Below are 123259 nucleotides of genomic sequence, written 5' to 3' on the forward strand. Positions count from 1 at the left end.
AAACTCCACCATCAGACATCCAGAGTCTCCTGTCCTCTGGGCCTCCTGCAGCATGGCCTGTTTTATATGATACACCTCCACAGCCTCGCCTACCTCCCTGATCTGCGAGGTGTATCTGAGGAACAGGTGTTTGTTGTCCGACAGCGGGTTGTCCCTCTCCTCCTCCCCCAAAATGCTGCTGACCAGATAGCAGGCATACCCCAGTGAGTTCTCCAGCAGCCACAGGAAAATCTGACCCTGGTGTTTCCCAAACTGGATCTTGCAGTGAGCCAGAACCAGGAACTGGTCTCCAGGATTCCCTCCATTCTGCCTCACAAAGGCAGTGGCCTCAGCCAGGACCTCCTCCTTATGTAGAAGATTTTATTATTTAGAAAACAAGTAATTTTGCTATATATTTGGACACAATTATTTCTTCTGTCTGTGACTTTGGATTTCCTCTGTGTATGTGAAAGACCTTGAATGGAATGTTGTTTGCTGCAGAAAATTCTATTCTGAGAAGTCACATGGTAAAAGACCTTTACCCAAAACTATCTATAGGGTGTGTTACCTTCTTTGGAAGAAGAAGTATGTATATAACTCTGAACCAAAATGTACTCGGGAGCGCACTGGAAGGCCAGAGGGCCAGAGAGCGTTAGAGCGCCGTTCTATGGAACGGGACGGCGTTCGAAAATAAAGTCTAATTATTTCTGGCATCAAAGATCTCTGTGAAGTTAATTTTCAGAAAGATTGAAAACCACAACATTGGCCCTCCCTGCCAACACGATCTTCCTCCTATTGGCCTCCTCAGTTGGCCCCATAAGGAGTCGACCCTCAGAGGTTCTTCGTAAAACCGGGTATGCATACATAATCTGAAAGGACACAGGCATAAACAGAATGTTACATAGCTGTCATATTCCTACTGAAAGTATTTTACTACAGCATTTCTTTTTTATGTAATTAATTATTATAATATTATAATAATTAATGAATATTATTATTATTATTATGAGCATAAGCATTATTTTTTTTTTATACAACTGTGAATCACTTTGAATTGCCTTGTGTACAAATTGTAAATAGTGTGATGAACTTATTAATAAGAAAATAAATAACACTTCTTGGTACAATCTTGCTGGTATCATGCCATGCTTAAATCGTTTTGTTTTGTTTAGCTTTTGTGGCAGAGATTACTAAGAAACACCAAATATAACATAAAGGCGTTTATGACAATTCATAATAATATGATCATCAAACAGATCTAAAACTTAAAATGGTATATCAAATCGTTTTGGTATATCTTTTATAACATAGTTGAGAATCATTTGTTGAAACAAAAAAACACTTGTTTTTGCCTATTCATGTCTTTTTAAATATGTATAACATAGTATTTAAAAAGATAACATAAATATGTATACTGGTGTATAACATAGTATAGTATAACATGAATTAAACTTTTTTTTTTAAAGGTTTTAGTAAAAATCTTCTTGTGGTCAAAATAATGTAATGAATGACACAAAAAAATACTAAATTAACAACAACAAAAAAATGGTTTAAGGAGGATATAGCTTAATTAGCGGTCGGCTAATTATCTTGACAGTAGTGGCATGTTTTTTACTGTATATCATGGTAAAGTTGCAGGTTCACATGTACAGAAGAAAACGTGTGCTATTACACGCTAGCTAGCTTTATTGGCATGTTTAATTGTCTAAAAACAAACACTGTTTATGAATAAATAATGATCGATTATACAGTCGTGAAGAATAGACTTACCTGTTGCAAAGATGACGATAATTACTACTGATGACGACTACTTCCTGCTCAGCTACTGTTCGGACGCTCTCGCTTACTGCTCCGCGCTTTGCTCTATTGCTTTTATATTTCTATAATTTATCTCCTTTTATCACCTAATTTTAACTTCAGCAAATCAGCACAGTGCTCAAATGCTTGGATTACTACAAAAAAAAGCAGAATTATTTAATTCGACCAGCCTCCCACTGAAAGCTTACATTCCGGGGAAGAGAAAACACAACTGCCTACATTCATAAGGATAAGAAAATGCCTCCTCTGGAATCTACTTGCTGCTCCAACTGCCACAGACAGGATTGCAATTCTTGAAACAAAGTTAATTGCGGGACCACCAAACCAGACGGAACACACAACAGAGCTTCGTCATGGACGTCCTCAGCATACAGCCGGTGAGTCCCATGAATCTAGTGCTTCTCGACAGGCCATACTGAGTGTAGAGAAACAAGCCGATCGTTTTACTAATCGATGGCACAAACAGGGTGCGAGACCCAAAGGCACTCGAGACATCAGATTGTCACGAGCATCACATATTACTGCAGTAGCATCCTCTACCCCAGATACGGCTCTGACAAGGACTGCAAACACTGGTCTCCTACCACCGCCTATACATCTTGAGAACAGATTTGAAGTATTAATGAATGAGGAATCCCCAAATTTGATGAATGTGATCGCACACAGACAGAATCAGCCAGTAGCTAACACTGATGCTAACTGGGGCTCAAGGTCGAGCAGACAGCGGCACTCAGCTCACAGTGCAGCCGAGCCCAGGACTCTGATAGTGGGCGACTCCGTAATCAGAAACATTAATAGCAGGGATACAACAACGTGCTGCCTTCCACAAGCAACAACTTCTGATGTAAACAGGGAACTTCAGAACATTCTGATGAAACATAAGACTGCAAATCGACTCATCATTCATGTGGGGAAGAATGATATTCATAAAGAGCAGTCGGAACTTCTTAAAAAGGATTTCAATGAACTTTTTGAAACACTTAAAAGACTGAAAGTTCAAACATTCATCAGTGGACCACTCCCAGCAAGAGGAACAAACAGGTTTTCACGGTTGCTTGGGCTTAATACATGGCTGCAAAAAACCTGCAATATAAAAGGAGTGAACTTTATTGACAACTTCAATCTTTTCTGGAGTCAGAGGCAACTGTTTCAACAGGATGGCCACCACCCAAACAAACTTGGTTCAAGAGTGCTAAAGGACAATATGTACTTCTCCCTCCGTCATCCTTCTGCAATGTGTGCCAATCCACTCAACCTGAATGGCACACACACACCTGGATACAGTATGAATGACCACAGGATTTCACTTCAGCACCTGAATGGACATGCGGTTGACACATCACACAAGGACAGTGATAACACCACTCAGCCACAACAACCTCTGCTCACGGACACAATCTCACCTGAGCCCTGCCCACAGAGCTCACCACAGACAGACTGTGACATACCAGCACTGCTCCAAGATACAGCACCCATAGACGACTTTCTGGAAAACAGCCAGGGAAACCAGGACAGCATATTACAGCCTCCAATAACACCAGAGCAAAAATCCCTCTCACCGGAAACATTATCACTCTCTCCAGCATCTCCACTTCTGTGCTTCTCAGAGAAAATGGAACAACTGGTGCATGCTGGAACTAGACTATCCCACTCTTTTGCTGCGAGCTCCCAGATACCAACCAAAAAACGCCAGGCCCCACAACCACCAAAGCCTGCGGGCCCAGCTCGCCCTCCCCCTCCTCCTGTGAGAGCTCTTCGGCCTCTGCCACAGCGCCAGGGCCCACACCCTCCCCCAGCGGCTCGAGGTGAACCAAAAACAACTGATACCAGCTCTCAGTGATATGTGTCGGGTCCCCGCTATGATAACAATAACTTTCTCAAATGTTTACAGAACAAGCGGGAACCCAGTGTGCCTGTATCTTTTTCTATTGCTGTTCGATTACATGATAGAAAGTCTAAGGCCTTCAAAAGCCGTACAGCAAACCCATCTAATCTGGTGCCTATTACACGACATACCAAGATTGCTGTGGGGACAAAAAGTAAGACTGTTAAGTTAGCACTTTTAAGCATCCGCTCACTTAAAAATAAATCACTTTTAGGCAACGACTTAATAACCACATACAACCTGGAATTTATGTTGCTAAATGAAACTTGGCTAGAAGAAAGTTGCAGTGCAACAGTCCTCAATGAAACAGCCCCTCCTAACTTTACTTTTATGAGTGTCTGCAGAGCTGTCAGAAGAGGCGGAGGTTTAGCTGCTCTTTATAAAGATGTCTATCAATGTAAGCAAATATCATTTGGGAATTACCCGTCTTTCGAGTATCTCGGTATTGTGTTAAAAGGTGCTCCACGCATTTTACTTATCATTGTTTACAGGCCTCCAAAATACTCTCCAGCTTTTGCTGAGAACTTAACAGAACTGTTATCAACAATTTCCTCAGAGTTTGACTGCTTTGCCATTGCAGAGATTTTAACATTCACATAGATAATGCAGAAAACAATATGGCAAAAGAAATCAAAACTGTTTTAAAAACTTTTGATCTGACTCAGCATGTACATGGACCCACACATAATCGTGGACACACTCTAGATTTACTTATCAGTAAGGGTCTAAACTTTTCATCAATTGTTATTAAGGATGTAGCACTGTCTGATAATTTTTGTATTTTCTTTGATATATTGATCTCTCCTGCCATTGAAGCTAGATCTGTGTCTGTCAAGAAGAGATGCTTAAATGAGAACACTAGTGTACTATTTATGAAGGCTATATCTTTAACACCAAGCATATCTGCTGACTCTGTTGATTTTCTCCTTGATTCTTTTAACTCAAAAGTTAAGAGTGTAATTGATGATATTGCTCCTGTGAAAGTCAGGAAGAAGAGTGGCAGACAAAAAGCACCTTGGAGAAACTCAACAGCAGTGCAAAATATGAAAAGACAATGCAGAAAAGCAGAGCGCATGTGGCGGAAGACAAAACTTGTAGTCCATTATAACATCTACAAAGACAGCATCCATGCTTTCAATAAGGAACTAAGCAAAGCTAGACAGACTTTTTTCTCGAATATTATAAACAGCAATATAAACAACACGCGCACTCTTTTTGCTACTGTAGAGAGACTGACAACCCCCCCAAGCCAGATTCCCAGTGAAATGCTCTCAGTGAGAAAGTGCAGTGAGTTTACTTCTTTCTTCTCTGAGAAAATCAATAATATCAGAAAGGTGATCAGCTCATCCTTGAGTTGCGCTGGGGTCAGGCAGATCAGACAACAGCACGAGAAAGTAGCCACTATGTCTGATTTCGAAGAAATTGATGGCAAAATTTTGGAAGAAACCGTACAGCAACTAAAAACATCAACCTGCGCCCTTGACGCACTTCCCTCATCTTTTTTCAAAAATGTGTTACACAGCTTAGAAGCAGATCTCCTGGATGTGGTAAATGCCTCACTTCTCTCTGGGAGTTTTCCGACCTCCCTGAAACCTGCTGTCGTCAAGCCCCTCCTGAAAAAGAACAATCTGGATAAGACCATATTAAAAAACTATAGACCGATATCAAATCTTCCTTTCATAGGCAGGACATTGAAAAAGTTGTCTTCAATCAGCTGATCAAATTCTTACGCTCGAATGGATACTTTGACCATTTTCACTCTGGTTTCCGACCGCACCACAGTACAGAGACCGCGCTCATAAAGATAATAAATGATATTCGATTAAATACTGATACAGGCTAATTATCAGTGCTGGTACTACTCGACCTCAGTACTGCATTTGACACTGTCGATCACAAAATACTTCTTGACAGGCTGGAAAACTGGGTCGGGCTTTCTGGGATAGTCCTAAAATGGTTCAGGTCATACTTACGAGGCAGAGGTTATTATGTGAGTATAGGAGACCATAAGTCTGAGTGGACATCCATGACATGCGGAGTCCCTCAAGGCTCAATTCTTGCGCCACTCCTATTCAACCTGTACATGCTCCCAATGAGCCAAATAATGAGAAAGAACCAAAATCGCTTACCATAGCTATGCAGACGACACACAGCTCTACTTATCCCTATCGCCTAACGATTACAGCCCCATTGACTCCCTTTGCCAATGCATTGATGAAGTAAACAATTGGATGTGCCAAAACTTTCTTCAGTTAAACAAAGACAAAACTGAAGTCATTGCGTTTGGAAACAAAGATGAAGTTCTCAAGGTGAACGCATACCTTCAGTCTAGGGGTCAAACAACTAAAAATCAAGTCAGGAATCTGGGTGTGTCTCTAGAGTCAGACCTTAGTTTCATTAGTCATGTCAAAGCAATAACTAAATCAGCATATTATCACCTGAAAAATATTGCAAGAATTAGATGCTTTGTTTCCAGTCAAGACTTAGAAAAACTTGTGCATGCTTTCATCACCAGTAGGGTGGATTATTGTAATGGACTTCTCACTGGCCTTCCCAAAAAGACCATAAGACAGTTGCAGCTCATACAGAACGCTGCTGCTAGGATTCTGAGCAGAACCAGAAAATATGAACACATCACACCAGTCCTCAGGTCTTTACACTGGCTGCCAGTTACATTTAGGATTGATTTTAAAGTATTATTACTGGTATATAAATCATTCAATGGCCTAGGACCTCAATACATTGCAGATATGCTCAGTGAATATAAACCCAACAGATCACTCAGATCATTAGGATCACATCGGCTAGAAATACCAAGGGTTCACTCTAAGCATGGCGAGTCTGCTTTTAGCTACTATGCCAGCCGCAGCTGGAACCAGCTTCCAGAAGAGATCAGATGTGCTCCTACAGTAGTCACATTCAAATCCAGACTCAAAACACATCTGTTTAACTGTGCATTTACTGAATGAGCACTGTGCCACTGTTCGTCCGACTGTTTGCACTGTATTTTATTTTATGTTTTAATTATTCTGATTTCATTTGATTATTTCTGTATTTTATCTTTTATTCCAAACTGTTTTAATTATTCTGATTTCTTTTGATTATTTTAATTTCTTCTATGTAAAGCACTTTGAATTACCATTGTGTATGAAATGTGCTATATAAATAAACTTGCCTTGCCTAATAATAGCGGTCGCCGATTGGTCAAAAGTAAGCCACAGGAGCAGAGCCAGGAGAGAAACGCGATTGGTCAAAAGTAAGCCACAGGAGAGAAAGGCGATTGGTCAAAAGTAAGCCACAATAGAGAAACACGATTGGTCAAAAGTAAGCCACAGGAGAGAACGCGATTGGTCAAAAGTAAGCCACAGCAGAGAAACACGATTGGCTCACGTGGGCTTACTTTGGGCTTACTTTGGCTCAATCGGTAGGAAGCAGTAGGCGCAAGGGAGAGGTACTGGGATCGATGCCTGCATTCTCCAGTGCTGTCCATCCTTTTTACGCCCCCCTTCAAGGGGCACTACCTAGATGAGCTCTTGCGGCTCAGTGCTGCCGAAAAAGTTTTTTCAAACGAGGTACTGCACACATTCCTGGCAAAAGCAGGTCCCACCGAGATTTGAACTCGGATCGCTGCATTCAGAGCCCAGAGTGCTAACCATTACACCATGGAACCTTGGCGTGTGGCAACTTTTCCCATGAGTACCAGGATTTAAGTCATCGAGTCCAGAAGCACGATAGCAAGGATTTAAGTCATTGAGTCCAGAAGCACGATAGCAAGGAGCAAATGAAGCCTTTGCTTTTTAAGCCCATGTTTCCCCAATTCCGACTCGGTTTGAGAGTGCCAATTTCACCGCCACGTCAGCAGTTGCGCATCACCTCTGTTATTTCCCTCCCTTCCGCAAAGAACCTAAAAAGGTTCCACCGAGATTTGAACTCGGATCGCTGGATTCAAAGCGCAATTTTTTGATTAAATCTACAATTAAAAGGTAGCCAGTGCAAAGTTGCCAGCAGAGAGGAAATGCGTCCTGTTTTTTGTGGTCATTGGAAATCATGCTGCAGCACCTGCACACGTGTTAGGGATCGCGCCTCGTCTTTGTCTTTGAGAGCGATGGACACCTCCTCTCTATCATCGAGGGGAGTTAGCTCAAATGGTAGAGCGCTCGCTTAGCATGTGAGAGGTAGCGGGATCGATGCCTGCATTCTCCAGTGCTGTCCATCCTTTTTATGCCCCCCTTCAAGAGGCACTACCTAGATGAGCTCTTGCGGCTCAGTGCTGCCGAAAAAGTTTTTTCGAACGAGGTACTGCACACATTCCTGGCAAAAGCAGGTCCCACCGAGATTTGAACTCGGATCGCTGGATTCAGAGCCAAGAGTGCAAACCATTACACCATGGAACCTTGGCGTGTGTCAACTTTTCCCATGAGCAGCAGAGATTTAAGTCATTGAGTCCAAAAGCACGATAGCAAGGAGCAAATGAAGCCTTTGCTTTTTAAGCCCATGTTTCCCCAATTCCAACTCTGTTTGAGATTGCCAATTTCACTGCAACGTCAGCAGTTGCGCATCACCTCTGCTTTTTCCCATCCTTACGCAAAGAACCTAAAAAGGTTCTACCGAGATTGGAACTTGGATCGCTGGATTCAAAGCCCAAAGTGCTAACCATTACACTATGGAACCAACACTTCCTGATAGCTGGCTGTCTGAGAGGCAGATAGCGATGAGGCTAGGTGGAATCAGGTAGACTAAACGAGGCGGACGTGGTTCCTCTGCCGAAACCCGGGATATAAATATCCTGGTTGCCCTAATCAGGCTGAAGAGATTAAAAGCAAAGCCTAATAATGGGCTCGTCCGGGATTTGAACCCGGGACCTCTCGCACCCTAAGCGAGAATCATACCCCTATACCAATGAGCCGAAACATACATCCTCCCTGCTGCTGCCGAGCCATTTCAGCTTGCATGGCTTAAAGCGCAATTTTTTGATTAAATCTACAATTAAAAGGTAGCCAGTGCAAAGTTTCCAACACAGAGGAAATGCGGCCTCTTTTTTTGTGGTCATTGGAAATCACGCTGCAGCACCTGCACACGAATAATGAGAAGCTTACTTACAGGAGCCTGGTCTGCAACACTGGACCCAGTTGATGTTGCAGGAGCAGAGGCAGCACTTGGCTGGACAGAAGGCTGTGGAGGAAACTGCAGAGGAGGCAGAGCAGGGCGCAGAGGAGGAGACTGCAGAGGAGGCTGGGCAGGGCGCAGAGGAGGAGACTGCAGAGGAGGCTGGGCAGGGCGCAGAGGAGGAGACTGCAGAGGAGGCTGGGCAGGGCGCAGAGGAGGAGACTGCAGAGGAGGCTGGGCAGGGCGCTGCAGTCCTGTGGGTGGCTGTAGTGAGGATGGTCCTGGTGCAAAAGGACAGGGGTTGAAAGCCTTGCTGGAAAGATGGGAGATGCTCTTTCCAGTGGACAGGAAGCTCTGCAGGCGACTGGGACACCTGGCCAGGGGTCCACAATGCTGGAGGAGCAGGATAAGGGGCAGGAGCAGGGGCAGTAGCACGAGCCGGGGCAGGAGCAGGGCCTCTCGAGCCTGCAGTGGCTGGAGAAAAAATAAAAAACTTACCCACTTACAGGGTATGGCTGGAGACAAAATCTTTTGTGCCAGCTGTGAAGCAAATAATTGCTTCCCCCGCGCCAACAGGGCCTTCACATTGGTCGCCAGCAGTGGGCTGTTCTTAGTGGCAGTAGGTGGAGGAGGAACAGACACAGTGGCAGTGGGCACAGCAGCAGTGAGGACAGATGCAGTGGGCACAGTGGCGGTGGGCACGTGGGCTGGAGCCTGCCTCTTCAGCACGTATGCTTTGAAAAGGGCCATATTGGTGTTAGGCCCGGCCTTTGCCTTCTTCAGGTAGGTGATGAGAGCCTGGGCCTCCTTGCTTGGGTCCTCATACACCTCCATTATTGACCTACCCTTAAAATCCCCAAACTCCACCATCAGACACCAAGAGTCTCCTGTCCTCTGGGCCTCCTGCAGCATGGCCTGTTTTTTTCTAATACACCTCTACAGCCTCGCCTACCTCCCTGATCTGCGAGGTGTATCTGAGGAACAGGTGTTTGTTGTCCGACAGCGGGTTGTCCCTCTCCTCCTCCCCCAAAATGCTGCTGACCAGATAGCAGGCATACCACAGTGAGTTCTTCAGCAGCCACAGGAACCTCTGACCCTGGTGTTTCCCAAACTGGATCTTGCAGTGAGCCAGAACCAGGAACTGGTCTCCAGGATTCCCTCCATTCTGCCTCACAAAGGCAGTGGCCTCAGCCAGGACCTCCTCTTTACACCTGGCCCTCCCTGCCAACACGATCTTCCTCCTATTGGCCTCCTCAGTTGGCCCCATAAGGAGTCGACCCTCAGAGGTTCTTCGTAAAACCGGGTATGCATACATAATCTGAAAGGACACAGGCATAAACAGAACGTTACATAGCTGTCATATTCCAACTGAAAGTATTTTACTACAGCATTTTTTTTATGTAATTAATTATTATAATATTATAATAATTAATGATTATTATTATTATGAGCATAAGCATTATTGTTTTTTATACAACTGTGAATCACTTTGAATTGCCTTGTGTACAAATTGTAAATAGTGTGATGAACTAATTAATAAGAAAATAAATAACACTTCTTGGTACAATCTTGCTGGTATCATGCCATGCTTAAATTGTTTTGTTTTGTTTAGCTTTTGTGGCAGAGATTACTAAGAAACACCAAATATAACATAAAGGCGTTTATGACAATTCATAATACTATGATCATCAAACAGATCTAAAACTTAAAATGGTATATCAAATCGTTTTGGTATATCTTTTATAACATAGTTGAGAATCATTTGTTGAAACAAAAAAACACTTGTTTTTGCCTATTCATGTCTTTTTAAATATGTATAACATAGTATTTAAAAAGATGACATAAATATGTATACTGGTGTATAACATAGTATAGTATAACATATATGAATTAAACTTTTTTTTTAAAAGGTTTTAGTAAAAATCTTCTTGTGCTCAAAATAATGTAATGAATGACACAAAAAATACTAAATTAACAACAACAAAAAAATGGTTTAAGGAGGATATAGCTTAATTAGCGGTCGGCTAATTATCTTGACAGTAGTGACATGTTTTTTACTGTATATCATGGTAAAGTTGCAGGTTCACATGTACAGAAGAAAACGTGTGCTATTACACGCTAGCTGGCTTTATTGCCATGTTTAATTGTCTAAAAACAAACACTGTTTATGAATAAATAATGATCGATTATAGAGTCGTGAAGAATAGACTTACCTGTTGCAAAGATTGCAAAGATGACGATAATAACAGTGGTCGCCGATTGGTCAAAAGTAAGCCACAGGAGCAGAGCCAGGAGAGAAACGCGATTGGTCAAAAGTAAGCCACAGGAGAGAAAGGCGATTGGTCAAAAGTAAGCCACAGGAGAGAAACACGATTGGTCAAAAGTAAGCCACAGGAGAGAACGCGATTGGTCAAAAGTAAGCCACAGCAGAGAAACACAATTGGCTCACGTGGGCTTACTTTGGGCTTACTTTGGCTCAATCGGTAGGAAACAGTAGGCGCAAGCGAGAGGTAGTGGGATCGATGCCTGCATTCTCCAGTGCTGTCCATCCTTTTTACGCCCCACTTCAAGGGGCACTACCTAGATGAGCTCTTGCGGCTCAGTGCTGCCGAAAAAGTTTTTTCGAACGAGGTACTGCACACATTCCTGGCAAAAGCAGGTCCCACCGAGATTTGAACTCGGATTGCTGGATTCAGAGCCCAGAGTGCTAACCATTACACCATGGAACCTTGGCGTGTGTCAACTTTTCCCATGAGCAGCAGAGATTTAAGTCATTGAGTCCAGAAGCACGATAGCAAGGATTTAAGTCATTGAGTCCAGAAGCACGATAGCAAGGAGCAAATGAAGCCTTTGCTTTTTAAGCCCATGTTTCCCCAATTCCGACTCAGTTTGAGAGTGCCAATTTCACCGCCACGTCAGCAGTTGCGCATCACTTCTGTTTCTTCCCTCCCTTCCGCAAAGAACCTAAAAAGGTTCCACCGAGATTTGAACTCGGATTTCTGGATTCAAAGCCCAGAGTGCTAATCATTACACCATGGAACCAACACACTCTGCTAGCTGGCTGTCTGAGAGGGAGATAGCGATGAGGCTAGGTGGAATCAGGTAGACTAAAAGAGGCGGACGTGGTTCCTCTGCCGAAACCCGGTATTGAACCAGGGACCTTTAGATCTTCAGTCTAACGCTCTCCCAACTGAGCTATTTCGGCCAGATACTTGTATGGTTTAGCCAGCAGGGATGTCTGGGAGACCGCCCGTCATTTTCGAGAAGAGCAGAGCGAAGGTCCCAGAGAGAAAATGAGTGGCCCGTACGGGGATGAAAACCCGCCACCTTGGCGTTATTAGCACCACGCTCTAAGCAACTGAGCTAACCGGCCTCTCTCTGGCACATTTTATCCCCAATTTCTCACAAATATCCTGGTTGCCCTAATCAGGCTGAAGAGATTAAAAGCAAAGCCTAATAATGGGCTCGTCTGGGATTTGAACCCGGGACCTCTCGCACCCTAAGCGAGAATCATACCCCTAGACCAACGAGCCGAAACATACATCCTCCCTGCTGCTGCCGGGCCGCAAACATTTCAGCTTCCATGGCTTAAAGCGCAATTTTTTGATTAAATCTACTATTAAAAGGTAGCCAGTGCAAAGTTTCCAGCACAGAGGAAAAGCGGCCTCTTTTTTTGTGGTCATTGGAAATCACGCTGCAGGACCTGCACACGAATAATGAGAAGCTTACTTACAGGAGCCTGGTCTGCAACACTGGACCCAGTTGATGTTGCAGGAGCAGAGGCAGCACTTGGCTGGACAGAAGGCTGTGGAGGAAACTGCAGAGGAGGCTGAGCAGGGCGCAGAGGAGGAGACTGCAGAGGAGGCTGGGCAGGGCGCAGAGGAGGAGACTGCAGAGGAGGCTGGGCAGGGCGCAGAGGAGGAGACTGCAGAGGAGGCTGGGCAGGGCGCAGAGGAGGAGACTGCAGAGGAGGCTGGGCAGGGCGCTGCAGTCCTGTGGGTGGCTGTAGTGAGGATGGTCCTGGTGCAAAAGGACAGGGGTTGAAAGCCTTGCTGGAAAGATGGGAGATGCTCTTTCCAGTGGACAGGAAGCTCTGCAGGCGACTGGGACACCTGGCCAGGGGTCCACAATGCTGGAGGAGCAGGATACGGGGCAGGAGCAGGGGCAGTAGCACGAGCCGGGGCAGGAGCAGGGCCTCTCGAGCCTGCAGTGGCTGGAGAAAAAATAAAAAACTTACCCACTTACAGGGTATGGCTGGAGACAAAATCTTTTGTGCCAGCTGTGAAGCAAATAATTGCTTCCCCCGCGCCAACAGGGCCTTCACATTGGTCGCCAGCAGTGGGCTGTTCTTAGTGGCAGTAGGTGGAGGAGGAACAGACACAGTGGCAGTGGGCACAGCAGCAGTGAGGACAGATGCAGTGGGCACAGTGGCGGTGGGCACGTGGGCTGGAGCCTGCCTCTTCAGCACGTATGCTTTGAAAAGGGCCATATTGGTGTTAGGCCCGGCCTTTGCCTTCTTCAGGTAGGTGATGAGAGCCTGGGCCTCCTTGCTTGGGTCCTCATACACCTCCATTATTGACCTACCCTTAAAATCCCCAAACTCCACCATCAGACACCAAGAGTCTCCTGTCCTCTGGGCCTCCTGCAGCATGGCCTGTTTTTTTCTAATACACCTCTACAGCCTCGCCTACCTCCCTGATCTGCGAGGTGTATCTGAGGAACAGGTGTTTGTTGTCCGACAGCGGGTTGTCCCTCTCCTCCTCCCCCAAAATGCTGCTGACCAGATAGCAGGCATACCACAGTGAGTTCTTCAGCAGCCACAGGAACCTCTGACCCTGGTGTTTCCCAAACTGGATCTTGCAGTGAGCCAGAACCAGGAACTGGTCTCCAGGATTCCCTCCATTCTGCCTCACAAAGGCAGTGGCCTCAGCCAGGACCTCCTCTTTACACCTGGCCCTCCCTGCCAACACGATCTTCCTCCTATTGGCCTCCTCAGTTGGCCCCATAAGGAGTCGACCCTCAGAGGTTCTTCGTAAAACCGGGTATGCATACATAATCTGAAAGGACACAGGCATAAACAGAAAATTACATAGCTGTCATATTCCAACTGAAAGTATTTTACTACAGCATTTCTTTTTTATGTAATTAATTATTATAATATTATAATAATTAATGATTATTATTATTATGAGCATAAGCATTATTGTTTTTTATACAACTGTGAATCACTTTGAATTGCCTTGTGTACAAATTGTAAATAGTGTGATGAACTAATTAATAAGAAAATAAATAACACTTCTTGGTACAATCTTGCTGGTATCATGCCATGCTTAAATTGTTTTGTTTTGTTTAGCTTTTGTGGCAGAGATTACTAAGAAACACCAAATATAACATAAAGGCGTTTATGACAATTCATAATACTATGATCATCAAACAGATCTAAAACTTAAAATGGTATATCAAATCGTTTTGGTATATCTTTTATAACATAGTTGAGAATCATTTGTTGAAACAAAAAAACACTTGTTTTTGCCTATTCATGTCTTTTTAAATATGTATAACATAGTATTTAAAAAGATGACATAAATATGTATACTGGTGTATAACATAGTATAGTATAACATATATGAATTAAACTTTTTTTTTAAAAGGTTTTAGTAAAAATCTTCTTGTGCTCAAAATAATGTAATGAATGACACAAAAAATACTAAATTAACAACAACAAAAAAATGGTTTAAGGAGGATATAGCTTAATTAGCGGTCGGCTAATTATCTTGACAGTAGTGACATGTTTTTTACTGTATATCATGGTAAAGTTGCAGGTTCACATGTACAGAAGAAAACGTGTGCTATTACACGCTAGCTGGCTTTATTGCCATGTTTAATTGTCTAAAAACAAACACTGTTTATGAATAAATAATGATCGATTATAGAGTCGTGAAGAATAGACTTACCTGTTGCAAAGATTGCAAAGATGACGATAATAACAGTGGTCGCCGATTGGTCAAAAGTAAGCCACAGGAGCAGAGCCAGGAGAGAAACACGATTGGTCAAAAGTAAGCCACAGGAGAGAACGCGATTGGTCAAAAGTAAGCCACAGCAGAGAAACACAATTGGCTCACGTGGGCTTACTTTGGGCTTACTTTGGCTCAATCGGTAGGAAGCAGTAGGCGCAAGCGAGAGGTAGTGGGATCGATGCCTGCATTCTCCAGTGCTGTCCATCCTTTTTACGCCCCACTTCAAGGGGCACTACCTAGATGAGCTCTTGCGGCTCAGTGCTGCCGAAAAAGTTTTTTTCGAACGAGGTACTGCACACATTCCTGGTAAAAGCAGGTCCCACCGAGATTTGAACTCGGATTGCTGGATTCAGAGCCCAGAGTGCTAACCATTACACCATGGAACCTTGGCGTGTGTCAACTTTTCCCATGAGCAGCAGAGATTTAAGTCATTGAGTCCAGAAGCACGATAGCAAGGATTTAAGTCATTGAGTCCAGAAGCACGATAGCAAGGAGCAAATGAAGCCTTTGCTTTTTAAGCCCATGTTTCCCCAATTCCGACTCTGTTTGAGAGTGCCAATTTCACTTTCACGTCAGCAGTTGCGCATCACCTCTGTTTTTTCCCACCCTTCTGCAAATAACCTGAAATGGTTCTACCGAGATTGGAACTTGGATCGCTGGATTCAAAGCCCAAAGTGCTAACCATTACACCATGGAACCAACACTTCCTGATAGCTGGCTGTCTGAGAGGCAGATAGCGATGAGGCTAGGTGGAATCAGGTAGACTAAAAGAGGCGGACGTGGTTCCTCTGCCGAAACCCGGGATATAAATATCCTGGTTGCCCTAATCAGGCTGAAGAGATTAAAAGCAAAGCCTAATAATGGGCTCGTCTGGGATTTGAACCCGGGACCTCTCGCACCCTAAGCGAGAATCATACCCCTAGACCAACGAGCCGAAACATACATCCTCCCTGCTGCTGCCGGGCCGCAAACATTTCAGCTTCCATGGCTTAAAGCGCAATTTTTTGATTAAATCTACTATTAAAAGGTAGCCAGTGCAAAGTTTCCAGCACAGAGGAAAAGCGGCCTCTTTTTTTGTGGTCATTGGAAATCACGCTGCAGGACCTGCACACGAATAATGAGAAGCTTACTTACAGGAGCCTGGTCTGCAACACTGGACCCAGTTGATGTTGCAGGAGGAGAGGCAGCACTTGGCTGGACAGAAGGCTGTGGAGGAGACTGCAGAGGAGGCTGAGCAGGGCGCAGAGGAGGAGACTGCAGAGGGGCTGGGCAGGGCGCAGAGGAGGAGACTGCAGAGGAGGCTGGGCAGGCCGCAGAGGAGGAGACTGCAGAGGAGGCTGGGCAGGGCGCTGCAGTCCTGTGGGTGGCTGTAGTGAGGATGGTCCTGGTGCAGAGGGACAGGGGTTGAAGGCCTTGCTGGAAAGATTGGAGTTGCTCTTTCCAGTGGACAGGAAGCTCTGCAGGCGACTGGGACACCTGGCCAGGGGTCCACAATGCTGGAGGAGCAGGATAAGGGGCAGGAGCAAGGGCAGTAGCACGAGCCGGGGCAGGAGCAGGGCCTCTGGAGCCTGCAGTGGCTGGAGAAAAAAGAAAAAACTTACCGACTTACAGGGTTTGGCTGGAGACAAAATCTTTTGTGCCAGCTGTGAAGCAAATAAATGCTTCCCCCGCGCCAACAGGGCCTACACATTGGTCGCCAGCAGTGGCCTGTTCTTAGTGGCAGTAGGTGGAGGAGGAACAGATACAGTGGCAGTGGGCACAGCATCAGTGAGGACAGATGCAGTGGGCACAGTGGTGGTGGGCACGTGGGCTGGAGTAATGTATATAATAATGTAATGAATGACACAAAAAAATACTAAATTAACAACAACAAAAAAATGGTTTAAGGAGGATATAGCTTAATTAGCGGTCGGCTAATTATCTTGACAGTAGTGGCATGTTTTTTACTGTATATCATGGTAAAGTTGCAGGTTCACATGTACAGAATAAAACGTGTGCTATTACACGCTAGCTAGCTTTATTGGCATGTTTAATTGTCCAAAAACAAACACTGTTTATGAATGAATAATGATCGATTATACAGTCGTGAAGAATAGACTTACCTGTTGGAAAGATTGCAAAGATGACGATAATAATAGCGGTCGCCAATTGGTCAAAAGTAAGCCACAGGAGCAGAGCCAGGAGAGAAACGCGATTGGTCAAAAGTAAGCCACAGGAGAGAAAGGCGATTGGTCAAAAGTAAGCCACAGGAGAGAAAAACGATTGGTCAAAAGTAAGCCACAGGAGAGAACGCGATTGGTCAAAAGTAAGCCACAGCAGAGAAACACGATTGGCTCACGTGGGCTTACTTTGGGCTTACTTTGGCTCAATCGGTAGGAAGCAGTAGGCGCAAGCGAGAGGTAGTGGGATCGATGCCTGCATTCTCCAGTGCTGTCCATCCTTTTTACGCCCCCCTTCAAGGGGCACTACCTAGATGAGCTCTTGCGGCTCAGTGCTGCCGAAAATGTTTTTTCGAACGAGGTACTGCACACATTCCTGGCAAAAGCAGGTCCCACCGAGATTTGAACTCGGATCGCTGGATTCAGAGCCAAGAGTGCAAACCATTACACCATGGAACCTTGGCGTGTGTCAACTTTTCCCATGAGCAGGAGAGATTTAAGTCATTGAGTCCAAAAGCACGATAGCAAGGAGCAAATGAAGCCTTTGCTTTTTAAGCCCATGTTTCCCCAATTCCGACTCTGTTTGAGATTGCCAATTTCACTGCCACGTCAGCAGTTGCGCATCACCTCTGCTTTTTCCCACCCTTCCGCAAAGAACCTAAAAAGGTTCTACCGAGATTGGAACTTGGATCGCTGGATTCAAAGCCCAAAGTGCTAACCATTACACCATGGAACCAACACTTCCTGATAGCTGGCTGTCTGAGAGGCAGATAGCGATGAGGCTAGGTGGAATCAGGTAGACTAAAAGAGGCGGACGTGGACGTCATTGGAAATCACGCTGCAGCACCTGCACACGAATAATGAGAAGCTTAGATACAGGAGCCTGGTCTGCAACACTGGACCCAGTTGATGTTGCAGGAGCAGAGGCAGCACTTGGCTGGACAGAAGGCTGTGGAGGAGACTGCAGAGGAGGCTGAACAGGGCGCAGAGGAGGAGACTGCAGAGGAGGCTGGGCAGGGCGCAGAGGAGGAGACTGCAGAGGAGGCTGGGCAGGGCGCAGAGGAGGAGACTGCAGAGGAGGCTGGGCAGGGCGCAGAGGAGGAGACTGCAGAGGAGGCTGGGCAGGGCGCTGCAGTCCTGTGGGTGGCTGTAGTGAGGATGGTCCTGGTGCAGAGGGACAGGGGTTGAAGGCCTTGCTGGAAAGATGGAAGTTGCTCTTTCCAGTGGACAGGAAGCTCTGCAGGCGACTGGGACACCTGGCCAGGGGTCCACAATGCTGGAGGAGCAGGATAAGGGGCAGGAGCAGGGGCAGTAGCACGAGCCGGGGCAGGAGCAGGGCCTCTCGAGCCTGCAGTGGCTGGAGCGTAATAAAACACAACAAAATTATCTTATTGTTTTAGACTTTCACTGCATGACTTTCTCAGCTCTGCTGGACAGCTACTGCGATTACAAGGTTTACTGCAAAGCATGTATGATTAGTAGAGAGATGACAAGATGATGAAAAGATGGAAGGAAGCAGTGAAAATCATCCTGTTTTTCATCCAAGCACCATTAGAAGAAATACAAGAAGAAAAAAAGATGGGATCAGCCAAGTGTGAAGCGAAGCAGACCAAACACTACAACAGCCACTTATTCCAAGGGGAGTAAGGGAACCCAGGCTGTTCGTGGTATTTTGCCCATTCATTTAAGTTGCCATTGTCAGCACCGACACTTCGAGGTCCGCGTGCTCGAAATGGACGACACGAGCTGCTTATTCAGCGGTGCCGTGTCACTTTTCCAAAATCGCATATAAAGTGGCCGAGATTAGCATATATTACCATAGGCTCTCTGTGGACGCCTCTGGGGGTGCCATTGCACCGCGTGGGAGTCCACCAAGTGCTTTTGGGGTCCGCCAACTACCTACTCTTCACCATAGTCCTCCTCAGTACCACGAAGTGCCTATTTTGACCCCTAACCACCTATTTTCTTCTTCATTGCCACGAAGTGCCTATGGGGTCCCCTAACCACCTAAACTTCACCATAGTCTTCCTCAGTGCCACGAAGTGCCTATTTTGACCCCTAACCACCTATTTTCTTCTTCATTGCCACGAAGTGCCTATGGGGTCCCCTAACCACCTAAACTTCACCGTAGTCTTCCTCAGTACCACGAAGTGCCTATTTTGACCCCTAACCACCTATTTTCTTCTCCATTGCCACGAAGTGCCTATGAGGTCCCCTAACCACCTAAACTTCACCGTAGTCTTCCTCAGTACCACAAAGTGCCTATTTTGACCCCTAACCACCTGTTTTTTGTCTCAAGTCACTGTGTCTCTAACTCTGAGCCGAAAAGTCACAGGGCCTCGAAATTCGGCGTGAGGGTAGCCCAGCGGGCCCCGGGGCGAGATCCTTAGTTTCAAGGTTCTACGTGGTTCCCAAGTGTGCGTTTCGGCGGTTCGGCCTGATCCACACATGGTTCAGCTTTCTCCATCCCCCAGGGTCTTTCTGGGCCCCAGTGACAGCAGGCAGATCAAGTTTGGGGCCGCCAGGGCCCCCGGGGGCCGAACGGAAGAGCGTCCCACGTACAACTTATCCCATTGATTTTCATAGGTGTTCTGTGGACATTGGGCCACAAGTGGTTTTTTTGTGTGACTAGACGCTCCCCTCTCTGTGTGCCTTCCGGGGCCGAGTGACGCAGCTTTCCAAGAAGTTTCGGGCCCCTAGCACCTCCAGGGGCCGAACGAGGTTCAGTGACACGTGCAACTTATTCAATGCGATTTCACAGGTACTTGGTGGACGGTGGTCCGATCGGCCCGAAATTGACACGTACGTCCCGTCACGGGCCCCTGGGACGGGTTCTAGAGTTCCGCGTCCCTCTGACCTTTTTTCGCGCTAATTGGCCACCAATAGCCCCATGGAACAAGTTGCACGTGAGACGTCAAAAAAACAGGGGCCAAAAGGGGTCGAAAGGCACGGCGGTGGTCCGGGGGCCCCGGGTTCTAGATCACGGGTTTGGTGGTTCTAAATCGGTTCCGAGTATGTGTTTCAGCAAAACGGTTCGAAGGAAACGCCCGATCGGCCCGAAACTGACGTATGCGTCCCGTCACGGGCCCCTGGGACGGGTTCTAGAGTTCCGCGTCCAGAGCTGCTCGTTTGGCCATGTGGACCATGTGCTCGGTGAAGGGTGGACAGAAAGGTCCGATCGGCCCGAAACCGACGTATGCATCCCGTCACGGGGCCCTGGGACGGGTTCTAGAGTTCCGAGTCCCTCTGACCTTTTTTCGCACTAATTGGCCACCAACAGCCCCATGGAATAAGTTGCACGTGGGACGTCAAATAAACAGGGGCCAAAAGGGGTCGAAAGGTCGCAGCGGCCCCAAATTCGGCACGACGGTTGTCCGGGGGCCCCCGGTTCTAGATCACGGGTTTGGTGGTTCTAGATCGGTTCTAAGTATGTGTTTCAGCCAAAACGGTTTGAAGGAAACGCCCGATCGGCCCGAAACCGACACACGCGTCTCGTCTCGTCACGGGCCCCGGGGATGGGTTCTAGAGTTCCGCGTCCCTCTGACCTTTTTTGGCGCAAATTGGCCACCAACAGCCCAGTGGAATAAGTTGCACGTGGGACGTCAAAAAAACAGGGGCCAAAAGGGGTCGGAAGGTCGCTGCGACCCCAAACTCGACACGGCGGTGGTCCGGGGGCCCACGGTTCTAGATCCCGGGTCGCAGGGTTCTAGATCGGTTCCGAGTGTGTTTTCGGTTTGACCCTTCAAGAGGGAATGTCAGTCTATGAGCTCACTATGAGTGCAAGTGACCTTTGAAGAGAAACTTGAACAAGGGTTGAAAAAAAATTAGCCCTGAGTTCTAGAGACCCGTCCTCCTGATATGTCGTTCGGGGGCCCGAGGGGGCCCGGCACGCAGTGTTTGGGGCCCGTGGGACCTCCGGGGGCCGAACAGGGGCCACTGACACGTGCGACTTATCCCATTCATTTTCACAGGTGTTTGGTGGCCGTGTGACAGAAAGGTCCGATCGGCCCGAAACTGACGTATGCGTCCCGTCACGGGCCCCTGGGACGGGTTCTAGAGTTCCGCGTCCCTCTGACCATTTTTCACGCTAATTGGCCACCAACAGCCCCATGGAATAAGTTGCACGTGGGACGTCAAAAAAACAGGGGCCAAAAGGGGTCGAAAGGTCGCAGCGGCCCCAAATTCGGCACGGCGGGGGCCCCCTAGATCGCGGATTTGGTGGTTCTAGATCGGTTCTAAGTATGTGTTTCAGCCAAACGGTTCGAAGGAAACGCCCGATCGGCCCGAAACCGACATATGCGTCCCTTCACGGGCCCCGGGGACGGGTTCTAGAGTTCCGTGCCCAAAACTGCCCGTTTGGCCGAAAAAAGCCCCCCTTGACCTGGAAGAGCCTGTGAAGTTTGAACTGAATAAGTTGCACGTGGGAGGGCGGAAATACAGGGGTCGAAAGGTCGCACCGCCTCCAAATTCGCCGCCCTGGTAGTCGGGGGGCCCCCGGTTCTAGATCCCGGATCGCAGGGTTCTAGATCGGTTCCGAGCGTATCATTTTTTAGTGCAAAAATCTCCTCACTTTGGTTCTACTGAGCATATGTCTTTATGTGTGTGCAAGAGGGCTGCCATTAATTGGACCATGTGCTCGGTGAAGGGTGGACAGAAAGGTCCGATCGGCCCGAAACTGACGTATGCGTCCCGTCACGGGGCCCTGGGACGGGTTCTAGAGTTCCGCGACCCTCTGACCTTTTTTCACGCTAATTGGCCACCAACAGCCCCATGGAATAAGTTGCACGTGGGACGTCAAAAAAACAGGGGCCAAAAGGGGTCGAAAGGTCGCAGCGGCCCCAAATTCGGCACGGCGGGGGTCCGGGGGCCCCCGGTTCTAGATCACGGATTTGGTGGTTCTAGGTCGGTTCTAAGTATGTGTTTCAGCCAAACGGTTTGAAGGAAACGCCCGATCGCCCCGAAACCGACACACGCGTCTCGTCACGGGCCCCGGGGACGGGTTCTAGAGTTCCGCGTCCCTCTGACTTTTTTTGGCGCTTATTGGCCACCAACAGCCCCATGGAATAAGTTGCACGTGGGACGTCAAATAAACAGTCGCCCTAAGGGGTCAAAAGGTCGTAGGACCTCGAGATTCGTCACGGACGACCGCCACGGGCCCCCGAATCGGGCCCCAGAGTATCGTGGCTCTAGATGCTCCCTGAGCCTAGTAGGCCCTCTAATCCTAACTGCTGAATTAACCCTAGCAGACACATGCTCCCATAGAGATCAATGGGAGACAGAGAGGTGCATAAAAAATAGCTAAAAATAAACTTGGCATGTCTCGACCTAGCCCGCTCGGTCTGTCGCAGAGGGCCACGCGACGCAACTTTATGCCGAGTTTGGGGCCCCTCGGACCCCCGGGGGCTGCGCGGGAGCCACTGACACGTGCAACTTATCCCATTCATTTTCATAGGCGTTTGGTGGACATCCGCACGTAACGGTCCCAATAGCTCCGAATGGCTCCAATTTGAAATCTGTGGCCCCTCAGGGTCCCCTCAGACGGTCCGCAAAGACTGGGGTCCGTAGTACCCCGTTAAGTGCGTTAGAGTCAAAAACAGCATCCCACCTGTAACCTATTTGACTGGTGCCCTAAATGCTGTCCGTGGACAGTCCATTTTTAGGCTAATTATGCATAATTAATAGCTTTAATGTACATCAGTGTGTTGTATTGTGGCCCCTGTGTGGTGTACAGTAGGTTTCACCTAATAAAACCACTGTAATTATGAAATATGACCTATTAATGCATTGACCACGGGCAGCCTATTTGGACCCCGTCAAATAAGTTGCAGGTGGGACTTCACCACATGTGATGAAATCGCCTAATCTTTACGGGGATTCACCCGCTGAAAATGTCTAAGTAAAAAACAGCATCCCACCTGTAGCTTATTCGACAGGGTCCAAATAGGCTGTTCATGGACAGTCCATTCGTGATCACATATGCGGTCAGCGGGACGAATAGGCTCTCAGTGGTCAGTGGGCAGGGCCACGGGCTGTCACTTAGATTGGCCGTGGACAAACAGGCCATTCAAATAAGTTGCAGGTGGGATGCTGTTTTATATTTTGATGTCATGACTGATAAAAATGAATAAAATTGATTAAATATCAATTTTACGTTCATCTCTGGGCCCCCCTGAGCGATTTGCAGCCTTCAGAACCCCGAAATTCCACTGTCCACGAACAGCCTAAATTTTTGAATGGGATAGATTGTACGTGGGACGTCCAGATCTCAGCCTCTGGACACAATTTGGAGCTGAAACCTGCGCTCCTGCACTCATCTGGACGTGCCCAGACAGTGCTGTGAATTTCAGGGAGTTTGGAGAAACTTGAAAATCCGACCCAAAAAATCTCAAAGATTTTGAGATTTTTTGGGTCGGATTTTCAAGTTTCTCCAATCTCTTTGAAATTCACACCATGGGCAGGGCATGTCCAGATGAGAACAGGAGTGCAGGTTTCATCTCCAAATTGTGTCCAGAGGCTGAGATCTGGACGTCCCACCTGCAACTTATCCCATTCAAAAATTTAGGCTGTTCGTGGACAGTGGAATTTCGGGGTTCTGAAGGCTGCAAATCGCTCAGTGGGGCCCATAGATTATCGTAAAATTGATATTTAATTATTTTTATGCATTTTTTAATCAATCATGACATTAAAATATAGAAAAGATCCCACCTGTAACTTATTCAACAGGGTCCAAATAGGCTGTTCGTGGATAGTCCATTTTTAGGCTAATTATGCATATTTAATAGTTTTAATGTACATCAGTGTGTTGTGTTGTGTCCCCAGTGTGGTTTACAGTAGGTTTGACCACATAAAACCACTGTAATTATGAATTATGACCTATTAATGCATTGACCACGGACAGCCTATTTGGACCCCGTCAAATAAGTTACAGGTGGGCCCTTACTTTGCCCACCTGTAACTTATTTGACAGGGTCCAAATAGGCTGTCTGTGGACAGTCCATTTTCAGTGGGCCCTTACTTTGCCCACCTGTAACTTATTTGACAGGGTCCAAATAGGCTGTTCGTGGACAGTCCATTCGTGGTCACATAGGCGGTCACATAGTGGGACGAATAGGCTGTCCGTGGTCAGTGGGCAGGGCCACGGGCTGTCACTTAGATTGGCCATGGACGAACAGGCCGTTCGTGGTCACTAGGCGGTCAGTGGGACGAATAGGCTGTCCATGGTCACTGGGCAGGGCCACGGGCTGTCACTTAGATTGGCCATGGACGAACAGGCCGTTCGTGGTCACTAGGCGGTCAGTGGGACGAATAGGCTGTCCATGGTCACTGGGCAGGGCCACGGGCTGTCACTTAGATTGGCCATGGACGAGCAGGCCGTTCGTGGTCACTAGGCGGTCAGTGGGACGAATAGGCTGTCCATGGTCACTGGGCAGGGCCACGGGCTGTCACTTAGATTGGCCATGGACGAACAGGCCGTTCGTGGTCACATAGGCGGTCAGTGGGACGAATAGGCTGTCCATGGTCAGTGGGCAGGGCCACGGGCTGTCACTTAGATTTGCCGTGGACCTAACAGGCCGTTCGTGGTCACATAGGCAGTCAGTGGGATGAATAGGCTGTTCGTGGTCACATAGGCGGTCAGTGGGATGAATAGGCTGTCCGTGGTCAGTGGGCAGGGCCACGGGCTGTCACTTAGATTGGCCGTGGACGAACAGGCCGTTCGTGGTCACATAGGCGGTCAGTGGGACGAACACACCGAAACCGACACACGCGTCTCGACACGGGCCCCGGGGACGGGTTCTAGAGTTCCGCGTCCCTCTGACTTTTTTTGGCGCTTATTGGCCACCAACAGCCCCATGGAATAAGTTGCACGTGGGACGTCAAATAAACAGTCGCCCTAAGGGGTCAAAAGGTCGTAGGACCTCGAGATTCGTCACGGACGACCGCCACGGGCCCCCGAATCGGGCCCCAGAGTATCGTGGCTCTAGATGCTCCCTGAGCCTAGTAGGCCCTCTAATCCTAACTGCTGAATTAACCCTAGCAGACACATGCTCCCATAGAGATCAATGGGAGACAGAGAGGTGCATAAAAAATAGCTAAAAATAAACTTGGCATGTCTCGACCTAGCCCGCTCGGTCTGTCGCAGAGGGCCACGCGACGCAACTTTATGCCGAGTTTGGGGCCCCTCGGACCCCCGGGGGCTGCGCGGGAGCCACTGACACGTGCAACTTATCCCATTCATTTTCATAGGCGTTTGGTGGACATCCGCACGTAACGGTCCCAATAGCTCCGAATGGCTCCAATTTGAAATCTGTGGCCCCTCAGGGTCCCCTCAGACGGTCCGCAAAGACTGGGGTCCGTAGTACCCCGTTAAGTGCGTTAGAGTCAAAAACAGCATCCCACCTGTAACCTATTTGACTGGTGCCCTAAATGCTGTCCGTGGACAGTCCATTTTTAGGCTAATTATGCATAATTAATAGCTTTAATGTACATCAGTGTGTTGTATTGTGGCCCCTGTGTGGTGTACAGTAGGTTTCACCTAATAAAACCACTGTAATTATGAAATATGACCTATTAATGCATTGACCACGGGCAGCCTATTTGGACCCCGTCAAATAAGTTGCAGGTGGGACTTCACCACATGTGATGAAATCGCCTAATCTTTACGGGGATTCACCCGCTGAAAATGTCTAAGTAAAAAACAGCATCCCACCTGTAGCTTATTCGACAGGGTCCAAATAGGCTGTTCATGGACAGTCCATTCGTGATCACATATGCGGTCAGCGGGACGAATAGGCTCTCAGTGGTCAGTGGGCAGGGCCACGGGCTGTCACTTAGATTGGCCGTGGACAAACAGGCCATTCAAATAAGTTGCAGGTGGGATGCTGTTTTATATTTTGATGTCATGACTGATAAAAATGAATAAAATTGATTAAATATCAATTTTACGTTCATCTCTGGGCCCCCCTGAGCGATTTGCAGCCTTCAGAACCCCGAAATTCCACTGTCCACGAACAGCCTAAATTTTTGAATGGGATAGATTGTACGTGGGACGTCCAGATCTCAGCCTCTGGACACAATTTGGAGCTGAAACCTGCGCTCCTGCACTCATCTGGACGTGCCCAGACAGTGCTGTGAATTTCAGGGAGTTTGGAGAAACTTGAAAATCCGACCCAAAAAATCTCAAAGATTTTGAGATTTTTTGGGTCGGATTTTCAAGTTTCTCCAATCTCTTTGAAATTCACACCATGGGCAGGGCATGTCCAGATGAGAACAGGAGTGCAGGTTTCATCTCCAAATTGTGTCCAGAGGCTGAGATCTGGACGTCCCACCTGCAACTTATCCCATTCAAAAATTTAGGCTGTTCGTGGACAGTGGAATTTCGGGGTTCTGAAGGCTGCAAATCGCTCAGTGGGGCCCATAGATTATCGTAAAATTGATATTTAATTATTTTTATGCATTTTTTAATCAATCATGACATTAAAATATAGAAAAGATCCCACCTGTAACTTATTCAACAGGGTCCAAATAGGCTGTTCGTGGATAGTCCATTTTTAGGCTAATTATGCATATTTAATAGTTTTAATGTACATCAGTGTGTTGTGTTGTGTCCCCAGTGTGGTTTACAGTAGGTTTGACCACATAAAACCACTGTAATTATGAATTATGACCTATTAATGCATTGACCACGGACAGCCTATTTGGACCCCGTCAAATAAGTTACAGGTGGGCCCTTACTTTGCCCACCTGTAACTTATTTGACAGGGTCCAAATAGGCTGTCTGTGGACAGTCCATTTTCAGTGGGCCCTTACTTTGCCCACCTGTAACTTATTTGACAGGGTCCAAATAGGCTGTTCGTGGACAGTCCATTCGTGGTCACATAGGCGGTCACATAGTGGGACGAATAGGCTGTCCGTGGTCAGTGGGCAGGGCCACGGGCTGTCACTTAGATTGGCCATGGACGAACAGGCCGTTCGTGGTCACTAGGCGGTCAGTGGGACGAATAGGCTGTCCATGGTCACTGGGCAGGGCCACGGGCTGTCACTTAGATTGGCCATGGACGAACAGGCCGTTCGTGGTCACTAGGCGGTCAGTGGGACGAATAGGCTGTCCATGGTCACTGGGCAGGGCCACGGGCTGTCACTTAGATTGGCCATGGACGAGCAGGCCGTTCGTGGTCACTAGGCGGTCAGTGGGACGAATAGGCTGTCCATGGTCACTGGGCAGGGCCACGGGCTGTCACTTAGATTGGCCATGGACGAACAGGCCGTTCGTGGTCACATAGGCGGTCAGTGGGACGAATAGGCTGTCCATGGTCAGTGGGCAGGGCCACGGGCTGTCACTTAGATTTGCCGTGGACCTAACAGGCCGTTCGTGGTCACATAGGCAGTCAGTGGGATGAATAGGCTGTTCGTGGTCACATAGGCGGTCAGTGGGATGAATAGGCTGTCCGTGGTCAGTGGGCAGGGCCACGGGCTGTCACTTAGATTGGCCGTGGACGAACAGGCCGTTCGTGGTCACATAGGCGGTCAGTGGGACGAACAGGCTGTCCATGGTCACTGGGCAGGGCCACGGGCTGTCACTTAGATTGGCCGTGGACCTAACAGGCCGTTCGTCGTCACATAGGCAGTCAGTGGGACGAACAGGCCGTTCGTGGTCACATAGGCGGTCAGTGGGACGAATAGGCTGTCCATGGTCAGTGGGCAGGGCCACGGGCTGTCACTTAGATTGGCCGTGGACGAACAGGCCGTTCGTGGTCACACAGGCTGTCAGTGGGATGAATAGGCTGTTCTTGGTCACATATGCGGTCAGTGGGATGAATAGGCTGTTCGTGGTCACATAGGTGGTCAGTGGGATGAATAGGCTGTTCGTGGTCACATAGGCGGTCAGTGGGATGAATAGGCTGTACGTGGTCAGTGGGCAGGGCCACGGGCTGTCATTTAGATTGGCCGTGGACGAACAGGCCGTTCGTGGTCAAATAGGCGGTCAGTGGGACGAATAGGCTGTCCATGGTCAGTGGGCAGGGCCACATGCTGTCACTTAGATTGGCCGTGGACCTAACAGGCCCTTCGTGGTCACATAGGCAGTCAGTGGGATGAATAGGCTATTCGTGGTCACATAGGCGGTCAGTGGGATGAATAGGCTGTCCATGGTCACTGGGCAGGGCCACGGGCTGTCACTTAGATTGGCCGTGGACCTAACAGGCCGTTCGTTGTCACATAGGCAGTCAGTGGGACGAACAGGCTGTTCGTGGTCACATATGCGGTCAGTGGGATGAATAGGCTGTTCGTGGTCACTTAGGTGGTCAGTGGGATGAATAGGCTGTTCGTGGTCACATAGGCGGTCAGTGGGATGAATAGGCTGTACGTGGTCAGTGGGCAGGGCCACGGGCTGTCATTTAGATTGGCCGTGGACGAACAGGCCGTTCGTGGTCACATAGGCTGTCAGTGGGACGAATAGGCTGTCCTTGGTCACTGAGCAGGGCCACGGGCTGTCATTTAGATTGGCCGTGGACGAACAGGCCGTTCGTGGTCACACAGGCGGTCAGTGGGACGAATAGGCTGTCCGTGGTCACACAGGCGGTCAGGGGGACGAATAGGCCGTTCGTGGTCACATAGGTGGTCAGTGGGATGAATAGGCTGTTCGTGGTCACACAGGCGGTCAGGGGGACGAATAGGCCGTTCGTGGTCACATAGGTGGTCGGTGGGATGAATAGGCTGTTCGTGGTCACACAGGCGGTCAGGGGGACGAATAGGCCGTTCGTGGTCACATAGGTGGTCGGTGGGATGAATAGGCCGTTCGTGGTCACACAGGCGGTCAGGGGGACGAATAGGCCGTTCGTGGTCACATAGGTGGTCGGTGGGATGAATAGGCCGTTCGTGGTCACATAGGTGGTTAGGGGGACGAATAGGCTGTTCGTGTCAGTGGGCGGGGCCCCGGGCCGTCACTTTGGTTGGCCGTGGGCGAAAAGGCCGTTCGTGGTCACACAGGCGGTAAGGGGGACGAATAGGCTGTTCGTGTCAGTGGGCGTGGTCAGGGGGCGGTCCCAGGCTGTTCGCAGGTCACAGGTGGGACGAACGGGCGCTTCGTGGTCGGTGGGTGTGGTCAGGGAATTGCGCGAAAAGGCGGTCAGGGGGATGCGCGTGCGCTCCGTGGACGCCCGCCCGCAACCTGTTCGCCGCGCGTCGGATCGACTGCGGGTGGTCGGCGAGTCGCCCCCTTGTGGCCGATGCCCGGATTGCGAGCGAGGGGGCCGGATTTCGTCGTCCTCCCGCGGGGCCCCCGAGGCCCCCGGGCCCGAGGCGACGCCTCTGGCCCGCCCCGTCGGGCCCCCCCTGCGGCCTGGCGCCGTCGGCCGGGCCCCGAAAAATCATCTAGGGGGCGTCGCGCGGGGGTCAACTAACCTCCTACCACGAACTACCTTTTAAGCTGTCCGCGGACCCCTTCCCTAACGTGGTGGCCTAAAGAGAGTGGGGGAAGTTTGAGATGACAAGAATGAGCTTTAGTCAATGATTACGATAAAAAATGAAATAAAACCTTTTACATACACCTTTAAATTATCTTTTTTCCTTTGAGGATGTTCACTCAAAGAGTGAATGTAGATTGACACCTGAGAAGTGCCATTCCTCTGTGTTGTGAAATAAAATAATATGTCATTTAAAAAATACTGTTTTGTTTTATTTGTAATTGTTTGTAAAATATTGTTTAAGATTTACATACCTTGAGGAAGTTGTTCCTCAGCTTGCGAGGCTACAGTTGCCATCTCCAGGTCATCTTCCTCCTCAAAAAAATCCGTAGCAGCAGAGTCTGTAAAATAACATAAAACACTAAGCACATGTCACCAACACACTTGTATGCGTTAAGTGATACTCACCACATGTAAAGAGCTGTCTCCGGGCTGCGGACTCAGACGCAGGTGGTACACGTGGTCCTGCAGCTGTTGAACACGTATTTTCGTTAGACATATATACTGCATAATATATACTGTAATGATTTTAAAGCTTGCAAATCACTTACAGGGTTTGGCTGGAGACAAAATCTTTTGTGCCAGCTGTGAAGCAGATAAATGCTTCCCCCACGCCAACAGGGCCTTCACATTGGTCGCCAGCAGTGGCCTGTTCTTAGTGGCAGTAGGTGGAGGAGGAACAGACACAGTGGCAGTGGGCACAGCAGCAGTGAGGACAGATGCAGTGGGCACAGTGGTGGTGGGCACGTGGGCTGGAGCCTGCCTCTTCAGCACGTATGCTTTGAAAAGGGCCATATTGGTGTTAGGCCCGGCCTTTGCCTTCTTCAGGTAGGTGATGAGAGCCTGGGCCTCCTTGCTTGGGTCCTCATACACCTCCTTCATTGACCTACCCTTAAAATCCCCAAACTCCACCATCAGACATCCAGAGTCTCCTGTCCTCTGGGCCTCCTGCAGCATGGCCTGTTTTATATGACACACCTCCACAGCCTCGCCTACCTCCCTGATCTGCGAGGTGTATCTGAGGAACAGGTGTTTGTTGTCAGACAGCGGGTTGTCCCTCTCCTCCTCCCCCAAAATGCTGCTGACCAGATAGCAGGCATACCCCAGTGAGTTCTCCAGCAGCCACAGGAACCTCTGACCCTGGTGTTTCCCAAACTGGATCTTGCAGTGAGCCAGAACCAGGAACTGGTCTCCAGGATTCCCTCCATTCTGCCTCACAAAGGCAGTGGCCTCAGCCAGGACCTCCTCCTTACACCTGGCCCTCCCTGCCAACACGATCTTCCTCCTATTGGCCTCCTCAGTTGGCCCCATAAGGAGTCGACCCTCAGAGGTTCTTCGTAAAACCGGGTACGCATACATAATCTGAAAGGACACAGGCATAAACAGAACGTTACATAGCTGTCATATTCCAACTGAAAGTATTTTACTACAGCATTTATTTTTTATGTAATTAATTATTATAATATTATAATAATTAATGATTATTATTATTATGAGCATAAGCATTATTGTTTTTATACAACTGTGAATCACTTTGAATTGCCTTGTGTACAAATTGTAAATAGTGTGATGAACATATTAATAAGAAAATCAATAACACTTCTTGGTACAATCTTGCTGGTATCATGCCATGCTTAAATCGTTTTGTTTTGTTTAGCTTTTGTGGCAGAGATTACTAAGAAACACCAAATATAACATAAAGGCGTTTATGACAATTCATAATAATATGATCATCAAACAGATCTAAAACTTAAAATGGTATATCAAATCGTTTTGGTATATCTTTTATAACATAGTTGAGAATCATTTGTTGAAACAAAAAAACACTTGTTTTTGCCTATTCATGTCTTTTTAAATATGTATAACATAGTATTTAAAAAGATAACATAAATATGTATACTGGTGTATAACATAGTATAGTATAACATATATGAATTAAACTTTTTTTTTAAAAGGTTTTAGTAAAAATCTTCTTGTGCTCAAAATAATGTAATGAATGACACAAAAAAATACTAAATTAACAACAACAACAAAAAATGGTTTAAGGAGGATATAGCTTAATTAGCGGTCGGCTAATTATCTTGACAGTAGTGGCATGTTTTTTACTGTATATCATGGTAAAGTTGCAGGTTCACATGTACAGAGGAAAACGTGTGCTATTACACGCTAGCTAGCTTTATTGGCATGTTTAATTGTCTAAAAACAAACACTGTTTATGAATAAATAATGATCGATTATACAGTCGTGAAGAATAGACTTACCTGTTGCAAAGATGACGATAATTACTACTGATGACGACTACTTCCTGCTCAGCTACTGTTCGGACGCTCTCGCTTACTGCTCCGCGCTTTGCTCTATCGCTTTTATATTTCTATAATTTATCTCCTTTTATCACCTAATTTTAACTTCAGCAAATCAGCACAGTGCTCAAACGCTTGGATTACTACAAAAAAAAACAGAATTATTTTATTCGACCAGCCTCCCACTGAAAGCTTACATTCCGGGGAAGAAAAAACACAACTGCCTACATTCATAAGGATAAGAAAATGCCTCCTCTGGAATCTACTTGCTGCTCCAACTGCCACAGACTTTTACAAAGGATTGCAATTCTTGAAACAAAGTTAATTGCGGGACCACCAAACCAGACGGAACACACAACAGAGCTTCGTCATGGACGTCCTCAGCATACAGCCGGTGAGTCCTATGAATCTAGTGCTTCTCGACAGGCCATACTGAGTGTAGAGAAACAAGCCGATCGTTTTACTAATCGATGGCACAAACAGGGTGCGAGACCCAAAGGCACTCGAGACATCAGATTGTCACGAGCATCACATATTACTGCAGTAGCATCCTCTACCCCAGATACGGCACTGACAAGGACTGCAAACACTGGTCTCCTACCACCGCCTATACATCTTGAGAACAGATTTGAAGTATTAATGAATGAGGAATCCCCAAATTTGATGAATGTGATCGCACACAGACAGAATCAGCCAGTAGCTAACACTGATGCTAACTGGGGCTCAAGGTCGAGCAGACAGCGGCACTCAGCTCACAGTGCAGCCGAGCCCAGGACTCTGATAGTGGGCGACTCCGTAATCAGAAACATTAATAGCAGGGATACAACAACGTGCTGCCTTCCACAAGCAACAACTTCTGATGTAAACAGGGAACTTCAGAACATTCTGATGAAACATAAGACTGCAAATCGACTCATCATTCATGTGGGGAAGAATGATATTCATAAAGAGCAGTCGGAACTTCTTAAAAAGGATTTCAATGAACTTTTTGAAACACTTAAAAGACTGAAAGTTCAAACATTCATCAGTGGACCACTCCCAGCAAGAGGAACAAACAGGTTTTCACGGTTGCTTGGGCTTAATACATGGCTGCAAAAAACCTGCAATATAAAAGGAGTGAACTTTATTGACAACTTCAATCTTTTCTGGAGTCAGAGGCAACTGTTTCAACAGGATGGCCACCACCCAACCAAACTTGGTTCAAGAGTGCTAAAGGACAATATCTACTTCTCCCTCCGTCATCCTTCTGCAATGTGTGCCAATCCACTCAACCTGAATGGCACACACACACCTGGATACAGTATGAATGACCACAGGATTTCACTTCAGCACCTGAATGGACATGCGGTTGACACATCACACAAGGACAGTGATAACACCACTCAGCCACAACAACCTCTGCTCACGGACACAATCTCAGCTGAGCCCTGCCCACAGAGCTCACCACAGACAGACTGTGACATACCAGCACTGCTCCAAGATACAGCACCCATAGACGACTTTCTGGAAAACAGCCAGGGAAACCAGGACAGCATATTACAGCCTCCAATAACACCAGAGCAAAAATCCCTCTCACCGGAAACATTATCACTCTCTCCAGCATCTCCACTTCTGTGCTTCTCAGAGAAAATGGAACAACTGGTGCATGCTGGAACTAGACTATCCCACTCTTTTGCTGCGAGCCCCCAGATACCAACCAAAAAACGCCAGGCCCCACAACCACCAAAGCCTGCGGGCCCAGCTCGCCCTCCCCCTCCCCCTCCCCCTCCCCCTCCTCCTCCTCCTCCCCCTCCTCCTGTGAGAGCTCTTCGGCCTCTGCCACAGTGCCAGGGCCCACACCCTCCTCCAGCGGCTCGAGGTGAACCAAAAACAACTGATACCAGCTCTCAGTGATATGTGTCGGGTCCCCGCTATGATAACAATAACTTTCTCAAATGTTTACAGAACAAGCGGGAACCCAGTGTGCCTGTATCTTTTTCTATTGCTGTTCGATTACATGATAGAAAGTCTAAGGCCTTCAGAAGCCGTACAGCAAACCCATCTAATCTGGTGCCTATTACACGATATACCAAGATTGCTGTGGGGACAAAAAGTAAGACTGTTAAGTTAGCACTTTTAAACATCCGCTCACTTAAAAATAAATCACTTTTAGTCAACGACTTAATAACCACATACAACCTGGATTTTATGTTGCTAAATGAAACTTGGCTAGAAGAAAGTTGCAGTGCAACAGTCCTCAATGAAACAGCCCCTCCTAACTTTACTTGTATGAGTGTCTGCAGAGCTGTCAGAAGAGGCGGAGGTTTAGCTGCTCTTTATAAAGATGTCTATCAATGTAAGCAAATATCATTTGGGAATTACCCGTCTTTCGAGTATCTGGGTATTGTGTTAAAAGGTGCTCCACGCATTTTACTTATCATTGTTTACAGACCTCCAAAATACTCTCCAGCTTTTGCTGAGAACTTAACAGAACTGTTAACAACAATTTCCTCAGAGTTTGACTGCTTTGCCATTGCTGGAGATTTTAACATTCACATAGATAATGCAGAAAACAATATGGCAAAAGAAATCAAAACTGTTTTAAAAACTTTTGATCTGACTCAGCATGTACATGGACCCACACATAATCGTGGACACACTCTAGATTTACTTATCAGTAAGGGTCTAAACATTTCATCAATTGTTATTAAGGATGTAGCACTGTCTGATCATTTTTGTATTTTCTTTGATATATTGATCTCTCCTGCCATTGAAGCTAGATCTGTGTCTGTCAAGAAGAGATGCTTAAATGAGAACACTAGTGTACTATTTATGAAGGCTATATCTTTAACACCAAGCATATCTGCTGACTCTGTTGATTTTCTCCTTGATTCTTTTAACTCAAAAGTTAAGAGTGTAATTGATGATATTGCTCCTGTGAAAGGCAGGAAGGAGAGTGGCAGACAAAAAGCACCTTGGAGAAACTCAACAGCAGTGCAAAATATGAAAAGACAATGCAGAAAAGCAGAGCGCATGTGGCGGAAGACAAAACTTGTAGTCCATTATAACATCTACAAAGACAGCATCCATGCTTTCAATAAGGAACTAAGCAAAGCTAGACAGACTTTTTCTCGAATATTATAAACAGCAATATAAACAACATGCGCACTCTTTTTGCTACTGTAGAGAGACTAAACCCCCCCCCAAGCCTGATTCCCAGTGAAATGCTCTCAGTGAGAAAGTGCAGTGAGTTTACTTCTTTCTTCTCTGAGAAAATCAATAATATCAGAAAGGTGATCAGCTCATCCTTGAGTTGCGCTGGGGTCAGGCAGATCAGACAACAGCACGAGAAAGTAGCCACTATGTCTGATTTCGAAGAAATTGATGGCAAAATTTTGGAAGAAACCGTACAGCAACTAAAAACATCAACCTGCGCCCTTGACGCACTTCCCACATCTTTTTTCAAAAATGTGTTACACAGCTTAGAAGCAGATCTCCTGGAAGTGGTAAATGCCTCACTTCTCTCTGGGAGTTTTCCGACCTCCCTGAAAACTGCTGTCGTCAAGCCCCTCCTGAAAAAGAGCAATCTGGATAAGACCATATTAAACAACTATAGACCGATATCAAATCTTCCTTTCATAGGCAAGATCATTGAAAAAGTTGTCTTCAATCAGCTGAACAAATTCTTAAGCTCGAATGGATACTTTGACCATTTTCAATCTGGTTTCCGACCGCACCACAGTACAGAGGCCGCGCTCATAAAGATAATAAATGATATTCGCTTAAATACTGATACAGGCAAATTATCAGTGCTGGTACTACTCGACCTCAGTGCTGCATTTGACACTGTCGATCACAAAATACTTCTTGACAGGCTGGAAAACTGGGTCGGGCTTTCTGGGATAGTCCTAAAATGGTTCAGGTCATACTTAGGAGGCAGAGGTTATTATGTGAGTATAGGAGACCATAAGTCTGAGTGGACATCCATGACATGCGGAGTCCCTCAAGGCTCAATTCTTGCGCCACTCCTATTCAACCTGTACATGCTCCCAATGAGCCAAATAATGAGAAAGAACCAAATCGCTTACCATAGCTATGCAGACGACACACAGCTCTACTTATCCCTATCGCCTAACGATTACAGCCCCATTGACTCCCTTTGCCAATGCATTGATGAAGTAAACAATTGGATGTGCCAAAACTTTCTTCAGTTAAACAAAGACAAAACTGAAGTCATTGCGTTTGGAAACAAAGATGAAGTTCTCAAGGTGAACGCATACCTTCAGTCTAGGGGTCAAACAACTAAAAATCAAGTCAGGAATCTGGGTGTGTCTCTAGAGTCAGACCTTAGTTTCAGTAGTCATGTCAAAGCAATAACTAAATCAGCATATTATCACCTGAAAAATATTGCAAGAATTAGATGCTTTGTTTCCAGTCAAGACTTAGAAAAACTTGTGCATGCTTTCATCACCAGTAGGGTGGATTATTGTAATGGACTTCTCACTGGCCTTCCCAAAAAGACCACAAGACAGTTGCAGCTCATACAGAACGCTGCTGCTAGGATTCTGAGCAGAACCAGAAAATATGAACACATCACACCAGTCCTCAGGTCTTTACACTGGCTGCCAGTTACATTTAGGATTGATTTTAAAGTATTATTACTGGTATATAAATCATTCAATGGCCTAGGATATGCTCAGTGAATATAAACCCAACAGATCACTCAGATCATTTGGATCACATCGGCTAGAAATACCAAGGGTTCACTCTAAGCATGGCGAGTCTGTTTTTAGCTACTATGCCAGCCGCAGCTGGAACCAGCTTCCAGAAGAGATCAGATGTGCTCCTACAGTAGTCACATTCAAATCCAGACTCAAAACACATCTGTTTAACTGTGCATTTACTGAATGAGCACTGTGCCACTGTTCGTCCGACTGTTTGCACTGTATTTTATTTTATGTTTTAATCATTCTGATTTCATTTGATTATTTCTGTATTTTATCTTTTTTTCCAAACTGTTTTAATTATTCTGATTTCTTTTGATTATTTTAATTTCTTCTATGTAAAGCACTTTGAATTACCATTGTGTATGAAATGTGCTATATAAATAAACTTGCCTTGCCTTGCCTTGCCTAATAATAGCGGTCGCCGATTGGTCAAAAGTAAGCCACAGGAGCAGAGCCAGGAGAGAAACGCGATTGGTCAAAAGTAAGCCACAGGAGAGAAAGGCGATTGGTCAAAAGTAAGCCACAGGAGAGAAACACGATTGGTCAAAAGTAAGCCACAGGAGAGAACGCGATTGGTCAAAAGTAAGCCACAGCAGAGAAACACGATTGGCTCACGTGGGCTTACTTTGGGCTTACTTTGGCTCAATCGGTAGGAAGCAGTAGGCGCAAGGGAGAGGTAGTGGGATCGATGCCTGCATTCTCCAGTGCTGTCCATCCTTTTTACGCCCCCCTTCAAGGGGCACTACCTAGATGAGCTCTTGCGGCTCAGTGCTGCCGAAAAAGTTTTTTCGAACGAGGTACTGCACACATTCCTGGCAAAAGCAGGTCCCACCGAGATTTGAACTCGGATCGCTGGATTCAGAGCCCAGAGTGCTAACCATTACACCATGAAACCTTGGCGTGTGTCAACTTTTCCCATGAGCAGCAGGATTTAAGTCATTGAGTCCAGAAGCACGATAGCAAGGATTTAAGTCATTGAGTCCAGAAGCACGATAGCAAGGAGCAAATGAAGCCTTTGCTTTTTAAGCCCATGTTTCCCCAATTCCGACTCGGTTTGAGAGTGCCAATTTCACCGCCACGTCAGCAGTTGCACATCACCTCTGTTTTTTCTCTCCCTTCCGCAAAGAACCTGAAAAGGTTCCACCGAGATTTAAACTCGGATCGCTGGATTCAAAGCGCAATTTTTTGATTAATTCTACAATTAAAAGGTAGCCAGTGCAAAGTTGCCAGCAGAGAGGAAATGCGTCCTGTTTTTTTGTGGTCATTGGAAATCACGCTGCAGCACCTGCACACGTGCTAGGGATCGCGCCTCGTCTTTGTCTTTGAGAGCGATGGACACCTTCTCTCCATCATCGAGGGGAATTAGCTCAAATGGTAGAGCGCTTGCTTAGCATGCGAGAGGTAGCAGGATCGATGCCTGCATTCTCCAGGGCTGTCCATCCTTTTTGCGCCCCCCCTTCAAGGGGCACTACCTAGATGAGCTCTTGCGGCTCAGTGCTGCCGAAAAAGTTTTTTTGAACGAGGTACTGCACACATTCCTGGAAAAGCAGGTCCCACCGAGATTTGAACTCGGATCGCTGGATTCAAAGCCCAGAGTGCTAACCATTACATCATGGAACGAACATACCCTGCTAGCTGGCTGTCTGAGAGGCAGATAGCGATGAGGCTAGGTGGAATCAGGTAGATAAGAGCTGGCGTTTGGTCAATAGACCGCCTCGACTCAGACGTAGTTCCTCTGCCGAAACCCGGGATTGAACCAGGGACCTTTAGATCTTCAGTCTAACGCTCTCCCAACTGAGCTATTTCGGCCAGGTACTTGTGCAGTCTAGCCAGCAGCCATGTCTGGGAGACCGCCAGTCATTTTCGAGAAGAGCAGAGCGAAGGTCCCAGAGAGAAAATGAGTTGCCCGTACGGGGATCGAACCCTTGACCGTGGCACTATTAGCACCACGCTCTAACCAACTGAGCTAACCGGCCTCTCTCTGGCTCATTTTATCCCCAATTTCTCAGAAATATCCTGGTTGCCCTAATCAGACTGAAGAGATTAAAAGCAAAGCCTGATAATGGGCTCGTCCGGGATTTGAACCCGGGACCTCTCGGGATTCAAGAGATTTAAGTCATTGAGTCCAAAAGCACGATAGCAAGGAGCAAATGAAGCCTTTGCTTTTTAAGCCCATATTTCCCCAATTCCGACTCTGTTTGAGAGTGCCAATTTCACTGCCACGTCAGCAGTTGCGCATCACCTCTGTTTTTTCCCACCCTTCCGCAAAGAACCTGAAAAGGTTCTACCGAGATTGGAACTTGGATCGCTGGATTCAAAGCCCAAAGTGCTAACCATTACACCATGGAACCAACACTTCCTGATAGCTGGCTGTCTGAGAGGCAGATAGCGATGAGGCTAGGTGGAATCAGGTAGACTAAAAGAGGCGGACGTGGTTCCTCTGCCGAAACCCGGGATATAAATATCCTGGTTGCCCTAATCAGGCTGAAGAGATTAAAAGCAAAGCCTAATAATGGGCTCGTCCGGGATTTGAACCCGGGACCTCTCGCACCCTAAGCGAGAATCATACCCCTATACCAATGAGCCGAAACATACATCCTCCCTGCTGCTGCCGGGCCGCAAACATTTCAGCTTGCATGGCTTAACCTGTTAACCTTCAAGGCCACTTTTGAAAAATCCCCAGAAATGGCATACCCAAACTTAAACAGATACAGTTCATGAACCCTTTGCACTAAAAGCACAAGTATGATCTCATTTGAAAGCTGACACCTAGTAGTTTATTGTAAATGTAGAAATAATTATTGTCATAATGAAAAAAAAATGTTTAAATAGCTTCAAATTTTTGTAAAGTTATTAGAAATTTACTTTTATGAAACATCTTCATAAAAATAAAATTGAAGTTGGCCCTGGAGCAATCTAGAAATGCACTGCAGCTAAAGCCATATGTGTGACCATTTTATATTTAAAATCTGAAAATGATAAGTCTAAAACTCTGTATTTAGTTAAATGTTTTTCAAGATCATGTCAAATTACTTTATTTTGATTAGACTCTAAAATGCAAACTGATGTTTAGTCATCTTCTGAGTCATCTAATCAGTCTATTGTCTCTATTATTTTGTGGTGCAAACGAGCCCCATTCAGAGTCAGTCTCTCCCTGCACACATTTACACCTCTCCAGACTGGTTATGGCTCTAAATATGCATTTCTTTTGTCTGCATTATAGCTACTAACGACTGGCTATTCACAGGCTATTCATAGGGTTTCAAACCCTAATTTCTTTTATCAAAGTTCTCACTAAATATTTGAAACTGGTATCAAATGCACTGAAACATTTCAGTAAGCATTCCTATTTAGAAAAAAATCATAAAACAATAACTGCTGGTGGCAGGTGCACCTGGGCTAGCTAGCATGTTAGCTTAGCACACCATCAATACACGACCATTTATGAGATTGAAACCATGTTTGTGCTCCAAACTTACTTTATAACGCAAGTCGAGTGTTTTAAATAATCTTCTGTGATCTAATTTGGCTTCAGATAAAAAAAAATCCGACAGAAAATTTATTATTTATAGTGTTCTGCACGATGATGAAATCTATATCGATTAGCATTGCATTATAAATATAATCTATTATTATGAAATACCTGGCATGGCTTGAAGAACACAGGTAACTCAAATATCATTGCAATCATGTTTATTGTCTTCAAAACATCTTTATCTGCATGTTACAGCGATCTCTGTCAGCTACTTTCTGTATCAGTGACGTCCTGGAATGTCACATGACTATGGGTCTTCTTCGTGGTCCATATATGGACTGTTATTGTGCATATAGCGCCTTCAGGCTATTGGTATGAATTGAAAACACAGCACATCTCAGTAAGAAGCGATCATAATGATTACATCGACGCATTTGGGTATAAATTCAACAAATATTATTCCTGTCTATAGAAATATGATGTGAATATATGAGAATATATCAATATTTCTCCAAGTCTGCACATTTTTGAGCTAAAGCCCTGAGGGACGATGTTTTGTGAATCGCTGTCATGACGACAGCACGGAGTGTTTTTTATGAATGGACCAGCTGACGCTCATAATTCATATTAAAGGTATCGACTCATTTTTCCATTTCATAACTCCTGACACAAATTAAGACATAACTGTCACTATAAGTTTCTCAGAATACAATAGTGGTCAAATACTGAATCTTGAGTATTATATCTTTTTAATGATGTATAGTTTGTCAAGGTATAACATTAAATCTGATAGTAAATTTGAACTAAATAAAAAAAAAACGCTTCAGTGCGCCGACGCTCTGGAAACGGTTAACAGGTTAATGCGCAATTTTTTGATTAAATCTACAATTAAAAGGTAGCCAGTGCAAAGTTTCCAGCACAGAGGAAATGCGGCCTCTTTTTTTGTGGTCATTGGAAATCACGCTGCAGCACCTGCACACGAATAATGAGAAGCTTACTTACAGGAGCCTGGTCTGCAACACTGGACCCAGTTGATGTTGCAGGAGCAGAGGCAGCATTTGGCTGGACAGAAGGCTGTGGAGGAGACTGCAGAGGAGGCTGAACAGGGCGCAGAGGAGGAGACTGCAGAGGAGGCTGGGCAGGGCGCAGAGGAGGAGACTGCAGAGGAGGCTGGGCAGGGCGCAGAGGAGGAGACTGCAGAGGAGGCTGGGCAGGGCGCAGAGGAGGAGACTGCAGAGGAGGCTGGGCAGGGCGCTGCAGTCCTGTGGGTGGCTATAGTGAGGATGGTCCTGGTGCAGAGGGACAGGGGTTGAAGGCCTTGCTGGAAAGATGGGAGTTGCTCTTTCCAGTGGACAGGAAGCTCTGCAGGCGACTGGGACACCTGGCCAGGGGTCCACAATGCTGGAGGAGCAGGATAAGGGGCAGGAGCAGGGGCAGTAGCACGAGCCGGGGCAGGAGCAGGGCCTCTCGAGCCTGCAGTGGCTGGAGCGTAAAAAAACACAACAAAATTATCTTATTGTTTTAGACTTTCACTGTATGACTTTCTCAGCTCTGCTGGACAGCTACTGCGATTACAAGGTTTACTGCAAAGCATGTATGATTAGTAGAGAGATGACATGATGATGAAAAGATGGAAAGAAGCAGTGAAAATCATCCTGTTTTTCATCCAAGCACCATTAGAAGAAATACAAGAAGAAAAAAAGATGGGATCAGCCAAGTGTGAAGCGAAGCAGACCAAACACTACAACAGCCACTTATTCCAAGGGGAGTGGGGGAAGTGTGAGATGACAAGAATGAGCTTTAGTCAGTGATTACGATAAAAAATGAAATAAAACCTTTTACATACACCTTTAAATTATCTTTTTTCCTTTGAGGATGTTCACTCAAAGAGTGAATGTAGATTGACACCTGAGAAGTGCCATTCCTCTGTGTTGCGAAATAAAATAATATGTCATTTAAAAAATACTGTTTTGTTTTATTTGTAATTGTTTGTAAAATATTGTTTAAGATTTACATACCTTGAGGAAGTTGTTCCTCAGCTTGCGAGGCTACAGTTGCCATCTCCAGGTCATCTTCCTCCTCAAAAAAATCCGTAGCAGCAGAGTCTGTAAAATAACATAAAACACTAAGCACATGTCACCAACACACTTGTATGTGCGGACTCAGACGCAGGATGTACACGTGGTCCTGCAGCTGTTGAACACGTATTTTCGTTAGACATATATACTGCATAATATATACTGTAATGATTTTAAAGCTTGCAAATCACTTACAGGGTTTGGCTGGAGCCAAAATCTTTTGTGCCAGCTGTGAAGCAAATAAATGCATCCCCCGCGCCAACAGGGCCTTCACATTGGTCGCCAGCAGTGGCTTGTTCTTAGTGGCAGTAGGTGGAGGAGGAACAGACACAGTGGCAGTGGGCACAGCAGCAGTGAGGACAGATGCAGTGGGCACAGTGGTGGTGGGCACGTGGGCTGGAGCCTGCCTCTTCAGCACGTATGCTTTGAAAAGGGCCATATTGGTGTTAGGCCTGGCCTTTGCCTTCTTCAGGTAGGTGATGAGAGCCTGGGCCTCCTTGCTTGGGTCCTCATACACCTCATTCATTGACCTACCCTTAAAATCCCCAAACTCCACCATCAGACATCCAGAGTCTCCTGTCCTCTGGGCCTCCTGCAGCATGGCCTGTTTTATATGATACACCTCCACAGCCTCGCCTACCTCCCTGATCTGCGAGGTGTATCTGAGGAACAGGTGTTTGTTGTCCGACAGCGGGTTGTCCCTCTCCTCCTCCCCCAAAATGCTGCTGACCAGATAGCAGGCATACCCCAGTGAGTTCTCCAGCAGCCACAGGAACCTCTGACCCTGGTGTTTCCCAAACTGGATCTTGCAGTGAGCCAGAACCAGGAACTGGTCTCCAGGATTCCCTCCATTCTGCCTCACAAAGGCAGTGGCCTCAGCCAGGACCTCCTCCTTACACCTGGCCCTCCCTGCCAACACGATCTTCCTCCTATTGGCCTCCTCAGTTGGCCCCATAAGGAGTCGACCCTCAGACGTTCTTCGTAAAACCGGATATGCATACATCTGAAAGGACACAGGCATAAACAGAACGTTACATAGCTGTCATATTCCAACTGAAAGTATTTTACTACAGCATTTATTTTTTATGTAATTAATTATTATAATATTATAATAATTAATGATTATTATTATTATGAGCATAAGCATTATTGTTTTTATACAACTGTGAATCACTTTGAATTGCCTTGTGTACAAATTGTAAATAGTGTGATGAACTTATTAATAAGAAAATAAATAACACTTCTTGGTACAATCTTGCTGGTATCATGCCATACTTAAATCGTTTTGTTTTGTTTAGCTTTTGTGGCAGAGATTACTAAGAAACACCAAATATAACATAAAGGCGTTTATGACAATTCATAATAATATGATCATCAAACAGATCTAAAACTTAAAATGGTATATCAAATCGTTTTGGTATATCTTTTATAACATAGTTGAGAATCATTTGTTGAACAAAAAAACACTTGTTTTTGCCTATTCATGTCTTTTTAAATATGTATAACATAGTATTTAAAAAGATAACATAAATATGTATACTGGTGTATAACATAGTATAGTATAACATATATGAATTAAACTTTTTTTTTTAAAGGTTTTAGTAAAAATCTTCTTGTGCTCAAAATAATGTAATGAATGACACAAAAAAATACTAAATTAACAACAACAAAAAAATGGTTTAAGGAGGATATAGCTTAATTAGCGGTCGGCTAATTATCTTGACAGTAGTGGCATGTTTTTTACTGTATATCATGGTAAAGTTGCAGGTTCACATGTACAGAAGAAAACGTGTGCTATTACACGCTAGCTAGCTTTATTGGCATGTTTAATTGTCCAAAAACAAACACTGTTTATGAATGAATAATGATCGATTATACAGTCGTGAAGAATAGACTTACCTGTTGCAAAGATTGCAAAGATGACGATAATAATAGCGGTCGCCGATTGGTCAAAAGTAAGCCACAGGAGCAGAGCCAGGAGAGAAACGCGATTGGTCAAAAGTAAGCCACAGGAGAGAAAGGCGATTGGTCAAAAGTAAGCCACAGGAGAGAAACACGATTGGTCAAAAGTAAGCCACAGGAGAGAACGCGATTGGTCAAAAGTAAGCCACAGCAGAGAAACACGATTGGCTTACATGGGCTTACTTTGGGCTTACTTTGGCTCAATCGGTAGGAAGCAGTAGGCGCAAGCGAGAGGTAGTGGGATCGATGCCTGCATTCTCCAGTGCTGTCCATCCTTTTTACGCCCCCCTTCAAGGGGCACTACCTAGATATGCTCTTGCGGCTCAGTGCTGCCGAAAATGTTTTTTCGAACGAGGTACTGCACACATTCCTGGCAAATGCAGGTCCCACCGAGATTTGAACTCGGATCTACAATTAAAAGGTAGCCAGTGATCGCGCCTCGTCTTTGTCTTTGAGAGCGATGGACACCTCCTCTCCATCATCGAGGGGAATTAGCTCAAATGGTAGAGCGCTCGCTTAGCATGCGAGAGGTAGCGGGATCGATGCCTGCATTCTCCAGTGCTGTCCATCCTTTTTACGCCCCCCTTCAAGAGGCACTACCTAGATGAGCTCTTGCGGCTCAGTGCTGCCGAAAAAGTTTTTTCGAACGAGGTACTGCACACATTCCTGGCAAAAGCAGGTCCCACCGAGATTTGAACTCGGATCGCTGGATTCAGAGCCAAGAGTGCAAACCATTACACCATGGAACCTTGGCGTGTGTCAACTTTTCCCATGAGCAGGAGAGATTTAAGTCATTGAGTCCAAAAGCACGATAGCAAGGAGCAAATGAAGCCTTTGCTTTTTCAGCCCATGTTTCCCCAATTCCAACTCTGTTTGAGAGTACCAATTTCACCGCCACGTCAGCAGTTGCGCATCACCTCTGTTTTTTCCCTCCCTTCCGCGAAGAACCTAAAAAGGTTCTACCGAGATTTGAACTCGGATCGCTGGATTCAAAGCCCAGAGTGCTAACCATTACACCATGGAACCAACACACCCTCCCAGCTGTCTGTCTGAGAGGCAGATAGCGATGAGGCTAGGTGGAATCAGGTAGCCTAAAGGAGGCAGGGCGTGGTTCCTCTGCCGAAACCCGAGATTGAACCAGGGACCTTTAGATCTTCAGTCTAACACTCTCCCAACTGAGCTATTTCGGCCAAGTACTTGTGCTGTTTAGCCTGGCAAATGAAGGTCCCACCGAGATTTGAATTCGGATCACTGGATTCAGAGCCCAGAGTGCTAACCCTTACACCATGGAACCTCGGCGTGTGTCAACTTTTCCCATGTGGTGCAGAGATGTAAGTCATTCAGTCCAGAAGCGCGATAGCAAGGAGCAAAAGAAGCCTTTGCTTTTTAAGCCCATGTTTCCCCAATTCCGACTCGGTTTGAGAGTGCCAATTTCACCGCCACGTCAGCAGTTGCGCATCACCTCTGTTTTTCCCCTCCCTTCCGCAAAGATCCTAAAAAGGTTCCACCGAGATTTTAACTCGGATCGCTGGATTCAAAGCCCAGAGTGCTAACCATTACACCATGGAACCAAAACACCCTGCTAACTGGCTGTCTGAGAGGTGGAATCAGGTAGACTAAAAGAGGCGGAGGTTGTTCCTCTGCCGAAACCCGGGATTGAACCAGGGACCTTTAAATCTTCAGTCTAACGCTCTCCCAACTGAGCTATTTCGGCCAGGTACTTGTGCGGTTTAGCCAGCATAGATGTATGGGAGACCGCCCGTCATTTTAGAGAAGAGCAGAGCGAAGGTCACAGAGAGAAAATGAGTGGCCCGTACGGGGATCGAACCCGCGACCTTGGCGTTATTAGCATCACGCTCTAACCAACTGAGCTAACCGGCCTCTCTCTGGCACATTTTATCCCCAATTGCTCAGAGATATCCTGGTTGCCCTAATCAGGCTGAAGAGATTAACTGCAAAGCCTAATAATGGGCTCGTCCGGGATTTGAACCCGGGACCTCTCGCACCCTAAGCGAGAATCATACCCCTAGACCAACGAGCCGAAATATACATCCTCCGTGCTGCTGTCGGGCCGCAAACATTTCAGATTCCATGGCTTAAAGCGCAATTTTTTGATTAAATCAACAATTAAAAGGTAGCCAGTGCAAAGTTTCCAGCACAGAGGAAATGGGGCCTCTTTTTTTGTGGTCATTGGAAATCATGCTGCAGGACCTGCACACGAATAATGAGAAGCTTACTTACAGGAGCCTGGTCTGCAACACTGGACCCAGTTGATGTTGCAGGAGCAGAGGCAGCACTTGGCTGGACAGAAGGCTGTGGAGGAGACTGCAGAGGAGGCTGAGCAGGGCGCAGAGGAGGAGACTGCAGAGGAGGCTGGGCAGGGCGCAGAGGAGGAGACTGCAGAGGAGGCTGGGCAGGGTGCAGAGGAGGAGACTGCAGAGGAGGCTGGGCAGGGCGCTGCAGTCCTGTGGGTGGCTGTAGTGAGGATGGTCTTGGTGCAGAGGGACAGGGGTTGAAAGCCTTGCTGGAAAGATGGGAGTTGCTCTTTCCAGTGGACAGGAAGCTCTGCAGGCGATGCTGGAGGAGCAGGGGCAGTAGCACGAGCCGGGGCAGGAGCAGGGCCTCTCGAGTCTGCAGTGGCTGGAGCGTAAAAAAACACAACAAAATTATCTTATTGTTTTAGACTTTCACTGCATGACTTTCTCAGCTCTGCTGGACAGCTACTGCGATTACAAGGTTTACTGCAAAGCATGTATGATTAGTAGAGAGATGACATGATGATGAAAAGATGGAAGGAAGCAGTGAAAATCATCCTGTTTTTCATCCAAGCACCATTAGAAGAAATACAAGAAGAAAAAAAGATGGGATCAGCCAAGTGTGAAGCGAAGCAGACCAAACACTACAACAGCCACTTATTCCAAGGGGAGTGGGGGAAGTGTGAGATGACAAGAATGAGCTTTAGTCAGTGATTACGATAAAAAATGAAATAAAACCTTTTACATACACCTTTAAATTATCTTTTTTCCTTTGAGGATGTTCACTCAAAGAGTGAATGTAGATTGACACCTGAGAGGTGCCATTCCTCTGTGTTGTGAAATAAAATAATATGTCATTTAAAAAATACTGTTTTGTTTTATTTGTAATTGTTTGTAAAATATTGTTTAAGATTTACATACCTTGAGGAAGTTGTTCCTCAGCTTGCGAGGCTACAGTTGCCATCTCCAGGTCATCTTCCTCCTCAAAAAAATCCGTAGCAGCAGAGTCTGTAAAATAACATAAAACACTAAGCACATGTCACCAACACACTTGTATGCGTTAAGTGATACTCACCACATGTAAAGAGCTGTCTCCGGGCTGCGGACTCAGACGCAGGATGTACACGTGGTCCTGCAGCTGTTGAACACGTATTTTCGTTAGACATATATACTGCATAATATATACTGTAATGATTTTAAAGCTTGCAAATCACTTACAGTGTTTGGCTGGAGCCAAAATCTTTTGTGCCAGCTGTGAAGCAAATAAATGCTTACCCCGCGCCAACAGGGCCTTCACATTGGTCGCCAGCAGTGGCCTGTTCTTAGTGGCAGTAGGTGGAGGAGGAACAGACACAGTGGCAGTGGGCACAGCAGCAGTGAGGACAGATGCAGTGGGCACAGTGGTGGTGGGCACGTGGGCTGGAGCCTGCCTGTTCAGCACGTATGCTTTGAAAAGGGCCATATTGGTGTTAGGCCTGCCCTTTGCCTTCTTCAGGTAGGTGATGAGAGCCTGGGCCTCCTTGCTTGGGTCCTCATACACCTCCTTCATTGACCTACCCTTAAAACCCCCAAACTCCACCATCAGACATCCAGAGTCTCCTGTCCTCTGGGCCTCCTGCAGCATGGCCTGTTTTATATGACACACCTCCACAGCCCCGCCTACCTCCCTGATCTGCGAGGTGTATCTGAGGAACAGGTGTTTGTTGTCCGACAGCGGGTTGTCCCTCTCCTCCTCCCCCAAAATGCTGCTGACCAGATAGCAGGCATACCCCAGTGAGTTCTCAAGCAGCCACAGGAAAATCTGACCCTGGTGTTTCCCAAACTGGATCTTGCAGTGAGCCAGAACCAGGAACTGGTCTCCAGGATTCCCTCCATTCTGCCTCACAAAGGCAGTGGCCTCAGCCAGGACCTCCTCCTTACACCTGGCCCTCCCTGCCAACACGATCTTCCTCCTATTGGCCTCCTCAGTTGGCCCCATAAGGAGTCGACCCTCAGAGGTTCTTCGTAAAACCGGGTATGCATACATAATCTGAAAGGACACAGGCATAAACAGAACGTTACATAGCTGTCATATTCCAACTGAAAGTATTTTACTACAGCATTTCTTTTTTATGTAATTAATTATTATAATATTATAATAATTAATGATTATTATTATTATGAGCATAAGCATTATTGTTTTTATACAACTGTGAATCACTTTGAATTGCCTTGTGTACAAATTGTAAATAGTGTGATGAACTTATTAATAAGAAAATAAATAACACTTCTTGGTACAATCTTGCTGGTATCATGCCATGCTTAAATCGTTTTGTTTTGTTTAGCTTTTGTGGCAGAGATTACTAAGAAACACCAAATATAACATAAAGGCGTTTATGACAATTCATAATACTATGATCATCAAACAGATCTAAAACTTAAAATGGTATATCAAATCGTTTTGGTATATCTTTTATAACATAGTTGAGAATCATTTGTTGAAACAAAAAAACACTTGTTTTTGCCTATTCATGTCTTTTTAAATATGTATAACATAGTATTTAAAAAGATAACATAAATATGTATACTGGTGTATAACATAGTATAGTATAACATATATGAATTAAACTTTTTTTTTTAAAGGTTTTAGTAAAAATCTTCTTGTGCTCAAAATAATGTAATGAATGACACAAAAAAATACTAAATTAACAACAACAAAAAAATGGTTTAAGGAGGATATAGCTTAATTAGCGGTCGGCTAATTATCTTGACAGTAGTGGCATGTTTTTTACTGTATATCATGGTAAAGTTGCAGGTTCACATGTACAGAAGAAAATGTGTGCTATTACACGCTAGCTAGCTTTATTGGCATGTTTAATTGTCTAAAAACAAACACTGTTTATGAATAAATAATGATCGATTATACAGTCGTGAAGAATAGACTTACCTGTTGCAAAGATGACGATAATTACTACTGATGACGACTACTTCCTGCTCAGCTACTGTTCGGACGCTCTCGCTTACTGCTCCGCGCTTTGCTCTATCGCTTTTATATTTCTATATTTTATCTCCTTTTATCACCTTATGTTAACTTCAGCAAATCAGCACGGTGCTCAAACGCTTGGATTACTACAAAAAAAAGCAGAATTATTTTATTCGACCAGCCTCCCACTGAAAGCTTACATTCCGGGGAAGAGAAAACACAACTGCCTACATTGCAGAGGAGGCTGGGCAGGGCGCAGAAGAGGAGACTGCAGAGGAGGCTGGGCAGGGCGCAGAGGAGGAGACTGCAGAGGAGGCTGGGCAGGGCGCAGAGGAGGAGACTGCAGAGGAGGCTGGGCAGGGCGCTGCAGTCCTGTGGGTGGCTGTAGTGAGGATGGTCCTGGTGCAGAGGGACAGGGGTTGAAGGCCTTGCTGGAAAGATGGGAGTTGCTCTTTCCAGTGGACAGGAAGCTCTGCAGGCGACTGGTACACCTGGCCAGGGGTCCACAATGCTGGAGGAGCAGGATAAGGGGCAGGAGCAGGGGCAGTAGCACGAGCCGGGGCAGGAGCAGGGCCTCTCGAGCCTGCAGTGGCTGGAGAAAAAAGAAAAAACTTACCCACTTACAGGGTTTGGCTGGAGACAAAATCTTTTGTGCCAGCTGTGAAGCAAATAAATGCTTCCCCTGCGCCAACAGGGCCTTCACATTGGTCGCCAGCAGTGGCCTGTTCTTAGTGGCAGTAGGTGGAGGAGGAACAGACACAGTGGCAGTGGGCACAGCAGCAGTGAGGACAGATGCAGTGGGCACAGTGGTGGTGGGCACGTGGGCTAGAGCCTGCCTCTTCAGCACGTATGCTTTGAAAAGGGCCATATTGGTGTTAGGCCTGGCCTTTGCCTTCTTCAGGTAGGTGATGAGAGCCTGGGCCTCCTTGCTTGGGTCCTCATACACCTCCTTCATTGACCTACCCTTAAAATCCCCAAACTCCACCATCAGACATCCAGAGTCTCCTGTCCTCTGGGCCTCCTGCAGCATGACCTGTTTTTTCTGATACACCTCTACAGCCTCGCCTACCTCCCTGATCTCCGAGGTGTATCTGAGGAACAGGTGTTTGTTGTCCGACAGCAGGTTGTCCCTCTCCTCCTCCCCCAAAACGCTGCTGACCAGATAGCAGGCATACCCCAGTGAGTTCTCCAGCAGCCACAGGAACCTCTGACCCTGGTGTTTCCCAAACTGGATCTTGCAGTGAGCCAGAACCAGGAACTGGTCTCCAGGATTCCCTCCATTCTGCCTCAAAAAGGCAGTGGCCTCAGCCAGGACCTCCTCCTTACACCTGGCCCTCCCTGCCAACCCGATCTTCCTCCTATTGGCCTCCTCAGTTGGCCCCATAAGGAGTCGACCCTCAGAGGTTCTTCGTAAAACCGGGTATGCATACATAATCTGAAAGGACACAGGCATAAACAGAACGTTACATAGCTGTCATATTCCAACTGAAAGTATTTTGCTACAGCATTTGTTTTTTATGTAATTAATTATTATAATATTATAATAATTAATGAATATTATTATTATTATTATGAGCATAAGCATTATTGTTTTTTATACAACTGTGAATCACTTTGAATTGCCTTGTGTACAAATTGTAAATAGTGTGATGAACTTATTAATAAGAAAATAAATAACACTTCTTGGTACAATCTTGCTGCTATCATGCCATGCTTAAATCGTTTTGTTTTGTTTAGCTTTTGTGGCAGAGATTACTAAGAAACACCAAATATTACATAAAGGCGTTTATGACAATTCATAATAATATGATCATCAAACAGATCTAAAACTTAAAATGGTATATCAAATCGTTTTGGTATATCTTTTATAACATAGTTGAGAGTCATTTGTTGAAACAAAAAAACACTTGTTTTTGCCTATTCATGTATTTTTAAATATGTATAACATAGTATTTAAAAAGATAACATAAATATGTATACTGGTGTATAACATAGTATAGTATAACATATATGAATTAAACTTTTTTTTTTAAAGGTTTTAGTAAAAATCTTCTTGTGCTCAAAATAATGTAATGAATGACAAACAATGAGGATGGAGGAATCGAATGAAAGCTTTTTTTATACATTGGAATACTTGATCACTCGAGCGTCACTTCATAGCGTCATCAGCAGCGCTCAAAGGATCTGCCCTCATGTTGTTGCAGTTTGTTTATTTAAGAAATTCATAATAAATAATAATAAAGCAAGATACCCTGTTGAAATATGTGTAATGTGTGGTTTATATAAACTGCAAAGGTAAAGTATACTTAAAACAGATTGTGACCAATGTGAAGGGGGAGGAGAATGTATACGTGCGTCACGTTTAGTCAATAAAACACTTCCGCATAGGATACACCTTTGTATCCTCGCTCATGACTCCTCTGAAAGCCTCCTCACTCCTCGATCCTCGCCTCCTCGGGGTGCAATTAGAGAATTGAGATGTCCTTCAAGATGGCTGAGCTCGATCGGTTTCCGGGTCAAAGGATGGAGGACAGAGGAACGAGGAGACGAGGAGGGATATTGAGAAGCACCCTATGTTTCCCCAATTCCGACTCGGTTTGAGAGTGCCAATTTCACCGCCACGTCAGCAGTTGCGCATCACCTCTGTTTTTTCCCTCCCTTCCGCGAAGAACCTAAAAAATGTTCTACCGAGATTTGAACTCGGATCGCTGGATTCAAAGCCCAGAGTGCTAACCATTACACCATGGAACCAACACACCCTCCCAGCTGTCTGTCTGAGAGCCAGATAGCGATGAGGCTAGGTGGAATCAGGTAGCCTAAAGGAGGCGGGCGTGGTTCCTCTGCCGAAACCCGAGATTGAACCAGTCTAACACTCTCCCAACTGAGCTATTTCAGCCAGGTACTTGTGCTGTTTAGCCTGGCAAATGAAGGTCCCACCGAGATTTGAATTCGGATCACTGGATTCAGAGCCCAGAGTGCTAACTCTTACACCATGGAACCTCGGCGTGTGTCAACTTTTCCCATGAGGTGCAGAGATTTAAGTCATTCAGTCCAGAAGCGCGATAGCAAGGAGCAAAAGAAGCCTTTGTCTTTTAAGCCCATGTTTCCCCAATTCCGACTCGGTTTGAGAGTGCCAATTTCACCGCCACGTCAGCAGTTGCGCATCACCTCTGTTTTTCCCCTACCTTCCGCAAAGATCCTAAAAAGGTTCCACCGAGATTTGAACTCGGATCACTGGATTCAAAGCCCAGAGTGCTAACCATTACACCATGGAACCAAAACACCCTGCTAACTGGCTGTCTGAGAGGTGGAATAAGGTAGACTAAAAGAGGCGGAGGTTGTTCCTCTGCCAAAACCCGGGACCTTTAAATCTTCAGTCTAACGCTCTCCCAACTGAGCTATTTCGGCCAGGTACTTGTGTGGTTTAGCCAGCATGGATGTATGGGAGACCGCCCGTCATTTTCGAGAAGAGCAGAACGAAGGTCACAGAGAGAAAATGAGTGGCCCGTACGGGGATCGAACCCGCGACCTTGGGGTTATTAGCACCACGCTCTAACCAACTGAGCTAACCGGCCTCTCTCTGGCACATTTTATCCCCAATTGGTCAGAAATATCCTGGTTGCCCTTGTTGTGAACTTCTTCTTCTCAAGTGTAGAAAAGATAGAGTTGCAGACCAGGAGATTGTTGAGGTATAAGTTCTTTATTTCGTCGCTGTAGTCATCTCAATCAAGTCTAACTAAGGGAACTTTACATTGTAGTTTATATACATTTCAAGAGGAGGAGTTACATAAAGGTGGAAACAAAAGCATGCAAATGAGGCATCTGGGTTAAGGATGTGCCCTAGACTGAGAGTGTTACCAATCCTAATCCAATCAGCATAACAGTGTAATGTAAATATCCTAATCCAATCAGCCAGACTCTTCACCGATACCTTCACATTATCTTAATGGCCAGGCAGTGCATAAAGACAAAAGGTGATAGTCTCAGTGCTCTGACCAATTTAACTTACAATAGAGAGCTGGACAGACAGGAACAGGCAGGTTTGTGACATCATTTACCTTAGATACAAAATTCACACTAATAAACTTTCTCAGTTTCTATGCTATTGTATTGGAAGCTCAATTATACATTTAAAATAAAATTTGTAATCCTACAGTTCCCCCTTTGAGAGTTCTAAATAACTCTCACAAAATACAAATTTAGACACTTAAAAGTTAAATTCTTGTAACTTGTGATCATTACAGGCTCATGCTTCTGTGTTGCTGTTTCTGCAATTGCATGCTGACACAGAAACAAACATGCAAATTTAGGGTCCGTTAAGTTCTTAAGGGTAATAGTCTTTTCTGTTTGGGACTGTCATTTCTTTGTGAGGGGCGTGAGTCATTTGTTGAATGAAACACTTGATACTGTGGACGCATAGATAGTATGCTATTAGAAGAAATAACAGCAGAATTGCTATTTCCTTTATCCACAGCCAGGGTTTCCCAATCAAGTTTCCGAACCATGAAAAATTAACTTCAGTCATCTGGTGTAATTTTGCTGAAAGATCAAGAATGTCTTGTTGGATTTTGTTCAAGTTCTCTGTTGGATCCATTAACCCGGTGCAGCACTCAGGTCCGATGATGGTGCAGGCTCCTCCTTGCGTTGCTAGAATGTAATCCAAGGCCACTCTGTTCTGTAAGATCATTATCTTGTGCGAAGCGAGAGTGTCCGTGATGTTACCAAGGGCCCAAGCCGTATCATTGGCCAATTTCTGTACAGAATTCGATAAGCTTCTGACTTGATCAAGGGCTTGCATGACACCATAAGATGGTATTAATGCTCCAAGAGTTCTTGACCACCATGTTTGTGCACAAGTGAGTCCTGGAATGCAGCCATCTGCTTTGTTAGTGGTAGGAGCTGAATTTTGTAGCTGTGGGGAGCTTGGGGTGGAGTGTGTATTTTCTCTGATAGCTGGTAGAATATAAACCAGGGTGCACCTTCCGTTAAATTGGCTGGGGAGGATGCTGTAGACAGAAGTTCCACATAACCAAAAAGTGTCAGTTGGTGGAGAGATCATACACAACTGATTTATTTCAAAAAAATTTGGTAGGGATGGGTTTCTGGAGAAACACTCTGTTAAGTCATTTTCCTCTTTCTTATCTGTTGTAGTAACGTACACGTGGGATTCTGCTCCTCTTTCAATCACAAAGCTGCAACGTTCACGAGGAATTTCCCCCAGTGGAGTCGATGCTGGAGCATAATTTTCCATGCACCAATAGAACATCATTGGCAGGAGTAGATCTGTCATGATGGGAGTAGCTGAAGTTAGGTTGCAGGATGGTAGTCCTGGAATGCAACACGGAGAAGCTGGAGGAATTGTTGTATTGTGACATGTATCCTTGTTGTATAATTCACTGGTATGATGATTGAATAAGGTACACGTGTCACATTTGGAGATAGGGTGTGCCACCCAGGGGATTCCTGCTCCTACTGAAGGTGCGTGTGGCATGCAAACGTCCTTTCCAGCAAACAAGGCATTTCCTGACATATTCATTAGCTCTAAGAATATGTTGTTTCTGGAGTCCACACTTTGTGCGATGTCCATGATGCTTAGTAGAACGACAATCTTGATCATGTTGATGGATGACTGAAGGTTTCGTATGTGAGTCTCTGCGTTGTGTATTTTTTTTTTTCTTTCGTGATAGTTGGTTCGCCAGTGAGTCTAGTTGTTTTCTGGAGGTTGTGGCTTCATACGCAGGTGAGGAGGTTGGTGCGTATGGGTCCCGGACTGTCATCAAGTGGTGTCTGCACAGAATAAGAAAGAAAAAAAAAAAAAAAGACAGTAGAGCAGTATTTGTTCAACACTAGGATTGTGAACTTTTTCTGAGTCTGCTATTGTTGATTTCCTCTTTCCCTATTTCTTAAACCTTTGACACCTAAAGAACAGTGAGGTAAGGATGGACTAGGATAGGGCCTATGAGGGAAGTCTTCACCCCAGGGTTAACCCTCGAAGCCTACTGCATTCGGTTCTTCCCGGGGCTCCTCACTGGTTCTGTGTCCTAACCTATCCCTGTTGGTGGGGGAACAACCTTACAGTGTGTACAATGAGTCCAGGTTTTCCTTCCCTCACACAATACTGCAGCGGCTGTAATCAACATCACTTGATGTGGCCCATGCCACTTTGGTTCTAATGGCTTATTTCTGAATGACTTTATCATGACCCATTGACCTGGGATGATTGTGTGTCCCCCTTCTGGTGAAGTCTGCCAACATGACTCAACTCTCCCTCTGGCACTCTGTACCGCCTTTGTTAGGTTTTCACAGTAAGCAATCAGGGCATCTGAGGTAATGTGTACATCAGCATTTCTAAGATCAATCACACCTGGCATCTGCATGGGGCGTCCAGTAATAATCTCATGAGGGCTCAGTCCTACTGTTCTGTTAGGTGATGCTCTCATACTACACAGTACTGCTGGCAACGCTTCAACCCATGGTACTCCTTCCTGATGCATTTTGCTTAGCCTGATTTTGATTGTTCTGTTTGCACGTTCAACCTGTCCTGATGCTTGTGGCCTATAGGGGCAGTGGAGGTTCCACTTAATCTGCAACATTCTAGACACTTCCTTGACTATCTGTCCTGTGAAGTGTGTACCTTGATCTGAGTCAATCCAATCTGGTAATCCCCATCTGGGAATGAAATCAGTGACAAGACATTTAGCAGTATGTGCAGCTGTAGCACGCCCTGTTGGATAAGCTTCTACCCATCTTGAGAACTTGTCTATTACTACCAAAACATCAGTTTTTCCCTTACAACGAGGCAATGATATGTAATCAACTTGCAGGTGACGAAATGGTCCTGGTGGAGCTGGGGTATGTGCTGCTGGTGTAGTGGCTGCTGGTATATCATTATTTTTCTGACATGTAACACACCTCTTGGCTGTTTCTGTGGCTACATTTCTGAATTTTGGATTCCACCACTGATTTGAGAACCTGTGATTCATCGTTGCTGGACCACTGTGACCTAAACTGTGTATTTGTTGAGCCAAATATGGCAGCAGTGATTCGGGAGCGACATACTTTCCCCCTTTGGTCCAGCAACCAGATGAATCCACTGTGGCTCCTTTGTCTAACCATGTCCATGCTTCATACAGAGGAACGTCTTTGTACAGATCAATTATTGATTCAGGAGGCATAATTGTCTTCTGTGCTGCACTACCTGAACACACTTGTACAGTTGCATAGAAACAAGCCTGTTTAGCTGCCATATCAGCAAGAGCATTACCTTTAGCTTCCGTAGTATTAGTTGTGAGATGTGCTTTCACTTTGATCACTGCTAATTTCTTTGGAAGTTTCATGGAAAACATTAGATCTTTCACTAATTCAGCATGCTTAATGGGGGATCCAGCAGAAGTTAGAAACTGTCTGGTTTGCCAAATGACACCAAAATCATGAATTACCCCAAAAGCATATCTGGAATCTGTGTAGATATTAGCAACTGATCCTGAAGCTAGCGTGCATGCTCTTGTTAGGGCTACTAGTTCTGCAGCTTGAGCTGAAAAATGATCTGGAAGACGTCCTGAAGCTAACACTTCCGTGGTGGACGTTACTGCATAACCTGCTCGTCTGTTACCTTCAATTACTTGAGCTGAACCGTCAACAAACAACTCAAATTCTGAATTCTCTGTGGGAGTTTCTTTTATTTCACTCATAGGTGTATATGTAAGCGTAACACAATCGTGTGTCATTTCTCCTTCATCCTCTAACAAAACTTCAGTCATAGCAGACATCATACATGAGGACGGATTCGTGACAGGTGCACGCTGTAAGACAATATTCGGGGCTGTGAGAGTTGCTAACCAATTTCCCCAGCGAGAGGAAGTGACAGAAGTGACTTTTGCTTGATTCATTAATGCGGACACTGCATGCGGACATCTTACGTTTACAGACTGTCCTAACACCATTCCTGATGAAGCCTGAAGCGCTAGATGCACTGCCTGTACTGCTCTGAGGCATGGGCCCATACCTTGAGCTACTATGTCAAGTTTACCAGAATAGTAATGAATTGGGCGTAAACTGCCCCCATGATCTTGCATTAGACATGCAGTCATGAAGCTTAAATGTTCATGGACATAAAGCACAAATGCTCTATCAGTTTGGGCAATTCCTAATGCTGGTGCTTGACATAGTGCTCTCTTCAAATCATTGAACGCTTTGAGGTGACATTCTTCCATACAAACAGTATCAGAATCTTTACCATGGCCTTTCAACAAGTCATAGAGCGGCTGTGCAATTGAGGCATAGTCTTCAATCCAAGGTCTACAGTAACCTGCTGTTCCTAAAAATGATCGGAGTGTTTTAATGGTAGTAGGCGGGGGTATGGCTTTGACTGAAGCCGCTCGATCCTGTGTAATGGATCTATTTCCTGCACCAATTGTTTGACCCAGAAATGTGACTTGCTTTTTAGCAATTTGAGCTTTGTGAAAGCTGCATTTGTGTCCTTTCTTATGCAAATAGTCCAACAATGATGCCAATTCAGTTTGATGTACCTCGTGATCTGTTGAGGAAATCAAAATATCATCGACATATTGGATCATAGTGGACTGTTTTACCGGACATTCTGGGTCACACAAATCACGTCTGACAGCCTGATGGTATATGGTTGGGGAGTTTTGAAATCCCTGTGGCAAACGTGTCCACTGGTATTGCTCATAGTCAACTGTGAAAGCTAACCATGGCTGGCTGTCAGAGTGCAACGGTACAGAAAAGAATCCATTAGACATATCAATTACTGAAAAAATCTTACTCTCTAATGGTATGCCATTACAAATTGTGGAAGGATCTGCCACTAGAGGGGTGATTTTATCAATATTGTTATTGGCTACTCTGTAGTCTATTGTAAGTCTCCATGTCCCATTGGATTTCTTGATGGGCCAAATGGGTGAGTTACAGGGACTGTTGGTTTTAACTAGCACTCCTTGCGTCAGCAACTTTTCTACAATAGGTTTGATCCCCTGTATAGCTTCCTTATTGATCGGATATTGTTTGGTGACCGGAGGTGGAGTCCCCGTCAATTTTATTGGTTCTACACCTGTCAACAAACCACAATCATCCTTGTCTTTAGCCCAAATTGGATGATTCTGTAACAAAGCATACTCTGGAGGGATTACATTATTGGTAGAAACTTGTGCTGAGGAAATTTGAATGCTAGCAGATTCTGAGGACACGTCTAAAGTTAGATGTATTTGTCTCAGGAGATCCATGCCTAAAATTGCACCTGTATTTAATGGAGCACATAACAATTTTGTAGTCAGAGTTTTTGGGCCAAATTGTACATCTATGGGCGGGGTTTCATACAAATCAGAATCTTCACCTATTACGCCAGTTAAAGAAAATTTGGTTTTCTTGTACGGAATGTCTAAACCTTTAGCCAATTTTGTAGGAATTATGGTAATTTCTGCACCTGTATCAAGCAAAAAATCAATTTCTTTCTCTTGTATGCTACCTTTCACAAAAATTCTTGTGTCATTATGATGTATTACAGGGGTAAGGTAGCTACTCACAGCCCCAACAATTAGTTTTTTTCCTGGTCTTTTTGTGCTCTTAAAAGAGCCTGAACAAGCTGTCCTAAAGTTTCAGTGGACACTTGCGGAACTGCTTCCGGGTTGTAAGCAGGCTGAGAAGGAGCAGAATTATGCATAGCATTTCTTTTTGTATCTTGCAATTTCTTCCTACACTCTTTCTCCCAATGTCCTAATCTTCCACAATAGTGGCAGCTCCCTTCTTTTTTAGACCACCTGTTTTCTTGTTTTGCTGTGCTAAATGTAGCTGCTGCTGCTACTCTCACTTTGGTTTTAACATCAGCATCTCTTTCCCATGCAGCTAACCTGTCAACGTTACTTCTGAGAGTTCTGTTAGACCAAGTTAGATCTAGGAATGGCAAAGCTCTTCTGTATTCGGCTACAAGGCCATCTGACCAGATACGAATTAGTGGTCCTTTGTCATCGAGCACACTTTCGGAATCATCCACTATTCCACTGTAAGTTATGGCTGACTGACAAAACCGTTCAGTATATTCATTTACCGTTTCTTCTTTCTTTTGTACACAGCTAGTAACTCTAGACCAGTCTATTTTGGGTCCTAAGATAGTCTTTAGGATTTTCAAAACACCTTCTCTCATATCGCCTCTACTGGCATGTTGTAGTTCAGAAGTCACTGCAGATTCAAAACTGTTGAATTCAGAATCAGTTAAAATTTGTGACATTAACTGTGTGACTTCTGTTAACGACATGTCATATAGACGAATTTTGCTGATCAATGCCCTTCTAAATTCAGAAAACTGTTTACGTGGTGAGGGTAAACTCTCAGAGAGTCGTTCTATATCCTTAGGTCCAAGGGCTTTTGCGACAGTTTGTATTCGGACTACAGAAGGGTGGGTAGAAACACTTTCATTTTCCTCAATTCCCTGTGATCTTTTTCTAGCTCCACACACATAAACTGAATTAACAGGCTTATCAGTGACTGATTGGACGGCTACATCTGTTTCAAAGAACGTTCGTAAATCAGGGTAAATGTTATCAGGCTGACTTACTTCTTCCCCATCAGTTTTTTCTGCATCTTTGTTGCGGTTCAATTTCTTGGTTAAAGAGGAAACTTTAGCCCGGAGCTCATTAATCTGTTTCTCTAGCTCTGAGTTGCGTTTAGACTGTTCTGTAGCTAGTGCTAAACCAAATTCTCTATGGCAACATATTATGCCTTTCACATTGTTCTTGCGAATACTTGCTCCTAGTACTTTTTTACACTCATCTACCGACCAAGTTTTGTCTGGATGAATCTCATATTTCTGCGTTAGTTCTTTTCTAACTTTCTCAGTGACTATTAGGTTCATTTGTTCTCCTAACAGTGTTTTAAATTCACTATCTGACCACAAAGGAGTCGCAAGACCAAATTTTTCAGTTGTTGGAACCAGCCTAGCATTCGTTCTAACCATTTTGTGGATTTCTTTATCACACAATCAAAAACACTAAAACTTCTCTGATCAAAAGAGTCTACACTTATGTCACAGATCAAACTGTTGATAAACCTTCCTTGTTACCAACACATCACATTTAACTTCCCTGCCAGAAACAGAGGATGAAACACAAAATATTAGCACGTTACGCTAATCTTCCCTGAAAGAAACGGAAAGGATCTTTCACCTTCCTAACTTTTTAGAGGATAAAACAAAATTACTAGCATGTATTGCTAACTCTTCCCTGCCTGAAACAGAGGATCAAACTTTCCTCTCTAAAAGAAAAACTTTTAAAAGGGTAACCAAAATAAATAGCCTGTAAGACTACCTCTTCTCTGCTTGCACAGAGGCTAACAATATTTTAACTTGAATGCTAAAATCTTCCCTGTCTGCACAGAGGATACCAACAACTTCCCTGACTATTCAGAGGATCAAACTCTCTTCTCTAAAAGAATTTTTTTAGAGGGTAACACCACAAGGTAACAAACAACAAAACAAATAATTAGCAAAATACTACTAATCTTCCCTGCCTGACACAGAGGATATCTTTTTAACATGTGATGTTAAAAACGTCCCTGCCTGAACAGAGGATATATTTTAATCTTTAAAAGACAACTTCTAAAGGATAACTTTGGGTAATCAAACACTACATCTGTCTGATAACTCTTTCTCTGACGGCACAGAGGATAATTTTTACTGGTTTTTCAACGGTTCTTTGAATGGAGTGAAACTCACCAAATTATTGTTGTATGGAAAAAATTCCGTCTGGAAACTCAGTCAGAGATCTTTGTTGAGCTTGGTTCTGGAACTCAGTTAGCTTTGTTGAGATCTTTGTTGAGATTCAGTTCTGGAACACAGTCAGCTTTGTTGAGATCTTTGTTGAGATTCAGTTCTGGAACACAGTCAGCTTTGTTGAGATCTTTGTTGAGATTCAGTTCGCGAACTCAGGCAGCTTTGTTGAGATCTTTCTGGATTCAAAAGATTCAGTCTGGAACTGGAAAGTAAGATCTTTGTTGAGATCTTTGAGCTTTGAAGTTTCAAAAGTTCATTCTTTGTTGAGTTTCAGTTTCTCCATCCGGGTCACGGCACCATCTGTTGTGAACTTCTTCTTCTCAAGTGTAGAAAAGATAGAGTTGCAGACCAGGAGATTGTTGAGGTATAAGTTCTTTATTTCGTTGCTGTAGTCATCTCAATCAAGTCTAACTAAGGGAACTTTACATTGTAGTTTATATACATTTCAAGAGGAGGAGTTACATAAAGGTGGAAACAAAAGCATGCAAATGAGGCATCTGGGTTAAGGATGTGCCCTAGACTGAGAGTGTTACCAATCCTAATCCAATCAGCATAACAGTGTAATGTAAATATCCTAATCCAATCAGCCAGACTCTTCACCGATACCTTCACATTATCTTAATGGCCAGGCAGTGCATAAAGACAAAAGGTGATAGTCTCAGTGCTCTGACCAATTTAACTTACAATAGAGAGCTGGACAGACAGGAACAGGCAGGTTTGTGACATCATTTACCTTAGATACAAAATTCACACTAATAAACTTTCTCAGTTTCTATGCTATTGTATTGGAAGCTCAATTATACATTTAAAATAAAATTTGTAATCCTACACCCTAATCAGGCTGAAGAGATTAAAAGCAAAGCCTAATAATGGGCTCGTCCGGGATTTGAACCCGGGACCTCTCGCACCCTAAGCGAGAATCATACCCCTAGACCAACGAGCCGAAACATACATCCTCCGTGCTGCTGTCGGGCCGCAAACATTTCAGCTTCCATGGCTTAAAGCGCAATTTTCTTATTAAATCAACAATTAAAAGGTAGCCGGTGCAAAGTTTCCAGCACAGAGGAAATGGGGCCTCTTTTTTTGTGGTCATTGGAAATCACGCTGCAGGACCTGCACACGAATAATGAGAAGCTTACTTACAGGAGCCTGGTCTGCAACACTGGACCCAGTTGATGTTGCAGGAGCAGAGGCAGCACTTGGCTGGACAGAAGGCTGTGGAGGAGACTGCAGAGGAGGCTGAGCAGGGCGCAGAGGAGGAGACTGCAGAGGAGGCTGGGCAGGGCGCAGAGGAGGAGACTGCAGAGGAGGCTGGACAGGGTGCACAGGAGGAGACTGCAGAGGAGGCTGGGCAGGGTGCAGAGGAGGAGACTGCAGAGGAGGCTGGGCAGGGCGCTGCAGTCCTGTGGGTGGCTGTAGTGAGGATAGTCCTGGTGCAAAAGGACAGGGGTTGAAAGCCTCCTCACTCCTCGATCCTCGCCTCCTCGCGGTGCAATTAGAGAATTGAGATGTCCTTCAAGATGGCTGAGCTCGATCGGTTTCCGGGTCATAGGATGGAGGACAGAGGAACGAGGAGACGAGGAGGGATATTGAGAAGCACCCTATGTTTCCCCAATTCCGACTCGGTTTGAGAGTGCCAATTTCACCGCCACGTCAGCAGTTGCGCATCACCTCTGTTTTTTCCCTCCCTTCCGCGAAGAACCAAAAAAGGTTCTACCGAGATTTGAACTCGGATCGCTGGATTCAAAGCCCAGAGTGCTAACCATTACACCATGGAACCAACACACCCTCCCAGTTGTCTGTCTGAGAGGCAGATAGCGATGAGGCTAGGTGGAATCAGGTAGCCTAAAGGAGGTGGGAGTGGTTCCTCTGCCGAAACCCGAGATTGAACCAGGGACCTTTAGATCTTCAGTCTAACACTCTCCCAACTGAGCTATTTCAGCCAGGTACTTGTGCTGTTTAGCCTGGCAAATGAAGGTCCCACCGAGATTTGAATTCGGATCACTGGATTCAGAGCCCAGAGTGCGAACCCTTACACCATGGAACCTCGGCGTGTGTCAACTTTTCCCATGTGGTGCAGAGATTTAAGTCATTCAGAAGCGCGATAGCAAGGAGCAAAAGAAGCCTTTGTCTTTTAAGCCCATGTTTCCCCAATTCCGACTCGGTTTGAGAGTGCCAATTTCACCGCCACGTCAGCAGTTGCGCATCACCTCTGTTTTTCCCCTCCCTTCCGCAAAGATCCTAAAAAGGTTCCACCGAGATTTGAACTCGAATCGCTGGATTCAAAGCCCAGAGTGCTAACTATTACACCATGGAACCAAAACACCCTGCTAACTGGCTGTCTGAGAGGTGGAATAAGGTAGACTAAAAGAGGCGGAGGTTGTTCCTCTGCCAAAAACCGGGACCTTTAAATCTTCAGTCTAACGCTCTCCCAACTGAGCTATTTCGGCCAGGTACTTGTGTGGTTTAGCCAGCATGGATGTATGGGAGACCGCCCGTCATTTTCGAGAAGAGCAGAACGAAGGTCACAGAGAGAAAATGAGTGGCCCGTACGGGGATCGAACCCGCGACCGTGGCGTTATTAGCACCACGCTCTAACCAACTGAGCTAACCGGCCTCTCTCTGGCACATTTTATCCCCAATTGCTCAGAAATATCCTGGTTGCCCTAATCAGGCTGAAGAGATTAAAAGCAAAGCCTAATAATGGGCTCGTCCGGGATTTGAACCCGGGACCTCTCGCACCCTAAGCGAGAATCATACCCCTAGACCAACGAGCCAAAACATACATCCTCCGTGCTGCTGTCGGGCCGCAAACATTTCAGCTTCCATTGCTTAAAGCGCAATTTTCTTATTAAATCAACAATTAAAAGGTAGCCGGTGCAAAGTTTCCAGCACAGAGGAAATGGGGCCTCTTTTTTTGTGGTCATTGGAAATCACGCTGCAGGACCTGCACACGAATAATGAGAAGCTTACTTACAGGAGCCTGGTCTGCAACACTGGACCCAGTTGATGTTGCAGGAGCAGAGGCAGCACTTGGCTGGACAGAAGGCTGTGGAGGAGACTGCAGAGGAGGCTGAGCAGGGCGCAGAGGAGGAGACTGCAGAGGAGGCTGGGCAGGGCGCAGAGGAGGAGACTGAAGAGGAGGCTGGGCAGGGTGCACAGGAGGAGACTGCAGAGGAGGCTGGGCAGGGTGCAGAGGAGGAGACTGCAGAGGAGTCCGGTGGGACTGCAGAGGAGCCCGGTGGGCACGTGGGCTGGAGCCTGCCTCTTCAGCACGTATGCTTTGAAAAGGGCCATATTGGTGTTAGGCCCGGCCTTTGCCTTCTTCAGGTAGGTGATGAGAGCCTGGGCCTCCTTGCTTGGGTCCTCATACACCTCCTTTATTGACCTACCCTTAAAATCCTCAAACTCCACCATCAGACACCAAGAGTCTCCTGTCCTGTGGGCATCCTGCAGCATGGCCTGTTTTTTTCTGATACACTTCTACAGCCTCGCCTACCTCCCTGATCTGCGAGGTGTATCTGAGGAACAGGTGTTTGTTGTCCGACAGCGGGTTGTCCCTCTCCTCCTCCCCCAAAATGCTGCTGACCAGATAGCAGGCATACGACAGTGAGTTCTTCAGCAGCCACAGGAACCTCTGACCCTGGTGTTTCCCAAACTGGATCTTGCAGTGAGCCAGAACCAGGAACTGGTCTCCAGGATTCCCTCCATTCTGCCTCACAAAGGCAGTGGCCTCAGCCAAGACCTCCTCTTTACACCTGGCCCTCCCTGCCAACACGATCTTCCTCCTATTGGCCTCCTCAGTTGGCCCCATAAGGAGTCGACCCTCAGAGGTTCTTCGTAAAACCGGGTATGCATACATAATCTGAAAGGACACAGGCATAAACAGAACGTTACATAGCTGTCATATTCCAACTGAAAGTATTTTACTACAGCATTTTTTTATGTAATTAATTATTATAATATTATAATAATTAATGATTATTATTATTATGAGCATAAGCATTATTGTTTTTTATACAACTGTGAATCACTTTGAATTGCCTTGTGTACAAATTGTAAATAGTGTGATGAACTAATTAATAAGAAAATAAATAACACTTCTTGGTACAATCTTGCTGGTATCATGCCATGCTTAAATCGTTTTGTTTTGTTTAGCTTTTGTGGCAGAGATTACTAAGAAACACCAAATATAACATAAAGGCGTTTATGACAATTCATAATAATATGATCATCAAACAGATCTAAAACTTAAAATGGTATATCAAATCGTTTTGGTATATCTTTTATAACATAGTTGAGAATCATTTGTTGAAACAAAAAAACACTTGTTTTTGCCTATTCATGTCTTTTTAAATATGTATAACATAGTATTTAAAAAGATAACATAAATATGTATACTGGTGTATAACATAGTATAGTATAACATATATGAATTAAACTTTTTTTTTTAAAGGTTTTAGTAAAAATCTTCTTGTGCTCAAAATAATGTAATGAATGACACAAAAAATACTAAATTAACAACAACAAAAAAATGGTTTAAGGAGGATATAGCTTAATTAGCGGTCGGCTAATTATCTTGACAGTAGTGACAATTTTTTTTACTGTATATCATGGTAAAGTTGCAGGTTCACATGTACAGAAGAAAACGTGTGCTATTACACGCTAGCTGGCTTTATTGCCATGTTTAATTGTCTAAAAACAAACACTGTTTATGAATAAATAATGATCGATTATAGAGTCGTGAAGAATAGACTTACCTGTTGCAAAGATTGCAAAGATGACGATAATAACAGCGGTCGCCGATTGGTCAAAAGTAAGCCACAGGAGCAGAGCCAGGAGAGAAACGCGATTGGTCAAAAGTAAGCCACAGGAGAGAAAGGCGATTGGTCAAAAGTAAGCCACAGGAGAGAAACACGATTGGTCAAAAGTAAGCCACAGGAGAGAACAAGATTGGTCAAAAGTAAGCTACAGCAGAGAAACACAATTGGCTCACGTGGGCTTACTTTGGGCTTACTTTGGCTCAATCGGTAGGAAGCAGTAGGCGCAAGCGAGAGGTAGTGGGATCAATGCCTGCATTCTCCAGTGCTGTCCATCCTTTTTACGCCCCACTTCAAGGGGCACTACCTAGATGAGCTCTTGCGGCTCAGTGCTGCCGAAAAAGTTTTTTCGAACGAGGTACTGCACACATTCCTGGCAAAAGCAGGTCCCACCGAGATTTGAACTCGGATCACTGGATTCAGAGCCCAGAGTGCTAACCATTACACGATAGAACCTTGGCGTGTGTCAACTTTTCCCATGAGCAGCAGAGATTTAAGTCATTGAGTCCAGAAGCACGATAGCAAGGATTTAAGTCATTGAGTCCAGAAGCACGATAGCAAGGAGCAAATGAAGCCTTTGCTTTTTAAGCCCATGTTTCCCCAATTCCGACTCGGTTTGAGAGTGCCAATTTCACCGCCACGTCAGCAGTTGCGCATCACCTCTGTTTTTTCCCTCCCTTCCGCAAAGAACCTAAAAAGGTTCCACCGAGATTTGAACTCAGATTTCTGGATTCAAAGCCCAGAGTGCTAATCATTACACCATGGAACCAACACACTCTGCTAGCTGGCTGTCTGAGAGGCAGATAGCGATGAGGCTAGGTGGAATCAGGTAGACTAAAAGAGGCGGACGTGGTTCCTCTGCCGAAACCCGGTATTGAACCAGGGACCTTTAGATCTTCAGTCTAACGCTCTCCCAACTAAGCTATTTCGGCCAGATACTTGTATGGTTTAGCCAGCAGGGATGTCTGGGAGACCGCCCGTCATTTTCGAGAAGAGCAGAGCGAAGGTCCCAGAGAGAAAATGAGTGGCCCGTACGGGGATGAAAACCCGCCACCTTGGCGTTATTAGCACCACGCTCTAAGCAACTGAGCTAACCGGCCTCTCTCTGACACATTTTATCCCCAATTTCTCACAAATATCCTGGTTGCCCTAATCAGGCTGAAGAGATTAAAAGCAAAGCCTAATAATGGGCTCGTCTGGGATTTGAGCCCGGGACCTCTCGCACCCTAAGCGAGAATCATACCCCTAGACCAACGAGCCGAAACATACATCCTCCCTGCTGCTGCCGGGCCGCAAACATTTCAGCTTCCATGGCTTAAAGCGCAATTTTTTGATTAAATCTACTATTAAAAGGTAGCCAGTGCAAAGTTTCCAGCACAGAGGAAATGCGGCCTCTTTTTTTGTGGTCATTGGAAATCACGCTGCAGGACCTGCACACGAATAATGAGAAGCTTACTTACAGGAGCCTGGTCTGCAACACTGGACCCAGTTCATGTTGCAGGAGCAGAGGCAGCACTTGGCTGGACAGAAGGCTGTGGAGGAGACTGCAGAGGAGGCTGAGCAGGGCGCAGAGGAGGAGACTGCAGAGGGGCTGGGCAGGGCGCAGAGGAGGAGACTGCAGAGGAGGCTGGGCAGGCCGCAGAGGAGGAGACTGCAGAGGAGGCTGGGCAGGGCGCTGCAGTCCTGTGGGTGGCTGTAGTGAGGATGGTCCTGGTGCAGAGGGACAGGGGTTGAAGGCCTTGCTGGAAAGATTGGAGTTGCTCTTTCCAGTGGACAGGAAGCTCTGCAGGCGACTGGGACACCTGGCCAGGGGTCCACAATGCTGGAGGAGCAGGATAAGGGGCAGGAGCAGGGGCAGTAGCACGAGCCGGGGCAGGAGCAGGGCCTCTCGAGCCTGCAGTGGCTGGAGAAAAAAGAAAAAACTTACCCACTTACAGGGTTTGGCTGGAGACAAAATCTTTTGTGCCAGCTGTGAAGCAAATAAATGCTTCCCCCGCGCCAACAGGGCCTACACATTGGTCGACAGCAGTGGCCTGTTCTTAGTGGCAGTAGGTGGAGGAGGAAAAGACACAGTGGCAGTGGGCACAGCATCAGTGAGGACAGATGCAGTGGGCACAGTGGTGGTGGGCACGTGGGCTGGAGTAATGTATATAATAATGTAATGAATGACACAAAAAAATACTAAATTAACAACAACAAAAAAATGGTTTAAGGAGGATATAGCTTAATTAGCGGTCGGCTAATTATCTTGACAGTAGTGGCATGTTTTTTACTGTATATCATGGTAAAGTTGCAGGTTCACATGTACAGAATAAAAAGTGTGCTATTACACGCTAGCTAGCTTTATTGGCATGTTTAATTGTCCAAAAAAAAACACTGTTTATGAATGAATAATGATCGATTATACAGTCGTGAAGAATAGACTTACCTGTTGCAAAGATTGCAAAGATGACGATAATAATAGCGGTCGCCGATTGGTCAAAAGGAAGCCACAGGAGCAGAGCCAGGAGAGAAACGCGATTGGTCAAAAGTAAGCCACAGGAGAGAAAGGCGATTGGTCAAAAGTAAGCCACAGGAGAGAAAAACGATTGGTCAAAAGTAAGCCACAGGAGAGAACGCGATTGGTCAAAAGTAAGCCACAGCAGAGAAACACGATTGGCTCACGTGGGCTTACTTTGGGCTTACTTTGGCTCAATCGGTAGGAAGCAGTAGGCGCAAGCGAGAGGTAGTGGGATCGATGCCTGCATTCTCCAGTGCTGTCCATCCTTTTTACGCCCCCCTTCAAGGGGCACTACCTAGATGAGCTCTTACGGCTCAGTGCTGCCGAAAATGTTTTTTCGAACGAGGTACTGCACACATTCCTGGCAAATGCAGGTCCCACCGAGATTTGAACTCGGATCTACAATTAAAAGGTAGCCAGTGATCGCACCTCGTCTTTGTCTTTGAGAGCGATGGACACCTCCTCTCCATCATCGAGGGGAATTAGCTCAAATGGTAGAGCGCTCGCTTAGCATGCGAGAGGTAGCGGGATCGATGCCTGCATTCTCCAGTGCTGTCCTTCCTTTTTACGCCCCCTTTCAAGAGGCACTACCTAGATGAGCTCTTCCGGCTCAATGCTGCCGAAAATGTTTTTTCGAACGAGGTACTGCACACATTCCTGGCAAAAGCAAGTCCCACCGAGATTTGAACTCGGATCGCTGGATTCAGAGCCAAGAGTGCAAACCATTACACCATGGAACCTTGGCGTGTGTCAACTTTTCCCATGAGCAGCAGAGATTTAAGTCATTGAGTCCAAAAGCACGATAGCAAGGAGCAAATGAAGCCTTTGCTTTTTAAGCCCATGTTTCCCCAATTCCGACTCTGTTTGAGATTGCCAATTTCACTGCCACGTCAGCAGTTGCGCATCACCTCTGCTTTTTCCCACCCTTCCGCAAAGAACCTAAAAAGGTTCTACCGAGATTGGAACTTGGATCGCTGGATTCAAAGCCCAAAGTGCTAACCATTACACCATGGAACCAACACTTCCTGATAGCTGGCTGTCTGAGAGGCAGATAGCGATGAGGCTAGGTGGAATCAGGTAGACTAAAAGAGGCGGACGTGGTTCCTCTGCCGAAACCCGGGATATAAATATCCTGGTTGCCCTAATCAGGCTGAAGAGATTAAAAGCAAAGCCTAATAATGGGCTCATCCGGGATTTGAACCAGGGACCTCTCGCACCCTAAGCGAGAATCATACCCCTATACCAATGAGCCGAAACATACATCCTCCCTGCTGCTGCCGAGCCGCAAACATTTCAGCTTGCATGGCTTAAAGCGCAATTTTTTGATTAAATCTACAATTAAAAGGTAGCCAGTGCAAAGTTTCCAGCACAGAGGAAATGCGGCCTCTTTTTTTGTGGTCATTGGAAATCACGCTGCAGCACCTGCACACGAATAATGAGAAGCTTACTTACAGGAGCCTGGTCTGCAACACTGGACCCAGTTGATGTTGCAGGAGCAGAGGCAGCACTTGGCTGGACAGAAGGCTGTGGAGGAGACTGCAGAGGAGGCTGAACAGGGCGCAGAGGAGGAGACTGCAGAGGAGGCTGGGCAGGGCGCAGAGGAGGAGACTGCAGAGGAGGCTGGGCAGGGCGCAGAGGAGGAGACTGCAGAGGAGGCTGGGCAGGGCGCAGAGGAGGAGACTGCAGAGGAGGCTGGGCAGGGGGCTGCAGTCCTGTGGGTGGCTGTAGTGAGGATGGTCCTGGTGCAGAGGGACAGGGGTTGAAGGCCTTGCTGGAAAGATGGGAGTTGCTCTTTCCAGTGGACAGGAAGCTCTGCAGGTGACTGGGACATCTGGCCAGGGGTCCACAATGCTGGAGGAGCAGGATAAGGGGCAGGAGCAGGGGCAGTAGCACGAGCCGGGGCAGGAGGAGGGCCTCTCGAGCCTGCAGTGGCTGGAGAAAAAAGAAAAAACTTACCCACTTACAGGGTTTGGCTGGAGACAAAATCTTTTGTGCCAGCTGTGAAGCAAATAAATGCTTCCCCCGCGCCAACAGGGCCTTCACATTGGTCGCCAGCAGTGGGCTGTTCTTAGTGGCAGTAGGTGGAGGAGGAACAGACACAGTGGCAGTGGGCACAGCAGCAGTGAGGACAGATGCAGTGGGCAAAGTGGCGGTGGGCACGTGGGCTGGAGCCTGCCTCTTCAGCACGTATGCTTTGAAAAGGGCCATATTGGTGTTAGGCCCGGCCTTTGCCTTCTTCAGGTAGGTGATGAGAGCCTGGGCCTCCTTGCTTGGGTCCTCATACACCTCCTTTATTGACCTACCCTTAAAATCCCCAAACTCCACCATCAGACACCAAGAGTCTCCTGTCCTGTGGGCATCCTGCAGCATGGCCTGTTTTTTTCTGATACACCTCTACAGCCTCGCCTACCTCCCTGATCTGCGAGGTGTATCTGAGGAACAGGTGTTTGTTGTCCGACAGCGGGTTGTCCCTCTCCTCCTCCCCCAAAATGCTGCTGACCAGATAGCAGGCATACCACAGTGAGTTCTTCAGCAGCCTGAGGAACCTCTGACCCTGGTGTTTCCCAAACTGGATCTTGCAGTGAGACAGAACCAGGAACTGGTCTCCAGGATTCCCTCCATTCTGCCTCACAAAGGCAGTGGCCTCAGCCAAGACCTCCTCTTTACACCTGGCCCTCCCTGCCAACACGATCTTCCTCCTATTGGCCTCCTCAGTTGGCCCCATAAGGAGTCGACCCTCAGAGGTTCTTCGTAAAACCGGGTATGCATACATAATCTGAAAGGACACAGGCATAAACAGAACGTTACATAGCTGTCATATTCCAACTGAAAGTATTTTACTACAGCATTTTTTTTATGTAAGTAATTATTATAATATTATAATAATTAATGATTATTATTATTATGAGCATAAGCATTATTGTTTTTTATACAACTGTGAATCACTTTGAATTGCCTTGTGTACAAATTGTAAATAGTGTGATGAACTAATTAATAAGAAAATAAATTAAACTTCTTGGTACAATCTTGCTGGTATCATGCCATGCTTAAATCGTTTTGTTTTGTTTAGCTTTTGTGGCAGAGATTACTAAGAAACACCAAATATAACATAAAGGCGTTTATGACAATTCATAATAATATGATCATCAAACAGATCTAAAACTTAAGATGGTATATCAAATCGTTTTGGTATATCTTTTATAACATAGTTGAGAATCATTTGTTGAAACAAAAAAACACTTGTTTTTGCCTATTCATGTCTTTTTAAATATGTATAACATAGTATTTAAAAAGATAACATAAATATGTATACTGGTGTATAACATAGTATAGTATAACATATATGAATTAAACTTTTTTTTTTAAAGGTTTTAGTAAAAATCTTCTTGTGCTCAAAATAATGTAATGAATGACACAAAAAATACTAAATTAACTACAACAAAAAAATGGTTTAAGGAGGATATAGCTTAATTAGTGGTCGGCTAATTATCTTGACAGTAGTGACAATTTTTTTTACTGTATATCATGGTAAACTTGCAGGTTCACATGTACAGAAGAAAACGTGTGCTTTTACACGCTAGCTGGCTTTATTGCCATGTTTAATTGTCTAAAAACAAACACTGTTTATGAATAAATAATGATCGATTATAGAGTCGTGAAGAATAGACTTACCTGTTGCAAAGATTGCAAAGATGACGATAATAACAGCGGTCGCCGATTGGTCAAAAGTAAGCCACAGGAGCAGAGCCAGGAGAGAAACGCGATTGGTCAAAAGTAAGCCACAGGAGAGAAAGGCGATTGGTCAAAAGTAAGCCACAGGAGAGAAACACGATTGGTCAAAAGTAAGCCACAGGAGAGAACAAGATTGGTCAAAAGTAAGCCACAGCAGAGAAACACAATTGGCTCACGTGGGCTTACTTTGGGCTTACTTTGGCTCAATCGGTAGGAAGCAGTAGGCGCAAGCGAGAGGTAGTGGGATCGATGCCTGCATTCTCCAGTGCTGTCCATCCTTTTTACGCCCCACTTCAAGGGGCACTACCTAGATGAGCTCTTGCGGCTCAGTGCTGCCGAAAAAGTTTTTTCGAACGAGGTACTGCACACATTCCTGGCAAAAGCAGGTCCCACCGAGATTTGAACTCGGATCGCTGGATTCAGAGCCCAGAGTGCTAACCATTACACGATGGAACCTTGGCGTGTGTCAACTTTTCCCATGAGCAGCAGAGATTTAAGTCATTGAGTCCAGAAGCACGATAGCAAGGATTTAAGTCATTGAGTCCAGAAGCACGATAGCAAGGAGCAAATGAAGCCTTTGCTTTTTAAGCCCATGTTTCCCCAATTCCGACTCGGTTTGAGAGTGCCAATTTCACCGCCACGTCAGCAGTTGCGCATCACCTCTGTTTCTTCCCTCCCTTCCGCAAAGAACCTAAAAAGGTTCCACCGAGATTTGAACTCAGACTTCTGGATTCAAAGCCCAGAGTGCTAATCATTACACCATGGAACCAACACACTCTGCTAGCTGGCTGTCTGAGAGTCAGATAGCGATGAGGCTAGGTGGAATCAGGTAGACTAAAAGAGGCGGACATGGTACCTCTGCCGAAACCCGGTATTGAACCAGGGACCTTTAGATCTTCAGTCTAACGCTCTCCCAACTGAGCTATTTCGGCCAGATACTTGTATGGTTTAGCCAGAAGGGATGTCTGGGAGACCGCCCGTCATTTTCGAGAAGAGCAGAGCGAAGGTCCCAGAGAGAAAATGAGTGGCCCGTACGGGGATGAAAACCCGCCACCTTGGCGTTATTAGCACCACGCTCTAAGCAACTGAGCTAACCGGCCTCTCTCTGGCACATTTTATCCCCAATTTCTCACAAATATCCTGGTTGCCCTAATCAGGCTGAAGAGATTAAAAGCAAAGCCTAATAATGGGCTCGTCTGGGATTTGAGCCCGGGACCTCTCGCACCCTAAGCGAGAATCATACCCCTAGACCAACGAGCCGAAACATACATCCTCCCTGCTGCTGCCGGGCCGCAAACATTTCAGCTTCCATGGCTTAAAGCGCAATTTTTTGATTAAATCTACTATTAAAAGGTAGCCAGTGCAAAGTTTCCAGCACAGAGGAAATGCGGCATCTTTTTTTGTGGTCATTGGAAATCACGCTGCAGGACCTGCACACGAATAATGAGAAGCTTACTTACAGGAGCCTGGTCTGCAACACTGGACCCAGTTCATGTTGCAGGAGCAGAGGCAGCACTTGGCTGGACAGAAGGCTGTGGAGGAGACTGCAGAGGAGGCTGAGCAGGGCGCAGAGGAGGAGACTGCAGAGGGGCTGGGCAGGGCGCAGAGGAGGAGACTGCAGAGGAGGCTGGGCAGGCCGCAGAGGAGGAGACTGCAGAGGAGGCTGGGCAGGGCGCTGCAGTCCTGTGGGTGGCTGTAGTGAGGATGGTCCTGGTGCAGAGGGACAGGGGTTGAAGGCCTTGCTGGAAAGATTGGAGTTGCTCTTTCCAGTGGACAGGAAGCTCTGCAGGAGACTGGGACACCTGGCCAGGGGTCCACAATGCTGGAGGAGCAGGATAAGGGGCAGGAGCAGGGGCAGTAGCACGAGCCGGGGCAGGAGCAGGGCCTCTCGAGCCTGCAGTGGCTGGAGCGTAAAAAAACACAACGAAATTATCTTATTGTTTTAGACTTTCACTGCATGACTTTCTCAGCTCTGCTGGACAGCTACTGCGATTACAAGGTTTACTGCAAAGCATGTACGATTAGTAGAGAGATGACATGATGATGAAAAGATGGAAGGAAGCAGTGAAAATCATCCTGTTTTTCATCCAAGCACCATTAGAAGAAATACAAGAAGAAAAAAAGATGGGATCAGCCAAGTGTGAAGCGAAGCAGACCAAACACTACAACAGCCACTTATTCCAAGGGGAGTGGGGGAAGTGTGAGATGACAAGAATGAGCTTTAGTCAGTGATTACGATAAAAAATGAAATAAAACCTTTTACATACACCTTTAAATTATCTTTTTTCCTTTGAGGATGTTCACTCAAAGAGTGAATGTAGATTGACACCTGAGAAGTGCCATTCCTCTGTGTTGTGAAATAAAATAATATGTCATTTAAAAAATACTGTTTTGTTTTATTTGTAATTGTTTGTAAAATATTGTTTAAGATTTACATACCTTGAGGAAGTTGTTCCTCAGCTTGCGAGGCTACAGTTGCCATCTCCAGGTCATCTTCCTCCTCAAAAAAATCCGTAGCAGCAGAGTCTGTAAAATAACATAAAACACTAAGCACATGTCACCAACACACTTGTATGCGTTAAGTGATACTCACCACATGTAAAGAGCTGTCTCCGGACTGCGGACTCAGACGCAGGTGGTACACGTGGTCCTGCAGCTGTTGAACACGTATTTTCGTTAGACATATATACTGCATAATATATACTGTAATTATTTTAAAGCTTGCAAATCACTTACAGGGTTTGGCTGGAGACAAAATCTTTTGTGCCAGCTGTGAAGCAGATAAATGCTTCCCCCACGCCAACAGGGCCTTCACATTGGTCGCCAGCAGTGGCCTGTTCTTAGTGGCAGTAGGTGGAGGAGGAACAGACACAGTGGCAGTGGGCACAGCAGCAGTGAGGACAGATGCAGTGGGCACAGTGGTGGTGGGCACATGGGCTGGAGCCTGCCTCTTCAGCACGTATGCTTTGAAAAGGGCCATATTGGTGTTAGGCCCGGCCTTTGCCTTCTTCAGGTAGGTGATGATAATAGCCTGGGCCTCCTTGCTTGGGTCCTCATACACCTCCTTCATTGACCTACCCTTAAAATCCCCAAACTCCACCATCAGACATCCAGAGTCTCCTGTCCTCTGGGCCTCCTGCAGCATGGCCTGTTTTTTTCTGATACACCTCCACAGCCTCTCCTACCTCCCTGATCTGCGAGGTGTATCAGAGGAACAGGTGTTTGTTGTCCGACAGCGGGTTGTCCCTCTCCTCCTCCCCCAAAATGCTGCTGACCAGATAGCAGGCATACCCCAGTGAGTTCTCCAGCAGCCACAGGAACCTCTGACCCTGGTGTTTCCCAAACTGGATCTTGCAGTGAGCCAGAACCAGGAACTGGTCTCCAGGATTCCCTCCATTCTGCCTCACAAAGGCAGTGGCCTCAGCCAGGACCTCCTCCTTACACCTGGCCCTCCCTGCCAACACGATCTTCCTCCTATTGGCCTCCTCAGTTGGCCCCATAAGGAGTCGACCCTCAGAGGTTCTTCGTAAAACCGGGTATGCATACATAATCTGAAAGGACACAGGCATAAACAGAACGTTACATAGCTGTCATATTCCAACTGAAAGTATTTTACTACAGCATTTATTTTTTATGTAATTAATTATTATAATATTATAATAATTAATGATTATTATTATTATGAGCATAAGCATTATTGTTTTTATACAACTGTGAATCACTTTGAATTGCCTTGTGTACAAATTGTAAATAGTGTGATGAACTTATTAATAAGAAAATCAATAACACTTCTTGGTACAATCTTGCTGGTATCATGCCATGTATCATGTATCATGGTAAAGTTGCAGGTTCACATGTACAGAAGAAAACGTGTGCTATTACACGCCAGCTAGCTTTATTGGCATGTTTAATTGTGTAAAAACAAACACTGTTTATGAATAAATAATGATCGATTATACAGTCGTGAAGAATAGACTTACCTGTTGCAAAGATGACGATAATTACTACTGATGACGACTACTTCCTGCTCAGCTACTGTTCGGACGCTCTCGCTTACTGCTCCACGCTTTGCTCTATCGCTTTTATATTTCTATAATTTATCTCCTTTTATCACCTAATTTTAACTTCAGCAAATCAGCACAGTGCTCAAACGCTTGGATTACTACAAAAAAAAGCAGAATTATTTTATTCGACCAGCCTCCCACTGAATCTAGTGCTTCTCGACAGGCCATACTGAGTGTAGAGAAACAAGCCGATCGTTTTACTAATCGAGACCCAAAGGCACTCGAGACATCAGATTGTCACGAGCATCACATATTACTGCAGTAGCATCCTCTACCCCAGATACGGCACTGACAAGGACTGCAAACACTGGTCTCCTACCACCGCCTATACATCTTGAGAACAGATTTGAAGTATTAATGAATGAGGAATCCCCAAATTTGATGAATGTGATCGCACACAGACAGAATCAGCCAGTAGCTAACACTGATGCTAACTGGGGCTCAAGGTCGAGCAGACAGCGGCACTCAGCTCACAGTGCAGCCGAGCCCAGGACTCTGATAGTGGGCGACTCCGTAATCAGAAACATTAATAGCAGGGATACAACAACGTGCTGCCTTCCACAAGCAACAACTTCTGATGTAAACAGGGAACTTCAGAACATTCTGATGAAACATAAGACTGCAAATCGACTCATCATTCATGTGGGGAAGAATGATATTCATAAAGAGCAGTCGGAACTTCTTAAAAAGGATTTCAATTAACTTTTTGAAACACTTAAAAGACTGAAAGTTCAAACATTCATCAGTGGACCACTCCCAGCAAGAGGAACAAACAGGTTTTCACGGTTGCTTGGGCTTAATACATGGCTGCAAAAAACCTGCAATATAAAAGGAGTGAACTTTATTGACAACTTCAATCTTTTCTGGAGTCAGAGGCAACTGTTTCAACAGGATGGCCACCACCCAACCAAACTTGGTTCAAGAGTGCTAAAGGACAATATCTACTTCTCCCTCCGTCATCCTTCTGCAATGTGTGCCAATCCACTCAACCTGAATGGCACACACACACCTGGATACAGTATGAATGACCACAGGATTTCACTTTAGCACCTGAATGGACATGCGGTTGACACATCACACAAGGACAGTGATAACACCACTCAGCCACAACAACCTCTGCTCACGGACACAATCTCAGCTGAGCCCTGCCCACAGAGCTCACCACAGACAGACTGTGACATACCAGCACTGCTCCAAGATACAGCACCCATAGACGACTTTCTGGAAAACAGCCAGGGAAACCAGGACAGCATATTACAGCCTCCAATAACACCAGAGCAAAAATCCCTCTCACCGGAAACATTATCACTCTCTCCAGAATCTCCACTTCTGTGCTTCTCAGAGAAAATAGAACAACTGGTGCATGCTGGAACTAGACTATCCCACTCTTTTGCTGCGAGCCCCCAGATACCAACCAAAAAACGCCAGGCCCCACAACCACCAAAGCCTGCGGGCCCAGCTCGCCCTCTCCCTCCTCCTGTGAGCTCTTCGGCCTCTGCCACAGCGCCAGGGCCCACACCCTCCCCCAGCGGCTCGAGGTGAACCAAAAACAACTGATACCAGCTCTCAGTGATATGTGTCGGGTCCCCGCTATGATAACAATAACTTTCTCAAATGTTTACAGAACCAGCGGGAACCCAGTGTGCCTGTATCTTTTTCTATTGCTGTTCGATTACATGATAGAAAGTCTAAGGCCTTCAAAAGCCGTACAGCAAACCCATCTAATCTGGTGCCTATTACACGACATACCAAGTTTGCTGTGGGGACAAAAAGTAAGACTGTTAAGTTAGCACTTTTAAACATCCTTTCACTTAAAAATAAATCACTTTTAGTCAACGACTTAATAACCACATACAACCTGGATTTTATGTTGCTAAATGAAACTTAGCTAGAAGAAAGTTGCAGTGCAACAGTCCTCAATGAAACAGCCCCTCCTAACTTTACTTTTATGAGTGTCTGCAGAGCTGTCAGAAGAGGCGGAGGTTTAGCTGCTCTTTATAAAGATGTCTCTCAATGTAAGCAAATATCATTTGGGAATTACCCGTCTTTCGAGTATCTCGGTATTGTGTTAAAAGGTGCTCCACGCATTTTACTTATCATTGTTTACAGGCCTCCAAAATACTCTCCAGCTTTTGCTGAGAACTTAACAGAACTGTTATCAACAATTTCCTCAGAGTTTGACTGCTTTGCCATTGCTGGAGATTTTAACATTCACATAGATAATGCAGAAAACAATATTGCAAAAGAAATCAAAACTGTTTTAAAAACTTTTGATCTGACTCAGCATGTACATGGACCCACACATAATCGTGGACACACTCTAGATTTACTTATCAGTAAGGGTCTAAACATTTCATCAATTGTTATTAAGGATGTAGCACTGTCTGATCATTTTTGTATTTTCTTTGATATATTGATCTCTCCTGCCATTGAAGCTAGATCTGTGTCTGTCAAGAAGAGATGCTTAAATGAGAACACTAGTGTACTATTTATGAAGGCTATATCTTTAACACCAAGCATATCTGCTGACTCTGTTGATTTTCTCCGGGATTCTTTTAACTCAAAAGTTAAGAGTGTAATTGATGATATTGCTCCTGTGAAAGTCAGGAAGAAGAGTGGCAGACAAAAAGCACCTTGGAGAAACTCAACAGCAGTGCAAAATATGAAAAGACAATGCAGAAAAGCAGAGCGCATGTGGCGGAAGACAAAACTTGTAGTCCATTATAACATCTACAAAGACAGCCTCCATGCTTTCAATAAGGAACTAAGCAAAGCTAGACAGACTTTTTTCTCGAATATTATAAACAGCAATATAAACAACACGCGCACTCTTTTTGCTACTGTAGAGAGACTGACAACCCCCCCAAGCCAGATTCCCAGTGAAATGCTCTCAGTGAGAAAGTGCAGTGAGTTTACTTCTTTCTTCTCTGAGAAAATCAATAATATCAGAAAGGTGATCAGCTCATCCTTGAGTTGCGCTGGGGTCAGGCAGATCAGACAACAGCACGAGAAAGTAGCCACTATGTCTGATTTCGAAGAAATTGATGGGAAAATTTTGGAAGCAACTAAAAACATCAACCTGCGCCCTTGACGCACTTCCCACATCTTTTTTCAAAAATGTGTTACACAGCTTAGAAGCAGATCTCCTGGAAGTGGTAAATGCCTCACTTCTCTCTGGGAGTTTTCCGACCTCCCTGAAAACTGCTGTCGTCAAGCCCCTCCTGAAAAAGAGCAATCTGGATAAGACCATATTAAACAACTATAGACAGATATCAAATCTTCCTTTCATAGGCAAGATCATTGAAAAAGTTGTCTTCAATCAGCTGAACAAATTCTTAAGCTCGAATGGATACTTTGACCATTTTCAATCTGGTTTCCGACCGCACCACAGTACAGAGGACGCGCTCATAAAGATAATAAATGATATTCGCTTAAATACTGATACAGGCAAATTATCAGTGCTGGTACTACTTGACCTCAGTGCTGCATTTGACACCGTCGATCACAAAATACTTCTTGACAGGCTGGAAAACTGGCTGGACATCCATGACATGCGGAGTCCCTCAAGGCTCAATTCTTGCGCCACTCCTATTCAACCTGTACATGCTCCCAATGAACCAAATAATGAGAAAGAACCAAATGGCTTACCATAGCTATGCAGACGACACACAGCTCTACTTATCCCTATCGCCTAACGATTACAGCCCCATTGACTCCCTTTGCCAATGCATTGATGAAGTAAACAATTGGATGTGCCAAAACTTTCTTCAGTTAAACAAAGACAAAACTGAAGTCATTGCGTTTGGAAACAAAGATGAAGTTCTCAAGGTGAACGCATACCTTCAGTCTAGGGGTCAAACAACTAAAAATCAAGTCAGGAATCTGGGTGTGTCTCTAGAGTCAGACCTTAGTTTCAGTAGTCATGTCAAAGCAATAAATAAATCAGCATATTATCACCTGAAAAATATTGCAAGAATTAGATGCTTTGTTTCCAGTCAAGACTTAGAAAAACTTGTGCATGCTTTCGTCACCAGTAGGGTGAATTATTGTAATGGACTTCTCACTGGCCTTCCCAAAAAGACCATAAGACAGTTGCAGCTCATACAGAACGCTGCTGCTAGGATTCTGAGCAGAACCAGAAAATATGAACACATCACACCAGTCCTCAGGTCTTTACACTGGCTGCCAGTTACATTTAGGATTGATTTTAAAGTATTATTACTGGTATATAAATCATTCAATGGCCTAGGACCTCAATACATTGCAGATATGCTCAGTGAATATAAACCCAACAGATCACTCAGATCATTAGGATCACATCAGCTAGAAATACCAAGGGTTCACTCTAAGCATGGCGAGTCTGCTTTTAGCTACTATGCCAGCCGCAGCTGGAACCAGCTTCCAGAAGAGATCAGATGTGCTCCTACAGTAGTCACATTCAAATCCAGACTCAAAACACATCTGTTTAACTGTGCATTTACTGAATGAGCACTGTGCCACTGTTCGTCCGACTGTTTGCACTGTATTTTATTTTATGTTATAATTATTCTGATTTCATTTGATTATTTCTGTATATTATCTTTTATTCCAAACTGTTTTAATTATTCTGATTTATTTTGATTATTTTAATTTCTTCTATGTAAAGCACTTTGAATTACCATTGTGTATGAAATGTGCTATATAAATAAACTTGCCTTGCCTTGCCTAATAATGGCGGTCGCCGATTGGTCAAAAGTAAGCCACAGGAGAGAAACGCGATTGGTCAAAAGTAAGCCACAGGAGAGAAAGGCGATTGGTCAAAAGTAAGCCACAGGAGAGAAACACGATTGGTCAAAAGTAAGCCACAGGAGAGAACGCGATTGGTCAAAAGTAAGCCACAGCAGAGTAACACGATTGGCTCACGTGGGCTTACTTTGGGCTTACTTTGGCTCAATAGGTAGGAAGCAGTAGGCGCAAGCGAGAGGTAGTGGGATCGATGCCTGCATTCTCCAGTGCTGTCCATCCTTTTTACGCCCCCCTTCAAGGGGCACTACCTAGATGAGCTCTTGCGGCTCAGTGCTGCCGAAAAAGTTTTTTCGAACGAGGTACTGCACACATTCCTGGCAAAAGCAGGTCCCACCGAGATTTGAACTCGGATCGCTGGATTCAGAGCCCAGAGTGCTAACCATTACACCATGGAACCTTGGCGTGTGTCAACTTTTCCCATGAGCAGCAGAGATTTAAGTCATTGAGTCCAGAAGCACGATAGCAAGGATTTAAGTCATTGAGTCCAGAAGCACGATAGCAAGGAGGAAATGAAGCCTTTGCTTTTTAAGCCCATGTTTCCCCAATTCCGACTCGGTTTGAAAGTGCCAATTTCACCGCCACGTCAGCAGTTGGGCATCACCTCTGTTTTTTCCCTCCCTTCCGCAAAGAACCTAAAAAGGTTCCACCGAGATTTGAACTCGGATCGCTGGATTCAAAGCGCAATTTTTTGATTAAATCTACAATTAAAAGGTAGCCAGTGCAAAGTTGCCAGCACAGAGGAAATGCGGCCTGTTTTTTTGTGGTCATTGGAAATCGCGCTGCAGCACCTGCACACGTGCTAGGGATCGCGCCTCGTCTTTGTCTTTGAGAGCGATGGACACCTTCTCTCCATCATCGAGGGGAATTAGCTCAAATAGTAGAGCGCTCGCTTAGCATGCGAGGGGTAGCGGGATCGATACCTGCATTGTCCAGTGCTGTCCATCCTTTTTACCCCCCCCTTCAAGGGGCACTAACAAGATGAGCTCTTGCGGCTCAGTGCTGCCGAAAATGGTTTTTCGAACGAGGTACTGCACACATTCCTGCAAATGCAGGTCCCACCTAGATTTGAACTTGGATCGCTGGATTCAAAGCCCAGAGTGCTAACCATTACACCATGGAACGAACACACCCTGCTAGCTGGCTGTCTGAGAGGCAGATAGCGATGAGGCTAGGTGGAATCAGGTAGATAGGAGCTGGCGATTGGTCAATGGACCACCTCGACTGAGAGAGGCAGACGTGGTTCCTCTGCCGAAACCCGAGATTGAACCAGGGACCTTTAGATCTTCAGTCTAACGCTCTCCCAACTGAGCTATTTCGGCCAGGTACTTGTGCGGTTTAGCCAGCAGGCATGTCTGGGAGACCGCCAGTCATTTTCGAGAAGAGCAGAGTGAAGGTCCCAGAGAGAAAATGAGTTGCCCGCACGGGGATTGAACCCTTGACCTTGGCGCTATTAGCACCACGCTCTAACCAACTGAGCTAACCGGCCTCTCTCTGGCTCATTTTATCCCCAATTTCTCAGAAATATCCTGGTTGCCCTAATCAGGCTGAAGAGATTAAAAGCAAAGGCTGATAATGGGCTCGTCCTGGATTTGAACCCGGGACCTCTCGCACCCTAAGCGAGAATCATACCCTTAGACCAACGGGCCGAAAACATTTCAGCTTGCATGGCTTAAAGTGCAATACTTTAATTAAATCTACAATTAAAAGGTAGCCAGTGCAAAGTTACCAGCACAGAGGAAATGCGGCCTCTTTTTTTGTGGTCATTGGAAATCACGCTGCAGCACCTGCACACGTGCTAGGGATCGCGTCTCGTCTTTTTTATTTTTAGAGCGATGGACACCTCCTCTCCATCATCGAGCAGAATTAGCTCAAATGGGGCACTACCTAGATGAGCTCTTGCGGCTCAGTGCTGCCGAAAAAGTTTTTTCGAACGAGGTACTGCACGTATTCCTGGCAAAAGCAGGTCCCACCGAGATTTGAACTCGGATCGCTGGATTCAGAGCCCAGAGTGCTAACCATGACACCATGGAACCTTGGCGTGTGTCAACTTTTCCCATGAGCAGCAGAGATTTAAGTCATTGGCTGCGTTCCAAACCGCATACTCAATGAGTAGGTACTTAATTTCAATGAGTACTTACTTAACGAGCGCTAAAAGAGTAGGTACTTTATAGCCAAATCTCGTTGAGTATGGCTGCGTCCGAAACCGCATACTCAATGAGTAGGTACTTAATTTCAATAAGTACTTACTTAACGAGCGCTAAAAGAGTAGGTACTTTATAGCCAAATCTCGTTTAGTATGAATGCGAACCGGACATCTGCCATGTTGACGTTATCATGTGACCTACGACGCGTTATCACAAGTGCAACAACTTAAAAGATATGAACGACACGTTTAATTAATCTCTGTAATATCTTGATATTGATTAAACCTGCTTATTTTGTGATTGTAGTATAACCAATACATTTAGGGTCGATTTAAGTTCTTATTTGTAACGCTTCTAATGTGACCAAACAGTTTAAATATGCTATATATACTAGTATCTTTCCATGATCTTTATGTAATAAGTTTATAAGTTTAAATTATATGAGCGACAGGTGCACTAACACTTCATAACATCAGTAACTCGACAGCACAACCTAGAACAGTTTTCCTCTGCGTTTACTGTCTGCAGTGCACAAGGAGACGGGCCGCTGCTCGAAGATCTCCTTTGGAGAAACTGTTGACTTTATGCTCGAAAAATGCAAGTATCGCTCATAAAAAATTAATATTACCTCAGAATGAATTGCATTGTTAGCCCACCCCAAAACTTAAACAAAATAATATTAAATGCTGACCAATACTTAAGTATATTACTTTTTTTATATACTAAAAATGATATAATTTAATAAAACAAGCAACATGTAATTTGTTTTGTCATATGAGTTATGGATGAATACACGTGAACATCTCAATTGTCAGTCAAGCAATGAATTAATGCATACATTAAATAATTATATTTTATATACTGACAACAATAAGAAACATGAGTAAATGAGTAAAAGAACAAATAAAAGTAACCATCACACAATAAACAAATGCATGCACATGAAACAAATCTTTATTCAAACTACAAGCATGTATTTGGGCGCTGAAGCCCACATCCTACTGCCATCTCAACACAGCGGTTCCCATTCTGCGGCTTTATTCTGATGAATTCACCAGAGGTGACCGTGCCTTCGTGCCGGAGCTTGTTGCTGCTCTGCGCATCACAATCTGAGGCGATAAGGGCAGATGGAGAGATCTTATGACAGTCTCATCCATGGCACCGTTTCCAGGATTCAGCTCTGGGCTCCTCATCCTCAGTGCTCACACCAGTCTGAATAAAAACATGTTTAGTTACTTTATAGATTTGTTTATTTAACTTATTTACAGCACATTAGTCTAATGTCAACAGTGTTGACAACAGTGAATTAACGTTATCCTATCCTATGATAATGCCACACATACATCACTCAGATGTCTTTTTCATGTTGTGATGTGCTCATCTGCAATATGTCAATACTTACAATATTTTCCTTTCAGATGTAAATAGACATTTTAAATAAGCGTGTTTAAGATGTATATGGTTATGTAAATCCACTTTAGAGACGTTACATGTGCTTAGAGCTCCCCTATTAGCTAGCTATACAAAACATGTTTTTACAGCAAAATCACAACTATACTATACTGTCTAACTACTTTACACCTTCAACAGTTAAAACGTCTACTCTATTGTAGTTTAACACATAAGGAACCGTGTTTACTCACATTTGAAAACCCCCGGCGTCGCTGATCTCCGTGATGTTTGATAATGACGTATGCTCTCGCGTGGCCTACTGGGATAGATGAGTACAAGCTGAAAAGCACTCAAATGTCTGGGCGAAAGCAGGAGATCATCCGGGAACTTCTCGCCTACTCTTTTAGGAATACTGATGTTTCGAACGTACTGCTTCTTTCACGTACTGTTTTCGCCTACTATATAGTAGGAAAGTAGGCATATTGGAACGCACTATCGTCCAAATCTCGCGATAATTAGTACGTCAACCAGGTAATTCTCGCCTACTCTTTTATGAATAGTGAGGATTCGAACTTACTTTTTTTGCTCGCCTACTCTTTTTCCCATACTATATAGTAGGGAAGTATGCGGTTTGGAACGCAGCAATTGAGTCCAGAAGCAAGATAGCAAGGAGCAAATGAAGCCTTTGCTTTTTAAGCCCATGTTTCCCCAATTCCGACTCGGTTTGAGAGTGTCAATTTCACTGCCATGTCAGCCGTTGCGCATCACCTCTGTTTTTTCCCTCCCTTCCGCAAAGAACCTAAAAAGATTCCACCGAGATTTGAACTCGGATCGCTGGATTCAAAGCCCAGAGTGCTAACCATTACACCATGGAACCAACACACTCTGTTAGCTGGCTGTCTGAGAGGCAGATAGCGATGAGGCTAGGTGGAATCAGGTAGACGTGGTTCCTCTGCCGAAACCCAGGATTGAACCAGGGACCTTCAGATCTTCAGTCAAACGGTCTCCCAACTGAGCTATTTCAGCCAGGTACTTGTATGGTTTAGCCAGCAGGGATGTCTGGGAGACCGCCCATCATTTTCGAGAAGAGCAGAGCGAAGGTCCCAGAGAGAAAATGAGTGGCCCGTACGGGGATCGAACCCGTGACCTTGGCGAAATTAGCACCACGCTCTAACCAACTGAGCTAACCGGCCTCTCTCTGGCACATTTTATCCCCAATTTCTCAGAAATATCCTGGTTGCCCTAATCAGGCCGAAGAGATTAAAAGAAAAGCCTAATAATGGGCTCGTCCGGGATTTGAACCCGGGACCCCTCGCACCCTAAGCAAGAATCATACCCCTAGACCAACGAGCCGAAACATACATCGCCCCTGCTGCTGCCGGGCCGCAAACATTTCAGCTTGCATGGCTTAAAGCTAAATTTTTTGATTAAATCTACAATTAAAAGGTAGCCAGTGCAAAGTTTCCAGCACAGAGGAAATGCGGCCTCTTTTTTTGTGGTCATTGGAAATCACGCTGCAGCACCTGCACACGAATAATGAGAAGCTTACTTACAGGAGCCTGGTCTGCAACACTGGACCCAGTTGATGTTGCAGGAGCAGAGGCAACACTTGGCTGGACAGAAGGCTGTGGAGGAGACTGCAGAGGAGGCTGAGCAGGGCGCAGAGGAGGAGACTGCAGAGGAGGCTAGGCAGGGCGCAGAGGAGGAGACTGCAGAGGAGGCTGGGCAGGGCGCTGCAGTCCTGTGGGTGGCTGTAGTGAGGATGGTCCTGGTGCAGAGGGACAGGGGTTGAAGGCCTTGCTGGAAAGATGGGAGTTGCTCTTTCCAGTGGACAGGAAGCTCTGCAGGCGACTGGGACACCTGGCCAGGGGTCCACAATGCTGGAGGAGCAGGATAAGGGGCAGGAGCAGGGGCAGTAGCACGAGCTGGGGCAGGAGCAGGGCCTCTCGAGCCTGCAGTGGCTGGAGCGTAAAAAAACACAACAAAATTATCTTATTGTTTTAGACTTTCACTGCATGACTTTCTCAGCTCTGCTGGACAGCTACTGCGATTACAAGGTTTACTGCAAAGCATGTATGATTAGTAGAGAGATGACATGATGATGAAAAGATGGCAGGAAGCAGTGAAAATCATCCTGTTTTTCATCCAAGCACCATTAGAAGAAATACAAGAAGAAAAAAAGATGGGATCAGCCAAGTGTGAAGCGAAGCAGACCAAACACTACAACAGCCACTTATTCCAAGGGGAGTGTGAGATGACAAGAATGAGCTTTAGTCAGTGATTACGATAAAAAATGAAATAAAACCTTTTTACATACACCTTTAAATTATCTTTTTTCCTTTGAGGATGTTCACTCAAAGAGTGAATGTAGATTGACACCTGAGAAGTGCCATTCCTCTGTGTTGTGAAATAAAATAATATGTCATTTAAAAAATACTGTTTTGTTTTATTTGTAATTGTTTGTAAAATATTGTTTAAGATTTACATACCTTGAGGAAGTTGTTCCTCAGCTTGCGAGGCTACAGTTGCCATCTCCAGGTCATCTTCCTCCTCAAAAAAATCCGTAGCAGCAGAGTCTGTAAAATAACATAAAACACTAAGCACATGTCACCAACACACTTGTATGCGTTAAGTGATACTCACCACATGTAAAGAGCTGTCTCCGGGCTGCGGACTCAGACGCAGGATGTACACGTGGTCCTGCAGCTGTTGAACACGTATTTTCGTTAGACATATATACTGCATAATATATACTGTAATGATTTTAAAGCTTGCAAATCACTTACAGGGTTTGGCTGGAGCCAAAATCTTTTGTGCCAGCTGTGAAGCAAATAAATGCTTCCCCCGCGCCAACAGGGCCTTCACATTGGTCGCCAGCAGTGGCCGTTCTTAGTGGCAGTAGGTGGAGGAGGAACAGACACAGTGGCAGTGGGCACAGCAGCAGTGAGGACAGATGCAGTGGGCACAGTGGTGGTGGGCAAGGGGCTGGAGCCTGCCTCTTCAGCACGTATGCTTTGAAAAGGGCCATATTGGTGTTAGGCCTGGCCTTTGCCTTCTTCAGGTAGGTGATGAGAGCCTGGGCCTCCTTGCTTGGGTCCTCATACACCTCATTCATTGACCTACCCTTAAAATCCCCAAACTCCACCACCAGACATCCAGAGTCTCCTGTCCTCTGGGCCTCCTGCAGCATGGCCTGTTTTATATGATACACCTCCACAGCCTCGCCTACCTCCCTGATCTGCGAGGTGTATCTGAGGAACAGGTGTTTGTTGTCCGACAACGGGTTGTCCCTCTCCTCCTCCCCCAAAATGCTGCTGACCAGATAGCAGGCATACCCCAGTGAGTTCTCCAGCAGCCATAGGAAAATCTGACCCTGGTGTTTCCCAAACTGGATCTTGCAGTGAGCCAGAACCAGGAACTGGTCTCCAGGATTCCCTCCATTCTGCCTCACAAAGGCAGTGGCCTCAGCCAGGACCTCCTCCTTACACCTGGCCCTCCCTGCCAACACGATCTTCCTCCTATTGGCCTCCTCAGTTGGCCACATAAGGAGTCGACCCTCGGAGGTTCTTCGTAAAACCGGGTATGCATACATAATCTGAAAGGACACAGGCATATACAGAACGTTACATAGCTGTCATATTCCAACTGAAAGTATTTTACTACAGCATTTCTTTTTTATGTAATTAATTATTATAATATTATAATAATTAATGAATATTATTATTATTATTATGAGCATAAGCATTATTGTTTTTTATACAACTGTGAATCACTTTGAATTGCCTTGTGTACAAATTGTAAATAGTGTGATGAACTTATTAATAAGAAAATAAATAACACTTCTTGGTACAATCTTGCTGGTATCATGCCATGCTTAAATCTTTTAGTTTTGTTTAGCTTTTGTGGCAGAGATTACTAAGAAACACCAAATATAACATAAAGGCGTTTATGACAATTCATAATAATATGATCATCAAACAGATCTAAAACTTAAAATGGTATATCAAATCGTTTTGGTATATCTTTTATAACATAGTTGAGAATCATTTGTTGAAACAAAAAAACACTTGTTTTTGCCTATTCATGTCTTTTTAAATATGTATAACATAGTATTTAAAAAGATAACATAAATATGTATACTGGTGTATAACATAGTATAGTATAACATATATGAATTAAACTTTTTTTTTAAAAGGTTTTAGTAAAAATCTTCTTGTGCTCAATATAATGTAATGAATGACACAAAAAAATACTAAATTAACAACAACAAAAAAAATGGTTTAAGGAGGATATAGCTTATTAGCGGTCGGCTAATTATCTTGACAGTAGTGGCATGTTTTTTACTGTATATCATGGTAAAGTTGCAGGTTCACATGTACAGAGGAAAACGTGTGCTATTACACGCTAGCTAGCTTTATTGGCATGTTTAATTGTCTAAAAACAAACACTGTTTATGAATAAATAATGATCGATTATACAGTCGTGAAGAATAGACTTACCTGTTGCAAAGATGACGATAATTACTACTGATGACGACTACTTCCTGCTCAGCTACTGTTCGGACGCTCTCGCTTACTGCTCCGCGCTTTGCTCTATCGCTTTTATATTTCTATAATTTATCTCCTTTTATCACCTAATTTTAACTTCAGCAAATCAGCACAGTGCTCAAACGCTTGGATTACTACAAAAAAAAGCAGAATTATTTTATTCGACCAGCCTCCCACTGAAAGCTTACATTCCGGGGAAGAGAAAACACAACTGCCTACATTCATAAGGATAAGAAAATGCCTCCTCTGGAATCTACTTGCTGCTCCAACTGCCACAGACTTTTACAAAGGATTGCAATTCTTGAAACAAAGTTAATTGTGGGACCACCAAACCAGACGGAACACACGACAGAGCTTCGTCATGGACGTCCTCAGCATACAGCCGGTGAGTCCCATGAATCTAGTGCTTCTCGACAGGCCAAACTGAGTGTAGAGAAACAAGCCGATCGTTTTACTAATCGATGGCACAAACAGGGTGCGAGACCCAAAGGCACTCGAGACATCAGATTGTCACGAGCATCACATATTACTGCAGTAGCATCCTCTACCCCAGATACGGCTCTGACAAGGACTGCAAACACTGGTCTCCTACCACCGCCTATACATCTTGAGAACAGATTTGAAGTATTAATGAATGAGGAATCCCCAAATTTGATGAATGTGATCGCACACAGACAGAATCAGCCAGTAGCTAACACTGATGCTAACTGGGGCTCAAGGTCGAGCAGACAGCGGCACTCAGCTCACAGTGCAGCCGAGCCCAGGACTCTGATAGTGGGCGACTCCGTAATCAGAAACATTAATAGCAGGGATACAACAACGTGCTGCCTTCCACAAGCAACAACTTCTGATGTAAACAGGGAACTTCAGAACATTCTGATGAAACATAAGACTGCAAATCGACTCATCATTCATGTGGGGAAGAATGATATTCATAAAGAGCAGTCGGAACTTCTTAAAAAGGATTTCAATTAACTTTTTGAAACACTTAAAAGACTGAAAGTTCAAACATTCATCAGTGGACCACTCCCAGCAAGAGGAACAATCAGGTTTTCACGGTTGCTTGGGCTTAATACATGGCTGCAAAAAACCTGCAATATAAAAGGAGTGAACTTTATTGACAACTTCAATCTTTTCTGGAGTCAGAGGCAACTGTTTCAACAGGATGGCCACCACCCAAACAAACTTGGTTCAAGAGTGCTAAAGGACAATATCTACTTCTCCCTCCGTCATCCTTCTGCAATGTGTGCCAATCCACTCAACCTGAATGGCACACACACACCTGGATACAGTATGAATGACCACAGGATTTCACTTCAGCACCTGAATGGACATGCGGTTGACACATCACACAAGGACAGTGATAACACCACTCAGCCACAACAACCTCTGCTCACGGACACAATCTCAGCTGAGCCCTGCCCACAGAGCTCACCACAGACAGACTGTGACATACCAGCACTGCTCCAAGATACAGCACCCATAGACGACTTTCTGGAAAACAGCCAGGGAAACCAGGACAGCATATTACAGCCTCCAATAACACCAGAGCAAAAATCCCTCTCACCGGAAACATTATCACTCTCTCCAGCATCTCCACTTCTGTGCTTCTCAGAGAAAATGGAACAACTGGTGCATGCTGGAACTAGACTATCCCACTCTTTTGCTGCGAGCCCCCAGATACCAACCAAAAAAACGCCAGGCCCCACAACCACCAAAGCCTGCGGGCCCAGCTCGCCCTCCCGCTCCTCCTGTGAGAGCTCTTCAGCCTCAAATGGTAAATTAGCTCAAATGGTAGAGCCCTTGCTTAGCATGCGAGAGGTAGCGGGATCGATGCCTGCATTCTCCAGGGCTGTTCATCCTTTTTACGCCCCCCCTTCAAGGGGCACTATCTAGATGAGCTCTTGCGGCTCAGTGCTGCCGAAAAAGTTTTTTTGAACGAGGTACTGCACACATTCCTGGAAAAGCAGGTCCCACCGAGATTTGAACTCGGATCGCTGGATTCAGAGCCCAGAGTGCTAACCATTACACCATGGAACCTTGGCGTGCGTCAACTTTTCCCATGAGCAGCAGAGATTTAAGTCATTGAGTCCAGAAGCACGATAGCAAGGAGCAAATGAAGCCTTTGCTTTTTAAGCCCATGTTTCCCCGATTCCGACTCGGTTTGAGAGTCCCAATTTCACCGCCACGTCAGCAGTTGCGCATCACCTCTGTTTTTTCCCTCCTTTCCACAAAGAACCTAAAAAGGTTCCACCGAGATTTGAACTCGGATCGCTGGAGTCAAAGCGCAATTTTTTGATTCAATCTACAATTAAAAGGTAGCCAGTGCAAAGTTGCGAGCACAGAGGATATGCGGCCTCTTTTTTGTGGTCATTGGAAATCACGCTGCAGCACCTGCACACGTGTTAGGGATCGCGCCTCGTCTTTGTCTTTGAGAGCGATGGACACCTCTCCTCCATCATCGAGGGGAATTAGCTCAAATGGTATAGCGCTCGCTTAGCATGCGAGAGGTAGCGGGATCGATGCCTGCATTCTCCAGTGCTGTCCATCTGTTTTACGCCCCCCTTCAAGGGGCACTACCTAGATGAGCTCTTGCGGCTCAGTGCTGCCGAAAAAGTTTTTTCGAACGAGGTACTGCACACATTCCTGGCAAAAGCAGGTCCCACCGAGATTTGAACTCGGATCGCTGGATTCAGAGCCCAGAGTGCAAACCATTACACCGTGGAACCTTGGCGTGTGTCAACTTTTCCCATGAGCACCAGAGATTTAAGTCATTGAGTCCAAAAGCACGATAGCAAGGAGCAAATGAAGCCTTTGCTCTTTAAGCCCATGTTTCCCCAATTCCGACTCTGTTTGAGAGTGCCAATTTCACTGCCACGTCAGCAGTTGCGCATCACCTCTGTTTTTTCCCACCCTTCCGCAAAGAACCTGAAAAGGTTCTACCGAGATTGGAACTTGGATCGCTGGATTCAAAGCCCAAAGTGCTGACCATTACACCATTGAACCAACACTTCCTGATAGCTGGCTGTCTGAGAGGCAGATAGCGATGAGGCTAGGTGGAATCAGGTAGACTAAAAGAGGCGGACGTGGTTCCTCTGCCGAAACCCGGGATATAAATATCCTGGTTGCCCTAATCAGGCTGAAGAGATTAAAAGCAAAGCCTAATAATGGGCTCGTCCGGGATTTGAACCCGGGACCTCTCGCACCCTAAGCGAGAATCTTACCCCTAGACCAACGAGCCGAAACATACATCCTCCTTGCTGCTGCCGGGCCGGAAACATTTCAGCTTCCATGGCTTAAAGCGCAATTTTTTGATTAAATCTACAATTAAAAGGTAGCCGGTGCAAAGTTTCCAGCACAGAGGAAATGCGGCCTCTTTTTTTGTGGTCATTGGAAATCACGCTGCAGGACCTGCACACGAATAATGAGAAGCTTACTTACAGGAGCCTGGTCTGCAACACTGGACCCAGTTGATGTTGCAGGAGCAGAGGCAGCACTTGGCTGGACAGAAGCCTGTGGAGGAGACTGCAGAGGAGGCTGAGCAGGGCGCAGAGGAGGAGACTGCAGAGGAGGCTGGGCAGGGCGCAGAGGAGGAGACTGCAGATGAGGCTGGGCAGGGCGCAGAGGAGGAGACTGCAGAGGAGGCTGGGCAGGGCGCAGAGGAGGAGACTGCAGAGGAGGCTGGGCAGGGCGCTGCAGTCCTGTGGGTGGCTGTAGTGAGGATGGTCCTGGTGCAGAGGGACAGGGGTTGAAGGCCTTGCTGGAAAGATGGGAGTTGCTCTTTCCAGTGGACAGGAAGCTCTGCAGGCGACTGGTACACCTGGCCAGGGGTCCACAATGCTGGAGGAGCAGGATAAGGGGCAGGAGCAGGGGCAGTAGCACGAGTCGGGGCAGGAGCAGGGCCTCTCGAGCCTGCAGTGGCTGGAGAAACAAGAAAAAACTTACCCACTTACAGGGTTTGGCTGGAGACAAAATCTTTTGTGCCAGCTGTGAAGCAAATAAATGCTTCCCCTGCGCCAACAGGGCCTTCACATTGGTCGCCAGCAGTGGCCTGTTCTTAGTGGCAGTAGGTGGAGGAGGAACAGACACAGTGGCAGTGGGCACAGCAGCAGTGAGGACAGATGCAGTGGGCACAGTGGTGGTGGGCACGTGGGCTAGAGCCTGCCTCTTCAGCACGTATGCTTTGAAAAGGGCCATATTGGTGTTAGGCCTGGCCTTTGCCTTCTTCAGGTAGGTGATGAGAGCCTGGGCCTCCTTGCTTGGGTCCTCATACACCTCCTTCATTGACCTACCCTTAAAATCCCCAAACTCCACCATCAGACATCCAGAGTCTCCTGTCCTCTGGGCCTCCTGCAGCATGACCTGTTTTTTCTGATACACCTCTACAGCCTCGCCTACCTCCCTGATCTGCGAGGTGTATCTGAGGAACAGGTGTTTGTTGTCCGACAGCGGGTTGTCCCTCTCCTCCTCCCCCAAAACGCTGCTGACCAGATAGCAGGCATACCCCAGTGAGTTCTCCAGCAGCCACAGGAACCTCTGACCCTGGTGTTTCCCAAACTGGATCTTGCAGTGAGCCAGAACCAGGAACTGGTCTCCAGGATTCCCTCCATTCTGCCTCAAAAAGGCAGTGGCCTCAGCCAGGACCTCCTCCTTACACCTGGCCCTCCCTGCCAACCCGATCTTCCTCCTATTGGCCTCCTCAGTTGGCCCCATAAGGAGTCGACCCTCAGAGGTTCTTCGTAAAACCGGGTATGCATACATAATCTGAAAGGACACAGGCATAAACAGAACGTTACATAGCTGTCATATTCCAACTGAAAGTATTTTGCTACAGCATTTGTTTTTTATGTAATTAATTATTATAATATTATAATAATTAATGAATATTATTATTATTATTATTATGAGCATAAGCATTATTGTTTTTTATACAACTGTGAATCACTTTGAATTGCCTTGTGTACAAATTGTAAATAGTGTGAAGAACTTATTAATAAGAAAATAAATAACACTTCTTGGTACAATCTTGCTGGTATCATAACATGCTTAAATCGTTTTGTTTTGTTTAGCTTTTGTGGCAGAGATTACTAAGAAACACCAAATATTACATAAAGGCGTTTATGACAATTCATAATAATATGATCATCAAACAGATCTAAAACTTAAAATGGTATATCAAATCGTTTTGGTATATCTTTTATAACATAGTTGAGAGTCATTTGTTGAAACAAAAAAACACTTGTTTTTGCCTATTCATGTATTTTTAAATATGTATAACATAGTATTTAAAAAGATAACATAAATATGTATACTGGTGTATAACATAGTATAGTATAACATATATGAATTAAACTTTTTTTTAAAAGGTTTTAGTAAAAATCTTCTTGTGCTCAAAATAATGTAATGAATGACAAACAATGAGGATGGAGGAATCGAATGAAAGCTTTTTTTATACATTGGAATACTTGATCACTCGAGCGTCACTTCATAGCGTCATCAGCAGCGCTCAAAGGATCTGCCCTCATGTTGTTGCAGTTTGTTTATTTAAGAAATTCATAATAAATAATAATAAAGCAAGATACCCTGTTGAAATATGTGTAATGTGTGGTTTATATAAACTGCAAAGGTAAAGTATACTTAAAACAGATTGTGACCGATGTGAAGGGGGAGGAGAATGTATACGTGCGTCACGTTTAGTCAATAAAACACTTCCGCATAGGATACACCTTTGTATCCTCGCTCATGACTCCTCTGAAAGCCTCCTCACTCCTCGATCCTCGCCTCCTCGCGGTGCAATTAGAGAATTGAGATGTCCTTCAAGATGGCAGAGCTCGATCGGTTTCCGGGTCAAAGGATGGAGGACAGAGGAACGAGGAGACGAGGAGGGATATTGAGAAGCACCCTATGTTTCCCCAATTCCGACTCGGTTTGAGAGTGCCAATTTCACCGCCACGTCAGCAGTTGCGCATCACCTCTGTTTTTTCCCTCCCTTCCGCGAAGAACCTAAAAAATGTTCTACCGAGATTTGAACTCGGATCGCTGGATTTAAAGCCCAGAGTGCTAACCATTACACCATGGAACCAACACACCCTCCCAGCTGTCTGTCTGAGAGCCAGATAGCGATGAGGCTAGGTGGAATCAGGTAGCCTAAAGGAGGCGGGCGTTGTTCCTCTGCCAAAACCCGGGACCTTTAAATCTTCAGTCTAACGCTCTCCCAACTGAGCTATTTCGGCCAGGTACTTGTGTGGTTTAGCCAGCATGGATGTATGGGAGACCGCCCGTCATTTTCGAGAAGAGCAGAACGAAGGTCACAGAGAGAAAATGAGTGGCCCGTACGGGGATCGAACCCGCGACCTTGGCGTTATTAGCACCACGCTCTAACCAACTGAGCTAACCGGCCTCTCTCTGGCACATTTTATCCCCAATTGCTCAGAAATATCCTGGTTGCCCTAATCAGGCTGAAGAGATTAAAAGCAAAGCCTAATAATGGGCTCGTCCGGGATTTGAACCCGGGACCTCTCGCACCCTAAGCGAGAATCATACCCCTAGACCAACGAGCCGAAACATACATCCTCCGTGCTGCTGTCGGGCCGCAAACATTTCAGCTTCCATGGCTTAAAGCACAATTTTCTTATTAAATCAACAATTAAAAGGTAGCCGGTGCAAAGTTTCCAGCACAGAGGAAATGGGGCCTCTTTTTTTGTGGTCATTGGAAATCACGCTGCAGGACCTGCACACGAATAATGAGAAGCTTACTTACAGGAGCCTGGTCTGCAACACTGGACCCAGTTGATGTTGCAGGAGCAGAGGCAGCACTTGGCTGGACAGAAGGCTGTGGAGGAGACTGCAGAGGAGGCTGAGCAGGGCGCAGAGGAGGAGACTGCAGAGGAGGCTGGGCAGGGCGCAGAGGAGGAGACTGCAGAGGAGGCTGGGCAGGGTGCACAGGAGGAGACTGCAGAGGAGGCTGGGCAGGGTGCAGAGGAGGAGACTGCAGAGGAGGCTGGGCAGGGCGCTGCAGTCCTGTGGGTGGCTGTAGTGAGGATAGTCCTGGTGCAAAAGGACAGGGGTTGAAAGCCTCCTCACTCCTCGATCCTCGCCTCCTCGCGGTGCAATTAGAGAATTGAGATGTCCTTCAAGATGGCTGAGCTCGATCGGTTTCCGGGTCATAGGATGGAGGACAGAGGAACGAGGAGACGAGGAGGGATATTGAGAAGCACCCTATGTTTCCCCAATTCCGACTCGGTTTGAGAGTGCCAATTTCACCGCCACGTCAGCAGTTGCGCATCACCTCTGTTTTTTCCCTCCCTTCCGCGAAGAACCTAAAAAGGTTCTACCGAGATTTGAACTCGGATCGCTGGATTCAAAGCCCAGAGTGCTAACCATTACACCATGGAACCAACACACCCTCCCAGCTGTCTGTCTGAGAGGCAGATAGCGATGAGGCTAGGTGGAATCAGGTAGCCTAAAGGAGGCGGGAGTGGTTCCTCTGCCGAAACCCAAGATTGAACCAGGGACCTTTAGATCTTCAGTCTAACACTCTCCCAACTGAGCTATTTCAGCCAGGTACTTGTGCTGTTTAGCCTGGCAAATGAAGGTCCCACCGAGATTTGAATTCGGATCACTGGATTCAGAGCCCAGAGTGCGAACCCTTACACCATGGAACCTCGGCGTGTCAACTTTTCCCATGTGGTGCAGAGATTTAAGTCATTCAGTCCAGAAGCGCGATAGCAAGGAGCAAAAGAAGCCTTTGCTTTTTAAGCCCATGTTTCCCCAATTCCGACTCGGTTTGAGAGTGCCAATTTCACCGCCACGTCAGCAGTTGCGCATCACCTCTGTTTTTTCCCTCCCTTCCGCAAAGAACCTAAAAAGGTTCCACCGAGATTTGAACTCAGATTTCTGGATTCAAAGCCCAGAGTGCTAATCATTACACCATGAAACCAACACACTCTGCTAGCTGGCTGTCTGAGAGGCAGATAGCGATGAGGCTAGGTGGACTCAGGTAGACTAAAAGAGGCGGACGTGGTTCCTCTGCCGAAACCCGGTATTGAACCAGGGACCTTTAGATCTTCAGTCTAACGCTCTCCCAACTGAGCCATTTCGGACAGATACTTGCATGGTTTAGCCAGCAGGGATGTCTGGGAGACCGCCCGTCATTTTCGAGAAGAGCAGAGCGAAGGTCCCAGAGAGAAAATGAGTGGCCCGTACGGGGATGAAACCCGCGACCTTGGCGTTACTAGCACCACGCTCTAAGCAACTTAGCTAACCGGCCTCTCTCTGGCACATTTTATCCCCAATTTCTCACAAATATCCTGGTTGCCCTAATCAGGCTGAAGAGATTAAAAGCAAAGCCTAATAATGGGCTCGTCTGGGATTTGAACCCGGGACCTCTCGCACCCTAAGCGAGAATCATACCCCTAGACCAACGAGCCAAAACATACATCCTCCCTGCTGCTGCCGGGCCGCAAACATTTCAGCTTCCATGGCTTAAAGCGCAATTTTTTGATTAAATCTACTATTAAAAGGTAGCCAGTGCAAAGAATCAAGAATCAAGAATCAAGAATTTTTATTGCCAAGTAGTGTTGTGCACATACAAGGAATTTGCTTTGGTAATAAGGTGTTACCGAGGCTGCTATATTCAGCGCCAACTTGAGAAAAACAAAAAAACAGCATGACATGAGGAGAGGTGAGGAGAAAAAAAAGGCGACCCCCAGACTATGCTCCTGTAAGGAGAACAGTCTGGGAACAGGAAAAAACACCTCAGCAACATTAGCACATAAACAGTACACTCTACAAACAAGACATTGCAACATGGTGGGGAGTGGGGGATGGAGGTAGTCCAGCCCAGGCAAGCAGCATCCGGTCCTGCAGCCATTATGGCGCTGGTCACAGACCCGCCTGTCAGACTGGGGGTACGAAGCGGCGAAGGCGTGGGATGGGGTGTGGGTTAGGTGCATATCTGTGTATGTGTAAGTTCATGTGTGTGTAGGCCTGGAGAGAGTCGCTAAGCCAGCACCATAATCTAGGAGCCTCAGTCCGCAGGATTGTCATAGCGATACACAGCAAGTTGCCATGGAGACAACCTTGATCATGTCCCAGGCAGAGTCAACAATCAGCAGGTGTCTGAGGAGTCGGGGAAGGAATGCAAGAGCGGCTCACTGCAGTGCTCTTCCGGGAGAGTTGTTGTTCCAGCAGCGGCCTTGGCCAAGGCCAGTGCTGGTAGGGGGGTGCCGAAACAGATAAGATTGGGATTGTTTGGTCTTCGGGCGAGTAGCCGCATTCAATTTATGCAGGCTATTCTCCTGGTCCGTTTTGGTCTCTGAAACGATCCATTTGCCTTTGCAAAGCTGTGAGCTTCTCCATGATGTTATCCATATTGTGGTTCATAGACCCAGTCTGAGTGCAGACAGCTCTGCCCACCGCTTCAATCATCACGGGCAGCCTTGCGGGGCTTTTGACAGCTGTCACCGTCTCCTTAGTTCCTCGGTAAACCAGGGCAATGCCTAATCCAATCAGCAGAAGACCTGTTATCATGGTGCCGAATAGGTAGATATCTTCAACGTCCTCCACGGAAAGAGCCGCCAGACACACGACCCGCCACCTCTCCCACGCGTCCATCGTGTAGCCAGCTGCGAACGTCCCGGCAGGGCAGTCAGGTTCCCCCGAACCCAAGCTTCTCGTCGAGAAGATGGTGTCAATTGCGTTGAGAGACCAGTTGATCAAATCCATAATTTCTTGGTTTTGGAGAGCAGTGTAGCGAGGGTCTCTCAAAGTACAAGACAGTAGACGTGACGAGAGAAGCAAAGCAGGAGAGGCGAGGGGAGGGAGAGGGAGAGAAAATGCGACCGCCTTCGTTGAGAGCCAAGAGTTTCCAGCACACAGGAAATGCGGCCTCTTTTTTTGTGGTCATTGGAAATCACGCTGCAGGACCTGCACACGAATAATGAGAAGCTTACTTACAGGAGCCTGGTCTGCAACACTGGACCCAGTTGATGTTGCAGGAGCAGAGGCAGCACTTGGCTGGACAGAAGGCTGTGGAGGAGACTGCAGAGGAGGCTGAGCAGGGCGCAGAGGAGGAGACTGCAGAGGGGCTGGGCAGGGCGCAGAGGAGGAGACTGCAGAGGAGGCTGGGCAGGCCGCAGAGGAGGAGACTGCAAAGGAGGCTGGGCAGGGCGCAGAGGAGGAGACTGCAGAGGAGGCTGGGCAGGGCGCTGCAGTCCTGTGGGTGGCTGTAGTGAGGATGGTCCTGGTGCAGAGGGACAGGGGTTGAAGGCCTTGCTGGAAAGATTGGAGTTGCTCTTTCCAGTGGACAGGAAGCTCTGCAGGCGACTGGGACACCTGGCCAGGGGTCCACAATGCTGGAGGAGCAGGATAAGGGGCAGGAGCAGGGGCAGTAGCACGAGCCGGGGCAGGAGCAGGGCCTCTCGAGCCTGCAGTGGCTGGAGAAAAAAGAAAAAACTTACCCACTTACAGGGTTTGGCTGGAGACAAAATCTTTTGTGCCAGCTGTGAAGCAAATAAATGCTTCCCCCGCGCCAACAGGGCCTACACATTGGTCGCCAGCAGTGGCCTGTTCTTAGTGGCAGTAGGTGGAGGAGGAACAGACACAGTGGCAGTGGGCACAGCATCAGTGAGGACAGATGCAGTGGGCACAGTGGTGGTGGGCACGTGGGCTGGAGTAATGTATATAATAATGTAATGAATGACACAAAAAATACTAAATTAACAACAACAAAAAAATGGTTTAAGGAGGATATAGCTTAATTAGCGGTCGGCTAATTATCTTGACAGTAGTGGCATGTTTTTTACTGTATATCATGGTAAAGTTGCAGGTTCACATGTACAGAAGAAAACGTGTGCTATTACACGCTAGCTAGCTTTATTGGCATGTTTAATTGTCCAAAATCAAACACTGTTTATGAATGAATAATGATCGATTATACAGTCGTGAAGAATAAACTTACCTGTTGCAAAGATTGCAAAGATGACGATAATAATCGCGGTCGCCGATTGGTCAAAAGTAAGCCACAGGAGCAGACCCAGGAGAGAAACGCGATTGGTCAAAAGTAAGCCACAGGAGAGAAAGGCGATTGGTCAAAAGTAAGCCACAGGAGAGAAACACGATTGGTCAAAAGTAAGCCACAGGAGAGAACGCGATTGGTCAAAAGTAAGCCACAGCAGAGAAACACGATTGGCTCACGTGGGCTTACTTTGGGCTTACTTTGGCTCAATCGGTAGGAAGCAGTAGGCGCAAGCGAGAGGTAGTGGGATCGATGCCTGCATTCTCCAGTGCTGTCCATCCTTTTTACGCCCCCCTTCAAGGGGCACTACCTAGATGAGCTCTTGCGGCTCAGTGCTGCCGAAAATGTTTTTTCGAACGAGGTACTGCACACATTCCTGGCAAATGCAGGTCCCACCGAGATTTGAACTCGGATCTACAATTAAAAGGTAGCCAGTGATCGCGCCCTCGTCTTTGTCTTTGAGAGCGATGGACACCTCCTCTCCATCATCGAGGGGAATTAGCTCAAATGGTAGAGCGCTCGCTTAGCATGCGAGAGGTAGCGGGATCGATGCCTGCATTCTCCAGTGCTGTCCATCCTTTTTACTCCCCCCTTCAAGAGGCACTACCTAGATGAGCTCTTGCGGCTCAGTGCTGCCGAAAAAGTATTATCGAACGAGGTACTGCACACATTCCTGGCAAAAGCAGGTCCCACCGAGATTTGAACTCGGATCGCTGGATTCAGAACCAAGAGTGCAAACCATTACACCATGGAACCTTGGCGTGTGTCAACTTTTCCCATGAGCAGCAGAGATTTAAGTCATTGAGTCCAAAAGCACGATAGCAAGGAGCAAATGAAGCCTTTGCTTTTTAAGCCCATGTTTCCCCAATTCCGACTCTGTTTGAGATTGCCAATTTCACTGCCACGTCAGCAGTTGCGCATCACCTCTGCTTTTTCGCACCCTTCCGCAAAGAACCTAAAAAGGTTCTACCTAGATTGGAACTTGGATCGCTGGATTCAAAGCCCAAAGTGCTAACCATTACACCATGGAACCAACACTTCCTGATAGCTGGCTGTCTGAGAGGCAGATAGCGATGAGGCTAGGTGGAATCAGGTAGACTAAAAGAGGCGGACGTGGTTCCTCTGCCGAAACCCGGGATATAAATATCCTGGTTGCCCTAATCAGGCTGAAGAGATTAAAAGCAAAGCCTAATAATGGGCTCGTCCAGGATTTGAACCCGGGACCTCTCGCACCCTAAGCGAGAATCATACCCCTATACCAATGAGCCGAAACATACATCCTCCCTGCTGCTGCCGAGCCGCAAACATTCCAGCTTGCATGGCTTAAAGCGCAATTTTTTTATTAAATCTACAATTAAAAGGTAGCCAGTGCAAAGTTTCCAGCACAGAGGAAATGCGGCCTCTTTTGTTGTGGTCATTGGAAATCACGCTGCAGCACTTGCATACGAATAATGAGAAGCTTACTTACAGGAGCCTGGTCTGCAACACTGGACCCAGTTGATGTTGCAGGAGCAGAGGCAGCACTTGGCTGGACAGAAGGCTGTGGAGGAGACTGCAGAGGAGGCTGAACAGGGCGCAGAGGAGGAGACTGCAGAGGAGGCTGGGCAGGGCGCAGAGGAGGAGACTGCAGAGGAGGCTGGGCAGGGCGCAGAGGAGGAGACTGCAGAGGAGGCTGGGCAGGGCGCAGAGGAGGAGACTGCAGAGGAGGCTGGGCAGGGCGCTGCAGTCCTGTGGGTGGCTGTAGTGAGGATGGTCCTGGTGCAGAGGGACAGGGGTTGAAGGCCTTGCTGGAAAGATGGGAGTTGCTCTTTCCAGTGGACAGGAAGCTCTGCAGGCGACTGGGACACCTGGCCAGGGGTCCACATTGCTGGAGGAGCAGGACAAGGGGCAGGAGCAGGGGCAGTAGCACAAGCCGGGGCAGGAGCAGGGCCTCTCGAGCCTGCAGTGGCTGGAGCGTAAAAAAACACAACAAAATGATCTTATTGTTTTAGACTTTCACTGCATGACTTTCTCAGCTCTGCTGGACAGCTACTGCGATTACAAGGTTTACTGCAAAGCATGTATGATTAGTAGAGAGATGACATGATGATTAAAAGATGGAAGGAAGCAGTGAAAATCATCCTGTTTTTCATCCAAGCACCATTAGAAGAAATACAAGAAGAAAAAAAGATGGGATCAGCCAAGTGTGAAGCGAAGCAGACCAAACACTACAACAGCCACTTATTCCAAGGGGAGTGGGGGAAGTGTGAGATGACAAGAATGAGCTTTAGTCAGTGATTACGATAAAAAATTAAATAAAACCTTTTACATACACCTTTAAATTATCTTTTTTCCTTTGAGGATGTTCACTCAAAGAGTGAATGTAGATTGACACCTGAGAAGTGCCATTCCTCTGTGTTGTGAAATAAAATAATATGTCATTTAAAAAATACTGTTTTGTTTTATTTGTAATTGTTTGTAAAACATTGTTTAAGATTTACATACCTTGAGGAAGTTGTTCTTCAGCTTGCGAGGCTACAGTTGCCATCTCCAGGTCATCTTCCTCCTCAAAAAAATCCGTAGCAGCAGAGTCTGTAAAATAACATAAAACACTAAGCACATGTCACCAACACACTTGTATGCGTTAAGTGATACTCACCACATGTAAAGAGCTGTCTCCGGGCTGCGGACTCAGACGCAGGTGGTACACGTGGTCCTGCAGCTGTTGAACACGTATTTTCGTTAGACATATATACTGCATAATATATACTGTAATGATTTTAAAGCTTGCAAATCACTTACAGGGTTTGGCTGGAGACAAAATATTTTGTGCCAGCTGTGAAGCAGATAAATGCTTCCCCCACGCCAACAGGGCCTTCACATTGGTCGCCAGCAGTGGTCTGTTCTTAGTGGCAGTAGGTGGAGGAGGAACAGACACAGTGGCAGTGGGCACAGCAGCAGTGAGGACAGATGCAGTGGGCACAGTGGTGGTGGGCACGTGGGCTGGAGCCTGCCTCCTCAGCACGTATGCTTTGAAAAGGGCCATATTGGTGTTAGGCCCGGCCTTTGCCTTCTTCAGGTAGGTGATGATAATAGCCTGGGCCTCCTTGCTTGGGTCCTCATACACCTCCTTCATTGACCTACCCTTAAAATCCCCAAACTCCACCATCAGACATCCAGAGTCTCCTGTCCTCTGGGCCTCCTGCAGCATGTTCTGTTTTATATGACACACCTCCACAGCCTCGCCTACCTCCCTGATCTTCGAGGTGTATCTGAGGAACAGGTGTTTGTTGTCAGACAGCGGGTTGTCCCTCTCCTCCTCCCCCAAAATGCTGCTGACCAGATAGCAGGCATACCCCAGTGAGTTCTCCAGCAGCCACAGGAACCTCTGACCCTGGTGTTTCCCAAACTGGATCTTGCAGTGAGCCAGAACCAGGAACTGGTCTCCAGGATTCCCTCCATTCTGCCTCACAAAGGCAGTGGCCTCAGCCAGGACCTCCTCCTTACACCTGGCCCTCCCTGCCAACACGATCTTCCTCCTATTGGCCTCCTCAGTTGGCCCCATAAGGAGTCGACCCTCAGAGGTTCTTCGTAAAACCGGGTATGCATACATAATCTGAAAGGACACAGGCATAAACAGCACGTTACATAGCTGTCATATTCCAACTGAAAGTATTTTACTACAGCATTTCTTTTTTATGTAATTAATTATTATAATATTATAATAATTAATGATTATTATTATTATGCGCATAAGCATTATTGTTTTTATACAACTGTGAATCACTTTGAATTGCCTTGTGTACAAATTGTAAATAGTGTGATGAACTTTTTAATAAGAAAATCAATAACACTTCTTGGTACAATCTTGCTGGTATCATGCCATGCTTAAATCGTTTTGTTTTGTTTAGCTTTTGTGGCAGAGATTACTAAGAAACACCAAATATAACATAAAGGCGTTTATGACAATTCATAATAATATGATCATCAAACAGATCTAAAACTTAAAATGGTATATCAAATCGTTTTGGTATATCTTTTATAACATAGTTGAGAATCATTTGTTGAAACAAAAAAACACTTGTTTTTGTCAGGAATCAATCAGATTCATTCCCATCCACCACTCAAAGGTCACTCTCCCCGGAATATTAACCAGTCACACCTGTTCACAATCAGTCACCTCGTTACCCAGCCCTATAAAACACTCACGCACACCCCAGTCATTGTCAAGCCTCCAACAGGAGAAGACCGTTACCCACGATTTCCCGAAGTTTCCAAGTCTGCCAACGAAGATCCATCACGTAACTATACTCACCCCTGAATATACTCACCTTTGTCTCCCTGTCTTGCTGTCTCCAGTATTCCAGTCTGGTTCCCTGTTTCCCGAGTCCTGCCATTTGAATCCAAGTGCTCCACGTGTCCACCGAGATCTCCCTGTTCCTCCCTGGATCTGAAACAGAAAAGTATTCGTATCACTGGACATTGTCTACCCACGTCCAACTCTCTGAAGAAGGGTCTGCTCACCTGGGATCCTCTGCACGACGTGATCGTCAACGCACCTGCACATGAACTTTGTCTCTGCACATATATCACTGTAAATAAACTCACGTTTGCTTTCACTTACCTCCGCCTCTGTGCCTGTATCCTGACAGAAGGCTTGACCAGAACAGAAAAGTTAAACAGCGCGATGGAAGCTACCCGCCATGGTGATAACCCTGTACAGTCTAAAGCCGCTGTTCAAAATTCCGGTCAGTCTACGCTCAGCACTTCCGCAGACTCCACTTCTTCGATGATATGCTTCGCTAACCAAGCATCACGTCCAGCGCCATTCTCCGGACGGGTGGAGGATTGCAACGGGTTCCTGCTTCAGTGTTCGCTCGCTCTGGAACAGCAAAATCAGTTATATCCCACAGAAAGATCGAAAATCGCTTTTATCATCCAACAGTTATCCGGGGCTGCTTTGAGATGGGCTGAAACCATGTGGTTACAGGAGTCCACTACAACCTCATCGGTACAAGGGTTTGTAGACCATTTTAAAGAAGTTTTCGGACGACCAGTTGATGATTCTTCCACCAGTGACAAACTACTGCAACTATACCAAGGTCGAAAATCGGTTTCTGAGTATTCGTTGGAATTTCACACTTTAGCCTCTGCAAGTGGGTGGAACGAGAAGGCGCTCATTTCTGTTTACTGACGTGGTCTGAATCCTGCTCTCCGTCTGCAAATGGCGATATATGATGACAGTCTGGGTGTTGAAAAATTTATCCAACAAGCTCTCCGTGTGCATCAACGATCTCAGGGCTGTTATCTAGAAAATCGCCGACCCACTAGTAATTCTCAGTATCCCACGGAAGCTCCGCCCGAAGCAGATGGAGAAAAGATGCAATTGGATACTTACCGACTGTCCCCAGCGGAACGTGCCCGGCGCCGTGAACTCAGGTTATGTCTGTATTGTGGAATGGGAGGACACTTTCGTCAGTCACGTCCGACTCGACCCCCCAGAATGCTTGTGAGTTCTGTCTTTACGGCCGATTCGGTATCAGCCCCACTAACTATTTCAGTCATCTTAAAATCCACGACTTTCCATGTTTCTGCCACAGCCATAGTGGACTCCGGGTCGGCAGGAAACTTCATTTCCGGAAGGCTCTGCCAAAAACTCCAGCTCGAGAAATCAGCCACCGCCAGACCATACTCCATCCATGCAGTGACGGGTGAAACCATAAATAAGGGGTATGTCACAGCTCAGATTAAACCCATCATCCTGGGTGTCGAAAATACACATCACGAACTTTTTGAACCTTTCATATTAGAGAACAGTCAGACTGATCTAATTCTGGGTCGCCCATGGCTTATTCGACATCAACCCAATATCAACTGGTCATCTGGTAAGATCCTGAACTGGGGGTGTAGGTGTGCATCCAGAACTGCCGAGTTGGTGACCACATCCATCGTTGATGCACCTAACATTGTCCCAGTAAACTCAACCTCCATCGAAAGCCCCACTGAGAGTCTGTCCGTTTCCATACCTACCTGTTATTCCTCGTTTGCAGATGTGTTCAATCCTGTCGAGGCTGCTAAATTACCCCCTCATCGAGCTTGGGATTGTGCGATCGACCTTGTTCCAGGAGAACCCATTCCTAAGGGACGAATCTACTCCCTGTCTATTCCCGAACAGAAAGCCATGCAACAGTACATTGAAGAGGCTCTGAAACAGGGGTATAGCCGTTCCTCCACGTCACCTGCTGCTGCCAGCTTTTTCTTTGTTCCTAAGAAGGATGGCGGACTACGTCCTTGTATCGACTATCGAACCCTGAACAGAATAACCTTGAAGTTCAGCTATCCACAACCGTTGGTTCCTTCCTCACTGGAGCAGCTGCGTGAGGCCAAGATGTTCACTAAACTGGACTTGAGGAGCGCATATAACCTCATCCGAATTCGAGAAGGCGACGAATGGAAAACCGCGTTCATCACCCCTGCTGGCCACTACGAATATTTGGTTATGCCGTATGGACTGGTCAACGCTCCTTCCATCTTTCAAAGCTTTATGGACGAGGTACTCCGAGATTATCTGAACCGATTCGTAATAATCTACATCGATGACATTTTAATCTATTCCAAGGATCCAGTGGAACACCAACGACACGTCTCCTTAGTCCTCCAACGGCTACGTGAGTTCTCTTTGTTCCTAAAAGCAGAAAAATGCTCATTTCACCAAACTTCAGTCGAATTCCTAGGCTATCAACTCAGTGAAAGAGGAGTACAGATGGACGATCGCAAGACCAAGGCGATCACTTCCTGGCCAACCCCACAGACGGTAAAAGAATTGCAAAGATTCCTTGGCTTTGCCAACTTTTATCGGGGGTTCGTTCACCAGTACAGCCTGCTAACAGCTCCTCTAACGTCACTCCTAAAGGGAAAGCCAAAAACGCTGCTCTGGACTGAGGAAGCCGACCACGCATTCCAGTCTTTGAAAACCGCCTTCACCACTGCCCCTCTACTCCGACATCCTAATCCCGAAGAGATGTTCATCGTAGAAGTCGATGCCTCCACCACTGGAGTAGGAGCAGTGTTGTCTCAGTATTCCAATTTGTCACCCAAACCTATGCCATGTGCGTTCTTCTCCCACAAGTTGTCACCCGCCGAAGTAAACTATGATATCGGCAATCGGGAACTCCTGGCGGTAAAACTTGCGCTTGAAGAATGGCGACACTGGTTGGAGGGCGCCAAACACCCGTTCCTGGTTCTCACCGACCATAAGAACCTCCAGTATCTGAAAGAAGCAAAACGACTCAATCCACGCCAGGCTAGATGGGCGCTTTTCTTCACTCGATTTCACTTCCAGATCTCCTATCGTCCAGGCTCCAAGAACGTCCGAGCGGATGCTCTGTCTCGTCTCCATGCTCCTGAAACTCACCATGAAGAACCCGAGAACATCTTTCCAGAGAAAATCTTTGTCAATCCCATTCAGTGGGACTTAAACGAACAACTGATGGAATTGTCTCGAAACCAACCCAGTCCTACGGAATGCCCAGCTGGGAAAATCTACGTACCCGATGAATTCCGTATATCACTTATCTCCTCAGCGCACTCCTCCGTTGGTACGGGTAACCCAGGAGTCACCAAAACCTGCTCCACTCTCCAAAACTGCTACTGGTGGCCCAACATGCTCCGAGACGTCAAATCATTCATCCAGGGGTGCATCCTATGTGCAATGAACAAAAACCCTCGTCATTTGCCCGCAGGAAAACTCATTCCTCTACCCGTTCCCCAAAGACCCTGGTCGCACATTGGGGTGGATTTTGTGACTGATCTTCCACCCTCCGAAGAGAACACCTGCATCCTGGTGGCCGTCGACCGCTTTTCGAAAGCGTGTAAGCTGATTCCCCTGAGAAACTTACCCACAGCATTTGCAACCGCAGAACTTTTAATGGAACATGTCTTCCAGAATTTCGGCCTCCCAGAGGACATTGTATCAGATAGGGGGCCTCAATTCATTTCAAAAGTTTGGCGAGCCTTCTTTGCACTGATGAATGTCACCGTAAGTCTCACTTCAGGGTATCACCCACAGGCTAATGGTCAGGCAGAACGAAAAATCCAGGATGTCAGCCGTTTCCTCCGAACTTTCTGCCATGCCAATCAGCACCTCTGGAGTCGTTACCTCGTGTGGGCAGAGTATGCCCAAAATTCCCTTAGACAAACCTGCACCAACCTGACTCCGTTCCAATGCATTCTGGGTTACCAACCTCCACTGTTCCCGTGGTCCGGGGAACCCTCAGAAGTCCCAGCAGTTAACGCCTGGTTCCGGGACAGTGAGAGAATATGGAACCAAGCTCACCATCACCTCCAACAAGCCATAAACCGTCACAGTCACTTTGCAGACACTCACCGAAGCAACACCCCCGAATACCAACCTGGACAATTGGTTTGGCTCTCAACAAAAGATATCCGGTTGAGACTACCCTGTCGCAAGTTAAGTCCAAGATACATCGGTCCGTTTCCCATAACAAGACAAATCAATCCAGTTACCTACCAGCTCCGTCTGCCAAGTCACTACCGCATCCACCCCTCATTCCATGTTTCCCTCCTGAAGCCCCATCACTCACCTGTTCCAGTCCCCTCTACAGATCTAGCACAAGATGAAAATCCTCCGGTACCCCCCATTGAAACAGAATCCATCTTCGCTGTAAGAGAGATCCTGGACTCCCGACGTCGGGGTGGTCTACTCGAGTATCTGGTTGACTGGGAAAATTATGGACCGGAAGAGAGGTGTTGGATACCTCGTAAGGACATCCTTGATCCCATGCTACTCACTGCCTTCCACGAACAACACCCTGACAAACCTGCTCCTCGACCTCGAGGTAGACCCCCACAACGTCGGGGTCCTAGGTCCGCTGGCGCGGACGCTGGAGGAGGGGGTAGTGTCAGGTATCAATCAGATTCATTCCCATCCACCACTCAAAGGTCACTCTCCCCGGAATATTAACCAGTCACACCTGTTCACAATCAGTCACCTCGTTACCCAGCCCTATAAAACACTCACGCACACCCCAGTCATTGTCAAGCCTCCAACAGGAGAAGACCGTTACCCACGATTTCCCGAAGTTTCCAAGTCTGCCAACGAAGATCCATCACGTAACTATACTCACCCCTGAATATACTCACCTTTGTCTCCCTGTCTTGCTGTCTCCAGTATTCCAGTCTGGTTCCCTGTTTCCCGAGTCCTGCCATTTGAATCCAAGTGCTCCACGTGTCCACCGAGATCTCCCTGTTCCTCCCTGGATCTGAAACAGAAAAGTATTCGTATCACTGGACATTGTCTACCCACATCCAACTCTCTGAAGAAGGGTCTGCTCACCTGGGATCCTCTGCACGACGTGATCGTCAACGCACCTGCACATGAACTTTGTCTCTGCACATATATCACTGTAAATAAACTCACGTTTGCTTTCACTTACCTCCGCCTCTGTGCCTGTATCCTGACAGTTTTTGCCTATTCATGTCTTTTTAAATATGTATAACATAGTATTTAAAAAGATAACATAAATATGTATACTGGTGTATAACATAGTATAGTATAACATATATGAATTAAACTTTTTTTTTAAAGGTTTTAGTAAAAATCTTCTTGTGCTCAAAATAATGTAATGAATGACACAAAAAAATACTAAATTAACAACAACAACAAAAAAAATGGTTTAAGGAGGATATAGCTTAATTAGCGGTCGGCTAATTATCTTGACAGTAGTGGCATGTTTTTTACTGTATATCATGGTAAAATTGCAGGTTCACATGTACAGAAGAAAACGTGTGCTATTACACGCTAGCTAGCTTTATTGGCATGTTTAATTGTCTAAAAACAAACACTGTTTATTAATAAATAATGATCGATTATACAGTCGTGAAGAATAGACTTACCTGTTGCAAAGATGACGATAATTACTACTGATGACGACTACTTCCTGCTCAGCTACTGTTCGGACGCTCTCGCTTACTGCTCCGCGCTTTGCTCTATCGCTTTTATATTTCTATATTTTATCTCCTTTTATCACCTAATTTTAACTTCAGCAAATCAGCACAGTGCTCAAACGCTTGGATTACTACAAAAAAAAAGCAGAATTATTTTATTCGACCAGCCTCCCACTGAAAGCTTACATTCCGGGGAAGAGAAAACACAACTGCCTACATTCATAAGGATAAGAAAATGCCTCCTCTGGAATCTACTTGCTGCTCCAACTGCCACAGACTTTTACAAAGGATTGCAATTCTTGAAACAAAGTTAATTGTGGGACCACCAAACCAGACGGAACACACGACAGAGCTTCGTCATGGACGTCCTCAGCATACAGCCGGTGAGTCCCATGAATCTAGTGCTTCTCGACAGGCCATACTGAGTGTAGAGAAACAAGCCGATCGTTTTACTAATCGATGGCACAAACAGGGTGCGAGACCCAAAGGCACTCGAGACATCAGATTGTCACGAGCATCACATATTACTGCAGTAGCATCCTCTACCCCAGATACGGCTCTGACAAGGACTGCAAACACTGGTCTCCTACCACCGCCTATACATCTTGAGAACAGATTTGAAGTATTAATGAATGAGGAATCCCCAAATTTGATGAATGTGATCGCACACAGACAGAATCAGCCAGTAGCTAACACTGATGCTAACTGGGGCTCAAGGTCGAGCAGACAGCGGCACTCAGCTCACAGTGCAGCCGAGCCCAGGACTCTGATAGTGGGCGACTCCGTAATCAGAAACATTAATAGCAGGGATACAACAACGTGCTGCCTTCCACAAGCAACAACTTCTGATGTAAACAGGGAACTTCAGAACATTCTGATGAAACATAAGACTGCAAATCGACTCATCATTCATGTGGGGAAGAATGATATTCATAAAGAGCAGTCAGAACTTCTTAAAAAGGATTTCAATGAACTTTTTGAAACACTTAAAAGACTGAAAGTTCAAACATTCATCAGTGGACCACTCCCAGCAAGAGGAACAAACAGGTTTTCACGGTTGCTTGGGCTTAATACATGGCTGCAAAAAACCTGCAATATAAAAGGAGTGAACTTTATTGACAACTTCAATCTTTTCTGGAGTCAGAGGCAACTGTTTCAACAGGATGGCCACCACCCAAACAAACTTGGTTCAAGAGTGCTAAAGGACAATATCTACTTCTCCCTCCGTCATCCTTCTGCAATGTGTGCCAATCCACTCAACCTGAATGGCACACACACACCTGGATACAGTATGAATGACCACAGGATTTCACTTCAGCACCTGCATGGACATGCGGTTGACACATCACACAAGGACAGTGATAACACCACTCAGCCACAACAACCTCTGCTCACGGACACAATCTCAGCTGAGCCCTGCCCACAGAGCTCACCACAGACAGACTGTGACATACCAGCACTGCTCCAAGATACAGCACCCATAGACGACTTTCTGGAAAACAGCCAGGGAAACCAGGACAGCATATTACAGCCTCCAATAACACCAGAGCAAAAATCCCACTCACCGGAAACATTATCACTCTCTCCAGCATCTCCACTTCTGTGCTTCTCAGAGAAAATGGAACAACTGGTGCATGCTGGAACTAGACTATCCCACTCTTTTGCTGCGAGCCCCCAGATACCAACCAAAAAACGCCAGGCCCCACAACCACCAAAGCCTGCGGGCCCAGCTCGCCCTCCCCCTCCCCCTCCCCCTCCTCCTCCTCCTCCCCCTCCTCCTGTGAGAGCTCTTTGGCCTCTGCCACAGTGCCAGGGCCCACACCCTCCTCCAGCGGCTCGAGGTGAACCAAAAACAACTGATACCAGCTCTCAGTGATATGTGTCGGGTCCCCGCTATGATAACAATAACTTTCTCAAATGTTTACAGAACAAGCGGGAACCCAGTGTGCCTGTATCTTTTTCTATTGCTGTTCGATTACATGATAGAAAGTCTAAGGCCTTCAAAAGCCGTACAGCAAACCCATCTAATCTGGTGCCTATTACACGACATACCAAGATTGCTGTGGGGACAAAAAGTAAGACTGTTAAGTTAGCACTTTTAAACATCCGCTCACTTAAAAATAAATCACTTTTAGTCAACGACTTAATAACCACATACAACCTGGAATTTATGTTGCTAAATGAAACTTGGCTAGAAGAAAGTTGCAGTGCAACAGTCCTCAATGAAACAGCCCCTCCTAACTTTACTTGTATGAGTATCTGCAGAGCTGTCAGAAGGGGCGGAGGTTTAGCTGCTCTTTATAAAGATGTCTATCAATGTAAGCAAATATCATTTGGGAATTACCCGTCTTTCGAGTATCTGGGTATTGTGTTAAAAGGTGCTCCACGCATTTTACTTATCATTGTTTACAGGCCTCCAAAATACTCTCCAGCTTTTGCTGAGAACTTAACAGAACTGTTATCAACAATTTCCTCAGAGTTTGACTGCTTTGCCATTGCTGGAGATTTTAACATTCACATAGATAATGCAGAAAACAATATGGCAAAATAAATCAAAACTGTTTTAAAAGCTTTTGATCTGACTCAGCATGTACATGGACCCACACATAATCGTGGACACACTCTAGATTTACTTATCAGTAAGGGTCTAAACATTTCATCAATTGTTATTAAGGATGTAGCACTGTCTGATCATGTTTGTATTTTCTTTGATATATTGATCTCTCCTGCCATTGAAGCTAGATCTGTGTTTGTCAAGAAGAGATGCTTAAATGAGAACACTAGTGTACTATTTATGAAGGCTATATCTTTAACACCAAGCATATCTGCTGACTCTGTTGATTTTCTCCTTGATTCTTTTAACTCAAAAGTTAAGAGTGTAATTGATGATATTGCTCCTGTGAAAGTCAGGAAGAAGAGTGGCAGACAAAAAGCACCTTGGAGAAACTCAACAGCAGTGCAAAATATGAAAAGACAATGCAGAAAAGCAGAGCGCATGTGGCGGAAGACAAAACTTGTAGTCCATTATAACATCTACAAAGACAGCATCCATGCTTTCAATAAGGAACTAAGCAAAGCTAGACAGACTTTTTCTCGAATATTATAAACAGCAATATAAACAACACGCGCACTCTTTTTGCTACTGTAGAGAGACTGACAACCCCCCCAAGCCAGATTCCCAGTGAAATGCTCTCAGTGAGAAAGTGCAGTGAGTTTACTTCTTTCTTCTCTGAGAAAATCAATAATATCAGAAAGGTGATCAGCTCATCCTTGAGTTGCGCTGGGGTCAGGCAGATCAGACAACAGCACGAGAAAGTAGCCACTATGTCTGATTTCGAAGAAATTGATGGCAAAATTTTGGAAGAAACCGTACAGCAACTAAAAACATCAACCTGCGCCCTTGACGCACTTCCCACATCTTTTTTCAAAAATGTGTTACACAGCTTAGAAGCAGATCTCCTGGAAGTGGTAAATGCCTCACTTCTCTCTGGGAGTTTTCCGACCTCCCTGAAAACTGCTGTCGTCAAGCCCCTCCTGAAAAAGAGCAATCTGGATAAGACCATATTAAACAACTATAGACCGATATCAAATCTTCCTTTCATAGGCAAGATCATTGAAAAAGTTGTCTTCAATCAGCTGAACAAATTCTTAAGCTCGAATGGATACTTTGACCATTTTCAATCTGGTTTCCGACCGCACCACAGTACAGAGGCCGCGCTCATAAAGATAATAAATGATATTCGCTTAAATACTGATACAGGCAAATTATCAGTGCTGGTACTACTCGACCTCAGTGCTGCATTTGACACTGTCGATCACAAAATACTTCTTGACAGGCTGGAAAACTGGGTCGGGCTTTCTGGGATAGTCCTAAAATGGTTCAGGTCATACTTAGGAGGCAGAGGTTATTATGTGAGTATAGGAGACCATAAGTCTGAGTGGACATCCATGACATGCGGAGTCCCTCAAGGCTCAATTCTTGCGCCACTCCTATTCAACCTGTACATGCTCCCAATGAACCAAATAATGAGAAAGAACCAAATGGCTTACCATAGCTATGCAGACGACACACAGCTCTACTTATCCCTATCGCCTAACGATTACAGCCCCATTGACTCCCTTTGCCAATGCATTGATGAAGTAAACAATTGGATGTGCCAAAACTTTCTTCAGTTAAACAAAGACAAAACTGAAGTCATTGCGTTTGGAAACAAAGATGAAGTTCTCAAGGTGAACGCATACCTTCAGTCTAGGGGTCAAACAACTAAAAATCAAGTCAGGAATCTGGGTGTGTCTCTAGAGTCAGACCTTAGTTTCAGTAGTCATGTCAAAGCAATAACTAAATCAGCATATTATCACCTGAAAAATATTGCAAGAATTAGATGCTTTGTTTCCAGTCAAGACTTAGAAAAACTTGTGCATGCTTTCATCACCAGTAGGGTGGATTATTGTAATGGACTTCTCACTGGCCTTCCCAAAAAGACCATAAGACAGTTGCAGCTCATACATAACGCTGCTGCTAGGATTCTGAGCAGAACCAGAAAATATGAACACATCACACCAGTCCTCAGGTCTTTACACTGGCTGCCAGTTACATTTAGGATTGATTTTAAAGTATTATTACTGGTATATAAATCATTCAATGGCCTAGGATATGCTCAGTGAATATAAACCCAACAGATCACTCAGATCATTAGGATCACATCGGCTAGAAATACCAAGGGTTCACTCTAAGCATGGCGAGTCTGCTTTTAGCTACTATGCCAGCCGCAGCTGGAACCAGCTTCCAGAAGAGATCAGATGTGCTCCTACAGTAGTCACATTCAAATCCAGACTCAAAACACATCTGTTTAACTGTGCATTTACTGAATGAGCACTGTGCCACTGTTCGTCCGACTGTTTGCACTGTATTTTATTTTATGTTTTAATTATTCTGATTTCATTTGATTATTTCTGTATTTTATCTTTTGTTCCAATCTGTTTTAATTATTCTGATTTCTTTTGATTATTTTAATTTCTTCTATGTAAAGCACTTTGAATTACCATTGTGTATGAAATGTGCTATATAAATAAACTTGCCTTGCCTTGCCTAATAATAGCGGTCGCCGATTGGTCAAAAGTAAGCCACAGGAGAGAAACGCGATTGGTCAAAAGTAAGCCACAGGAGAGAAAGGCGATTGGTCAAAAGTAAGCCACAGGAGAGAAACACGATTGGTCAAAAGTAAGCCACAGGAGAGAACGCGATTGGTCAAAAGTAAGCCACAGCAGAGAAACACGATTGGCTCACGTGGGCTTACTTTGGGCTTACTTTGGCTCAATCGGTAGGAAGCAGTAGGCGCAAGCGAGAGGTAGTGGGATCGATGCCTGCATTCTCCAGTGCTGTCCATCCTTTTTACGCCCCCCTTCAAGGGGCACTACCTAGATGAGCTCTTGCGGCTCAGTGCTGCCGAAAAAGTTTTTTCAAACGAGGTACTGCACACATTCCTGGCAAAAGCAGGTCCCACCGAGATTTGAACTCGGATCGCTGGATTCAGAGCCCAGAGTGCTAACCATTACACCATGGAACCTTGGCGTGTGTCAACTTTTCCCATGAGCAGGAGGATTTAAGTCATTGAGTCCAGAAGCACGATAGCAAGGATTTAAGTCATTGAGTACAGAAGCACGATAGGAAGAAGCAGATGAAGCCTTTGCTTTTTAAGCCCATGTTTCCCCAATTCCGACTCGGTTTGAGAGTGCCAATTTCACCGCCACGTCAGCAGTTGCGCATCACCTCTGTTTTTTCCCTCCCTTCCGCAAAGAACCTAAAAAGGTTCCACCGAGATTTGAACTCGGATCGCTGGATTCAAAGCGCAATTTTTTGATTAAATCTACAATTAAAAGGTAGCCAGTGCAAAGTTGCCAGCAGAGAGGAAATGCGTCCTGTTTTTTTGTGGTCATTGGAAATCACGCTGCAGCACCTGCACACGTGCTAGGGCTCGCGCCTCGTCTTTGTCTTTGAGAGCGATGGACACCTTCTCTCCATCATGGAGGGGAATTAGCTCAAATGGTAGAGCGCTTGCTTAGCATGCGAGAGGTAGTGGGATCGATGCCTGCTTTCTCCAGGGCTGTCCATCCTTTTTACGCCCCCCCTTCAAGGGGCACTACCTAGATGAGCTCTTGCGGCTCAGTGCTGCCGAAAAAGTTTTTTTGAACGAGGTACTGCACACATTCCTGGAAAAGCAGGTCCCACCGAGATTTGAACTCGGATCGCTGGATTCAGAGCCCAGACTGCTAACCATTACACCATGGAACCTTGGCGTGTGTCAACTTTTCCCATGAGCAGCAGAGATTTAAGTCATTGAGTCCAGAAGCACGATAGCAAGGAGCAAATGAAGCCTTTGCTTTTTAAGCCCATGTTTCCCCGATTCCGACTCGGTTTGAGAGTGCCAATTTCACCGCCACGTCAGCAGTTGCTCATCACCTCTGTTTTTTCCCTCCCTTCCACAAAGAACCTAAAAAGGTTCCACCGAGATTTGAACTCGGATCGCTGGAGTCAAAGCGCAATTTTTTGATTAAATCTACAATTAAAAGGTAGCCAGTGCAAAGTTGCCAGCACAGAGGAAATGCGGCCTCTTTTTTGTGGTCATTGGAAATCACGCTGCAGCACCTGCACACGTGCTAGGGCTCGCGCCTCGTCTTTGTCTTTGAGAGCGATGGACACCTCTTCTCCATCATCGAGGGGAAGTAACTCAAATGGTAGAGCGCTCGCTTAGCATGCGAGAGGTAGAGGGATCGATGCCTGCATTCTCCAGTGCTGTCCATCCTTTTTACGCCCCCCTTCAAGGGGCACTACCTAGATGAGCTCTTTCGGCTCAGTGCTGCCGAAAAAGTTTTTTCGAACGAGGTACTGCACACATTCCTGGCAAAAGCAGGTCCCACCGAGATTTGAACTCGGATCGCTGGATTCAGAGCCCAGAGTGCAAACCATTACACCGTGGAACCTTGGCGTGTGTCAACTTTTCCCATGAGCAGCAGAGATTTAAGTCATTGAGTCCAAAAGGACAATAGCAAGGAGCAGATGAAGCCTTTGCTTTTTAAGCCCATGTTTCCCCAATTCCGACTCTGTTTGAGAGTGCCAATTTCACTGCCACGTCAGCAGTTGCGCATCACCTCTGTTTTTTCCCACCCTTCCGCAAAGAACCTGAAAAGGTTCTACCGAGATTGGAACTTGGATCGCTGGATTCAAAGCCCAAAGTGCTAACCATTACACCATGGAACCAACACTTCCTGATAGCTGGCTGTCTGAGAGGCAGATAGCGATGAGGCTAGGTGGAATCAGGTAGACTAAAAGAGGCGGACGTGGTTCCTCTGCCGAAACCCGGGATATAAATATCCTGGTTGCCCTAATCAGGCTGAAGAGATTAAAAGCAAAGCCTAATAATGGGCTCGTCCGGGATTTGAACCCGGGACCTCTCGCACCCTAAGCAAGAATCATACCCCTATACCAATGAGCCGAAACATACATCCTCCCTGCTGCTGCCGGGCCGCAAACATTTCAGCTTGCATGGCTTAATGCGCAATTTTTTGATTAAATCTACAATTAAAAGGTAGCCAGTGCAAAGTTTCCAGCACAGAGGAAATGCGGCCTCTTTTTTTGTGGTCATTGGAAATCACGCTGCAGCACCTGCACACGAATAATGAGAAGCTTACTTACAGGAGCCTGGTCTGCAACACTGGACCCAGTTGATGTTGCAGGAGCAGAGGCAGCACTTGGCTGGACAGAAGGCTGTGGAGGAGACTGCAGAGGAGGCTGAACAGGGCGCAGAGGAGGAGACTGCAGAGGAGGCTGGGCAGGGCGCAGAGGAGGAGACTGCAGAGGAGGCTGGGCAGGGCGCAGAGGAGGAGACTGCAGAGGAGGCTGGGCAGGGCGCAGAGGAGGAACCTGCAGAGGAGGCTGGGCAGGGCGCTGCAGTCCTGTGGGTGGCTGTAGTGAGGATGGTCCTGGTGCAGAGGGACAGGGGTTGAAGGCCTTGCTGGAAAGATGGGAGTTGCTCTTTCCAGTGGACAGGAAGCTCTGCAGGCGACTGGGACACCTGGCCAGGGGTCCACAATGCTGGAGGAGCAGGATAAGGGACAGGAGCAGGGGCAGTAGCACGAGCCGGGGCAGGACAGGGCCTCTCGAGCCTGCAGTGGCTGGAGCGTAAAAAAAACACAACAAAATTATCTTATTGTTTTAGACTTTCACTGCATGACTTTCTCAGCTCTGCTGGACAGCTACTGCGATTACAAGGTTTACTGCAAAGCATGTATGATTAGTAGAGAGATGACATGATGATGAAAAGATGGAAGGAAGCAGTGAAAATCATCCTGTTTTTCATCCAAGCACCATTAGAAGAAATACAAGAAGAAAAAAAGATGGGATCAGCCAAGTGTGAAGCGAAGCAGACCAAACACTACAACAGCCACTTATTCCAAGGGGAGTGGGGGAAGTGTGAGATGACAAGAATGAGCTTTAGTCTGTGATTACGATAAAAAATGAAATAAAACCTTTTACATACACCTTTAAATTATCTTTTTTCCTTTGAGGATGTTCACTCAAAGAGTGAATGTAGATTGACACCTGAGAAATGCCAATAGTCTGTGTTGTGAAATAAAATAATATGTCATTTAAAAAATACTGTTTTGTTTTATTTGTAATTGTTTGTAAAATATTGTTTAAGATTTACATACCTTGAGGAAGTTGTTCCTCAGCTTGCGAGGCTACAGTTGCCATCTCCAGGTCATCTTCCTCCTCAAAAAAATCCGTAGCAGCAGAGTCTGTAAAATAACATAAAACACTAAGCACATGTCACCAACACACTTGTATGCGTTAAGTGATACTCACCACATGTAAAGAGCTGTCTCCGGGCTGCGGACTCAGACGCAGGATGTACACGTGGTCCTGCAGCTGTTGAACACGTATTTTCGTTAGACATATATTCTGCATAATATATACTGTAATGATTTTAAAGCTTGCAAATCACTTACAGGGTTTGGCTGGAGCCAAAATCTTTTGTGCCAGCTGTGAAGCAAATAAATGCTTCCCCCGCGCCAACAGGGCCTTCACATTGGTCGCCAGCAGTGGCCTGTTCTTAGTGGCAGTAGGTGGAGGAGGAACAGACACAGTGGCAGTGGGCACAGCAGCAGTGAGGACAGATGCAGTGGGCACAGTGGTGGTGGGCACGTGGGCTGGAGCCTGCCTCTTCAGCACGTATGCTTTGAAAAGGGCCATATTGGTGTTAGGCCTGGCCTTTGCCTTCTTCAGGTAGGTGATGAGAGCCTGGGCCTCCTTGCTTGGGTCCTCATACGCCTCCTTCATTGACCTACCCTTAAAATCCCCAAACTCCACCATCAGACATCCAGAGTCTCCTGTCCTCTGGGCCTCCTGCAGCACGGCCTGTTTTATATGATACACCTCCACAGCCTCGCCTACCTCCCTGATCTGCGAGGTGTATCTGAGGAACAGGTGTTTGTTGTCCGACAGCGGGTTGTCCCTCTCCTCCTCCCCCAAAATGCTGCTGACCAGATAGCAGGCATACCCCAGTGAGTTCTCCAGCAGCCACAGGAAAATCTGACCCTGGTGTTTCCCAAACTGGATCTTGCAGTGAGCCAGAACCAGGAACTGGTCTCCAGGATTCCCTCCATTCTGCCTCACAAAGGCAGTGGCCTCAGCCAGGACCTCCTCCTTATGTAGAAGATTTTATTATTTAGAAAACAAGTAATTTTGCTATATATTTGGACACAATTATTTCTTCTGTCTGTGACTTTGGATTTCCTCTGTGTATGTGAAAGACCTTGAATGGAATGTTGTTTGCTGCAGAAAATTCTATTCTGAGAAGTCACATGGTAAAAGACCTTTACCCAAAACTATCTATAGGGTGTGTTACCTTCTTTGGAAGAAGAAGTATGTATATAACTCTGAACCAAAATGTACTCGGGAGCGCACTGGAAGGCCAGAGGGCCAGAGAGCGTTAGAGCGCCGTTCTATGGAACGGGACGGCGTTCGAAAATAAAGTCTAATTATTTCTGGCATCAAAGATCTCTGTGAAGTTATTTTTCAGAAAGATTGAAAACCACAACATTTGGCGACCCCGGCAGGACTTGGGTTGAGGCTGAAGGAACCACGAAAGGCAACACTGGTGACCGACACAGACAACAGTGGCCACTGTAATTTGAGGTGAGCAATTTTTGCTTTTGAAAAAGTATGTGTTGTCACCAGTGAGCCAGAGTGGTAAAACCCTTTAAAATGCTTCTCCAAGTTTAAAGAACTAAAAAATTGAAAAGAGGATCTTTGATTATAGAAATAAGTGTCTATTGTTGTTGATGATATCAAGTACTGTGTTATAGCGCGGCGGAGCTCCCGTTAGTGTTTGCCAGTGTTTATATAATCTGATGCAAGTTGTATGAATATTGGTACTGCTGACGTGCCGCTAAAGGTTTTGTCGTACGTATGTAAGAATCTGTGTTTGCTAAATCAAGAGGGCCTGGATGGATGATTAGCAAGAGTTTGAGTTTATTGGTAAAGGTTACCAACTTATTGTAGATTTTAATGGTATTGGGTATCATTAAGCATACTGGTAAAGGTTACCAACTTATTGTAGATTTTAATGGTATTGGGTATCATTAAGTATACTGGTAAAGGTTACCAGAACTCTGTGTTACTTATTAAGAGGGCCTTGAGGATAATAAGTTAATTGCATGTGCACAGATTAAGTTTGGTTTATTGTTACCGCCTTGTTATAGGTTAACAAGGGACTGGGTAAGTTTTATGTGGATTTCGCCAAGAGGGCCTGGAAGGATGGCGAATATTGCACAGATAAGTTTAGCCTTTGGTTACCGCCTTGTTATAGGTTAACAAGGGACTGTACGAAAAAGCTATGTAGTATATGACTCTGTTGTGCCGGAGGAAGTGAATCGCAGAGGTCTTATAGTTTAAAGTTATTGTATTGTCAATGTGTTGTGTGAGTAGAGTGAATGTAGGATCCTGTCCTGTGTGTCTGCTTGACTGTGACTGTGGTTAAAAATAGGTGACAAGGAATGTGTGAATGTGCTTGAGAGACAAGTACTTTATAAATGAGTATTAAAAGTAAAGGAAATAGTAAAAGAAAACAATTGTTTCAAGATATTACTCTTGCAGATTATTGTAGTATAAATAAGTTAAAGTATAAAATATATATTAATAAATGGACTGATATATATTAATGGATAAATAAATAAGAATGCACGTGCTTAATATATTATATCTTATATCTGAAGACGTCTAAAATTTGTATCTCATTATCCCTGAAGACAAAGTGAGAAAAATGATTCCATTGTAGATAATTAAGGTTGTGCTAAGAAAAAATAACTTGTGCAGTGTGCTAAAAGTGAACAAGATTGAGTGACAAAGTTTCAACAGTCATAAATAATTTACAGCAATCTTAGAATTGTAGTAAATGGGAATTGTTGGGAATGGGTGAGGAAAAATGTATTCACCATGTTAGATTATTTTGAGCACAGCATGCAAATACAGAAGAACGATTGAAGGCTGATTTTATGATAGGGAAAATTATTTAATTGTATTATACTCAGAAAATCAAAGTTAGATTATTGCTGATATTGCAATGAAGAAATAGCTTGCTTTTTCCTGCAACGAAGAACTTGCTTTACTAAAAATAGAATGGGAGAACTGCTGTTGTCAACCAGTGATTATTATATAGTAAAAAAGAACTAGGAAAAAGATGGTTAAAAGTGGAATTTAGATAAAGAGCTAATAGCTCAGGAACAAATATTTATAAAGACTAATTTGATCTATGCAGCTCTCTGAGTGTTCAAGTTTCAGATGGCTTCAGTGTCGAATGGAAGAGGTGAAAGGTCAAAGATGACTGCAGAGAGAAGAAGAAGAGAGGGTGAGGGGCTTTCAGCTCCCCTTCTGAAGATGACCACTTTCTGGCATGGAGAAAGACTGATTTAATGCTGGAAAAGGTGAAACGTTCACTATTTCACTGGAGACTTTTTCCTGAGGACAAGAGGAAAATCCTGAGATGCAAAGCTGTGGCAAAATCTATCAAAGCCCAAACTGAGAAGGGGCAGAGAAACAACAGAGCCTATATTCCTGTTTACACCAAGCCTTGAGTGACAGCTAGGCTGACGACACATGCAGAGCGACAGCCAAGAAGCTTCAACAGACTGATCATCTAAAAACAGAAGAACTGACCGAAACCCTTCCCTTACGGGCAACACAGGTGTGGCAACTTCAATGATCACTCTAGAGACTGCTTCAAATTTAGTTATTATATTAACTTTATTCATTCTGATTATTCACTGGTCTCATAAGCAATTCTTTATATTCTCTGCTAAACTAACCCTCTTTGCTTTTCCAGTAGGTTCAAGTCCAGCCATATAAAAAAGAACGAGAATACACTGAAAGAGAGAAGTGGGTGCTCAACTCACTAGTTCAAACTGAGGCTGGATTTGTTATAGTGAGGGCTATTATATTAAACAATTATAGGGCTAAAAGCATGAACAATTATTCTGTAGCAAAGAAAAAGATAGACGCAAAATGTCAAAGAATTATTATTATTGTTTGCAAAACAATGATACTGGTCACTCCATTTTGTTTTGCTAAGTTTTTAGAGATATAGATTGGAGAAAAAATTACTCCAAAAGTCCAAGCTTATGAAATCGCAAAAAATGCTGTCAGAACTGGGATAATGAGATGGAAATGTTGTTGGCCATGGATCCAAGATTACGCAGAGATCTCCAATTTCTTAAAGCAGCTCATGAGCAAAAAAACAAAAAAAAAAAAAGATTAGGAAAAATCAGAAAAACAAATGACAAAATGTATTTGAAAAATTACAATTGGCAGGCTTATTATTCTAAAATACTTAGTCTATTAGAATTTGTAAAAAGAAAAAAAGGATTATAACAACGGTGTTAAACTAAACCTTATGATCATTGACACTTCACAGTAGTGTTTGAGATAGCTGTGTTGACCTGATCAACCCTTGGCTAAAATTATAGGATGCCACATTTAGAGCACAACCTGTAAGAGTGTATGCTGGCCAGCGTGTGTGAGAGAGACACTGAGTGTGAATGAGTGAGAGATGGTGTCTGAAGAGACACTAAGGCAAATCAATTATTTTGCCAATACAGCTGTATTTAAAATTTAACATGTGGGCCCACAGGGCAAATTCTGCCCAATAAAATAATGACCATGGATGCATATGGTTAAATTTCCTGGTAAGGAACTGAAGTAACAATATGAAAAAACAAAGAATAAAAAGAGAAAAATAAAAATAGAAAAAACAGTGCCACATTTGCGCAGCGCATAACATATCTGACTTCCTTTGCAGCATAACACGTCTGCCT

The 123259-nt window shown here is 45.6% G+C and overlaps 41 non-coding genes across 41 annotated transcripts; all 41 read right to left on the reverse strand.

Moving 5' to 3' along the window:
• Positions 1 to 7280: 7280 nt before the first annotated feature.
• On the reverse strand, positions 7281 to 7352 carry trnaq-cug (transfer RNA glutamine (anticodon CUG)). Its single transcript has one exon. It is a non-coding gene; the product is annotated as a tRNA-Gln (tRNA).
• Positions 7353 to 11445: 4093 nt separating this feature from the next.
• On the reverse strand, positions 11446 to 11517 carry trnaq-cug (transfer RNA glutamine (anticodon CUG)). Its single transcript has one exon. It is a non-coding gene; the product is annotated as a tRNA-Gln (tRNA).
• A 241-nt stretch (positions 11518 to 11758) lies between these two features.
• trnaq-uug (transfer RNA glutamine (anticodon UUG)) lies at positions 11759 to 11830 on the reverse strand. Its single transcript has one exon. It is a non-coding gene; the product is annotated as a tRNA-Gln (tRNA).
• A 90-nt stretch (positions 11831 to 11920) lies between these two features.
• Positions 11921 to 11993, reverse strand: trnaf-gaa (transfer RNA phenylalanine (anticodon GAA)). The gene has a single exon. It is a non-coding gene; the product is annotated as a tRNA-Phe (tRNA).
• Positions 11994 to 12249: 256 nt separating this feature from the next.
• On the reverse strand, positions 12250 to 12321 carry trnap-agg (transfer RNA proline (anticodon AGG)). Its single transcript has one exon. It is a non-coding gene; the product is annotated as a tRNA-Pro (tRNA).
• A 2798-nt stretch (positions 12322 to 15119) lies between these two features.
• On the reverse strand, positions 15120 to 15191 carry trnaq-cug (transfer RNA glutamine (anticodon CUG)). The gene has a single exon. It is a non-coding gene; the product is annotated as a tRNA-Gln (tRNA).
• Positions 15192 to 15667: 476 nt separating this feature from the next.
• trnap-agg (transfer RNA proline (anticodon AGG)) lies at positions 15668 to 15739 on the reverse strand. Its single transcript has one exon. It is a non-coding gene; the product is annotated as a tRNA-Pro (tRNA).
• Positions 15740 to 37254: 21515 nt separating this feature from the next.
• trnaq-cug (transfer RNA glutamine (anticodon CUG)) lies at positions 37255 to 37326 on the reverse strand. The gene has a single exon. It is a non-coding gene; the product is annotated as a tRNA-Gln (tRNA).
• Positions 37327 to 38167: 841 nt separating this feature from the next.
• trnaf-gaa (transfer RNA phenylalanine (anticodon GAA)) lies at positions 38168 to 38240 on the reverse strand. Its single transcript has one exon. It is a non-coding gene; the product is annotated as a tRNA-Phe (tRNA).
• A 6660-nt stretch (positions 38241 to 44900) lies between these two features.
• Positions 44901 to 44972, reverse strand: trnaq-uug (transfer RNA glutamine (anticodon UUG)). The gene has a single exon. It is a non-coding gene; the product is annotated as a tRNA-Gln (tRNA).
• Positions 44973 to 45063: 91 nt separating this feature from the next.
• trnaf-gaa (transfer RNA phenylalanine (anticodon GAA)) lies at positions 45064 to 45136 on the reverse strand. Its single transcript has one exon. It is a non-coding gene; the product is annotated as a tRNA-Phe (tRNA).
• A 309-nt stretch (positions 45137 to 45445) lies between these two features.
• Positions 45446 to 45517, reverse strand: trnaq-uug (transfer RNA glutamine (anticodon UUG)). The gene has a single exon. It is a non-coding gene; the product is annotated as a tRNA-Gln (tRNA).
• A 70-nt stretch (positions 45518 to 45587) lies between these two features.
• trnaf-gaa (transfer RNA phenylalanine (anticodon GAA)) lies at positions 45588 to 45660 on the reverse strand. The gene has a single exon. It is a non-coding gene; the product is annotated as a tRNA-Phe (tRNA).
• Positions 45661 to 45753: 93 nt separating this feature from the next.
• Positions 45754 to 45827, reverse strand: trnai-aau (transfer RNA isoleucine (anticodon AAU)). The gene has a single exon. It is a non-coding gene; the product is annotated as a tRNA-Ile (tRNA).
• An 88-nt stretch (positions 45828 to 45915) lies between these two features.
• On the reverse strand, positions 45916 to 45987 carry trnap-agg (transfer RNA proline (anticodon AGG)). Its single transcript has one exon. It is a non-coding gene; the product is annotated as a tRNA-Pro (tRNA).
• A 6381-nt stretch (positions 45988 to 52368) lies between these two features.
• Positions 52369 to 52440, reverse strand: trnaq-uug (transfer RNA glutamine (anticodon UUG)). The gene has a single exon. It is a non-coding gene; the product is annotated as a tRNA-Gln (tRNA).
• Positions 52441 to 52664: 224 nt separating this feature from the next.
• trnai-aau (transfer RNA isoleucine (anticodon AAU)) lies at positions 52665 to 52738 on the reverse strand. Its single transcript has one exon. It is a non-coding gene; the product is annotated as a tRNA-Ile (tRNA).
• Positions 52739 to 61816: 9078 nt separating this feature from the next.
• On the reverse strand, positions 61817 to 61888 carry trnap-agg (transfer RNA proline (anticodon AGG)). Its single transcript has one exon. It is a non-coding gene; the product is annotated as a tRNA-Pro (tRNA).
• Positions 61889 to 62653: 765 nt separating this feature from the next.
• trnaq-uug (transfer RNA glutamine (anticodon UUG)) lies at positions 62654 to 62725 on the reverse strand. The gene has a single exon. It is a non-coding gene; the product is annotated as a tRNA-Gln (tRNA).
• A 763-nt stretch (positions 62726 to 63488) lies between these two features.
• Positions 63489 to 63562, reverse strand: trnai-aau (transfer RNA isoleucine (anticodon AAU)). The gene has a single exon. It is a non-coding gene; the product is annotated as a tRNA-Ile (tRNA).
• Positions 63563 to 63650: 88 nt separating this feature from the next.
• Positions 63651 to 63722, reverse strand: trnap-agg (transfer RNA proline (anticodon AGG)). The gene has a single exon. It is a non-coding gene; the product is annotated as a tRNA-Pro (tRNA).
• Positions 63723 to 66149: 2427 nt separating this feature from the next.
• trnaq-cug (transfer RNA glutamine (anticodon CUG)) lies at positions 66150 to 66221 on the reverse strand. The gene has a single exon. It is a non-coding gene; the product is annotated as a tRNA-Gln (tRNA).
• A 403-nt stretch (positions 66222 to 66624) lies between these two features.
• trnaf-gaa (transfer RNA phenylalanine (anticodon GAA)) lies at positions 66625 to 66697 on the reverse strand. Its single transcript has one exon. It is a non-coding gene; the product is annotated as a tRNA-Phe (tRNA).
• Positions 66698 to 72381: 5684 nt separating this feature from the next.
• On the reverse strand, positions 72382 to 72453 carry trnaq-cug (transfer RNA glutamine (anticodon CUG)). The gene has a single exon. It is a non-coding gene; the product is annotated as a tRNA-Gln (tRNA).
• Positions 72454 to 72694: 241 nt separating this feature from the next.
• Positions 72695 to 72766, reverse strand: trnaq-uug (transfer RNA glutamine (anticodon UUG)). Its single transcript has one exon. It is a non-coding gene; the product is annotated as a tRNA-Gln (tRNA).
• A 90-nt stretch (positions 72767 to 72856) lies between these two features.
• On the reverse strand, positions 72857 to 72929 carry trnaf-gaa (transfer RNA phenylalanine (anticodon GAA)). The gene has a single exon. It is a non-coding gene; the product is annotated as a tRNA-Phe (tRNA).
• Positions 72930 to 81171: 8242 nt separating this feature from the next.
• On the reverse strand, positions 81172 to 81243 carry trnaq-cug (transfer RNA glutamine (anticodon CUG)). The gene has a single exon. It is a non-coding gene; the product is annotated as a tRNA-Gln (tRNA).
• An 849-nt stretch (positions 81244 to 82092) lies between these two features.
• On the reverse strand, positions 82093 to 82165 carry trnaf-gaa (transfer RNA phenylalanine (anticodon GAA)). The gene has a single exon. It is a non-coding gene; the product is annotated as a tRNA-Phe (tRNA).
• Positions 82166 to 82807: 642 nt separating this feature from the next.
• Positions 82808 to 82879, reverse strand: trnaq-cug (transfer RNA glutamine (anticodon CUG)). The gene has a single exon. It is a non-coding gene; the product is annotated as a tRNA-Gln (tRNA).
• A 2308-nt stretch (positions 82880 to 85187) lies between these two features.
• Positions 85188 to 85259, reverse strand: trnaq-uug (transfer RNA glutamine (anticodon UUG)). Its single transcript has one exon. It is a non-coding gene; the product is annotated as a tRNA-Gln (tRNA).
• A 242-nt stretch (positions 85260 to 85501) lies between these two features.
• On the reverse strand, positions 85502 to 85575 carry trnai-aau (transfer RNA isoleucine (anticodon AAU)). The gene has a single exon. It is a non-coding gene; the product is annotated as a tRNA-Ile (tRNA).
• An 88-nt stretch (positions 85576 to 85663) lies between these two features.
• On the reverse strand, positions 85664 to 85735 carry trnap-agg (transfer RNA proline (anticodon AGG)). Its single transcript has one exon. It is a non-coding gene; the product is annotated as a tRNA-Pro (tRNA).
• Positions 85736 to 90897: 5162 nt separating this feature from the next.
• Positions 90898 to 90969, reverse strand: trnaq-cug (transfer RNA glutamine (anticodon CUG)). Its single transcript has one exon. It is a non-coding gene; the product is annotated as a tRNA-Gln (tRNA).
• Positions 90970 to 92098: 1129 nt separating this feature from the next.
• On the reverse strand, positions 92099 to 92170 carry trnap-agg (transfer RNA proline (anticodon AGG)). Its single transcript has one exon. It is a non-coding gene; the product is annotated as a tRNA-Pro (tRNA).
• Positions 92171 to 95255: 3085 nt separating this feature from the next.
• trnai-aau (transfer RNA isoleucine (anticodon AAU)) lies at positions 95256 to 95329 on the reverse strand. The gene has a single exon. It is a non-coding gene; the product is annotated as a tRNA-Ile (tRNA).
• Positions 95330 to 95417: 88 nt separating this feature from the next.
• trnap-agg (transfer RNA proline (anticodon AGG)) lies at positions 95418 to 95489 on the reverse strand. Its single transcript has one exon. It is a non-coding gene; the product is annotated as a tRNA-Pro (tRNA).
• A 765-nt stretch (positions 95490 to 96254) lies between these two features.
• Positions 96255 to 96326, reverse strand: trnaq-uug (transfer RNA glutamine (anticodon UUG)). Its single transcript has one exon. It is a non-coding gene; the product is annotated as a tRNA-Gln (tRNA).
• Positions 96327 to 96958: 632 nt separating this feature from the next.
• Positions 96959 to 97031, reverse strand: trnaf-gaa (transfer RNA phenylalanine (anticodon GAA)). Its single transcript has one exon. It is a non-coding gene; the product is annotated as a tRNA-Phe (tRNA).
• A 255-nt stretch (positions 97032 to 97286) lies between these two features.
• On the reverse strand, positions 97287 to 97358 carry trnap-agg (transfer RNA proline (anticodon AGG)). The gene has a single exon. It is a non-coding gene; the product is annotated as a tRNA-Pro (tRNA).
• Positions 97359 to 115386: 18028 nt separating this feature from the next.
• Positions 115387 to 115458, reverse strand: trnaq-cug (transfer RNA glutamine (anticodon CUG)). The gene has a single exon. It is a non-coding gene; the product is annotated as a tRNA-Gln (tRNA).
• A 653-nt stretch (positions 115459 to 116111) lies between these two features.
• On the reverse strand, positions 116112 to 116183 carry trnaq-cug (transfer RNA glutamine (anticodon CUG)). Its single transcript has one exon. It is a non-coding gene; the product is annotated as a tRNA-Gln (tRNA).
• Positions 116184 to 123259: the final 7076 nt, after the last annotated feature.

Source organism: Siphateles boraxobius, unplaced genomic scaffold (genome assembly GCF_051911475.1).
Source record: "Siphateles boraxobius isolate OS27281-9 unplaced genomic scaffold, OSU_SipBor_1 269, whole genome shotgun sequence".
Classification (NCBI taxonomy): domain Eukaryota; kingdom Metazoa; phylum Chordata; class Actinopteri; order Cypriniformes; family Leuciscidae; genus Siphateles; species Siphateles boraxobius.